The sequence below is a fragment of the Leptosomus discolor genome, chromosome 3 (genome assembly GCF_034619465.1).
Source record: "Leptosomus discolor isolate bLepDis1 chromosome 3, bLepDis1.hap2, whole genome shotgun sequence".
In the NCBI taxonomy this organism is placed as follows: Eukaryota; Metazoa; Chordata; class Aves; order Leptosomiformes; family Leptosomidae; genus Leptosomus; species Leptosomus discolor.
In genome coordinates this window covers 42,106,987-42,209,616 of record NC_141393.1, presented here as the reverse complement: position 1 = coordinate 42,209,616, position 102,630 = coordinate 42,106,987, and the positions used below count along the sequence as shown (strand labels likewise).

The 102,630-nt window shown below is 41.5% G+C and overlaps 3 protein-coding genes and 1 pseudogene across 3 annotated transcripts; all 4 read right to left on the bottom strand.

The window, feature by feature from the left end:
- Nucleotides 1-354: 354 nt before the first annotated feature.
- LOC104342813 (cytosolic phospholipase A2 epsilon) lies at nucleotides 355-17,485 on the bottom strand. The gene is made up of 21 exons (XM_086463516.1): nucleotides 17,459-17,485; nucleotides 16,729-16,812; nucleotides 13,952-14,024; nucleotides 12,847-12,983; nucleotides 12,317-12,448; nucleotides 10,785-10,825; nucleotides 10,025-10,067; nucleotides 9,176-9,251; nucleotides 8,808-8,977; nucleotides 8,587-8,667; nucleotides 7,789-7,826; nucleotides 6,982-7,117; nucleotides 6,176-6,312; nucleotides 5,532-5,754; nucleotides 4,750-4,864; nucleotides 4,228-4,365; nucleotides 2,877-2,984; nucleotides 2,023-2,214; nucleotides 1,372-1,538; nucleotides 812-998; nucleotides 355-563 (listed from the first exon to the last, which is right to left on the bottom strand). The coding sequence occupies exons 1-21, from the start codon at nucleotides 17,483-17,485 to the stop codon at nucleotides 355-357; spliced, it is 2,514 nt and encodes an 837-aa protein (XP_086319642.1).
- Nucleotides 17,486-21,208: 3,723 nt separating this feature from the next.
- On the bottom strand, nucleotides 21,209-55,321 carry LOC104346976 (cytosolic phospholipase A2 epsilon). Its single transcript, XM_086463517.1, has 21 exons — nucleotides 55,226-55,321; nucleotides 53,894-53,983; nucleotides 47,228-47,300; nucleotides 41,252-41,388; nucleotides 40,665-40,796; nucleotides 39,497-39,537; nucleotides 38,348-38,390; nucleotides 37,467-37,524; nucleotides 36,843-37,009; nucleotides 36,639-36,725; nucleotides 35,448-35,485; nucleotides 33,408-33,555; nucleotides 31,913-32,049; nucleotides 30,734-30,956; nucleotides 29,161-29,275; nucleotides 27,971-28,108; nucleotides 26,485-26,592; nucleotides 25,081-25,272; nucleotides 24,110-24,276; nucleotides 22,596-22,782; nucleotides 21,209-21,417 (listed from the first exon to the last, which is right to left on the bottom strand). The coding sequence occupies exons 1-21, from the start codon at nucleotides 55,319-55,321 to the stop codon at nucleotides 21,209-21,211; spliced, it is 2,586 nt and encodes an 861-aa protein (XP_086319643.1).
- Nucleotides 55,322-63,087: 7,766 nt separating this feature from the next.
- On the bottom strand, nucleotides 63,088-96,320 carry LOC147415836 (cytosolic phospholipase A2 epsilon-like). Its single transcript, XM_086462356.1, has 20 exons — nucleotides 96,294-96,320; nucleotides 95,188-95,260; nucleotides 81,247-81,383; nucleotides 78,909-79,040; nucleotides 77,209-77,249; nucleotides 76,821-76,863; nucleotides 75,990-76,053; nucleotides 75,380-75,543; nucleotides 75,010-75,102; nucleotides 74,467-74,504; nucleotides 73,656-73,791; nucleotides 71,924-72,060; nucleotides 71,232-71,454; nucleotides 70,584-70,698; nucleotides 69,911-70,048; nucleotides 66,720-66,827; nucleotides 65,494-65,685; nucleotides 64,913-65,079; nucleotides 63,514-63,700; nucleotides 63,088-63,293 (listed from the first exon to the last, which is right to left on the bottom strand). The coding sequence occupies exons 1-20, from the start codon at nucleotides 96,318-96,320 to the stop codon at nucleotides 63,088-63,090; spliced, it is 2,421 nt and encodes an 806-aa protein (XP_086318482.1).
- On the bottom strand, nucleotides 92,833-92,944 carry LOC147415837 (U2 spliceosomal RNA; annotated as a pseudogene).
- Nucleotides 96,321-102,630: the final 6,310 nt, after the last annotated feature.

Below are 102,630 nucleotides of genomic sequence, written 5' to 3'. Positions count from 1 at the left end.
GTTAATAAAATATGCTTTTAATGTGGTCTTCCCTGAACATGTTAGACTTAAACATTTCGAACTTTCTTAAGGCAACTAGCACCATGCTCATTATCATCTTAGCACCTTCTTCTTCATGGCTGCCCATCCTCTGTATCATGCAACAGCTTGCACTCCACTGTTGAATCTGAATTGCAATGAATCGCTGCAGTGAAATTCTTTGGAAAAAAAAGTTTATCTTCAGTCTCTTCTTCATCTGAGATTGCCATTTAGTGGGGTTGAGCAGGAATCCTTTGAAGCCTACTGGCTGATCATAAGTGAGCTTCAGTCTCACAGCAGGTTAAGGGACACAAAAGCATCCTCCCTTGTCTGACATTATTCTTTGTTTTGCCTTTTTTGTGCCACTGCTGTGTGCAAGGCCTGCATAATGAGGTCTTTGTTATTCAGGATGTTGTATTCACCCAGCTGAACTAGACGGTCAAACTCCTTCTCAGTGTATTGAACTGAATATGTTGAATAAGGGGAGCAGCGTCCATAGATATCAACTTTGCCATCTTCCATCTCTGACTCTGAGCGCTTCTGACCTAGGAGGAAGGGGCGACAAAGCACTGCTGAGAAATGGGAGTTACTCTGGTCATAAGCATTCAAACTCTTAACAGAGCAGGGAAAGGATATGTCTCTCTGCAGAGAGAATTCATAATCTAAATTACTCTTTGGGATTTAAAATAAAAAATAAGCCAACAGTGAAATTCAAGGGTTGGAGTATTAAATATACTCCCTTTAATAGGCTGTCTATGATGTCAACCTTTTTTTAAAATGTTTGATTACTTACCTGGTGCTTTGTATTTTTGGAAGGTATCGTTAATTAGTGGGAAAAATAACAGTACTGGTGCTCCTGGAGTCTCAGCACCATCAAAGAGGTAACACTCCTTCAGGTTTTTCCTGTCTTCTTCACTCAGGTCCACCCTGGGAAAAAGGATTCCCTGCTCTGAGCAGTACTTGCAGGTCTGGTCTAGAGCCTGTATCAATGAACAGAACAGTACTAAGACTTGAAGAGGATTTCAGGGCTCAAGAATTCTCGGAGTCCCGTAGCATAGGGGGCATTTTCCAAGCTAGCTGTGAGAAAGTTCTGAAACCCCTATTGGAAAGCACCGCATCATTGGAGAGAATGTTTTTATTTTCCCTGAGTTCTTAGCACGAAACAGTTGTATCATACAAGAAAAACAAATGAGAATACGTACAGCTGGTAAATGAAGTATCACGCTACAGCATTAAGCTAAAAATGCTAGTGGTTAAGACTTTTAGAAGAAGCAATATAGAAAGCACCTAAGTGTTAAGAACTTTCAGATATACAGCTGTTGAAGAAATAGAGACTGCTTAAATTCCTCTCACCTGTGTCTGGGATCCTGCACTGTAATTTAAATGCAGGATGACATCCACCTTTCTCTCTGGTTTTAAAAGTGGCATGATGCTTGTATTGATGAAAAATCCTGTATCTACCAGAGACAGGAATTCCTCTGATTGTGTCAGCTGGTTGGGAAATGTGTCTAACACAGTATCTAAAAAGAAAGATTTTTCTTGCTGTAAGTGCTATAGTGCAAAACTGATTAGCCTGTTTTCCACTCTTACACCGTGACCACAGAGCCCTAACTGATTACCATCTTTGGGGAAGAGAGATTCGCCATATTCCTTCTCTTCTGCCCTCCCAAATCCAGCCACATGCCATTTTGGACCTGCAGTGGCAACATTCATGAAGGGGATTTCTTGTGCCTCCCCACCGAGTGTGTCTTCAAACAGAGAAAGGGAGAACCACCATCTGGACCTGGTGTCTCTGCCTCAGGAGGTGTGTGCCACCAGCAAACCACTGGCATGGGGCTCAACACTGTGCCATGCTACATCCTAGTGTGCCACAACTGATTGATCTAATACTGATTCTGCTCAAACATGGCCTCTAACCTTGGAGAATGGGTTCAATATCAAATCTGGGGTTTCATTTTGTTCTGCTTGTTTATTCTGTCCCCAGGCACACAGGTCTTCTGTTACCTCTCCACCTGCGGAAGTGCTTGTTCTCCAGGTAGTCATTATGCATCTGGAAACCCTTTAGGAAGTTGTGCTCCTGGGCAATGCAGAAGCGGTCGGTGAGAATGCTGCGAAGAGCACTACCGAGGGGGCCAGGAGGGGTGAACAGGCGAGTCCTCAGCTCATGTGGCTTCAGCGGTAGTTGGGGTTCCTCCTCTGCACAAGGAAAGGCTGTTAAATTCTACCTGCCTTGAACAAGGTCATCCCCCAAGATGTCAAGGTAAGTAATAAAAATCAAAGTTTTCTTTATTTAAAAGGCCTAGGGTGGTAAGACTTGATGAGCAGAAGTGACCAAATGAAAAAGAAGATAGAATGCTACTGTTAGCAGCCAAATACTATTTCCTTACACAGTCCAGACTTGGATAAAAAAAAAGACCAAGTATCAAGCAGCAATAAAAATCTGCACCAGATATATGCACACTTGTGGAACAGACCGAATGCAGACTTTGGAAAAGGATAACTGTTTTACTTATTTGTATTACAGTAGCTCCTACTTAATGTAGTCAAAATCTTTGTTCTTTATTAATCATTTACAGAACACTCTTATTATTTCTGAACATCTGCCAACATCAGTGTTGAGCCCTCAGTGAGCACATAGATCACAAGACTGGAGATTTTTGAATTATCCAATTATGCTTTGTGGTATGAGACTTTGAATCAAGTTCCTTCCAGAAAGGCAATGTGGCCTTTGAAGAAACACTTGAAAAAATGCCAGGTATGCTGTGCACATCTCACATAGCAGATGGATGTGGTGGTTTATCTAACATTAACTCTATCTAACAATGAATACATAGTAAGGAAGAAGTATGATGATTTGCCTATATTGTCGATTTTGTCCTGAGTCCACTTGTGCCAGAAATCTTCTGATGAGTGGGATGAATTCCAGACATATAACACATTCCATGAAAATAAACTACTCCACATGCCTGCAAAAGGAAAGAGCTTTCTTTCTGTTTGAACATTCACACATCATAAATCGCAAAACTGTTACGATGAGATGAAATTGTCAAGGTTTATGCTTTTCCTTAGCTTGTTTTAAATGGATGATGTGTAATTTTTATTTGGCTGCTGTTTTTTAAAACTTATTTTGGTATCCAGTTTTTGTCTTATGGTACTTAGGGCTGTATGTATGTTTTAATGAATGGTGAGATTTTTGTGAATTAATATGATTTAAGGAGCTTGGGTTTTCAGAAAAAAAAAAAACAAGTATCACAAGGCTTGTATAAAAAGAAAGGATGAAAGTTTGCAATCTGAGAATTTTGACGTGGAATTATATTGATAAGGGACTAACTACAATGTAATCTTACAGCCTCTGCATTTGTAGGATTCCCTTTTTGAGAATAAGCTTGTTGACACACCGAGGGATCAGTTATGACCATGCATTTTCAAGCTTGAGAAACAATTTCTTTGCTTATCTCTCAGGGCACAAGTTCTGACTTTTTTTTAGTTCAGGTAGTGCAAATGTACGCACATCCAGCATAGACTTAGGCTAAAATGGTACAGTGTCTCACTCACTCTAAGTGAAGTGGCCAGTCAAAGAGAAGTTTGCATCTCAAAACCAGTCACAAGTTACAGCTTGTCTCTTTGTCTGGAAAACACTTATCCATGCTCCACTTCAATCAGTAGCAAAAATGCTTGTGGATATGACCATGTTGTTTCCCTCACAGGCTCGCCCAGGCGATGTGGAAACTGGAACCAGTCATGTCTGGCCAAAGCAGACTCTCTGGAGCTGGGGGCACATGGCATGCTCAAACACACCTCGATGTGGTGGACAATCAGCATGAAGGCTTATGTATACTGTCTATAGGAAGCACACAGATTTCTGACTATCTGTGAGGCAAGAGGCTCTGGAATTCACCCTTCTGGGGTAGCATGAGCAGAGCCATGGATTCCCAGGGACCTTAGTTTTGTTGTTGGACTGGAAGTGATAGTATATTTTTATTCAAAACTAGCTTTAAAAATGAAAATAATGATTTGTCTGTCATTTTAAATTTTCTTTTTTACAGTAAACTGAATCCATTATAGTAAGTATTAATTCAGCAATGAGATATTTATCTTCTCTGGTGAAACTGCTGTGTTGATCATGCACCAGTGCTTTATTAGTGTTAGTTTATATAGCTCACTATTTAAAAAAAAATAAAAAACATTCAGTTGTTTTTAAGACCTTACCTTCTAAGAAGCAAATCCGGGATTCAGGGACCTTCCTCATCAACCGACCCATGAAGAATTCACTGCCAAAGTCCTCAACACGAACAAAAGCTCCATATTTTTGCAATCCCACCTCATAAGGGGTGAACTCCACCCATTCTGTGAAAAGGAAAACAAAGAAGAGAACAATGTTTTACTACAGCCCCTTGGCTGTAGATAAAAATGGTGTTGCTATCATGGGAATGAAAGGAGTTAAAAATTAAAATAATTTCTGTAGTTAATTCTAATATTTCAGAGTAATAACACTGAGTTATATGTATGGTACAAAAAACTTACGAACATGAAAAGTCTTCAGAATATTTTTGAGTCTGTTGCATAGACAGTCAAACATTTACCTGACCACAAGGACATTATCCAAATACATATCATCTGAGGTTCTAGTTTTTAAATGAGAGGGCTTTTTTTAGACTATCTAAAAACAACGTCTCAGGATTTACCAGCTTAAGTATAAAGACAAATGACTCTCAGAAGTCTCATAATTACCTTTGAAATCCAGAGTGCTATAGTTGTTCTTGACATTGATAGCAGTATAGATAGGCAATGGGTTCTGACCACGATCAATGGCCCGTTGCTGATCAGAGAGTCTATAGTTGTCTTTCTGTGATTCCAGAAATACGGTTACACTGAGATGAAAATTATCACAGGAACCTTTTTTCTGCATCTAAGCTTGTAAGACAGAAAAATTTCTGCCTCTTATGTATAACATGTTCTAGGCTTAAATTCTGAAATGTTCCGTATTTTTCAAAATTTCTGTAAGTGTTCTGTTACTGAACAAATTATTTGATGACCCATTAGGATGAACGAAGGAAATGATGAAGAGCAGAAAGCAATCATTTTGGTATAAACCAGTTTAACACATTATGCTGCAAGTTTATGTGAGACCTATCACATATTTCAAAAATCTGTATGTCCATTCGTTAATACCTCTCATGGGCATTAAGATTATGTTATTATGTCTGTAATTTTGCTATTTCTAAATAAAATGCTTGCAGAATATGCCAGAAAAATCTTAAAATACAATATTTTTTCAAGGAGTTTTCTCAGAAAAACATATGCAAAATCTTACAAGCAAGAATGCTGATTTCCACCATGGTTTGGTATCTAAAAGACTGCCACCAAATATTTTGGAAACAACTGTGCATTTGCATACACACAGTCTCATGACAAACTACTCCCCTCAGAACAAGCAGAAAAATATCTTCTCCAGAAGTTAATTTTCAGAAAATTGTAAGCCACTGTAAATGCTGCTTTATGATATACTGTACCCCATCATGCAAAAAAGATTCCAGGACAAGCCCCCAGAGATCTATAAAAGATGTTTTGTGGCCCTCTTTTTTCCGTTGACACAGCTGCTTTTGGTAATACTTCAAATACTCCAAGGAAAGCGAATTTATTTTGCATTTTGTCATATGTTTTCGAGCCTCGCTGATTTGCTTGTTGAGATCCTTTTGTGACCAGTCAGCATCTCTGTACAAGTTTGACATGGTCCTAGGAAGAGGAAATATACATTGAAGACGGAAAAAACCACATCAAGGTTTGAAGTAGGTAATGGCTACATTTTTTTGTTTCTATTTTAAGTTCTTGATTTGAAATTAAGCATAGGTTTCCTGCTTCAGTTCCCTAAGAAACTATCATGTACTCTTTGAAGTCACAGTCATTATCACTGTCAAAATGGCTTGAGCAATTTTCCATAAGCTATTCTCAGAAAAACACTTGTTTTCGTGTCATTGCAAATTATGTGACTTTCCCCCAAGAAAAGACTTTAGTCTCTCAATTTTGGAGGAAGACCAAAGAAATAGGACTGCTGAGAAGGTATTATAGGTAGGCTACTGCATGTCAGCTCCAGCCTGCTTCAGCACATTGGTGTCACCAGGAAGTCTCCGGCCAAAAGCTGACAAGTCCTACTTACCACGTAGTACCAGATAAGCCAGTCAAGTACATGGCACAGTCCAAAATATTGAGTTTCTTGAGCCCCTGCAGACTGCCATACAGTGCGGTCAAAGATCTCATACCTCCTCCCGTAGTCATGATGGCCACCACTGGGGTCTGTGCAAACACATGAACAGAAAGATCTGGCATCAGACAGTGTACTGCAGCTGACCGGGGCTCTCAGCAGAGACCTCCTGCTACAGAAAGCCTGATGCCACCACACATACCCAGACACAGACTTCTTTCCAAATGATTTCTGCTGAAACATAAGCTACCATTTATCTCATAAAGGAGAGCAGGAATAAAAGCAATTACAATTTTTGCTTAGATAACTGACACTTGTCTCCAACGTGTTCAACACAAGTGTTTGGTAAAAAACAGATGAAAATGCATTAATTCAAACAAAAGAGACAATAGGAGAGAAAAAAATCAGTTGTAAAGGCAGGAATTAAAAATAAATCTCACAGGTTGAAGACTGGAGGAAGGATTATCGACAAGGATAAAAATCATAGGGTAAAGACAGTGGAAGGAGACGTTCCTATAAAAGGAATATCTAGCCTGGCTTGCAATGAAGTTGCAGCAGGAGAAGAGTTAAACTCAGGATAGCAACTGCAAGGGACACAAATGGCAGGGTGAGATTAGAGTTATGGGGCGGTACTAGAATGTACATAAGTTTAAAGATGAGGAAAAAACAGAAAAAAAATAACTGGGAAGAAAAAGAGGTCACATTATGCTGTTATGCCCCCACTGCTAAGCACTTATGTTTTGAATGTTTGCCCTACAGACCTCATGGTCCAGCAGATCCTGTTCTAGCTGCAGGACCTTCTTCAGAGCAGGAGCAACATACTTCTGCCTTTTGCGTAGAAAGTCTTGCTCCTGCACGCAGAGGTCAAACCCTAAACGCACATCAAGGTGGTCTGGGCTGGAGCAGAGATCAGGAAAAAAAAATATTCCATTTTATTATTGGTAGACAAGCTCAGAGTTTCCAATACAAGGAAATAAACCAAATCCACAAAGTACCACATTTACAGTAGGAGCCTACACACCCAAGCAGGTATACAATGCTGCATGAAAGAATCATAGAAAAAGGGCCCGCTAAATTTCCAAAGAGTTATCAAAAGAAAACCTATGGAAAGACATTCCTGCAGATAATTTCTGAGACATCTGTTGTCTGGGTTCTCTCATACTTTAGCCTGCACTGAGAGCTGCAGGAAAAACTTCTCACATTTGTCTTGAAGTAGGCAGCAAAGTTTACCTGCTTCATAATCAATAGTATCAGGTGATCAGCTGCACTCTTACACAGTGTTAAAGTTTGAAGACTGTGCTGAGCGTAACACTGACCAGCATATCTGGCTTGTAATATTATTTATTCTGTTTTATGCATCTTTTTCATTATTCATGTCTCAGTATGGATTATCTAAATGTAATGTTAATTTTGCACATATAGTTTGCTTTCAGCTCATGTGAATCCCGCATCACCTGGTCACACAACCTACTGTCCTACTGTGACTGCCTCCTCCCCAGTAAAGAGCCAAGGGTGAGACGAGCTCAGCTAAGGACGAGTTAGCCTCCAAGAGTGGCCAAGTCTCTTACCAGTCTTCTGTCTTCGCATATAAATCAAATCGTTTATCCTGGAAAGCAAGAATGCAAACAGTCTAAGTGTGAAAACCTGCTATATCACTCCTCCCCTGCGGCCCCAGGAAGAATTTTAGTTTGTGCTGTCCTAGCAATGCGGGTACAAATCGGGAGATCTGGAGAATCCATGAGTGTATGTGCATTAACTGCAGTGGTTTATTGTCAAGGATGTTGTTAAGCAATTCCTGATGTTTCCTAGTGAATGTAATGTCTGAAGACAACTGCTGTTTACAGAGGAAAGTAATGATAATGTATCCCTTACCCATCTCTACTAACATTACCTCTCTTAGGCAGCCAGCCAGCCTGCAGCCGCACTACTATTATTCTACACAGCAGCATTTTCTCCTCCCTTTTTATGGTTTATACCCCACAACAGCTGTGATCCTTTCGTTCTACATGGATTTTTTTTAACCATAAAGCTAGAAGTTCTTTGCAAAGCATGTTCAGCATCAGCAAGAGACTGGTGCTACCTCCATTAGTTCAGATGCCCCGCTGGTGCATGAGAAGGGAAAAAGGAGAGCCTCAAAATTTAGCATGAAAATCAGGATGGAATAACAAGATCCTCTGTATTCCCACACCAAATCAAACAGAACAAGGCACAACCTGGCTTTATCACCTAAAGACCTACCACTGTTAGTTTGTGGCATTTTTGTCTGCAGGCTTTTGACATTGGAAAGTACTCTGGTAATCAGCAGCGGGATGCAGACTTCCACACTCAGGTTTCTCAACCTCTCCCACAAAACAGCAGAAACTCACCTCCGCTAAGATCAGATTTTTTCCACTTGGAAGGGAATGAAGTTCCACGTTTGGAGAGCCTGTATCACATACACGGGAGGGCTGAAAAAGTACAAAAATATCCAAGTGTATGTTGTAAAGAATGTTAAACTCTTTCCACAATGCTAATTGATGTTACTATTCACGGTGCATGTTACTTGACATGCCATTATTACGTTTTATAAATTCTGGTTATAACATACGAAGGAGGGAGGTCTTTTCTTCCCTGGCAGTGTAATATCCAGTGTTGGCTGCTTGTATCTGGCGTAGTGGAATCTGGCAGGAGAGGAGGAGCTGAAGACCAACTCAGATCCCAGCTTAATGTCTTGGGTGCCCTCATAAGAGCCTTGCACTTTGAAGGAGAATTCTTTCTCTAAGGAAAGGACACAAAAGCAGACATAGAGTAGTTTTCTCATCAAAATTGGAAACAAAGGTTCTTACAGAGTCTTTCACAAGGCTGTTCTCATGTTTTGGATTTATTGGCATTTTTTTCATTCTTACATTAAGTCAATTGCCTTCATAATGTTAGCATACCATGATTTAAAAATAACTATTGGAGAAATAACCTCACTTGATAAAGATTTCTTCTTTTTCTTCTTCTTCTTCTTCTCAACCACCTGGACTTCCAAGCAACAGATTTTGCGAGACTGTAAAAGACCCGAACAATAAAATACCACATGGCAGGGAATTTTCCAGTCTGAGATTCTGTTTCCTAGTCTAAGCTCCTACAGATGCTGATACAAATGCTATACAGGCAGTGCACTTTTTCCCAAGGAAAACATTTTTTCTCAACCACAGCCTCAGTTTCAGATGCTGGCAGGAACAGGAAGAGTGTCTGAGAAGCTGGACACAGCCAGGACAAAGCTGGGGGTACAGTGCAGATGAACAGTGCTTGCAGAAGGGAGAAGGTAAGGGCAAAGTGAAAAACAACACCCACAGGATCCCGACAGAGATGCAGAGGCCTGATTTAAACAAAAATAATGAGGAAACAAAGCTAATAAATGAGCAAATGGCGTGATTAGAAAGTCACTGTGTAAAAAGCACAGTTATGAACGCCAGAAATGACATGTGCCTGGGAGGGGACAAACTGTGTTTCTTCAGCAATACGGGAATTCAGGAGGAGTGATGTCCAAGGGAAAGTTCACTGCTGCACCGATATCTCAGACCTAAATCACTTCCATGTGTTGCCTTTGCAACACCAGAGGGATGCTAGCTTGGGGGATCTCCCTGCTGTTCCAGCCGCAGCCTCTCCACAGGTACCATCGATGACAATGTGTTGTGAGGCAGATGATGACATGGGGAATTGCAGTGTTTCGGTGCTGGCTTTGCTCAGTCAAAGGGTACGTTGGCCTGATGACTGTGAGTCAAGTGAAACAAGTGTGGCAACAGGACAAGAAAGATGACAAAACATAACACTCACCACTAGTAGTCCATTAGTAATGATGGTTTCAGGAGGGCCTGACCTAGGAAAGAGAAAGAAAAATACATTTTTAACAACTCAGCATAATTGCAGTGTAATTCATGAGCCACACCCTTCTGATTTTCCTCTTGTTTATATTTAGCTGTGTATTGGATTTGAAAGAAAAATCCCAGGGGACTTGTGGTACAAGTTTCCTCACTCTACTCTGTCAAGGCACAATCATCATCCGACTGGCTCCTCCGGTCCTGGAGCTCAGCAAAAAAAAAAAAAGATACTGCAGGGACAAACTGTGTAGTGATTTTACGCTGAGCCCCGAGCTGAGGCTGCAGGTGATTTCACAGAATTTTTTTTTTTTAAATTGCAGTTTGTCAGAGGATGGGCCAGAAAGGGCTCTAGATCAGAAATCCAATGTCTTATTCCATGTTGTGCTTCAAAGGGAGGTGAACCCCCCTCCTGATCTCAAAGACAAGTATGTTAACAAAACAGCAGTTCCAGTATTCTATTCTTAAATAGTATTCGTTACACTAGATAAAGAAAAGCTTTTGGGGTGTTCTGTTTGTCTGCCTGAAGTTCATGGGAAGCCATTCTGGCACACACTAATTTGTCACACAGCTCATAGCACAGATTCCTCAGGAAATTTTGTTCGTAATCGGCATCGTCAAGCAATGATGCACTCCAGAAAATTAGACTAGATTATTTCATGCCTCCGAATTGCTGTTCGGTTTTGCTGCAGATTATGTTGCATTTCATGTTTACTCACATATTATCCAATGCAAACCCCACCTCTAGCTCCTCTTGTCTCTGAAAAATGAAGAAAGGAAAATGGTTTTGGCGCTAGTCTACTGGCAGTTCTCATAAAGTAAATTCTCACTTTCATGATGTAGGTACACATGCACTATTTGTGACGGGCAGAGCATTTAAAACAGAGGCACCCACCACCTCACATCTGTGTGTCTTAAGCTTCGAGATTCTTTATTGATAGGAAGTTTCTGTATGAGTGTGATAGCAGTTTTTAACAAATAAATAGCTGACTTGCCTGCTTCTGCTGGGACACAAGGGACAGACACAGACAGAGGTGCTGTCTCATACTGAATCTGCTCCCAAAGAGAAAGAGGGTCTGCTGAGAGGAGGAGACAAAGCCTTCTGGTGTAAGGAGAGGAAACGCTCACGTGCAAAGCAGCTGTGGAAGAGGATGACCACTTTGGCAACACGTTGAGGGCATTGGGGCAGAGGTAAATCTGACATTAAGGCCTGGTCTGTGGGGTGGTGGAGAAGAGTATAATTCCTAGGAGGAGGAGGAAGAAAGCACAGGAGAGAGGAAAACAAAGGTGGGGCCAGAAGGGATGATGAACAGAGAAGTGAGATCATGTTGTAGGTTACTTTGTTGCTCAAATTACCTATTGCATTAAAGACACCAAAAAGTTATTAATATAGGACAAAAATAATTTGGGAAGGCCTGGAGAGTATGAGCTCTTACTACTGTAGATGTGCAAACGCAGTAATGAAAGGCTTGGATATGGCACCTGTAACCACCCAGACAGTAATGAGCTGGGTTACAACTAGCCGATTGTTTCTATTTCACCAAGGACTAGTGGAAGTCCACACATGCTCCTCAGGTATTTTGCAGAGAAAGAACTGGTGAAATAAGGCATTTAAAGATAATGAACTGCAGAGTGGAGTTTGGGTGTGTGTAGATAAGGTAATTAATCAAATGAATGGTGCATGACAGATGCATGAGAGACTGGGAAGGAACTGGAAAAGGAGAGGGACAGACAGAAGATACCAGCAGGCGGGATGTGCGACTTTCAGAGCCTCCCTGAAAGTCGCACATTCAAAATAGGAATATTTCTTGTTGCCAAGCTGATTGGTATGGCTTACACACCTTATTTAAACACCCATGCCACAGTCCATAATTAGCAACTAGTCTGGTTCGACACTTAGTTCCAATCACAGAGTTATTACTTTCTAATTACTAGGTTAAGTAACAAGTTATAACAAAAAGCATCATGTTCTGATGTGGACACACTCCTTGATCATGATGGGGTCAGGCTTAACAAAGTGACGATTTTGCAAAGACGCCTAAAGAGCCTCTGTGGCCAACACCAAATGCTTCAGTGTGCCTGCAGATCCAGGCATGAACTGGCTTTCCCATGCCAAACTGAAAAACAACTCCCTTTCATGTGGCTGGGCAGTCCATATACAAGAAGGAAAAAAGATTTTTGCAAGTAAAGTTTTAGACAGAAAAGCAGACACATTCTTGCCACTTACTCCATTTCTTATTTTAGACCTCACCTGTGAATCGCACTTGAAGTGCATGAAGACTTGCTTTCCCAGGGAAAGTTTGGCTATATCAAAGTACACCGTGAAGAGGTGGTCGTCTTGAGTAATCACATCCTTATCACAGAGTGCCAGCTCCAGCACATTCTGGGAAGGGAAGGACTTTAGAAACATGTCAGGTGTCACTGAAAGTAGGAGATCCTGGGGACAGCTGTTTTATTCAGCTGTTGTGAGGAGTGGGACGGTGTATAGAAAAAGAGCAGGAAGGGAAGGAGGTGAAGGGAAAATCAACTCCATGTAGGTATCTGCCTTTCCGTATGGAAGGAGGAATGAGAGGAAATCACAGACATCTCAAAGATCATATTCTACCCATGGCTGAGAGAGATACTTGTCTTTCATGGCATGAAAAACCATCATAACAACATGTGTTATTCTTGTATCTTCCCTTGACTCTTGAGAAAATTACTTATGTCCCCTTTGCAAAATGATGAAATCTGTCAGTTTCTCCCTAGGTCATGGTTAACAGGGAAGTCCCAGCTCAGTACCTTGACCTGACTCTGGATCCTGAAGTAGAAGGTTTCATTCCAGACTGGATCTTTGCAATTCTTGATGGTTTTTGTCTGAAATTTGTCAGTTGAAGCGGTTGGCAGCCACAGGCTCACATAGCAATCAGTCTGGCTTACTGTATGTTAAAAAACACAAACACACCTAAAATGAGGATTTGCTCTAGAAGAAAGAATGAATTGAACATGAAGCCTTGCTTTCAAAGAGAGACGCTATGATACATGATGACATATTTGTCCAACATAAACATTACAATTTGGTAATAGGAATGGAGAAAAAAGAAGAGGGATATGGTTCTTCTCTGAATAAATGAGATTAGGGATATAATAAATGCATTAAAAACAAAGGGTTTTCTCCTCCTTCTATGTCATCAAGCAATCAATTTAGCCCAGGATAAAATAATCCAGGACAACCACAGCACCCTATATCTGTAAGGGTTAAGGAAACAAAGTGATAACTTCTATTTTAGCCAGAGAGAACACTTTAAAAAAGCCTAAAACGTCAGAAAAGATGCTTCTTGATTTCTGTATAAGTAGCTATAATCTTCTATTATATTTCAGTTGCAGGCCATCAGAAGTGAACCTACAAAATGTAATCACAACTGTTTTCTTATCTGTGAAAGCTGGTACACGGGGAACCAGGGTATGGTAATTTGGATTATTTAGCCTTGAGAAAGCTTTGAGTACAAGCTAAATTTGAGCTAAGGCTACCCCAGTTTCAGTTTTTGCTCCATTATCAAAACCAATTTGTGTCCATTGTTACCTAAATATACTCCAGAGGAAAACACAGGACATCTTTCCACATTTTTTGCTTTCAACAGACTGCAGAGCTTTCCCTACTTCCCCTTTGGGGAAGCAGAGAAATATGTGCAATAGGTACAGCTGCAACCTTGTAGAGTTACCTCTGAAGAGAACAGGGCTGGTGCAAAGAAGAGTAACGTACTATGTTCATTGCTGGAACCAGCATGCCGGTGAGAGGACTTTTTCCATCTGTGGAATAAATCTAGGAAGCACTTTTTCTTGGAGCAGGACTGGTTAGTACTCCATGAAGGTTAAGGACACCATACAGAGCACTGTGGATACTTACAGACATCTGCCTGGTGGATATTTCTTGCTCTTAAGACTCTTATAGTCAGTAAGTAACACAGAGATGACTCTATCTGTAGGGGAAAAAAAGCAACAAAACATACAGAATACCGGAATGAATGCTAAAGGTAAATAACGTATTTAGAAGACAGAAATGATAAAGAGAGAGAAATACCTAGATCATGAACAACTTAGTTGAATTTTTCTATGTGACTATGAAATGGTCAATACATTCATTTTCCTATTAATATCTAAATCAAGTACTAGACTGAAAGACTTTTCTACTTTTATAGTATGATATACGGATTTGCATTATTATGCTTTTTAACTAAAATCTAGCTGCACAAAGTAGTACGATTCAGACTCAGTTTGGGACAAGATTTACTTGTTACATTTCCAAGGTAGAAAATGAAAATCTGCCTTAGGCTTTTTTGCAATGATAAAATTATCATCATGGGAATCACCTCCCATCCGGTCATTAAACATGTTAAGCCTCCTGGGCTATGAGATATGATTGTCTCATATTCCTGCTACAGTACTCCCCAGAGTTAAATGCTGATCTCTGATCCCAATGCCACTTTTAATTTCAGAGGAAGAGGTCGCTGCTTTGCACTTCTACCACGCTACTCACTTTGCATGAGTTTTTCATTTGCAGAGACGTAACTGCTCCTCTTGAGTTGAGCTCACCTCTGACATTCTTGTGAGTTTTTCTCTAGTTTTGAAACATGTAAAGTCTTCATGTCTGGAGTTTCTTTGCACTGTGTGCATAAGAAGTGCAAACACAGTGTTTTACGTCTGGTAAGAAACTCCTGTTCATTCTCTTTGTCTTCCCTCTTTCTTATTAACCCACATCTCTGACATTAAAAACTCATGCTTGATTTCTTAACCTCTCATATTACTGTTCTGGTCTCTTGTTGGAGGTCAAACATGAGTCCGCAGCCCTTCTCCTTTTACCATAAAATAAACAAATAAATGCCATTAATCTCCATTTCCACCTAACCTTTTATTTCTGTAGTCACAGAAAGGGAGAAAAGACACAATATGTTGGAATATAAATCAGCAGGAAAATTTTGCTCCAAAAGTTCTAAAATGCAAAAGTAATTTAGTGCAACTACAGGGCCATGGACAGGTAGTGACCCCACCTGCTCACTCCACCTGTACTGCAAAATAACTATAAAAAGACCATTGCCAGTCCTGAAGTGGCATTAGCATGACACTGACCTCATAAGTCCCACTGAGAAAGATGTGTGACACAGGTACTGTGGGAAAGTCCTGACTTTTGCTCTAGTTGGCCCGTCTGAACAAAACAATTTGGTATGTACTGTGTTAAAAATGTGCTATGCTTATCATCCATAGAAAGCAAAAAGAGCATCAGTAATCGTTGGTTCAATGGAATATATGTCCATGTGATATCTCTCATAATGTTTAACCTAAGCGTATTAATGCATGCAGTTGGGACTAATGAATATATGTTGTTGAAATTTGGGGCAGTTAGCAAGTAGGCTAATGAAGAAACAGGTAAAATTAGCCTCCAGGTAACCAAAGCACCCTGTTGTGGGAAAGGCACCAATGACATTCATGCTGTGTGCTTCAGCTGCACAGCAGGTGTCTGGGTGTGCAAATCAAGGATGTTAAACCACTGCTAGGAGTCTGAAGAGTAGCTGTGGATAAGACCATCAAAGGCACTTGCATTCATGTCTAAAACCTAGTTCCTAAGGCACAGAAGTGAGGCAGGTACAGGTGGAAAGTGTTCAGTAATTACAGAGCCAGTAGCTGGTGCTGCCAGTGGCTGGCTTTGGAGAAGGCCCATCCCTGGAAGGGCTCACCTCAGTTTCAGAGATCAGGTCCCCTGGAGCCACCCTCATGGTGGTGATCCCAAAGCACCAGGGAGGGAGTTTGATTGAACAGAGTACTCAGGCATGTGGATATGCCCTGTAATAACCAGGGAAACTTGTCTTAGACATCACGGAGGCCTAAGTAACAAATGGCCAAAATCCCATCAGTGGTGTGAGTTTTGCCTAAAATATTTGAGAGGTTTGGTATGTTCTTCTGAACCTGCCATGATCCTTGCATTGTAGACAGTTGCATTTTAGGGCATATTTTTTAATCTTTGGGTTTTCCATTCAACTGATCAACAGAATCGCTCAACACTTGTTGCTCAGCAACTTAAGTCAGCTTGAAACAGAACTAGGGAGAGTTCCTAATTATTACTAAATGACCTCAACTAGAGAGTGCACGGTCAAAAAAATCTTTTTCAGCACATCTAGTCCTCTCATTTCCTAGAGGAAAGATTTCATATAACATGTCTGAAGTCTTCTGGAAAACTATTAGGTTTTTTGTAGAGGCCAGAAGAAGGTTTAACCCAGGAAATCAGGTGTTGAAAATCCACTTCAAGATCATACCATACTCTTTGTGGGAGCAAGTGGCACAGTTGTTACTATCTACACTGGCAGTAAATTTGCCCTTGCGCTTTAGCAAGACATGTAGCAGAAAGCCTATTCAAACCCATTCTTTGAAGATATTAGTCTTGTTAAAACAGGGTTCATTTCCCATGTGCCAAGGATAGAAAACAGCTCTAGGACTTTAATGTGAAGCAAGACTGCATAAGTGAAGTGATCAAAACGATAAGCGGGACAGTGTTTCACGGAGGAAGCTGAATGGGTTAGGGTAGCTAATTAGACTGTTTGGCAGATGCTGAACCCTATCTGTTCTCACACAGGCTCCACCCAGCAGGAAAGTCTCTTTTAAATTTTCTTTTGAAATTCTCCTTTGCAGTACCTTTGTAACAGAAGTCCACTGTTCCCCATCAGGATTCAGCTGCATAATTCCTTCTCCTAGCCGAGCGGTTTGAGTGATCAGCTCCTGCAACAAGAAGGGCCAACATTACCCCTGGAAAAACCATCCTGTCTCTTAAAAGCAATCCTGATCAGGAATTGAGAACTGCAGTGAAGGTGAGTCCATGGTCAGTGCTGGCCGTAGAGCCTTGGCAAGTACGGGTGTTTCCTGCTGTGCTCGGTGCCACTGCCTGCGCTGTGCCTGCCCCAGTAAGCCTGAGCAGAGGCGTAGCAGCCTGGTAAGGTCCACCCTTTGCATGACACAGGAGGAGGGAAGGCAGCTCCTGGCCACAGCTGTTAAAGAAACAGCAAACCTGCTTCCTGTAAACATGCCCTGTCATTAATCTTGCACCTTGAAGCACATCTCCATGCTGTTTAATACTTATTCTAAGGTTGCATATATCACACCTCTAAAACGAAGAAAACCCCTAAATATACAAAATACTCCCTTTGTAAATAAACTCTTACTCCCCCAATAGTTTTCACTTCCTTCCTATGGTTTGCTATCATTTTTAAAATTTTGATAATGAGTTCTTGAAGCACTGACTTTCTTCTTCCTGCACAGTCATTTATAGTCAATGGTAAGTCAAGAAAGTAGTACCATCTTTGTACTATATATGCAGCATAACCAGCTGAGATCCCAGATGCCTTGCTTTGCTCTGCACCCTTCTTACCTGAGACAGAAGGCTGTCTTGCTCCATTGTGGTCACTGTCATATACACGTCGAGTGTTATCTGTGGCAATGCAATTTCACATCTCCCAGCTTCCACAGACACCCATAGCTTAAATGTCTCATATGCAGGTGAGCGACTATTTTATAAACTGACTCAGAGCCCCACCTCTCCCTGATTTCTTAAATGCAGTTATTCCCCTCCCATTTTCTCATTCTAGGAAGCTAAATCCTGTGGTCGAATAAGTAGGAAAAAATACCATTACCACCAGTAGGTGGAAGTACGCTGTTTGAGTCACTTTGCCCGATACGGCCCAATGGCAGGTTTATAAATAATGGTAAGAGAAAGATGCCCTTTTATGTGAACACTGAACTTTCCACTTAGCAGCACCTCAAAGCCTACAGAAGTACATAGTCTGCAATAAGATGCAGCAACAGTACATTAATTTGATTTAAGTTTTCTGTGACAGTAAGAAGATAGGATAAAAGAGCTAATGAAAAAAAAAAAAAAAAAAAGGGGGACAACACTATTGCTCTCAGACTAAACTGGTTCTTGCAAAAAACCTGTGCAATCCCAGGTCCAGGTGTGCAGAGCAGGCATGCTTATATGGTGGTTTATATCTACTCAGCCTTGGTCCAGCAGGGCCTCAAGTCATTGTATTCTTTCCACCTTCTTTCCCATGGCTTCTTATTATTAATTTTGTTTAGATGAAAAGTCCTGAAGTTTCTTTATCTTAGCTCCACCCCATGTGAATACTTCTGCACCACTTTCCAGCTCAGAGTTACTCTGGCTGTAATCTAGCTGCATTTAAGCACCCATGTATGACCCAATGAACCCTTCCAGCTAGAGGCAAATCTCAGCACCAACCGCACATCGCCCTCTGCACTGTCCTCAGCACATCTGCGAAGTCACTGCCGTGGCAGGACACTTGTGCCTGCCATTGAAACTGGTGCAGCTCCCAACTCACTGGAACAGGATTAAAAAGGGCAGCCAAAGACTGTTGTATCTTCAGCAGGTCATAAGAGATCAGAATCTCTGGGGGAAGGGAATCCTTTGGCTTCTCTGCTCTCCCAGTACACTGCCTATGAGCAAAAAGTTACCCATTCCCTGAGCATTCTTGAGCTTACTGGTTAAATGTTGCTACCAGACAGTGCAGTTCCTATTTCTGCATTCCCATGCAAAATAGTATCAACAGTCATCACAGTCAACTTGCTAGAATAGATTTTTGCCATAGGCTATGTTATTTCACAACATTGTGAAGGGTTATGTCAACATACATGGCATGTTTCCTTCGTGTGCCAACTGCAATGACGTAGCTTGATGAAATGCATTTTTCATTAGGTCACAGAAAGCCCTTGGCAACATCGGCATCTTTCAGTCATAGTTAAAGGCAGTGATATGTTACAAAACCTCCTTGCAGGGCTTAAGCTATAAACCAGACTGTCCACCAGGGCTGGGGCTCTGACATTGTTGCTCCTGCAGTGCCAGTGGCCAAAAAGCTCTTGTTTTCATTAATAACATTTGCAATCCATATCAGAGACAACCCTTGTGGGAAGGAGGGACCGTGGCTTGCTTTGTGCCCCTGCAATCTGTCTCCGAGACATTCATTTATCCACGATGCTCACAGCAAATATTTGGTATACTTTTATGCTCTTTTCAGAGATAACAACAGTTTTGTTTTCCTAGAACAAGGCACAGACTGTGAACCTGGAGCATATTACTGAAATGCCTGAATATGTAGAGCAAGGCAGAATTTTCATTTTGCAAACAAGCCTTTATTGTCCAGTATTGTATACACGAAATATTTGCATGTAACTAACATTTCTTTAGAGCTGGAGGTGGCATGAGTTTAAGGCCAAAAACTATGTTTATTTTTTCACAGCAGGGATTTCAGTTTCAAATGGAGGCAATTTCCATGGTTATATGCAGAGCACATAGCACCGTATTTCTGATTATGGCTAGTGAAACTACCGTAGGACAGAAAATCCCAGCAGAAGTGTGTATTCATTCAAAATATAAAGAGTCTCAAATGTGAATATTTATGCTCTGGTCTTTAGGCTTGCAACACTAGGCTACAGTTGCACAAAAAAATAATGTTTGGTTTGACATCATAAATGAGAAAAATGTTGGCAAAAGTCATTGTGAACTAAATTGTAAAGATAATTTGTCATTGTTTCTTGCCAAAAAGAAAATCCTCAAAGTGTCATTTTGCACCAAGCCAAACATGTTATTTGACTGTAAATGAAACCTGCTATTTTCAGGTTGGGTTCCTGGGCTGACGAGGTAGGCGGTCTATTAAAAAGAAGCTATGTTTCAAAACAAAGATATTTTGTAAAATATTAACATGAAATGTTTCAACTTACCCAAGGATTTTCCCTGGTTTATTTTAGCCCCAGATTATGACATCTAGTTGATAGATTTTTTTTTTCACCAAATAAACTCTTTGTTCAAAATTTTCACAGGTTTCATCAGGACATCAATCTTATTAATAAAAAAAGTGTATTTTCAATTTGACTTGCTCCTGGAATGCAAAGGTTCTTGTGGATTTATAATTTTTACGGCTCACACTCAGCACTTTCAACAGTTCAAAAAGACACTTTCTATAGCAGGGAAAATGAAGAAAGTTTAAAAATGCAAACCCACAACAAACATTACTGATGCTAGATCCTGTGGAGGGTCTGTTCAGGCTGTTTTAAGATGGTCTTTGTTGTTGCAGACTACTAACTCACTCCTGCTTATCTGCACAGCTTGAGCAGACAGAACTAAACTAATAAGCATTTTTGTTGATGAGCATATGTCCTAAACTGTTTAAACAAATTGGATTGAGTAAAACAACAAAGTTTTCATTGTCCAGTGGAAGCAAAATATTTTCATTTCAAGCAATTTTTAATTTAAGAATGGAATTTTAATGAGAACTGGGGAAAAAATATTCCAGGGTGTTTTACTTTGGAAGTTTCAAAATGTTGACTTTTTTATATACTGTCTCAACACGAAACAATCAAAACTGAGAAAAATTCACAGGAAATTTTTATGTGCCCAAATTACACCTTTTGCTTTAAATAAATTTTTAAGTGAAAAATCTTACGCCTCTTCCTCCTAAGCTGCTCCTTATTGTCTATGTACGATTCATTCACAGCCCAAGACAGCCCAGGAGGTGGATGTGGTTTGTGGGCCTGGCTGTGTGCACACATTTGTCCGTCTTACATTTCCAACTTCTGCAGCTACTCTTCAGGACACTTGCAAAACGGACTTGACCCAGGGATCCAATGTCAGCTTCCAGTCGTGTCTCAGGTTTTCTTCATTTTCCAGGGTTGGATGCACCTTGTGTTCCACAAAGAAGAATTGTGGGGAGCAGAAGTTTATATGCCTTTCTTACGGCCTGTAAGTGTGTTGACTGGGTTGTATTACTGTAGCACTGTGGTGGTAAACAATTTTTTTCCTATATGTCATACATTATAATAAGTTAGGCTTAAAATAACACTATTTTTAAAATCTAACAAGGGTTTTAGTTAAAGAGTGTTCTACAGACAACCTTAATTTAGGGAACAAAGCGTATGTAAAAATTTCCTAGGCAATGTCTTTGCCTATAGAGGCCACTTCTTGGGGATAGAAAAAAACCCAACAAACCACTGAACCACCTGGGGTAGTTCCTTTCTGTAGTGCGGAACAGATAGTATTCAAAACGTTATGTCCCCTCTGTGTCCTAGAGCATGAAAAACTCCTCTGAGAAGACAGAGGCAGTCAGATGGGTGATTAGCACATGTTTTGCCTTCTTCTTTGCATTGCTATCCGCAAGGCCTGCATGATCATCTGTGAGTTGTTCAGGATGTTGTATTCACTGAGGTTCAGCAGCCGGCGGTAATTCTCATCGGTATACCTGACTGAGAACATGCAGTAGGGGGAAACGCAACTTGTCAAATCAAGTTGTCCTTCCTCCATCTCTGAGCAACAGCGCTTGACACCTGGAGAGACAGAGAAGTTGCTGCTGTGATGTGGTGTTTATCACAGTCAATGACAAGCTGTCCACAGAGGGGGACTTTTCTCTGGAAGAAAAATCGTAGAGTTTAAATGCACCAGTAATGCAGGTCATGTATCCCCATCCCTAGTCAAGAGAATGGCATGTATCTGAAGTGATGAGGACAGAAAGGAGAAGTAAGGGATGACATTGTAATGATCATCTACAGCTTACTCATAAACAGCTCTCTCATTAAAGCCATGTATCAGTCATGTGTATCAGCCTGAAAGGCCACTCCGATAGCCACTGCTGGTGCACTGCAGGTCTTATCCTGAGCAGTTGGGACCTCAATGAACCCTGGCCGAGGAAGGGAAGTTGCTAGTAAGACAACAGAATTTAAGTGAGAAAGGAGTAGTAGAAACATCTGGAAATTTAAATTCTTGCAATCCCGAATGCAGTCTCAGGGGGCTTGCCACCAGGATCCATCTCTGCCTTTCCAATTCTTGTGTCTCCCAAATTCCACAAAAGCAGAGTTTTAGACTTTACCTCCCTACTACTAAGGAGCAAAGCAAATGCAACCTAGTAACTGGCAGTAAAGGAGAGGAATACAAAGCAGGTGGCCTGGCAGAAAAAGAATGACAGGCCCCGAGCACAGCACAGTGAGCAAAATGACCCCTGGGCTGGTGCTGTTCCAAAAGGAGACACACTGATCTTGACATTGCAGGAGTTCAGCCTCAAAGCCAGGTTCTTGCTCACCTACCATTCGCACATGACACAATAGCTCCTCACGTGTAGAATGAAATCGCTGGACAACACACGATATATGCAGGGGAAAACAATCTGCAAGAGCTATCATTTTCCCAGGAAAAAACTTTTACAATTAGCTAGCAACACTTTATGTTACAAATGGGAGAGAGATGAAGGTAAACACTATCCAAAAGACAGGGGCTGTGTCTGTACTCTTAGGGCCACAAGGATAACACTAATGAACATAGCAGCTTTGGCAGGGGTGGAGTTTAATTAAACAAGTTTAATTAGCTAAAGTGCTAGTTTAATTAGCTAAAGTGCTCCCCCATGAACCCAGCCAGCAAAGATAGACAACAGCAGAGAAAAAGGCTCTGTCTGAGTCAGGGAAGCAGATAGTTGTGTCTTTTGTTTAATGCTTTGGCACTGCTTGTAACTTACCAGGTGCTTTGTACTCTTGGAAGGTGTCATTCACAAGGGGAAGAAAAACCACGATTGGACATCCTGGCGAATCTGAATCTTGGAAGAGGTAGCACTCCTTCAGGTTTTTCCTATCTTCATCAGTCAAAGAAATTTTGGGGAATGGGATTTTCTGCTCTGAGTAGTATTTGCATGCCTTATCTAGAGTCTGGAGTATCACAGAAATGGTCAGCATTGGAATTCAAACCGCTTGTCTTAAAACCCCCAAATTGTTATCTAGTATTAAGACTTAGTGACTCAGATCCATAGGGTGAGTTCCTTCTTATCAAGGGTTACACTATACGTAATTACCACACATAGTAACCAGAATGCTAATCACAAGCTGTAAACACAATTTCAGAGTTAGAGAATACTTACAGGACACTGCTTTTTTTAAAAATGAAAGCAATTTGCAGAAAGTTAGGGTAAAGCATGTAGTTTTAGTAAATTAAGGAGACTGTGTTTGATATATTGTATAGAATTAATTAGAAAAGAAAATCACAGCAAGAAAATGTTTAAGGTATCTTATTATGTGCTTGAAAGTAAAGAGGTATGAAAGTTAAGTTTGAATGTGGATTATGTCTCTGCCTCTGAGGTATGATGACATAGTGTTAATTGAGATTGATCTTTTATGGAGAAAGTCTGAAGTACTAGGCTACACTGTACCTATTCCCTGAAATGTTTAATACAATATCATGTCCTACTATGTACTGCTGTTTACTCTGCATCATCTAATGGTGGACACTATAAAACAGGAAACAGTTTCTAATGAAATGCTTAAAATTACAGCAGCCTTTCTTCATAAAATTAGTCTAGACAGTGTATGAGGCTGAAGTGAAACTTCATTACATGTATAGCTCATGCACCATATCGCTTATTAACAGTAGTACAGCTGTTCTCATTCACAAAAAATATTTCCACTTAAGCAGGCCAAGATGCTTAATAGTGAGTTTCTAATGAACATCAGTTTCTGAGATATAAAGACACAATTTTCTTTTCTGCAAGGCATTATAGACAGCTAATTAACTTTGTCTCCATGAAATTGGAGTTTCTGCAGGAAGATGCTTGTCATTGAATTTTCCTAGTAGTGTCTTATTTATCAGATCTGAAATTATCTGCCTCTGACTATTCATTTAACCCCTTTCATATTCTAACTTAAGCCAGGAGAAATCACTTTGTCATCTTTATGCATATTCCTGTGCAGGGTCTGGAAACCTGCTTGATTCAGCATAAATCAGAAGAGACTCTTCCCATCATTCTGGAAGAGACTATGCCGATGTCCTCTTGAATAATACAACATGTTCATAAACCAGCAAGAGAGATTCCAGGAGTAGTAAGAAGAAATGGGAAGAAAATAATTTCACTATAGTGAAAGAAGTAGGGGAATGCGGTAGTTAAAGACTGAACAGCTGAAATAACTATCAGTTCTAGGTGCTACAGGCTAGACATTTACAATCAAAAGGAGAAACAACACATGGTAACGAGATCTTCCTCACCAACGTATGTGATCCAGTAGTATAACTTAAATATATGATGACATCCACTTCCCTCTGTGGCCTTAACAGTGGTGGACTGCTGGTATTGATGAAAAATCCAGCATCTATCATGCCCAGTTGATCGGGATTTTGCATCAGCTCATTGGGACGTGAGTCTAACACTGTGTCTAAAAGGAAAATACTTCTCAGGATAAGAAATAATCTCTAAGTATTTTGACTGGAAAAAGAAATACAAGATGGAACTGGCCATCCCAACGGCCTGGTTTAATTTAATTGCCAAACTACTGAATTGTCAAATAGGCATGGGAGGGACTGCAAAATGTGACCTAAATTCCTGTTCTGAAAAATCTTCTATGTTGAGATTCCAGGCAATATATTCCAGTAACTTGCCATGACTGCCAGTAAACTAATTCAAATACTTAATCTGAATCTGCCTTGCTTAATTTCAATCTTTGTTTCATCTTTTATCCGTCATTGATCTGGAGAACAAAATATTCCCATCCCTTTTTACATTTGGATTTACACCCCCCCCCGCCCCGCCCCCTCCCCCCCGTCCCCTCTTCTTTGGACTATAAAGCCCCATTCCTTTCAAGCTTTCTCTCGTAGGCCATATTTTCGAGGATATTCCATTTGCATCTGAAGTTAGAGGCACAGTCTTGCCAAATTAAGCTTTCTCCCATGTTCACTGTGCTCTTTGTTACTTTAAATTCTGTTCTGTCATCTTCAACTCTACCCTCTCAGTCTGGACCACAGAGATCTCAGCTAAAGCACATAAACACATGCTTATATTTAAAACCAGTCTTAAATACCTAGCAACACTGAAGACTTAGTCTCTCCTCTCCATTCAGAAAAGAAATGTTCTTTCAGGAGATTTTTTTCCCCCCCCCACCAATCCTGACATGGCTCCTTCCTTAATTCCTCACACCAAAGCTGCATGGGAATGATGCCTGTTAAATATTAGTCCCCATTACCTTTCCATTGACAGAAGTGCTCATTCTCCATGTAGTTGTTATGCAGTTGGTAGCCCTTCAGGAAATTGTGGTGGTGGGCGACAGAGAAGCGGTCAGTCAGTGCTCCCCGAAGGGCACTGGACAGGGGGCCAGGAGGAGTGTACATGCGAGTCCTCAGCTCGTGAGGTCTTGTAGGCAACACTGGGTCTTCATCTAGAGAGGGGAGAAAAATTAGTGAACTGTTTGTTAATCGTGCTAATTTCTGGTTGTCCTGGCATGTAGGACATCTCAGGGGTTGTTCTGAGATGATTCACTGAATGCATGAAAACTATCCTGAAGGAGAGGACTGGCTGCTGGACAAAGCTCTGCTGATGGTCTTAAGCTTTGGCCTGGAGACAGTTCATCAGAGGCAGCCTTTGGTCCTGGAAAAGGGACACCTTAGGGGAACTAAGCAATTCAGAGAATGTCCTGTCAGAAAGAAAATAACATATCCTCACAGGAAGACATCATGAAACAGAGGCAAGCATGGAGAAAATGGGGCTGAAGAATATGCTTCCACTCAGCCAGATGGACAACAACAGGGCACCACGGGGTACATTGCAACAGGGACAGCTTCCACTTCATAATCACCCATGGCCATATGAGCGTATGCTTAATCAGTAGAATGAGAGCATTCCAGGAAAACCTGGGGGATACACTCATATTTAGAGACTACAGGTAGTTTTCAAGGTGACAGCATACGTGGGTGAAAAGTAGAAAGGGCACAAGGTGTGTTTTTTTGAAATCACAACCTGCCTTGCTGGACCAAGTGGCTGCCTGTGCAGCAGGAGGGACTTGGTGGTTTCCATGATTGCACAGATGTATTTCTTTATTTGTGGGATGCCTGTAATTATAGTTAATATCATATTAAATGATTTTGCAATAAAACCATAGTTTCTGTATTGCTTCAGAAAAGACCCTCTGGGCCTCCTTTATCTTTGTGCCAGGATGAATCCAGTGCAGTAATTGCTGTACTGAGTAATAAAATAAAATAAAAATTCAGGAAATATTTATTAACTAATTAATATTCAGATTTATTCTCTGCACAGGCAGTAAAAATAACTTTATTCTCTGTTCTTGGTTCTTGGTTTTGTATGGCTGAGTGAGACTGGGCAATGCCAAAACACTTCCTGAGAAATGTGTGACCCCTCTAAAACTTCCTCTTAAGGACAGAGCCTTTTAATCAGTAGGGTTTTAGTAAGTTTAGTAATTACAGCAGCATTTCCCTGATTACCCTCTTCCTCTTAGTCTTTATGGTGGGAGGGGAAGTCACTAGCACTTAGAGGAGGATCCTATGAAGCTGGTTTCGATGTAGTTGACAGGCTGATGCCAAAAGGCATCCAGAAGACTAAGTGACCATAAATTAAAGGCTTAATAATTTCTCACCAACTTCTTCTATTCTGTCCTGTGTCCATCTCTTCCAGAAGTCCTCTGAACTGTGTGATAATCCCCATATTTGTAACAGGTTTACAGAAAATATACTGCTCCACATACCTGTAAAAGGAATTAGTGAACAAAAGGACACATTATAACAAAAAACTGCCTTTTTCCTTTTTCTATTTTGACCTCCTGGATTAATTTTTGGATGGACTTAATTCAAACATTTCTAAACTTTTGGGCTATTAAATTCCTCTTAATTTTCTATGGCATTGGTTCAGGTAATGCTGCTGTCAGTTCTGTGCCTAACCTACTGCATGGCTCTGCAGCACGGTGAAGAAAGAGAAGAATGCAAGAGAAGTAAAGGAGAAAAAACCACTCACTTGAGAAGTGAAATAAGAGCTCAGACAACGCAGACATCACAAAATCATTCTTCCTATCCCTGTCTTCCTTACTTCAGCTTCTCTTTTTCTGCACATGCTCACACACCGTGAATTGTTTCACAGCAGGATGAACTGGCTCTTTCACCATTTGGTTTGTGAGAGAAGATCTCACACGGCAGCACAGATACAGTGGGCTCCTGCTCCACTCTGCACTCTTTTCTCCATCCAGGATTGCCCCTCTCTGTCTCCCAACAAGGGCACTACTGGCTTTATGCAAAAACATAATGCAGCCATTTCATCTAAATTCAAATATGTGTTCTAACTAGTCTGCCACAATTGATCTTCTTAATTTTCAGTGGGGCACAGAAGCCAGTACAGCATATGCAGTATGTAGAAAATTATTTTCTCAATAGTGGACTACATAAAAAGGCCTAGCCTGAGAAATAGTATTTTAAAGATACTCCTTGGGATTGCGGACTAATTAGTATCACAGCATGTTTACTGAAACCAAGGAGCTTCTAAGCAGGATGAGTGTAAAAAGAAATGACTGAAACTAAACTCGCGCTGCTTTGTGTTCTCCTGCCAGTGATTGTGCCTCCTTGGTAAACAGATTTTATTACTTTCACGCAAAACCCATCAGTAGCAGTCAGAGTCTGACCAGAGAGATTCAGAGACCCTTTGTTTCTGCTCTTATTTTTCATCTTGGGCAGCCTACATCTTTAGTAGATGGAATGGAAGTAGATAGCAGTGGAAGCACAATTGCAGGTTTCCTGTCATCTCAAAATTTTCAGAAGTTGGAATGCATGCAGAGAGGAATAAGAAGAATAACAAAAGAAGTGGGAACTGTTCCTTACAATGAAAGAATTAAGGAGTTTTATCTGTTCCATCTACAAGACATAATGTGCATATCAAGACAGCAACAAAAAACTGTAAAAAGGTGTGGGATTTTTTACTGTATTCTTTTGGACAAACTACCATACACTCTTACTTCCCGACAGGTGATACCATAGCAGCATTCAGTATGTCAGAAACATCCAGAAATATCCACTGTCTGGTTAACAGCACTGCACCCCTCCAAAGTCCCTCCATGCCAGGACCATGCAATACATCACCTTGAAGGTAACAGATCCGGGATTCAGGGAGCTTTTTTAACAAGCGTCCCATGAAGAACTCGCTTCCAAAATGCTCTGTGCGAATAAACGCGCCGTACTTCAGAAGTCCCACCTCGTAGGGGGTGAACTCCACCCACTCTGCAAGACAGCCACAACAGGACACTTAGAGGGCTCTCAGCGAGGTGCAGAGAGAGGGGTGGCTAGGGCATACATTGGCCTGGCTGCTGTTTACTGTGTTGCCTTTGCAAAGCGTTGCGGCCTTCAGGGCCAGGCAGCTGAGCTCAGACATTGTGATGATAGGGAGGCAGGAGCAGTTACGCTGCTCATGGTGGTGCTGCCAGAGGCACAAGTGCACGCCAGGAGTACAACAAGGCTCCAGCTCTTACACACCCCATATGCATGCACCAGTCCAGGGTCCTACACATGCCCTTGCATATGCCACATCTAGGTGAAAGTATCAATACAGTTAATTCAACTTCACTTGAATACTTTTGTTATGTACAAAGACAGGTACTCAGCTCTTCAGAAATGAGTGTTTTGTAACAGGCCAATTACACTCTTTATATGTGGTACTAAGGAAGACGGAATTAGTCCTTGACTTTCTCGAATATCCTCTCCAAGTGCAGTGCAGTTGTCTGATATAACTGCAGCATGAGCTAGAACTGAGACAGAAAGGTCATGGACCATAATTTCCTTTTCATTCAGAAGTGGTTCATTTTTTCACCTCAACCATAAAAAAGCTGATCTGAATTTCTTCTCTGCCTCTTCTGCTCCTCCAGGAAAAAGAATAACCAAAACAATAAGCAAAGCAAAGGATTCAGCGTTACCAAACTATATTGTAACTACGTGGTATTTCTTCATAATGAAACTATAACCAGGCATTGACAAAAAACAGTATTTAATTCTCGGACAATTCCAATACTTCTTATTCTAAGGATGAGATAATATTTTAAAAATGGCTTTTCTGGCAGGATTTCGGCTGTGTATGTCTAGACTGAAATGCTGATCTCAAAAAAATTAACACAATCTCTTGTATTAAAATTGTAAGTCATGGAGGTGGTAGTTATTTCTCCAAAAAGCAACTAGTGCACCAAGACTGTTTTCCCCAAGTGCTACCAAGCAAAGAAGAGAAAATCACAGGAATTCAGTTGCCAGTATTAGCCCCGAAGAATCTGAGACATCATCCTTACCTTTGAAATCATTGGTGCTGTAGCTGTCCCGGACACTGACAGACACATAGATGGGCAGTGGGTTCTGGCCATCACACAGTGCTTCTTGCTGGTCTGAAAGTTTGTGGGGGTCTTTCTGGTTTTGAAGAAAAACAGTTATGTGAGAAGAGATGGAAACCACACATCATGAATTCGATGGCCCCAGTGCTGGAGGAGCTGGGCAGCTCTGCCCCCAGCACACAGGACAGGCCATGGCATCTCCATTGCACAGAGAACTGCAGGCACCCACCCACTGGTGACAGACCAGTCTCCCAGGGTTCAGTCTGACCTTGCGCACAAGTTCACAAAAAGAGGAGGAGAGGGAAAACTACTTCTGCATACATGTCTGTACATGCCAGAAAGTACTGCCTTGGCAAGTTAGAGAAGGGGCAAGCTGCCCCTTAGGATGAGCTTTGCTCTTCTGGGGCCGAAGGAAGCCTTTGAGCATGTCAGCATTGAGTTTCCTTTCTTAGTACACAACAGATATCACAGTCCAGTATTGTAAGGGGACTGGAATTTGGCAGAAATTATTTGCATCCCACCCAGCTTCTTTTCTGGAAAAGCACAGTCTCTTGTAAAAAACTTAAAATCTCATGACCTGCTGACAAAGTTAAGAGCAGCTAGTTCTGGTGGGTTAGGGAGAGGTTAATGGTTACATAGCAATAGTCAGCACTACTCAAAAGGAAATGTGCTTGGCTAGATTGTGAGGGGGACTTCGTCTAGCTGAGATTAAAAGACTCAGCTATTCAGTTTATACCTTTGTTTAATATGCAGTATTCCATTCTGTATGTGTTTGTTTCTGTTTACATATATATAATAATGTATATGTACTTATATAAAACTAAATAATTAAAACCAAATGAATGGCTGAATGACTGCAGCATTTCTGCCGCCACTGGAGGACACTTCTGTTCAATCCTCAACCACTCATCCCTTCCCACTTTCCAAGTGGCAAAGCACATGTCCTTGAACTGTGGTCCAGCTGGAGAGAAGAGGGAGTGGACTGCTGTACTATAGGGGTAGAAACTACTTCAAATAATAGAAAAGCAAATTTGTTATTGCTTGTAAAAATTAGTATCACTTAAACCAGCTACGGTCTTAGAAGTCCTTCTCAGCAAAAGTAAAATATGCACTTGTCTCCAGTGTACCTACAGATCAGGTTACCTGCCAGTAGATGCAAATCACCAAGCACTCTAGCTGTTTCATGCTTGCTTTGGATAGTTTTCACACTGTTGAGATTACGCTACTTTGCATCTTGAGCTCTTTTTGCATGAGTAATCTGCATCTTAGGCAGACTGCTCAAGATTGCTTCCACTTCTATTTAAATACCAGCCAGAGTTCAAATTACTGCATCCACAAACTAATTTATTAACATATAAGGATGCATTTATCCATAGGCAGACTATTGAAGGAAATAAAAAAAATCTGAGTGGTTGTTAACATGGAGCTCTCCACTCTGTTTTGAGTTACGCTCTCTGAAATGATGGGCTAGTTTCCTTTCCAGTCACTAAGAGAAAAATAAATGGTTCTCTAAGAAATGGAATATACATCATACCCCATCATTTAGTAAGTACTCAATCATGAGCCCCCAAAGATCTATAAATGATGTCCTGTATCCCTCCTCTTTCCGCTGACAAAGCTGCTTGTTGTAGTACTTCATGCGATCCATAGAGAAACAGCCCATCTTGCATTTGGTTGCTTGTTTCTGGGCTTCACCAATATGTGAGTCTAGGTCCTTCTGTGACCAGTAGGCATCTCTGTATAAGTTTGCCATGGTCCTGGAGAAAGATAATAGAGACAGCAAAGTCAAAAGGAGCAAAAAAAGACTTGAAATTTTGTGACTTTGGGGACAGAGGTTTACATTTAGGGATTCACTTCTGCTTGTACATATTCTGGTTTTGCTTCTCCATCCATCAGAGTTTCTATGGCTGTTTAAAGATCGCCCTGAAGGATAAGATTTTTTGTGTGTGTGTTCTTGACTTCTTTTTTAAACAGAACTGGCAGCAGCTTAAGGGATAAAATTGCCAGATGTGAACGTACATACATTTCTGAAGCTCAGATTAGGCAGAAAATAATAATAAATCTTCTTTGCTTGCTTTCTAGAACCATAAATCAGTTCATATCAGCTGCTGTCTCTTGGCTTTGTGTCACTTAGTTTTTCTCTTATAGTACCACTATGCTTTACTTTAATGCCATCCTCTATTTTACCAGTCTTCCCTATGTAGTACCATCAGACGTTGGGTATTTGTAGGTCCTGTGAGCAGGGAATAATGCTGCCCAGGGGAACTCAGTCCTTTCCCAAACTGACAGGTTGCAGGGGTAAGTGTGTACTCTCCTGCAGTTTCCTCTGCATGACCAGTCAGAAGGCAGAGCCAGTCTCAGAAGTTGCTGGGAACAGCTGGGACATCAGTGGAGAGTGGAAAACGCATGATTCTATGGGCATCCACAGTTACATCCACAGTAACTACTTACTTAGGAACCATTTTGACAAGTGTAATTGTCATACGCATATTTAACTGCTGCAAAAGAGGAGTTGAAAAGCACAGTAAAGAATTGCTAATAAAATATTGGTGCTTCAGATCAAACTAATATTTAATGGCCTATTATTGAGAAACAGCTTGTTTCTACGATGTTTGAAGAAAATCTCTTCATCTTGTTTACTTTCAGAAGCTCCTCTCTGCAGCAGCATCACTGTCAAAAGGCCTGATCAAGCCTCCTGCATGAGATGTCTTACCATGTGGTGCCAGACAGCCCACTGATGTATGTTACACAGTCCAGTAGATTTAATTTCTTAAGTCCCAGGAGGCTGCCATATAGTCCTGTCATTGACTTCAGTCCCCCGCCTGTCGTGATGATAGCCACAACAGGGACCTGTTGGGCAGAGAAGGATGGGAATGCACAGTGACAACATTCAACATTGCATCTTGGACTGCAACAGATCTGGCCACCACACCTAGCCCAGGTCCTGATCTCAGAGCCCGGGTCCCTTTTTGGAAGAAAAGGCTCCAAAACCAAGCAATGACTCTGCTGTTTCTTCCCTTTGGATAAGCATGAGTTCAGAGATTAACCCAAACCTGGGTTCTTGCCGATCTCTAGGACAAATAGGGGCACAGATGAACAAGAAAAAACCCTTCTGTGGAGGCAACAATGTATTTTCTCTATATTTCCTACTTCTTTGCCACTTTTTCCTTATTTTACATATCCACTCCTACTGTATGAAAATCCACAAGCCCATGAAGCAATATGCTCAGTTCACATCCAGTGTTGTTAAGCTACCCTCATCAATGCTGTTATTCTTCAGTACCATGAAGTTACTTGAAAATAAATTATATTTATTTTAAGAATTTCAAAACTGCAAGAAAGGGAAGATACATTAACAAGAACTCAGAGATATTTATCCTGAACTTTCACAAAATGATGACATTTGAACAAGGGAAGAAATCTTTGCTATGTAACATATTTAATATGCATACAGTATTCCTGTACCAAGTCAGTTATAGCATAGGATGGCAGGGATGTACACACCTCAAATCTGACAAGTTCCAAATTGACAGTCATGAAGAACACAATTACTGCAACTAGCGTTTCTTGCAGTAACAAACCTTGGTAGCAGAAACAAACATACTTAAGACACATGGATGAGCTGGTTTGGAGCATGTCTCATATGAGGAACAGCTAAGGGATCTGGGGCTGTTTAGCTTGGAGAAGAGAAGGCTGAGGGAAGAACTTATCACTCTCTACAACGACCTGAAAGGAAGTGGTGGCAAGACGGGGGTCGGTCTGTTCTCCCTAGTAACAAGTGATAGAACAAGGGTAAATGGCCTTAAGCTGCACAAGGGGAGGTTCAAGCTGGGTATTAGGAAGAATTTCTTGACTGAAAGGGTTGTCAGGCATTGGAACAGCCTGCCCAGGGAGGTGCTGGAGTCGCCATCCCTGGAGGTGTTCAAGAGACGGGTAGATGTACTTAGGGACATGGTTTAGTGGTGTTGATAGAGCTAGAACAAAGGTTGGCCTCGATGATCTTGAAGGTCTCTTCCAACCAAAACTGTTCTATGATTCTATGTGGCCCATTTTGCTGACTGCTCATCTAGAAGAGTGCAGGGACAGTGGTTCAGGCTAAGCCTGAGGCCTAAAGTTTTGCTAAGTGAGCCAGCCTGAACCACTGTCCCTGCAGAAGAGTACATGAAAGTACTCGAAATTCAAGATCTCCCCCCCCAACACACACGTACTTCACAATCCTGCAGATCCTGTTGAAGGTGAAAAACATTTTTCAGGGCACTTGCTACATATCTCTTTCTTTTCCGCAGGAAAGCCGTCTCCTCTGAACATAAGTTAAACCCAAAGCGCATGTCCAGGTCTTGATGGCACGAACAATTACTAAGATAAAATCAGGCACATATTTTACATATTAACAAACCTGTATCAATCTTAGGACTTTGATCAAAGATAACCTTCAGCACCCTTCACTTCAAACAGGGTGATGCAATGTGACAGGAGCAAGACAGAATATTCTAACTATTTTTAAAAGTAAGGAAATGTATTTCAATTAGTAAGCTTAACCAGTGGCATTATACCTAGTTATTACTAATCAATGAAGAAACAATGTATGGTATTTACAAATGAAACAAAATGTCTAAATGAATATTCTAAAACTAAAAGCATTGCAAGTTTAGAAAATTTGTGCAAATGGTAAAACGTGAGTGTACTGATTCCCATTTCACCAGTTATTTTCTCATTCTAAATGTAAAATAAAACACAATTTCCAAAGTATGGCATTTGCAATGCGAAGGAAAACTGTCGTGTTGAGGGACCCAGGTGGGGACGCACTCCCCTCTAGTGGTGAGCAGCGCTGGGGAGCAAACCCAGCCACCCACACGCCAGGCACACGTGGCCCTGCCACCCGGCTGGCTGGAGGGATGACCTCGGTGGCATCCAGCCCCTGGATGGATGGAGATGGGTCACTGAGTTTACTGGGGCAGGATTTCACCCACACTGCTCTGATCTGCCTGCACTTGCACAAGCTGTCTCACGGGTCAACACTGACAGTTGCGTTTCACATCAACCTTGACTCAAAAATTGTGAAGCATGATATTCCTCAGAGGCAGATTTCATTTGCATAAATTTTGAAATTTAGTAAGTCATTCCTTAAAACTCCACTGTTGTGGCTTATTTCCCTGGGCATTTGGGCTCTTCTGTTCTGCCTGCACCTACTAGACATCAATGGGCAAGAGATTTCTCATGATGTCTTCAGGCCAGAGCTACCTGTGGACTCCCTGGCTGGCCAGCTAGCCCTGGTCAGACATTGTAAAATGGCAGCATTTTGCTTTTTCTTTCAGTGACAGAACTTCTCTCTTCTACTGAGTCCATAATTTCAATTAAACTAGTAAGAAAATTTACTTATGAGATTTCTCCACCATCAGGATTTGGATAAAATCAGCCAAATGGTTACAACTGTATTTGCAAACAAAGACATGGAAGAGGAATTGAGTTAGGTGGAGCTGCAAAAGCCAGTTTCCACTATAAATCAAGGTAAAAACAAATAAACTGTTTTTAAAGTTCTCTGAAAGTAAACTAAATAAGCAGGAAGCATTTTTCCTGTCCTGGAATAATGCTGGTTTTCCTGTTGTTGATCACTTGCCTTTCTGAAATGAATAATAGAAAACTCTGTTTGAATTAAAAATTGTTATCTTTCCCTTTTATTTCCTACTTAGGCATAGATACAAAAAGCTCAATTTGTCCAGTTCTGTGTGTTATATATAGCTATGGATAACAGGAAACATCTTCATGTTTACTGGTGAGTATTAATGAGCATGTCTATAGATGTCAAATCACTAGACACATTGTCTGTCTTAGTTTCTACTCAATATACAGTATAACTGGACTTGACCAAATACAGTTTATTGTTACAGTTAAGAAAAAAAAAAATTCCTAATTTCTGATCAAGTTTAATGTTTACTCCTTCTATTCTGGTTTTTTAGTCAGCTTTATTCTTTTTGTGAACTTCAAAGACTGACATTGATCAAAAATAGTATTCTGTGGTCAGAAGGGAAGGGATAATGGTAAAATAAATACATGTTAATCAACATGTGTTGATTAAAGTAAAATCTTCCTAAGGCTAATTGTGTATAGCATAACGTGTGTGTATTTTATGTTTTATTGAAAGTACATTCTAGTTTTCAGACCGACAATGCCTGCTTGTGTCATACCCATGTGGCTAAAACAATTTCAAAAACAATAACCTGAGTCTTTAGGAATAGAAAGTCTCTTACCAGCTTTGTGCTCTCACATTCAAGTCAAATCTTTTCTCCTGGAAAACAAGAATGTATACTGTAATTTTTACATTTTCATTTTAAAATTTCTTTTTCCTTTTCTGTCTTGGGGTCAGAGATTGATTTAGACTCCAGCAAGGTCTGGCAATCACAAAGTAAAATATCTGAGACCTTAGCATATATTTCCAAAAGCGTTTACTTATCCTTAGTGGATCATCCCTACTCAGAATCCCAAATGCTTTCAGGCTGCAGGAACCATTAACAAACACAGTATAGGAGGTTCCTGAGACTCATGCAGTTGATCCGATTTCCCATGTTATTCACAAGCTTTCTGCAGCATCCTGAAATACCATTTTTTGGACATTTCTTATTCATTATGGTCTAATACACAGCAGATTTTTGACATCTTGGCCACAGTCTCACAGTGAAGAGACTGCAAGTCTGCATTTGCTTCTGCCAAGACTTCACCATGTCTTAAAATCATTATTGCAGCCTTCATCTTATTTGACAAAACGTGCTCTGTTCTGAGAGGCTGTTTTAACGGCCCTGAAATCTGATGTTCTGCTTCCTCACAATATAACAACTCATATTTGGACAAGTTTATCCATAAAAATCTGGACATCTGTAGACGTTTCTTATCAGAAACACTGTGGTTTTTTATAGTGAGAATCTTTTTCTTCTGTTAATTTCATTCAAAATTAAACAGCACATACATCTATCTCAAGCAATATTCTCATTGCATTCTTTAAAATCCATATGCTATGTCTTTTATTTTCAGTATATTTTAATATAATTGTCCTTTGAAGCACATGGTATGCTAAGGGCAGGTTTGTTGACTTTTTCCTGGCTTGTATCAAAGGAGAATCTTTCCATTTGGACGCTAATCAAAGGAGGGGTCAGTCTTTGGGTAAAGAGGGAGAAATGTAGTGAAGGAATCATCACATTTTCTTCTGACATCCTTGTTGGTCTCTGTATCCACTACCGGCACATAATGGAGACTAATGGAAGGACAACCTGCTTCTCAGGACAACGTGAGAAAACAGCTGGAGAAACAAAGCTCCAGATTGTTCAAGGCCTGAGAAAAAAATCGGAACATTTCTGACCCTCTTGGCAGCCATCTGGGACAATATTATGTGAAATGGTTTCTACCTGAGTGACCCTTTATTCGTAACAGCTGGAAGTGATGCTTGCCTCTGCAATGGTTGTTTTCCTTCCCATGGGCAGCGAATTCAGCATCACGGCCGGGGCGCCCGTCACTGTACTGTATTTACAGGTCCACTGGGAAAACAGCATGTTTTAGGACAAAAACAGTAATGGCTTTACCCTCTCCCCCTCATCCCACTTTCTAGAGAGACACTCATGGTCAGTTCATCATTAAGGCCACTTCCAACATACAGCATGATAGCGCCTCTTCTTTGGCAACATGATGTCCAGCGTTGGCTCGGCGTACTTGATATAGTGGAACTTGGTAGGACCCGATGGGCTGGCTAGTCCATCGGGGCCCAGCGTAATATCCTGCGTCCCCTCAAAAGAGCCCTTCACAGTGAGAGAGAGCTCTTTCTCTAAGAAAACAAAACAAAGGTCATGAGAAATGTCAGTATGATTTAATTGGAAAATTGCGATGGCTTGGTTAAAAGTGGGGTGCAGGTAACAGAGCTGTAGAGTTTGGACCACAGCTTTGTCTAGTGGAAAGCGCTCTGAAGGGAGCACTGGCAGAGAAGGGAAAGGAGCAAAGCAAATGCTGGTTTTCATAGGAAGGGGACTCTGAATGTTCTCGCTGTTATATAGAACCAGGTTTTCAACTTTAATGCAGGTCTAATAGACCTTGTTTGCATATACCTAAGGGAGTATGAGATGCAGTTAATTGAAGTATATGACAACCTAATGTGTTTACCTGGTGTTAACTGCACTAGATACTGTAAACACTATTTATTCCACTAATACATTATATGAAAGTGTCTTCCTCGCATCAGTAAGCATGCAATTATTGGTAAATAGATAACAAAGTAATAAACTTACTTGATTTTTGCTGTGTCTTCTCTGCCACTTCAACTTCCAAGCAGCAAAGTTCACGACACTGTAAAAGGCAGAGAACAGGAATCTGTGAGAAAGGTCACATCCCAGCCTTGTTAGAGGGAACTGTGAATTAATCAGCTTTTAGACATGTCTAGTGACTTGAAGTGCCTAATTCCCTGGCATTTCTGGGCTTTTGCCCAATAGCCACTGACTAAGAAAAAGGAAAAGCTTTGGAGGGAGTTGTAGAGCATCCTCCAGTGACAATGACAAACAATTGGGCACAGTAAGAAGAAGATACAAAGGAGACTATCAGGAGCATTTTCAGGATAGTAGAATGGATACAAAGGATTAAACTGAGAAAAATATAAATGAAAGATACATTGCTGAGAGATCAAGAGTCACTAGTAGAAAGGATTTTCTGAAGAAGCATTGCTATTAATATTTTGGCTTGTTTTTTTTTTAATGGCAGTCAACCTTATTTCACATGATGTAACTACAATACGTCAATGCTTAGCGCTGAGCTTACCCACCAGGCATGGCTCATCTCCCAGGGGAGGAAAGGGCTGTATAGGTTATTAGCAAGTGGCTTCACAGTCTTTTTACCATTGTGCTTTGATAGAGCACAGTACATTTTTTGAAGGAGTACTGATACCAGAGGAAAGCTGTGTGTCTGTGTCTCTGTGTGTGGTGTGTCAAAATATTGGACAAATGGGAAATAAAGGGATGTCACCAATGAACAGGGCAATAAAAATTCCCATTCTTAAAACAACTAAATAGGAAAGAAAGAGAAAAACTGGCCTACTGGCTTCTCTAACCCCTACCCTCCTTTCCCCTTTATATTAAGGAAACACTAATAGAAAATTTATTGAGAAAAAGACACATACCACCAGGACTCCATTGGTAGCAATGGCTTCATGAGGACCAGAACTGGGGAAAAAAAAAAAAAATTAAAACCATGGATTTTTACGATCAAACAAGTACCCACTCATCCTTGACCAGGGTGTTGCCCTTTCTCCCCATTTCAAAGAATGATGGCCAGAAGGACCCCAGCAAGTATGTAACAAGAGATTTTCCATGCTTGCTTGGACTGAGGCCTGCTCTGAGGTGACTTGCCTCTGTACCAAACCTGAGTGATGTGTATCAAGGCTATGTTTTTGCTGTGCAATCTCATGATCATTTAAAATGGAACCTGCAGTTAAGCAGCCAAATTCTTCTCCTCTCTATAACATGTGAAGTACATGATTTCAGTGGTCACAAGTTAACATGCCACTGTATCCCTGTTAAGAAGCCCAGTTCTATATATTTGCTGGTACGCAAATACAATCAAATGGGCACAGGGCAGTGGGTACCAATTACATGGGAAAAAACAAGCTTTCCAGATCATTCAGGTGAAATCAGGAGATGATGTGGAGTGACTTGAGTTCTGGCCTTGGCTTCTCACTGGTATGAGGGCTGACCTTAGGCTAGTCCCTTTATTTTCTGCCGTGGCTTAGTTACCTTGTGGCCACACAGAGACAAAAATAACAATTCTTACAGATGGAAGGCTGACCATGCTGGAGGAAAAGCCCTGCACTACGGCTTCTTAAGCCTTGTTGTTGCATTGGACAGAAAGAAAACAGAATTACTAGGACCAAAACAGTGCTGCAAGGGAAAATCAAAGGAGTCAGAGATACACTGGAAACATAACCAGGATGGTTCAACATTAGGAGAATCTCCAATGCATAAGCTGAAACAGGCATGGAACAATAGATAGACATGCATGCACACACAGTCAGAAAGTCTTCTGAAATGTCCCCAGGTAGACAAATCTGAAACTGTGGGTAGCAGAGACAATGCTGGGAGGTGTGCCTTTGAAAGCAACTAACTGCTGTTCAGAACAAGCTGACTGGAAGGATCAGTTGGGTGTCTGAGACTGCAGTAATAATGTAGGAAAAGTCTAGCACTTTCAGAAATTTCACAAAGAGTGAATTCTTATACTATGTCTTAGCATTTAACGATTTTTGCGTTTTTAAAATAATCTGTATATTACTTACGCGGCCTCCAGTTTGAATTCAACCTCTAGCTCCTCCTTGGCCTGAAAGCAAGAACAAGAAATTAAATGAAGTAGCTACATAATACTTCCTCCCTTGTCTAAATCCAGGTCCCTGGCATGCAATATTGAACTAATTGGTTGCAATGCACACTCTAGGATAAAGATTTCAGACTGGAAGGTCTGAAACAACATTTAAAACCAGACAGTTTGATGATTCCTTCGTCCCCTCCTTCGTTCTTCAAGGCACCATCAAAAGAACCCATACTTCTATCTCTTAGTTTGAAGCTGCTGCAGAAAGACAATTTGCAACTTGCTTTTGTCTTCTGAATTCTACATTTTTCTCCTAACTATTCCTGGCACTGCGCTGCCATGACTTGCTGTCCTTGCTATTAGCTTGGAAGTTAAAGATAATTTCCACCCATCACTCTAAAATAATAACCAGAGACTGGTATTATTGACCGAGTTACAGTTATGCAACCCCTGGGAAGGCAGCGTTGATATGTATGAGCTAGCTGTGAGTGACCTAGTTTGGGTACCAGAAGCAATCTGCCTCTGGTAACAAGAAGTTAAATGCAAGCTATTTCGTTCATCTCATCCATAGATCTCAAAGGGAATCAAGACTCTTTTTCCCATTTTCTAGGTGGGAAACTGAGAAACAGAGTAAATCAATCAGTCAGAGCTCCAAAACCACAGTAATTCTGATAGACAAGTTAGCAGGCTCAGCCCTAGCTAAGGTATCGCTGCAAAGGATACACACAGGGGCAACTTCAGCTTTGCCTTTGGGATGAAAGTATATACAATCAAGGGGGCAGGGAGCAGTGGCTATGACTTACATTGAAAAAAATATTACAAATTGTTAACCCTGAAACAGCTGTGCAGCCTTGGTGTTGCTCAGAGATCTCTCACAGTCAGATCTCTCTCCTACCTACCACACTCTTTCAGTCACATGCTCTTATATAATTTATAAAAATACTAGGAGGACGGGCTCAGGCTCTCAAATCCAGATTTTTTTTTACCACATTTTTTGTGTTTATATTTTGAATGGCAATTCATATACCCATTATTGGGATAAGTCATCCATGGCGTATTCAGAAAGCTCACCCCAAGATTTTGAAAGTGTTTGTATAACTCTCCATTGGTTTCTTAGTTGCTTTATTTTTTGCTCTTACCTGCGGGCTGGGCTTAAAATACAGGATCACTGTTCTTTCAATTGGAAGTTTAGCAGTATCAAAGAGTGCACAGAGGAGATGGTCATCTGGAGTAGCAAAATCCTCATCGTATACTGTCAGCTCCAGCACATTCTGGAAAAAGAAGGGCTTTTTATAGTTTCTGCAGTCTGGACATTTGCTTGAGAAGAAAAGTGGAGAAATTATGTATCATCCCCCTTTGGAAAAACATACTGTAAATCATATATTCATTCTTCCCTAGTACAGTTTAATTGCTGTAAGATGAGTAATACATTGGCTATACCTACACAACATCTTAGTTAACTCCCAAATTCTGTATCCATCTTGCACTGATTAATAAGAGTCTCTAGTTTCCCTAAAACTTCAATACCAAGATCAGTTTCTAGGCCTCCTAAAGAGCACCATTGAACAGGCACAGACACTCAGTCGTCTCTGCTGTTAAACAATTTGAACAGTACCTTATCATGTGCCATCTCTTAAACAATTCCTGGGCACAGTTCAGGAGATAAAAGGACCCACCATACAGAAAATCTTCAGGCTGCTTCAAGCAGACAGCTTTGGCTCCTTACCTTGACCTGACTCTGGATCCTGAAGTAGAAGGTTTCATTCCACACTGGATTGTTGGAGTTTCTTACAGTTTTAGTGCGGGACTTTTCACATGTCGCAGTCGGCAGCCACAATGACACATAACAATCAGCCTGGCTTACTGGGTAGGGAAAGAGGCAAAACACTTGTTAATGTGGCGAAGTCAGTGATGCTGCATGACATTGAAAAGGTTACTGTTGCACGGTACCAACATCAAGTATGAGTTATTTAAACACAGAAATGCCTGATGTAATATACCTTTTTTCAAGATATCCTTCTGTCCTGGGTTACAGTGTAAAATGTGCCAAAAGGAACAAAAAAAAAAAAAAAAAAAATTCTATTACCATCTTCAGGAGCTGTTGAGACCAGGTGGGGTGGTGCTCCCTGCCTCCCCCCTCTGGACTATCTCCTGTTACTGGACACAACAATGCCTTATCGCCTGACCCATCGATAACTCGCTCCTGGGCTATCTCCTGTTAATGGCCCATCAAGGAACTGCCTCACGACTCCCCATCCCATTGTGAGATGCTCCGCCCGGGGAGGGGGGGGGAAGGAGCCAAGCAGTCCATGCCAAATAAAAACGGAGATTTTGAACACCCTAGCAGCCTTTCTTCCAGTGGATTCCCAGAGGAGTTTTTCCCCCCACTGGAGTTCCAGAGGACAAGAGCTACCTGCCGACCACTGGACCTTCGGAGGAAGACCAGACTCTTTTACCTGATCGCTGCTTCCACAGAACTACATCCATCGCTTCAGGAGGACTGCAGCCATCACCTTATCGGACTGCTACTGCCACCCTAACAGGGTGTCAGGTTGTATTCCTGACTCTGTCAGTGTAAACCAGTGGGTTGTTTGTTTTTCCCTGCCTTGTGTTATATATATATATATGTTAGTAAAGAACTGTTATTCCTATTCCCCATATCTTTGCCTGAAGGCCTGTTAATTTCAAAATTATAATAATTTGGAGGGAAGGGGGTTGCACTTTCCATTTCAAGGGAGGCTCCTGCCTTCCTCCACAGACACCTGTCTTTTCAAACCAAGACACCTTCTGAGAGGGAAAATGCACAGACCATAGGATGACCTAGAGCAGGAGGTGGTTTCTAGTCTTCCTCATGTGAGTTATGGACAACAGCGATGTTGTGTATAAAAGAAGAGGGTGAGAATTTCCTCTTCTAGTCAGCTCCTTTCTTCATTTTCTCAACCAACAAGCTTTCCTGTGCTCATGTGTGCACGCACACACACACTAACCTTCAGCTGCTGCCTGATGAGAGGGCCCTGGGAGCCTCCTCCACCTTTTGAGCTCAACTGCCAAAGATGTCCACCTCTGTGACTTGCTTCATGAGGGTTTGTGAAAAGAGCTGCAGAACTATACCTGTTGTAGGAGACAGTAGAGACTTCCTCTAGAAGGAGCTCACTGAATTAGACATTGGTTCTTAACTAATTGCCACCTTCAGGAAGAGAGGGCCCAAGTCTCCAGAAACGCACCGAGAAGGTTAGTGAAGGATATTCCAACTCATTTCTCACAAGCACCTAAATTAAAGTATAACTCAAATGGCTACAGCCAAAAATGCGATGTACTCTGTGCCAGAGGAAGGCAGAGTTTCTTCATGCAGGTTACACAAAATACTTCAGCACCTTGAAACTCTCTCTTAGACAGTTCTTAACAAGAAAATTATCAGAAATCATGTAATGCAAAAGGTAACTAAATTTGAGACTGGATATCCTTTGATATGAGACTTTTGAGAGAGGCAAGCAATGGCAGCAGTAAATGGAGAGGACCCTTCAGCAGCATGTAAGGACTCTGCAGGGAGATCAGGGGAACAAGAGCTTGCACATTGACTCGTGGGGAAAGGCAAAAACTTGCCTGGCTGCAACAGGGGCTTTTTCTTGTCTTCTCCTTTTCTTTCCTTCTCCACCAGGTTTTGCCAAGTGTCACCCTTTGGCCATTGGCTCTGTCACAAACTGGGTGGGTTTTATGTTATTGAAAGTGTGTTTGTTCAAAAAAGCTTTCTACCTTTCTGTCCAAGTCATAATGAAGAATTAAATTCAGAATTGCTTGAGAAATTACATAATGCATTGATACGTCAACTGACATCTTAATTACAGGTTTTCTACTTTTTAATATTATAATACAGAAATGGAAAAAAAAAATTAATTCTGTCAAATTTTTCCTAAAAATCTTGTGAAGAAACCAACACATTCCTGCAGGGTCAAAAACCCCCAATGTTCCTCTGATGGAAAAACTCGTTTGGAAAATATAGAGCAGGCCCTAGCCCTCACCCTCTCCTTCTTTTTTCCACCTTCCATGTCTTATCTTGGATTTTAAAAAAGGAATAGTTCAGATTCTGATAGTAGTTTTTAACTGTCCTTGTCTGAAATCTTATCTTCTGCTTTAATCCACTTCTGCCTTCCCGCCACTCCTACCTCTTAGCCTCCTTCCCTGTAGTTTCTTCCTGAATGTGTAAGTTGAGAGGACATTTCACCTCCAGCATTCAGGTTTGGTCCAATTCACTTCCTTTCCTTTCCTTTCCTTTCCTTTCAGAATAAAATCCCAAAGGGAAGGGAAAGGGCTGCTCTGGGCTGCCTTCCTGCTCTGTGTGCAAGCCCACGAGTAGAAAAAACAGAAATTACCCCAGTAGCATGTTTCCCTCACACAGATGCCATGATGGGCTTTGCAGACTGATGACTCTGAGAATGGTGATTCCCAGGGATGTTTTTTCATTTCAGACATTTTGGTTGCATACTTTAAAACCCTTTGACTTCTTTTTTCCTTGCCCATGCCCACTTTGCATTAAAGTCTGGGAGACATACTGGGTCTTTACCATTCGTGTAGGTACTGATAAACAATAAGCAGCATCAAACTCTCACAATTTAAGAAGGATGTGAAGGTCCTTGACTGCATCCAGAGGAGGGCACAAAGCTGGTGAAAGGGCTGCAAGGAATGTCCTATGATGAGGAGCAACTGAGGACTTTGGGCTTGTCTAGTTTGGTGAAAAAGAGTCTGAGGGGGGATCTCATTGCTCTCTACAGCTTCCTGAAGAGGGAACATGGAGAGGGAGGTGCTGATCTCTTCTCCTTGGGATCCAGTGATAGGACACATGGGAATGGTTCAGAGGTGCACCAGGGAAGATTTAGACTGGACATTAGGAAGCATTTATTTACCGAGAGGCTGCTTGAACACTGCAACAGGCTTCCTAGAGAGGTAGTGGATGCCCCAAGCCTGTCAGGGTTTAAGAGGCATTGGACAACGCCCTCAATAACATGCTTTAACTTGGTCAGTCCTGAATTGGTCAATTGGTCAGGCAGTTGGAGGAGATAATTGTTGTAGGTCCCTTTCAACTGAAATAGTCTATTCTATTCTATTCTGTTCTAAACAATGCAGAAACACTGCAGTGCACCAATGATGCATGTTGCAGCAGGCTGCCAGGAGACTGACTGCTAACACTGAAAACACTGGCTGCTCATACCAAATGTCTCCCCAGTAAGGGTAGGTCTAGTCAGCCTGGCCAGTCTGGCTGCCTTACCCATTTTGCCTTGCTTAGGCACATCAGTATCTCTCTGAAGGAAGAACAAAGTGTCTCGTCTGCACCTTTTCCTTGAAAAGAAAGTTGTTTGTCTTTATTTCATATATAGACAGAGTTGATTTAAGAACTAGATATAAGGCTGCCCTCCTTCTGTCTTAAGACACCACTTTTAACTGCCTGCTACTTGTCAAATTCCAGCATTCGGTCTATGCATTTCCAGGAAGCATGTCTGTCTTGGACTGGGCATTTCGGGAAAGTCTCATCTGGAAGAGTTCAGCTTTTTTCCAAGGATGAGACAGAAAAAAACCCATTAGGCTTTTTCATGTTAAAAAAGAAATTCTTAATCATTTCACTGCCAGGTAACAAACCCTCTACACTTTGCTCCACAATAGAAGAAACAAGCTAATTCTAGAGCAGTACTGCAGCTGATTCACCATGCATCATTCAGGCAATGCCAGAGTAAGGATTTCCCAAACCAGAACTTGCATTGGAAACACCGTGTTTAATAATTTCTTTTTGAACAGGTATATTTTAACATCTATACATTCATGTGACAATAAGTTCCACAGTTCACTTGTATATTTATTTTATCTGTTTCAAACTTCCTGTTTGATAATGTTATTGGGTGCTCCTTTATACTCACATCATGAAAACCAGCAAAAAATGGCTCCTTATTTACCTTCTCTCTCCAACTCCTTTTTGTAGTGACAGCTTCCATGTCCTCCTCAATAATTTCCCTTCCAGTCTTAAAGCCTGTAGCCTATTTATTCCCTCTGGATGTAAAAGTTGTTTCAGATCTGTCATCATAGTTGGTGCCTTGCTACAGCCTCTTTTGTTATTCTATTTATTCAAGTATCAGAGACTTTTAGAAGATATGCCGAATATATCCCCCTCAGAGAACTTTGATTCTGTACAACTGTTATTTTCTTTTTTTTTTTTTGGCTGGGAAATTCTTTGCAGATAACAATGCTTTGAAGAATTTTGAAACTGCAAAAATAGGTATTTGAATATGTTTGGAGATCCTAGAAGTAATGGTACTTATTTCAAAATGTTTTAAAAGTAATTCTGTACGGCTACAGCATGACTTCGGGTTTATCACTGGAGATCAATGACTATTGCAGTTTAGCTGGCAAAGTACTGTGTTCTACTGATGTGATTTGTTGTTCTTGTATCTTAACTGTGCAATACAACGCATATCAAACAACCCTTAATTATATGAATAGAAGTAGGCAAACTAGTCAGCTGTGTATTTAATGCAAAGTACTGCTTCAGTTTTGCTTGCACAATCTCTTTCTACAAACTACTTATTTGTCATTTTGTCTTGCTGCCTGACAGGCAGATCTGAGATGAGTCCTTGATGAAACCTTTCTGTGTTATTGCATCATCATACGCACGCCACAGCCATGGACCAGGAAGGAGGTGGCTCTGCAGAGACTATGACCCAATGATATGACCTAAGATACAGCTAGTGTATCCCTCACTCAGAGCTGTGACACAGGGAAGTCCTCTGATATACCTTCCAGAAAAATGTGTGACAGCCAAGGGGTAAGATGGCAATAGTACTGCATGGTAAATCCCGATCTTCGTTTTTCAGAACACCTTCCCTGGCTCTTCCTGTGCAAGAGACTATAGTGCCAACTGATGCCACTCACAGTGAAACAGGAGAATCAAGAGAGGGTCACACCATTTCCTTTCCATGCTCACCCTAGAGCTAGTTTCAACATCCTTTCAGAGGTGGTCACATAGCTGTACTGATTCAAACAAAACGAACTGTTAACTTGTCTATTTTGTGTGAAATGCCTCTCCTCACTGCACATATGGGTAGTCCATGTCCTTTAACTAAGCAGTGGTATTTTCCTTTCCTGCTCACTCACTTCCCACCACTTTCCTGCCATGTGACTCACAGGCTTGCACAACTGCAAGACTGCTGCACGAGTGCTAGAAGGAATGAGGCTCAGTCAGCATGTTTTTTGACAGTCATTTCAGGGCAATTGATAATGGCGTTAGCCTGGTGGCAATGACTTTAGAAAATATTTTTTCATTCATTTCACCTGTGTCAGAACCAAGATTGCAGGGGATGAAAAAGTTTGCTCCTGCCAGCCACAGCTCTCAAGGTGCTACAACCCAGCGGCAAAATTACCACTTGCTTTTGAAAACATGTGATGTGGTCATTTTCACCTAGCTGGACCAGAAACTCTCCTTTCTTTGGGAGAAAGTACTTATCCTCAAAACCACATTCAAATCTTAAAACTAAACAGAAAGCATAAGAATAACACTCAACGAAACAGCAACAAGCAGCAAGGACTGACCTGCTTTCTAACAATTAGTTTGCATAAACACCGTGTTATTTCAGAAACACTTGGAAAAGTTTGCTATACAATTATAAAAGAAAACTTGTTGCCTGTACCCTGAGATACCACTAAGAATGGAGTTACTTACAGGTGTCCACTCGCTGGAGATTTCTCATCCGGATGATCCTTACGGTCAGCAGATAGCAGGGAGACGATTCTATCTGGAGAAGAATAGTACAAAATGGAGTATGAATAAGCCTTCAGTGGGAAAAAGTATGAAATGTGCAAACTAATTGAGTGCTAGGAAACAATAATACAGTCGATAAGAATTGTGTCAACCATCTCACTATTCTGCAGATGAAAATCTGCAACATAAGATTCTGCTGTTAAAGAACTCTTGTTTTAACATTTTGTACATTTCACTCTCTTTTTGCTGTGTTACTCTGTGAGTCAGGACTGCTCATCACAGCAGAAAAGAAAGGGATAAATCCCTGTCAACCGATACTGTCTGTGAGATGCTTGCAAAACCCCTTGCTCTGAAACTGTAGAGATTAACTCTACAAAATAGCTACAGTAAGTCTCTTGAACAGACTAAACGCACTGGTGAGCACCATGGTGGAGTTGTCAAATTACTGGCAGTCTTACTCAAAGTTATGGTCAATCCCCTTAGTAACCACCCATGAGGTCCCACCACATCGCAAAGAGCACTGTGGAGAATACCTGTTCTCTCGACTTGCAAGGGATAAACCCGAAGTTCTGCTCTCAGAGAGGTGGTTTTGCCTTCTGCTTCAAAACCAGAGATTTCTCTTTATTCCCTTCACAGTTGTACAGGAAAAAACTTTTAAAATAATCTGAGCTTTTGTAAATCGCAACTATGAGATAAATCAATGGCTGGAAATGGTTTCCAGAGGATTTAGGGGGTAAGGAATTAGGTATGGATTGCTTTTGGGGAAAAATAAAGAACAATACCCCCCCTCCAAAGAAGTCTTATGATCAAAAGTGATCAAACTCCTTTGGTCCCTTTGAATGTCTCAGCCATAACCTTCTATAAAACAAGTCTCTCCAGATTTTGTGACTGCAGAGACCTCTTCCTATTTATTATTAAAGGATAATGTGATTTCCTTCTTCAAAGGAAGGCGATTTCCTGCTGGCTCATTCCATAAATCTGTCTCTGGCTCAGACCTATCTGCAAAAGGCTACTCTGACAAAGCCAACAAATAAATCAGCATTTCCTGTGGCTGTGACACATGGTCATTTCCTCACACTCCTAGAAACATTTCTACCTGCATAAGTGGTTACAGCAGAAACCTCCAAATCACTCTTTTTGACAACTGCTATTTTTGTCAACTGATTTCCTCTCATTTAGGAGCATCCTTCTATTTCTATAGCACTTCAGAGATTTCCTAGAACAACTATAAACAAACAGACAAAATAGATGTTAAGGCAGATAAAGAGAAGCTGGAAGAACCTCACTTCAAACAATATGTGTAATGTTGCCAAATTTTTTTTTAAGAAACAGAGCAAAAGGGACCTTATTTTCGGATGGGAAGACAATTAGGCCTGCTCTGTCATAACAAATTACTTTTTCAATGTGTGTTTAAAAACCTGTGTTCTCTTTTCTAACACATCATATTATGTTAAAATGTTTTTTGCTGGGATCTCAAAATGTATGTGCCTCAAGAATTCTTTGTTTTCTTCCTTTTTTAATACTTCATGAAATTTACCCTCAGCAATCCATCCACCTTCTATTTTACATGTTCTCAAAACAGAAAAAGCCTAACAGAAGCTGCAAAAAAAAACCCCAAAACCCTGATGGAGGGGGGTATGTCCTCAGAACTACCTCATGCAAGTACCCTGGTTCACATTTCAGAAACAGTATAGCCATATTAATACAGTTCTCCACCCAGTTAATCAACCCTTCTTCTCAGCTGGGTAATTAGCAAAGGTGGATCACCACACTCACATGTTAGGAATGAGCTTGGGCACCTCAGCATATGCCCTAGAAGGCAGAAACTCATTGTTTGGTAGGATCTGCATAAGCATGGAGCAATTCTTGCAGCAGTTTGTCTCTGGAGATTGTGCAAGGTGCTGCCAGCTCCTGGATCAGCTCCAGCTACACTTCCTCCAGCAAATGGCATTGTTTGAGTGAGAACCGATGGATTCCGTATTTGCAAATCAATTTGAGATTCTTGGATAAGAGACATTAAGGAATTGCAGTGGGTTGGAGGTTTTTTAATGATTATTACATAGTCTCACCTGTCTCCTGGTTCCCATTAATGAGGACTTTCTAATGTATTAGCCAGATTTCCCCACCTGGCATGGGGAAATCAATTCTCAGAGATGTGGGCGTCACAAAAAGACCTACCGAAGTTTAAAAAAAAAAAAAAAAAAAAAAATCAGTGGCTTCACAGAAGCTACAGAAATCAGGACCTGTGCATTAGGGGGGGAGGCAGATGCCGCCAGCCAGTTACTTGAGTAAGAGGCAGCAGGCAGGCATTAACTGTCCTGGCAGCCCCAGCACCTGCCTGTGGGGGTAGCAAAGACAACAGGAGAACAGAAATTACAAGGTGATCAGTTCTACTGCTCCCTGGAGGATTTGCTCTTTTAGTTAATTCCAGTAACATATTAAACAAAAGAAATGTATTTAAATAACAACTATGTATTTAAATAGCAACTGTGACAACCATAACCTGATGTACTAGGGTTTAGTTATAGAAAGAAAGAGTATAGAAGCTGTGCATGCATAAAGCAAAGGATAGAAATTCTGTTACTTTGTTTGCTTAAAAACTATTACGATCCCTTTAACAAAAAAAGAGGCTCCTGCTATGTCATTATGTTCCACATATGGAGAGGTTTCAACCACAGCCTTGAGTGGTGGAAGACCCCAAGCAGTGTCCTGCCCTGGGGCTAACAAGGACATATTACAACAATCATTTAGCACTGTCACATTGTAGCTTTGCTTTTGATAAAATCTAGACTGATGTAGTCATCCTGTGGCTCTTTCACTACCTGTCAATCTGTCAGCTTGTCTTCAGTTCATTGCTTCCCAAATTGTGCTCATGTATGCCTCATGCACATATGTGTATAGCACAGCTGCATGAAATACAGTGTGCTGTGATGACAGTGCATGAGCAGGGTGTACACTGCTAGTTTCTCTGTACTCACAGGGAAAAGAAGTTTTACTGCAATTTTCCAGAAAACAGCTCCATCAAACATAGAGCAGACCTCATAGTCTCTGCTTCCAATTTTCCACCACTTCCCATAAAAAAGAATAACATGGTATGATGCTTAGCTCCAAGTTACTATGTTGGTGGAAGTATAGGATTCATCTGTCTTGTGAATGATTCCAACTTTCTCCCACCTGGACAAGTAAGAATTTGTAAACAGAAATTTTTCTGCTGTGAGTGCTGTGGTCATGCAGGCTGTCTGCATTCCTGTCAGATTCGTGACTCCACAGGTCTATCCCAGTACTCTTTAAAGTCATCTTATACTTAGATATAGGTATGTGTGGCATGCATCCATCTCCAGAAGCACTGCTGTAAATTACTCCACTAGTTTAGCTGTATAATACACCCTGTCACATCACAAGCGGCTGTGGAGCTCCAGAATGACGGTAGTCCTGAATGAGACAGAAGTCCGTGAGAATAGAGGATGGCTATTCTTCTTTACTTTTTTATACTTCGTTCTCTGTCAGTACCTTTCTTCAGCCTCTAGTCTTCTTCATCTAACAGCATGGACTATTGCCAGCAACATCTTCCCACATATCAATGGTATGGACACTCACCACTCCACCATGCTTACTGTGAGACTGGACCCCAGTCTCACAATTCCACAACATTCAAATGTATGCTGGGTCAACACATGTTTTGGTTTTCAGTGTTAGCTCCTTGTTTTACCATAGATGTTTGGTCAGGTAGCAGGATATTGTAGCTGCCTTCCCAAAACAGAAAGCAGTCATCCAACAACACTGACTCAGAGAGGAGAATTTACTCTTGAACCTCCAGGGGCAGCCAATACATTCACAGTCTTGATTGTTGCCCTTTTTGATTTGGTATTTATTCCAATGCAATCATAAATTAACAGAAAAATATTGCAGAGATTCTGAAATTCATCTTCAGTGTGTGTGATGAAAATTGTATCATCACAAAAAAAGCAGCTGTACTCCAAGCATGTGCTCAGCTGTTTCTTTTCTAATGTGGAATGCCTTCCAGCTAGTCTCATAAGGAGGTGGCCTTTGTCATGCTGGATGAAAAATTGTGATGAGGAAGCAGAGAAAATTATGTGCCACAATGCGCTGGTACCATTACCACACTGCATGCTATTCCGCAAGCCATCCTGCAAAGATATACAAGATTTAAAATACCTTGAGGACAATCAATTTACTCTTTCAATAGTTGAAAAAGGCCATTTCAACAGACCAACCTGAAAAAAATTGTTATCTATGAAAACCATGAAAAGACTTCCTCTCCACCCACACATTTTTCCTGCAGTCACGCAATAATAACCCCTCTATCCATTTCTGTGTCATCTACTGGCACACCACCCTTTCCTGGCAAAGACAGCTTCCCTACATTGACTAAGGTCCCCCTGCATTCCTGGCCTGGAGAAGCATTCTGCAGAGATTGAATCACTCACAGGATGTCACCGGGGCACTCCTTCCTTCATCTCCAGGTGCTAATTTTACTAGATGGTAGCCAGGGACCAAATCAAAAGAACTGGAACATGTTGCTGCTGACAGTGTATCTGTTTTACAGTTGTAATCGCGATGCTTCAGGCTGTGAACATCTCTCAGCCAAGCCCTGCCCCAGCCTGCTAGAGCCAGTCTCCCACTGCTGTGGGATGTGCCAGGGGACCCCTCTGTGGCACGCTGCCTGGGCTGAGCGTTTGGCCACGTCGATGAAGCTCTTCTTCCTTCTCCACAAACCCAAGCCCCACGCCGGAAAAGCAGCCGCTCTAATTGCTTCCTTCCTTTGCCTCCTCCAGGCGCTGGGGCTGCCGCATCTCCATCAATGCTACGGGGCTGTGCGGGGGCTTAGGGGTGCCGGGGACCAACACTGCCACCAGCTGGTGTTCACAAACCGTGCATTTCATGGTTTTTATCGGTAGCGTGACTTCTAATCAGACTACCTTTTCACCAGAATTAGCAGAAGTCTTGGTTGGATATCGGTGAATTAAAACCTCCCACAGCTGGATGGAAACACACATTTCATGCATATGGCCACAGTAACCCTGGTTTCAGGAGGGAAAATTTATCCATGTCCACAGGAGCATCATGGGTAGGTGCAAGGCCACAAGAATTGTGTACTTCAGATCACTGCCCCCTCATACTTATATCCATCATGGGACTCAGTACACTTTCAAAGAATAAGGTACTGTGCTTGAAACACATTTCCAAAAAAGAGAACTTCAAATATGAATCAACATGGATACTCCCAGTGCACGGTGATTCCCAATTTCTGCAGGGATTTATTATTTGATTGATAACTCAGGCTAGTTGCATTGCCTTTCCAGTACAGTTAACATTGTCCTCCTTCTTTTAGTGTTTCCAGACATTTAACAACTGGATTTTTTATGATTTTGGAAAATAGTCCATTTGAAAACAGAGCATTCAACTTTATGTTCAAAATTATTTCCATATGTAGAACAGTAGCAAGAGGAATAGGATAGTCCATCCATGAAAAGGCAGAACCCTCTTACACTGCTTTGCCCTTTCCAAGCCAAATATGAGAGAAAGAAACTAGACTGAGCATTAACTGTCTGAGGGTTGAGACTCACCACACCTAATTCCAGATTCCTGCAAAATAGGTGTTTACATCTGACAGAGTAAAATCGTTCAATGCCACCGATTTTTTTTTTTTAATAAAAATCCTAATACTGGGCGGACACAAAAATTAAACTTTGAAAAGTGTATGTGAAATTTTAAAAATACTGTGAATGTGAATAAGAATTTGTTTTGATTTCTCAGTGTCTGAATTGTACTAGGAATACGTGGTAACTAGCTTATCACAAAGCTCACCTGTCTGCCTGTTTATAGTATCACTTCAACTTCCAGGTAAAACTCCTTTTCAGCTTCAATTTGTCTCGGTATCACTTGTCTGCACAGATTATAATGCAAATTTCCATAGAATTATCTGGCTCAGAAGCAGACACCTCTTGGGAAAACATTTTTATACAAGTCACATTTAAACTTCTCTAATCCTGACAGATAGGAAAGAATGCCTGTACTTACTGCACACAGAGCAAAATAGCAGAATGAGAACCCTGATCAAAATCAGTTATTTCTAACAAAAAATAAACCTATAACTGATCTTCAAACACATGTAGCTCTAGCACATTCAGGCACAACTCCTTTCACAGAATCCCATTACAGTTTTTTTCTGATGGAGCATAGAACTGGTGAAAAATTAGGGTTCGATAATCCAGGACTGCCCAATAAATTGCCAGGATAGAGATTGCACTGCCAAAGCCATAGCAGCAGAACATGCATCACTTACATTTGGCCCTTTCAGTTACAAAAAGCATTGTGGAACGTCAAGTTCACCAATGGATTTCTTTTACAAGCAAGAAAGGGATTAAAACAGTAGAGACTCTGCATGCTCCAAATAAAATATAACAGACAAATGCAACAAGCAATTCTGAAAATCATAAACATAAGTGGCATAAAAGAATCCAAACAATAAACTTAAGGGTGTCTCCCTTGTAACATTCAAATTTTTTTTTTATCTAATTTATTTATCTACCTGAGCTTTCTTCCCTCTTGAGCAAAACAAAACCATCAGACCGCTTTGCTTCAAAATTCTCTTGTTTGTAATACCTTGAAATCACCTTTGTCTGGTACAGTACTTTCTTTGTTTTCATCTTGCAGTTCACCATCTCCCAAAGAATTGATGTCCAAGTCTTCATCCTAAAGAAAGAAATAAATGATAAATGATAACGTTAAAACAACAGCAGCAGCATTATCAGGGTAGATATTTAATTCCTTCTTGCAATAACTTATGCTGAAACCCCAACTAAAACAGCTGTTGGCTAAACCCAGCTGTGTGACAGTGCTCAGCCCAATGAACCAACCACCATCTGTTTTGGCACATGCTGGTACAAAATTATGGTAGGGGGTACCCTTTCAATGAGACAGGGAAGGAAGAGCCATTTCAGCTCTGATACCCAAAAGGTGCCTCTGCGTTTATTCTGTGAATAAAGGTTTGCTTTTCATTTTGAATGTGATATTTTGGTAATAGGCACCTGCTCTCAGGAATATTAAATCTCAGTTTACAAAATTCCAGAATCTCTTCCCTGGGTTTGAACCCAGAGCATGAAACACACTGAAATTGCAAAAATATAAATCTAACATTACAAATTTTTCAGGAAAAAGAAGTTCCAAAGTACTTCTAAACTGTAGGGTGCCCGCTTTTGAAACATTCAGTAGGAAAACACCATTAAAGGACAGTTCCTATAAAAAAATGTCAGAAGTATTCTGTTTCTGTTTCCAGAGTACTTCCTTAAGTAGTGTGCCTTTGTCCAGTCAGAGAGCACACAGAGCAATGTATAACATACTACAGGTAAAATTAAATGCAAATCTTGAAATGCATCAGAGAATACAAAGCAAAACAGAAAATTCAGAACAAAAATAGGAATGTAGAAATAAAATTCAGTTCCCTATCCCTGTTCTCTATCCTGTCCTTATCCCTTTTCCAATAATAAAAAATGGGGTTGTCACATTAATATGCATGTCAAAATTTTGCTATTGTTACAGAAATACTAAGTTTTTAATAAAAGTAGCATTTAAATAAGAAAAAAAATGGGTTTTAAGTGTGGGTCTGGAGTCAGGCTGATAATTCAGTCCCCTAAAAGTTGATTCCTTCCCTGTTCTTTTTTTCCACTTTCTCTTCCTTTTTTGTCCCCTTGCTATGTGACTTCTCTCATTTTGCCTATAAGGCTGAGATATTTGGCTCTGGTGGAGTCAGAAGGACTTTTGCCGCTCATAGCAATGAAGAGAACATTTCACCTTAAACTCCTTCAGGCAAAGACATTGCCACTTGGTCCATCGGGCAGTAAGTTTGTACAGTAGCTTGCAAACACACTCACAAAGCAGGGTTTTGTTCTCTGTAAAACACAGTGGACCTTAAGAAGACTTTTAAAGTTTTCTTACCTGTAATGCTTTTGCATTTGATGGCATCGTGGCCTTCCCTGGATTCGTGCAATAGAATATTTCTGGCACCTCCACGGGCAGCACTTCCTGAGACATGTTTGCAGGATTTACTCCTGTAGGAGTCAATGACAAGTTATTTTATAAAATGACCTGAGGCCCCACCCATCTCATCTCTATAAGTAAAGGACTTCCCTCCCATTGCCAAATATGGTGGAGCATCAAGGATGACTGGTCCAGGGAAGGATCTTATGGGGCAAGCACAGGCTGGGGGAGGCTCCCAAACAGACAAGGGTACTGCATCCGTTTTGGCTGCTGTTGGATCCTGCACTGCTGCTGCCCTTTTTCTGTGGTGAGCAGATTTCCCTGCCGTCGTTCCAAGCAGAGGAGAAGCATGGGGGCCACCACTGCTGAAGCCTGCTCCTTCAAACCCAGCTCTTCTTCACCTCTCTTGTGGGGACTGCCCTGAGCGGAGAGCAACAGCAGCTTCTGTGTGTGGGAAACTGAGCCCTGGAAAAAGCCTCTGTGTTGTACATAACTGCCAATGTGCCTGCAAAGTCAGAATCTCCATATAGGTGGAGGGACCCGAACTTACTGCCTGCGAAGAGGCACTGCCCTGAGTCACACAGTACTCCCTTGAAAAGGACCACCCCCACCACCTGACAGGTTACTGCATGGACCAGCAACTCCCAGCTCTTCCTGGCCTGCTCCTGTTTCTTCTTCCCAGGGGAGCAAGGCCAAGGCGCGGGCATGGGACTGGGTCTTCAGCGTGCAGAAGTAAACTGTAGGTAGGGGAGGTGAGTGAGGGGCATGGAGTAGCCGTACCAGATTGTGTGCAATAGGGTGGCAGGGGAGAAAGAGGTGGACATTGGCAGCAGTTAGAGGAGACCTTTAGCTCAATGCCTATGTCTACAAGCATTACGCAGGACTACTACTGCACCTGGCAGTACATTAAATTCAACAGAAAAAACAAGGAAATATGTAATAGCTGCATAAAGGAGGTGAGAGTTATGCTTTCATACAGTTTCCAGAGAAAGGCAATCCAAATTTCATGAGTTTCTTGCAGCTGCCATGTATGGAATATAGTATCCAGTGGTTTAGTTTTATTAGTTTCATTAGATTTATTTTACAGAGATTTCGTTAAACCAAAGAGCACGAACAATAGAGCTCGTGAACATCTCCAGGTATACCAAGTGGAAATTACTATCTTCAAACACAGAACAACAAATGAATAACAAACTAGCAGCTCCAGTAACAGTAGGCTGTGTCATAGCATCTATATTTCCAGCATGAAAAGCAGCTCTGCCCACACTTGATGTGCAAGAGCATCTTTTTGCCTCAGGTCATGGACACTCTGAGCTGCATCCCAGAGAACTCCTCTTGCAGCTTAGCTTAGAGAATAATCTTTTTTTTTTTTTTTTAGCCTCACCAGAAGACCTGCCTGACCTTGGAAGACCTACCATGGGATGCTAAAAGTACTGGTATACTTGTTATTACAGCAGGACAGCTTTCCCAAGGCTGATTAGTTCAGAGAACTTAACATAAGTGATTATATTCACCTAGAAACCCCTTTAAAGGCGATAAATCTTAAGAAAGTTGAGATTCCGTGTCCTCAAGGAAACCTGTAGAGAAGAACAAGAAGATTCTGCATGCAAACTTCCACATCTCAGAGTTAATTTCCCATTACATGCACACTCACCCATCTGGAATGATTAGGGCCTTTAGCTAAATTGAGGAAGTCTACTCCCACCTGAGTGACTCCACAGGGAATGCCATAAAGAAAGAAAACTCCAAGGCTCTCATTAAGAGCTGAACTAGTGTTATCTAATTTAAAATCTGAAGGCACAAATCTGGATGGTCTCAATTTGTAGAATGAAAAGCAGAAGCTTCAAGTGGAATGATTTTATTTCTCCACATTTCATATTTCAATAATTTAAGGATAGATGAAGCAAAATAACTTATCTGCTTCGAAGATCTAACTGTAGTTGCCCTGGCAGCAAACAGCATACTAATTTCAGCCTTTAGTTCTTACTAGACCTCGTACACCCTCGCATACTTAGGTTTCTTTTTCACACTACAACCCAGTTTGTAGAAGCTTCAATCACTTGGCAAAGGTACTGGTATCGTGTCTGGCTACAGAGACAGGCTTGTGGAGAAACAGTGCTCCCTGACAAACTTGGAGTTATTCAACATGTTCAAATATAGCTTTGTTATTTCTTTCATCACAGTCTTGGACTAGACTGAAACTGCTGATTGCTAGTATCCCCCCTTAAATGCCTATGCTTGCCTAGCCTTTGAACAGGCCAGGCAAAATGAACCTGGTTTTATTCTGGCAAGCCGGAAACACAACCAGGACTGGCTGTGACTACCTCAGTGGTCCCAGATATATAGATACTTCTACACAAAAAACAGCAGTGGAGAGCAGTCAGATAGGCATTCTGGCTTAGCTATATCCTCTTCCCACAGGAGGAGCAGTCCCTTAGACCATCACTTGTGCAGTTAGCGAAGGAAGGATCAGGAAAGGAAATTCACAGGAGACAGGGGCACTGCTGCTCTCTGTCATCTTACCCCTGTCACAGATAAGAAGGAATCTTCTGAGAAATTAATTTTAAAGCAAGTCTTTAACAAAGAGTCCAAATGTAGTGGAATATATTCCTGTTAGAACACAACAATCATGCTGAGAAAAGTACAGCACTTTATATTCATTACATATATGGATAAGCAATTGTGTGCATCTAGCACGTAACTAGTACACAGCTCCGATACTGAAAGATATTACTTTGCCAGTAGAGAGACACTGGCATCACTAACGACGTTTTACATCACTGCACTCACTGTTAAATGCTGGTCTATGTTTCTTTCATGTTACAGTTACTAATGCACTGGATAAAGCCCAGCACTTACCATAACGGTCTTAGGCAGCCTAATTGAAGCAGAGAGTTATGCTCCATTTTATAACTTTCAGATTTTATGTGTGTTGCAAATATACAGTCTTCAATGATAACTGTACACTAGGAAAGTCCTCTGTGCCTGGAGTTGTCTCACTGTGGGACATTTTCTGTACTTGAATAAGGTTTCCCAGGAGTACAGGAGACTAGTTCACAAAGTTTTCTGAATCACTGTTCACTCTCCACATTTCTGCAGACTAAATGCAAATTTGTCATCACTTCATCTGCTGGAAACCAGCACAAGGGCAGTATGACCAGTGTGGTCCTTCATCCCTTAACCCAGCTGTGGGTTACAGGCCATCAGCTCCTTCACCAGCAGCAATCATGGACCAGAGCATAAGAATGACCAGAAAAGGTATTTGTTAAGGGTCTATGAGGGATTTTCTGAATGCAATTCTGCACGCAGGACTAAAACATTTAATCTGTAGGAGATTCTAGGATACCATATATCTATTAAATCTCCAAAAAGCCCTACATCATACGCTTATAAAGTAAAACAACTGCAGCTCAAGGAGGAATTTGAAGCATGGCTTTCAAGATTGGTTGGAACAACTTTGGATTTCAGGCAACTGAGTAGCAGAAATTGCAAAATTAAAGAAACATTAATTGCTCAAGATTTAAAAGTGTGTATTAATATATGTAGAAAATTTCAGCTCTTTACCTGATTGTTGTCAGCATCTAAGGATGCTCAATTACCTCAGCGGAAGAAAGGAAATAGGAGGGGAGAAACATTTCATATATTTACAACTAATTTACAGATTATTAGCTGAGAGAGAGAAGAGTGTAATAAGCAGCGACTGGCAGGAAAAGTCATACTGCTAGGGGTACTGGATGTGTGGGGGAAGTGCTTCATGAATGCTGCAGGTGTACTGGGCTTCAACGGAAACCCAGCAAGAGACAGACTTTCAGGAGGAGCTCAGAGGTACGAAAGTTCAACGGCATGAAAGGCACAGAGCTCTCACCCATTGCTACCTGTTGACCAGCATACCATGATCAGGGCATGAGGAAACCAGCCCTGGTGGAAATGAATCATAGAATGGTTTGGGTCGGAAGGGACCTTAAAGATCATTCCGTTCCAGCCCCACAGCCGTGGGCAGAGACACCTTCCACCAAACCAGGTTGCTCAAAGTCCCATCCAACCTGGCCTTGAACACTGCCAGGGAGGGGGCTGCCACAGCTTTGCTGTTCCAGTGCCTCACCACCCTCACAGTGAAGAACTTCTTCCTTACATTTAATCTAAAGCTACCCTCTTTCAGTTTAAAGCCATTACCCCTTGTCCTATCACTACATACCCTTAGAATCATAGAACAGTTTCTGTTGGAAGAGACCTTCAAGGTCATCACATCCCTCTTCATCTTTCTTGTAGGCCACCTTCAGGTACTGTAAGGCTGCTATAAGTCCAATGAGGCCCTGATGGCCTCTTCTGCAGTGTTATGACTCTAATAAGACAGTGGGATATTGCACATATGCAACAGCTTTACATGTGAATAGGTTTTGGCACAGGGTTTCTTGGAAGGGAGTCCCACGCTGCTTCCCACGTACTTCCTGTATCCACTGTGACAGACACATTTCCCATCATTCACATGGTACAACCTGTAGTCTCACAGACAAATAGCTCACTTCGCTCAGACTTTGCAATAGTCTCTTGTTTGATCATTCTTCGGGCTATAGAACAACATAAAATGGTGCTGCCAACATCCCATTAACTTCTGCGTCCTTCATGGCACTCACCCAACAGAACCATCCAAGTACTCACGTGACTTGTGAGAGGTTAAAAAAAAATCCCACTAATGTTCCTACGGGCTGACTCACCTCACTGAGCTTCCCAGTTCTGGATGCATCTTTGTGATAATTGGAAGGGCTGGGGCAAAGGTGCAATTGCATGCTAATCGCTTCACTTACCTGCAGATAATTTATAGGTAAGAAGGAAAACCCAGACACAGAAAAGCTGCAGAACATATTAATTGCAATTAAGGAGGTCACCAAGTGAGTGTTTGCAGTTCCTATTACCACAGCTACCAAGAGTTCTATCTTTTAGAACATTTAGGAAAAATCACACTAAATCCTGTCAGTGCTAATGCTGTGATACAGTGTGAGCCTGGCTTTTTGCAGTGCTTCTTCCCCATGGTTCGTTTCCTCCCTTGAAGGGAAAATTCCATGAAATTACTCCTATTTCTTGTGAAAAGGGACATTCCTAACCTGCAAAACCAAGAGGGCTTTTAAATGCCCATATCTGCAGCTGTTACCTACATTCTTTCAATGCCTCAGTACAGCCCAGAGGCTGAATACAGGAAATGTACCCTTTTAGCAGCTGAACCAGAACCAAAAAAAAAAATGCCCGAAGACAAAGCCACACAAAGCCTCCACACTGGCCTGCAAGAACTGAAGACCAGGATCTTCCACAAGAGTTCTGCACAATTAATTGATAAATTTAATAATAAAAAGCAAGCTGAGCCCAACAAATTAACCAACCCCTTAAGTCACGAAGAAAACACCTCTACTAAACGTGAACCAGGAGTGCTGACTAGATGGGAGTCAAGAGAACAGGCCACTGCTGAAGAGCAGTCACCTGCAGACACCTCTACAATAACTCAGAGAGGAAGCAACCAACTCGAGATGGCATGATGAGATTGGAGTCCTTCCCCTCAACTCAAGACCATTTCCTATGGGGTTACTGCATGTCACTGGGTGAAGGCCCCCAGTGCCTCAGGAGAAGTATGGCTGGATGGAGGATTAAGTCAGACCTTTTTTTCAGGGTCTACATCAATGCAGGACTTTTAGTTATTTTCAGAGTAACAGCAAGGACCTTGCTGTGGGACTCAGGCAGCTGTGGGTGTATCTGAAAGAAGGAAGTCATGGATGTTTGAGGATTGCAAGGGGAGAATTGACAAGAAGATCCAGTTCTTGTCCAGGAGTTTCACCCATACTGAAAGTATCACTAGGAGCTATTGTGTGGGCCTATCCAGACTGCCAGGACAAGGGACGGGCTCAGTCCCAGCAGCTATAGCAGGACATGCCTTAGTGGCACACTGGGAATAAATAGGGCTTTCCTCTGCTAAACCAACAAATAAAAAGACAGCAAAGGAAGCAAAGGGGTATAGTTAAAGACAAGGATGGGAAGAGAGAGGCAGGGTTCTTGAAATCTGATGTCATCAAAGGACTTGGATGGCAGAGGTGGGTGCTCTGCAGCTCTTAAAGATGCCTAAAAACCCAGCTGGAAGATGGGCAGGTGTCACTTCAAATGGGTTTGCCATAATGATAAGCAGGGAAGCCTGAGAGGGAGATAGAGCTGGAGCAGAGGACAGGCAATGCCGAAAGGGACTGCATGACTCAGCAGCAGAGATCACAAAGAGAGGAGCCCTTGATGAGCACTGGGAAGTAAACAGCCATTTCAGCATACTGGAGGTTTGAAACACGGCTGCAAATTGAATGGAGGTGTGAGGGCCTGGAAAAGCAGCTGGAGCAAGGATGCACTAGCCCAAAGGGGGCTGAGGTCATCGGAGGTGAGTGTGGGAGACAGAAGAAGACAAAGGCTAGAGGAAGACAAGGCATAAAGGACTGTGTGAAGGAACAGAGAAAGAGACACAATGATAGCATGCGGGAAGGGATTTTTTTTCAACTTTTTAGAGGCTCACACTTCATTTTGAACTGGGAATTTATTTTCTATTTTGGCTATGATTCATTATTCATAGCTCTGTGTTTGCCAATACATGTTACTTCAGCACTGACAAGTCACTGTGTTTCATTTAAATTTGAAGTAATTAAGGGAAGCTAATACTGACTGAAGTGTTATATCTTTTTTTTAGATTATTATCCTTTTTGTAACGAAATAGGTTTACAGAGTAGTCGTATTATTAAAAGTCTTCATAAAGCAAATAATTGTTTTGGTCTTCATCTCAAAAATGAGTAGAGTCAACAAATTGCCGTGTGCTCTTTGTAGTAGTTGCATAGAGATTGTGCTGCTTGTATATGGTCAGAGATTGATAAAGATATGCGGTTACCTGTGAGTTACCCATGGATAGCAGTGTAAAGCACCTAGCTTGCCTTCTTACCACAAAACCTGAATGTCTTGTAATTTTTGATGGTTTTATTCCCACAGCGTCCTGTCCTATAATAACAAGAAATGCTTCTTAAACCTGTTGAAATCAATGGGACATGGATGCTGAACTGGATCCTCTAAATACCATGAGTGTTCAGTGAAAGGCACAACCCCAGGTTAGGTACTTATACAGACACCTGAAGAGCTGATCCTGACTCACAACAGGGTTTGAAACAGTCACTTCCGAGTGATTTTTTTTTCAAACCTGAATATTGCTGGTGTAATAAACGTTGTAAATGCAGAAGTATAGAAAATTCGTATTTTCTGTGTGAAATCTCAAATTTTCTGGAACTCTTATGTTTAGTTTTGCATGTTATTTCTAACAAAACTTCTTGCTGACACTGCAGGAAAAGGTATTCTCTTTTTCTTTGATATTCTTCACATTTATTATGCGTTTTTCTGTTGCACCTAGGTTTGGAATAAATGAAATACATGTAGCTCGCTAATTTTTGCTTCACATATAATTTTTACTAGTGTAGCAAATTTTGGAAGAATTTCTATTGCTATTCCACATTCACACATCTGAAAGACCTGTCAATAAGCCTTATATTTTCTAACCTTTGATTTGCCGCATATACGTGTGTACATGAAAAAAAATGGTCACCAGCAGTGAAATCCAACATAAATAAAGCCCGAGACTATTCATTATTTTGTTTCATCAGTTTATCTAGGATTGTCACGTGGTGGGGAGGAACCACAGGCTGAGACAAGTCCTTGTACTTTCCCAAGTCCATCATGCTTATTCACAAACAGGTCTTGATTGTTCTGTAGGGAAGAAAAGGATGAGATGGGTATCTTTCTGAAAGTCATGATGGCATTTATTTAGCGTGCTCTTTCTGCCCTATGGCTGAACTCAAAGCCTGAAGGATCAGCCGTTTGTTGTTCTGAATGTTGTAGCTAGTCAGTTCTACCAGCTTGTCAAAGTCCTCCTCTGTGTAGGTAAAGCTGTTTAAGCTGTATGGGGAAAAAATGCTGGAAACATCCACGTTGCCCTGTGCCATCTCAGCAGGGCTGCGTTCCACACCTGACAAATAAAGAGAGGTAATCAATGGAGTATAGGTGTGGTCCCACTTCCCAGATGGGGCACGACATTGCTCCTCACTACCAGGACACCCACAATTCTCTCCCATGGGAGCCACAGTAGGAGAGGGAGGGGACCACGCTAGGCCATGGCTCCCATCCCAAAAGCACACATCCAAAGGTCTGCCAGGAGGTGGGAGGACCATATCTGTCCCACAGCTTACCAGGCTCTTTGTATTTTCTGAAGGTGTCATTCACTAGCGGGAAAAACACCACGATCGGTGCCTCTGGGGTTTCTGTGTCTTCGAAGATGTAGCACTCCTTTAGATTTTTCTTTTCTTCTTCACTCAAGTGGATTTTGGGAAATGGGATTCCCTGCTTTAGGAAGTACTTGGAGGCTTCTTCCAAAGGCTGCATTCAGACAGAAAAAAAAAAAAAAAAGAAAAAGTCAGAAATTCTGCCACCACCCCAACACTTCCGCATGCACAACATATTCATCAGAGCCCTTCACAAGGATCCCGGAGCAGCATTTGCTGTCAGTATTTCTTCTGCGCTTTGTTTCTTGCTGAGAAGCTAAGTACTAGTTATTAACAGGAAAATGGTTCAAGACACAGCCTCCAGCTTGCAGTCCTGATTGTTGTCCTACCTCCTCCTCCACATCAGCTTTATCTGCAAGATAAAGAAGACGTTCATGGCTGCAGACAAGGGTGGCCTAGCCACTTAGGACATGGAAACATGCCCCTGACGAGAAAACCCTGAAACAAGCAGAATGAACAGGGATCTGAAATGGTAGAGTTTTTACATACGGATTCAGAAAAATAGAAATATTTTGTGACTTGCTGTGAAATATTTAAAACCCCAAACTGTCCTAGATGCCTTAAGATGGTTGTGAAAAGTGATGTAGGCATGTGGGAGCAAACATCATCTTGACAGAGGTGTTAATTTAATCCCTCAAGTGTGTAAATCATTTTTGAAAACTTTTGGAAAAAAAAAAAAAAAAAAGGATTTTTGATTCTGCTTGGCAGGTGCGAAAATTTTAGTCTCCAAGATCTTCTGTCTTACCCACATCTAGTAACAGGAATTGTAGACCAGGCCATTAGCTGGTATTTGAAAGAGCAGACACGGTGCCAAAGGACAATTCTTATCCACAATTTAAAATTAAAAAAAATATATAATCCAACTACTCTTCTAAAATTACTGGACAAATTGCTTCTAATTCAACTGCATGTGGATATCTTTAGATGACTATCACAAGACAAATGAAACGAGTTCATCACTTGTGGTACTAGTTCCAGAGAAACACAAAAACACTCCTTGCAGAGTACAGCTTCAATAGCCATGTTGAGATCCCAGGAGCACACGGGTCTAGGAGATAGCATTTACGTACCAGAGGGTTAATTAAAAGAAAAGATTTAGAAAACAGATTCTACTTCTGCTTTCCTTAGGGGATTTGCCATGGCATACCAGGATCACTGAGAGACCTAGCCATCTACTAATGGGAGCTGTACACCAAGAATCCTTTTCTCCCAGGATTCTTCTACATAAATTGTTCTGACTCCTTAGGAGCTAGAGAGGGCTAAAAGACAGCAGTCATTATCAAGGAGAACAGAGCGGTCATCGCACCGATGTCTGTGATCCAGAAGAATAGTTTAAGTGTAGGACAACATCCACTTTCCTCTCCGGCCTCATGAGTGGTGGGTAGCTGATGTCGATGTATCCTGCTGTGTCTGCCAGGCACATGAACTCTGCTGTTTCTCTCAGCTGGTTGGGGAAATTATCAAGTACAGTATCTAAAAGGAAACATTTGTTACGATGAGTGATTCACTGAAGAACTAAAATGTCTGTTTGGCTAATAAGGAGGGAAAAAAATGCCTCTTGTCTCCCCATTACTTTTGTTTTCCAAGACCCTGCCACGCTACAGAAGCTCAGCCTTGACACAGAAAAGAAAGATTTGTCCAAGGTAGAATGAGAGAGCTCCTTCACTTCTCATACTGCTCTCCTTCCATCCCCGATGAGCACTAGTTGCCCTTCCCTGGAATCAGGGGTCTTCTTGAAGCTGGTTTGACAGGACAAAGTATAACTAGTTATCTTGAAATTTTTGTTTCCAAAGTGAGGAATAAAGCCTGTTCATCCTCTACCTTCTCTTCACTGATGAAAACACCAACCATCTAAGCAGACGAAAAGCAATATTCAGGGCTGTTTACCTTTCCATATACAGAAGCTTTTGCTCTGAAGATATTCATTGTGCATCTGGAACCCACTCAGGAAGTTGTAGAACTTTGAAACCATCACGCGCTCAGTTAGGACCTGCCGAATGATGCCCATGATGCCACATTCAGGGGTAATTAAGTAAGTGTCCAACTCATGGCTCCTGTCTGGTGGGGAAGCGTCATCTCCTTCTGAAGGGTAGAGGAGATGAACAAGTTGTTGTTTTGATACAGTTCTTTGCAATACTTAAAATGCAGAAAGGCATCTAATATTAGCTAGAGAAAAGAAGATCCTAATAAGACATGGCAACATACAATCAAATCCACGTCAGAATAGGAACAAGAAGAAAACCGTTCTTCAGTAAAGCATATTGCACGAAAAACAGAGTGGCAACAAACTTTCTAAAGCTGGAAAAAGTGATCTACTGCTTGACAGAAGTCCTAAGTGTGAATGTCAGGGTAGGCTGAGAATTTTGGTGAAGAAATCTGGACCAGTTTCTTTCAATGTTAGTCCAAATCAGCTTTGGAAAAAAAAAAAATATGCTGTCAGGAGATTTAGACACCCAGAAAAGAGCAGAGAAAAAAGGTTGCGCTAAATGGCACCTCATGAGACTGGGAAAGAGAGGCAATGACTTTCAATCACAAACATTTATTGAGCTCAGGGTTCTGCAACACTTCCACGGAGAAAGTGATGAAAAGCCCATTGCTAACCACATTAGAACAGAGGAAGGACAGCCAACGCCTCTAAGCAGATCACAGGTTTATGAGAAGATCGAAGAAAATTTAAATGGATTTCCACGTAATTGATATATCCAAGTCTTCAACAAGAACATGTGTAAAGTACCATCTGCCAAGGCAGACAGAGAACACAGCACTGAGATGTTTGTTACAATGTGTAGGCTCACTGGAAAGACCCTGGTAAAGATGGTCTGTTAAAAACCTTTAGTGGTTTTGTATTTGGTGTCAAATCATCCCTTGAATAAGTTCAGTCCAAGGGGGACTAATGGAAACGGGTTTCTTCTCTCATAGCAACATTAATTAGCGCTTACTGGCAACATGACACCTCAAGAAAAAAAAAAAAAAAAAAAGCTGTGCAGCATTGGCCTCAGTTTTAAGATTTAAAAAGCTTTCACAAAGATTTCACACTATTCACCTCTGAATGCAACATTCATTTAAAGATTCATAAAACAACAGGTAAAGTAGAAACAGAAATGTTAACCAACCAACATCAACGGTCCTGTGTTGAGTACACCTCAGTGAGAACCTTTCTGTAGGATCTGATGAATGCCAGGCATCCAAGAGGTTGTAGGAAAAGACATTGCTCCACAGGCCTGTGCAGTGGTATAGAACAGGGAAACTGCTTTGGAAACATTTTCGTGGAAAATATCACTTTAAAAAAGCAATCTTTCAGCTTTGCAAAGGCTGTTGGAAACCTTGGGAGGTTTCCAAACTCTCACCAGAAGCTGTATGAAGTTCTTTTGGGGCAACTCACACTCTCCTCAAAGAGGAACCTAAATAGTTTTAAACGTTGTGCCAGGCCTTCAGCCACCATAATTCATTCTCACATAGATCTATTGCCGATACACTGCAAACCAACATTTTCTGTCCTATAAGGAACTGTCGTCAGAGAGTAAAACAATACAATTTCCCATAAAATAAGAGACTAGTCTACAAAGTATGGCATATACAACCATATACTCAGTTAAAGGTTTGGAGGCTGCTCCTGAACAGCCAAGATTCAAGAGCACAATTTGGGATAGTTTGCAGACTAGTCCTCTAAAACAAGACGTCTTCACTGGTCCTTGTAAGATTTCTCTTGTCACAAGTTCTTTTGAGATTCCCCTCCCACTCCTCGTTAGTCTCATACTCACAATCCTTCCTCCACTTTTGCCCTCCCACTTAAAAGAACATTTAAAATTGTCTCCCCAGTGCAGAAATCTCCGAAAACCTCTTGGATCTTGAAAAGTATTTCTTCCTCCACAGCTCTGCGACAAGCCCTAAGAGGAACTCTGCCAGAGAAGGCAGTGCTGAGCTTTGCCTTGAAAATCCCTACCAGTGAAAGTTTTGCAAAAGGCGTGCGTCACAAAGGATGCAATACTTTGAATTGCACAGTACAATAATTATTCATTCCATAAATTAGTAACAGAAATACAATTCCCTTTTAAACCTGGCTTGTTTGCAGAGTGCGACAAGATCAAAGGTCTCCCACTTCACAGCAAGTCCCCATAAGAATGGGACTCGCTTGAGAAATGTTCGAAATTCATAGTTAAGAAATCAGGTAGGGGCGTTCTGGCTCTACACTAAGCTGGCAACCAGAGTTCATCCACAGATAATTACTGGACGGGTTCCACCAATACAACCTCATCTCCCTGCCACTTGAGAAGCCTCTGTCCAGGCCCGCTGTGAGAAGGCAACTCCTCTCATTTCTCCTGCCCTCACCTGGTGCCTTCTCAATTCTTCCAGCTCCCGAAGCCCCAGGAGTTACATGTTGCCCATGCATCTCAATATCTTCCAGAGACTGTTGTCCTCCAAGAACTTGGACATAATTACATGGCACTGTTTGTCTAACCTCTTGCACAGAATTTTCACTGTACCTGTATTTGCTGAAGGAAGAACTATGAGGAGAGATTGTATCTTTTACTAGGCTGACAGAGTTGAAAATAGCAGACAAGATTTCATGCACCCTAGCCTTTCTTCTGAAAACCTGAGGGTCTCATATCACCATAAACTCATCCAACCTTTCCAGCTCTAGCCATTGCTGTTATAAAAGGCCTTACCTCTCCCTGCAAATGACACCTTGCTTTTATCCTTACACTATCACACTGTAACTGATAGTACATCTTAATCGCAACCCAAGAGGGCATTACATGTTGTATCACTAGATGGCAACATTTCTTTAACTCTCCACTTTATCCTTTCTAAAGATACATCCACAGCTGTGGGGTCACTAGCCTAATTCAGGTGCTAGGGTTGAGAACACAGAGCTCAGCCTAGACCGGATGTGTTGGCTGTGCTTGCTACCTGGCCACCTCGCGTATGAACACACTACACCACCGTCATTGCAAAACTGCGACAACGGAGGCACGACATCCTCAGAAGGCAGCTACGTAGTCCCACTGAGCTCTGTAATCTGGTTGTCAGCACCAGAAAGCTTATTAGAAGAATAGAAGAAAATGGAAAGTATGAGGCGATCTCTTCTCCAGTGTACTCTCCAGCATCTCAAGGTTCTGGATTTCGTACTTCCAGTGCTGGTGGCTGCATCTGTACTACTGTGTTTCAGAGCCACCAGTGGAACTGCCTTCCACGAATTTTCCTCCTCTTTTCAGACCTATTTATTGTCCTGGATCCTGTGTTATCTCCTGAGGTTTTTTTTTCCCTCAGATACCTCTTTTCTTAACTCATGACATCACTAAAAGCTCCAAGCGTAGCCATTAAAGCTCTGAGATATAGTGTCTGTGTGGTTAAGCACAACTTCCTGTTCCTCATACCCAAGTTATTTTCTCACAATTGAACCAATACGTTTCTGGACTCCTCCTGCATCGCACATCAATGTGCACAACTTCTCTGCACACCAGATAAGAAATACCGTATGGTGTCGCTGATTGTGTGGGGTTTTCCAGTTCATAAGTAAACCCTTTCTTACTGGCATCCTTGGTGTGCTGTTGTGTGTTGTACTTGCTTACATGTAACACATCTGTTGCTCAGGGTTTAAGAGCAGATTGGACTCTTCCGCAGACAACTTCATCACAGAGAACCGGCATACAAAGGGGTGTGGCAAAGAGTTCTAGCATTATGCAAAATTAAAATAAGAATTGCATAAAGACTGCAAAGCTGTCTTTCATGCATTACTGGCAGCTACCCACTTTGCTGAAATAAGGATGACAAAACTCACTGATTCAATCATGCTAGCAAAATTACAAAGGATTTAGAATACTATTAAACTTGCAAAAATATCACTAACTGTTCAGAAAACTATTCAGAATTGTCATCTTTTATAAAAAAACTCAGCAACAAAATTACTTTTTATTATAAAATCATGCCATCCATAGACAAATTTGGAGTTAAGATTCCAGTTTCAAAATACAAATGTTTTCCACATGGAACTCTGCTGCTGATCAGTTCAAAACAAGCCTAGCCTCTTTAAGCAGCCCTGAAACTTCAGGCATGAGAGTCATCAGTCAAGACAAAAGCAACAGTGACTACTGTTGTTTGACATTCCCTCTAAGTACTTTTTAGCCCGTCTCCAGTATCTGAGGGATACAGCCAGAGGTGCGGAAAACATGTTGTATGCTTTGCTTCAGTCCTGCATGTTTCAGGACACTGGCTGCAATACGCAAGGTCTGTATTATATTAAAAATAAAGTATAATTTATAAAGTACAATGCAATTCAAATTTTCACAACGGAGCACATCACCTTTCATGAAACAGATGCGGGATTCAGGGAGCTTCTTCATCAGGCGACCCATGAAGAACTTGCTGCCAAAATCCTCTGCACGAATGAAGGCGCCGTATTTTAAGAACCCGACCTCATAAGGAGTGAACTCCACCCACTCTGCAGAGGCACAAAATGAACTTTTAAATCTCAATCCTGTCCCTACCTCCTTGCAAGAAGGGCTCTGAAATGGCAAGGAAGCAGCTGCAGGACAAACCCTATCAGCAGGGTGATCACAGACTGGCCTTCCTCGGGGTAACGAGTTACAGTCAACTGTTTTCACCCGCTCGGTAACATTTCCTGCGCTTGTTCATTCAGAACAGTCCAATGAGCCTCTCCAGATAGGACATAAGCGAAGTTTATACCAAAAGGGATCAGCCTAAATTACCTCACATGTGGGGCTAAGTCTGTGACTTATGAGTACTTTGGCTGTCCTTAAGCACCTCGCCCAGATTTCTCATGCCCCATAGAAGATAGGTTTCTCCCAGAGCCTAGGCGCAAAGCCTGGAAATGACAGAGGAAGTTAAGGAGGAAAAGGAACTGTTTATGAATGCTATGGTTCTGCAGTGCGAGGGGTTGCAGGATGTGTGGTAACTGATAATGCAGATCATTTGAACAACGACCAAGTCCAGATACAGCTCAGTTTTGCCATCACCTTTGAATTCTGGAAGGCTGTAGTCTTCTTTGATGTTGAGGACCATGTAGATAGGTAAGGGATTCAGACCCTGACTCAATGCCTGTCGCTCATCTGAGAGTTTGTGGTTGTTTTTCTGTGGATTGGGAGAAACAAAGAGCCAAACCAAGGGACCTTGGCACAGTGTATGCACTTGCAAGATTACAGCAAAATAAATGCGGTTTTCATCTTCATTTTCTTATTCTTGCCACTTGTGTCCAGACTTTTTTTTAACAGGAAGTGGTCTAAACATTTACACATAAGCTTATTTAATTACAGGTAAGCTGTGGGACACTTTGTAGTACAACGGTCTCTCGTTCGTCCTGGTAAAAGCATCCATTTTACGCAGATTATTTAAGTTTTCACAGGGAGGAACAGAGCAAAGGAAACCCAGAGCAAGACTCGAATGCTTATACTGGTACAAAGAGACATAGGTTTTCTGCTCTACAGAATACCCTTAGGGCTGCTAATTATGTGCGGAGAGATATGTGGGGACAAATGCCCTCTGTTAGTCAGCAGAAATTGTCTGCTGGATAATGCTGGCATGCTCTCAGGCTACTATTTGTCCCTGGATGTTCATTTCCATACAATAGAATTCAGTAGCTGTTCAGCAAAACACCGACACTCTACCCCATCGCTTAATGCTTTTTCCAGCAGAAGCCCCCAAAAATCAATGCTAGATATCTGGTATCCCTCTTGCTTCCGCAGTTTTAGCTCCTTGTCATAGTACTTCAAGCTTTCCAAGGAAAAGCAGCTTAGCTTGCACTTGGTCATATGTCTGCGAACTTCACCAATCGGTCTGGATAGATCCTTGTGTGACCAGTCAGCACTCTGATACAAATGTGACAAGGCCCTGAGGAAAAGAAAGGAAGCGTGTTGTCATATGCTCAAGACTTTCACTTTTTAGACTTGGATTTAAGGACCACATCAAATTATCTACCTGAGGTTCATTAAAATCATCTTTTGGGCTCAGTTTACTGTTGGAGAGAAAAGATTTTTTTTTTTTGATTTAGAGGACCCGCCCACAAATCACTAGAGAAACCTGAGGATTTGCAAAAAGCCGGCCATGCTATGTAGGTTTATGCGCAAGGGTCACTCACTAGGAAAGATCCTAGAGGTGAAACAAAGGGTCAAGGAAAATGGTGTTCCTCGTAAGCAGTGCCTAGGCCATATGCTGCCTCAGACAGTGTGTTCCTAATGCAGCGATAAAAAAGCTTGAGACTGACGTAGTACACCTTGCTCTACCAAAATGAAGAGAGTAAATCTCTCACACAGCAGGATATAGAGGTGACAAATGATGTCTTCCTTCAGGATCTCCCTACCATGTTGAACCAGATGACCCAGTGATGTATGAAACAGCATCTAAGAGATCCAGCTTCTGAAGACCCAATAGGTTGCCCAACAGAGATGTCAGTGCCCTGGTGCCACCTCCTGTTGTCATGACTGCTACAACTGGTACCTGTTTAAATATCGACACAGCAATGGTAAGCAACAACTTAGTTTACTAGCACATGTGATCAAAGCAGAGTGGATTGCAACGTTTCCGTCCCACAAGAAATTCCAACATTTCCCCAAGCAGGGCAGAAAAAAGATGAAAACCTGGTGTTTTCATCTTTATATGAAAATCTATATATATTATTATAAAATATATATATTATCTATATATATATCTATATATACTATTACAAAATAATAATAATGACAGATTTGGTAATTAGATAATTTTGACTTTTTTTGAGCAAAATGAATCAATTTTGGTTCTAAATTGGTTTATGCTGATTTACCAAAACAGCTGAAAACTTGCTGTTTCAAGGCATGTCAATATTAGGCTGCATTTTCCTTAGCATAACATCATCTCATGAGAGCTCTATTTTGAGAACAAGCAGACATCATCCTCTCTTGTAAGTATAATGACTAGATTACGTTTCCTAAAAACTACGTAGAATATATAATTGCACTGATGAACCACAAAGCCTAATTGCATGGAACTCTAAACTGTGTTACAGGAAATTCCTCCAAGAGACCCACTGAGAGAACAGGAGCCAAATGATATTTCCCATACACATTTCCAGGCAATTGCTTCAAGGAAATAATCAGCAGTGACATGATTCAAATCAAACATTTCAGGTCAAAGCAAAGTATTCTGATTTGGGTTCACCTGACTATGATAAAACATTCTTTTACTGGAAAATCTGAAATCAGCAGTTAGAAGTACTTCCCCTAAAAAATTCTCATACTTAAGAAATTGTTTTGGTTTTGTTTTGGTTTTTTTTTTGCACTGAAACTAGTGTGCTAATGAGAAACAATATACTGATGTGATCAGTTTGTGAGCAGGGACATCATTCATAACATCCAAAGCCGTTCTGTCATACAATGTTTAATTTGTCTTTGGTCCAGCTGTGCTAGACAAAGGGAAAAATACAGGTTAAAAAAAAAAACAAACAACCCCTCTCAAAATGAAAACTTCTTAATTGCCGAAGTGCCTGATCACAGATGATGTTCCTTCCCTAAAGCACCAACTATCCCCATGCCAGCATGGACATGAACAAATGCAAACCCTGACTCAGTCAGACAGATAAGAGGAAAAATGTTGAATTCCTTTTTGCTGTTAAGAGTGACAGTACAGCTGAGACGATGAGCACCAGACGAGAGAGTCTGTGATAAGAAACATTCTCATCAGTCAGTGTTATGTATCGCTTTAACTGTTCAGTTTTCTTCCTCCAAAATCTGATAATACAAAATACCTTATGGGGGTCTTGGTAACTGAATGGTCAGCTAAGGGACTATGACTATCCAGGTCTATAATTCACAGATGCAAAAGAAATAAGGCAGGGGAAAAAATGCTGATTTGTGGCATTCTGTTTTCTGAGCAAATGTGTAGCAAGTGGGTTTGATACTACCCACGCTCTCGCATCGTTTCATCTAAACATTTCTTGATGCTTTACACGGGCCACCGAATAAATCAGGGCTGGTTGCGGAACAATATACAAATGGCTACAAGCATAACACCTTCCTGGACACAGCACAGTCCAGTCCCTATGGTGCTCTCCATACCTCATGGTCTTGTAGGTCTCGCTTTAAATGAAGTGCTTTTTTCAGAGCAGAAGCCACAAATTTCCTCCGTTTCTGTAGGAATTTTTTCTCCTCCAAACACAGATCGAACTCCAAGCGAACATCTAAGTTTCTTGACCTCAAACAAAGCCCAGAGACAAATAGGATGTGCATGACCACTTAGAATTAAGGTTTGGACCTATGCTTATAAGTTGCAAACTCTACTATTAGGCTTGGAAAAACCTGCTACTGTGGCCCTACACAAGCACATCACAGCTGGTATAGACAAGGTAGAGAAAAGGCCAAGAAAGTTAAAAAGTTTTGTAAAAATCTTACAGGGAAAAAAAGGACAAAGAAATATTGTTTATTGCTGCACTGATTTTCAAGAAGTGTCTAACATAAATACTGCAATCCATATACAGATACTATAAACAGTGCGATATTTAGGATTTGTTGCCTGAAGACCTCCAGGTTTTATAAATCAAATACTCTGGATTCTTCGCAAGTAAGGAAAGTGGAGTATCAACACACATTTTTTTTAAAGTTATAGCTCCATGGATTTTGCAGCCAGAAAAGATTATTCTCCCCATCCAAACTGAACCTCCTGCATAGTAGCATAACAGGAAATTTCACCCAGCACGTTGACAACGTTCACTTTCTGGACATGGGTGACTAATGTGGGATAAATAGGGGTAAATATAATCATTGACTAAATACTTTCTTCCTTAGTTACAGGAAAAGGTAAGAAAGCAAAAAAGATGGACAGCATTTTTTTTTTTTTTACAACCACAAACCCAAAGACAGAATTTCTTACCAACTATTTGATGTCACATGTAAATTGATTGTTTCATCCTAGAAAAAAAAAAACCACAATATAAGGGCTGGAGATGATTTTGTTTGTCCTTTCTTTTCCTTTCAGTCGGCTTTGAAGACCTTCACTTTTTCTAAGAGCCATGTTGGAGCCACAAAGCCATAACAATCAGAAAATCCATCTAACTTTTAAAACTCCTCCAAGACCACTATGTTTTCTTTCGGTTGTTTTATACTGAAGATACAAAGAGCAGTATACAGTAAAAAACCAGCACCAGCTCTACCAGTGTGGCCCGTTACATTTTCTCTGACCTGCATTAGTCCCCCAGCTGGTCACAGAAATTCCCCCTGTCAAATGTTTGGCAGTGCTTTTTGGTTCCGCTCGGGTCATATGAAAATGTACAGGCTCATAACACTCTCTGTTAGGAATGTAAGGGCACAAGCAGTTATATATCTAAACTCCTACCTCACACTGATCTAAATAACTCATGCCCATTGATCTTCTGCGCATAACTTCACATTTATTCTAAAAGTTGGTATAAATCACCTTTGCTACTGCTACTTTCTCCTTGAAGGGAAGTGAATCCAGAGGAATAGTAAGGGATGCATGGCAGTCTTTTTTATCTTCACCTGAGGTACACTGAAAAATAAATTATAATGTAGAAAAATATTTAGTGTATACACCACAAAAAAGCCCTGTCATCAGCTTATTTTTTTCAGATGGGGGGGCACTGTCAAGCAGTTTCCAAGTTGACTTCTAATATTTAGTGATTAGGGGGTATAGTGCTCTTTCAGAGCAGAAGATCGCAAAAGACGTTTTCTTTTAATGACAAGTAGGAATTCTTTCCATTTGCCTCAGGCAAGTATGGAAAAAAATCATTCATTTACTGTGCTTACTCAAGCTAATGATCACACACCGAATGGAAATGAGGCTTCTTGTCTGTTAGAGCCACGTGCAGCTCTGACAGGCTGTACTTGATGTAATGGAAGTCCAGGGGCTCTGCAGGTTGCCAGGAAGAGCCCACTGACAGGATCTGGGTCTCTTCATAGGATCCCTTCACTGAAAACAAGAAGTATTTTTCTAAAAAAAAAAAAAAGATGAAAAGCATACAAAGACGTTAATGACTATGATCTCAGCAAGAGAACATTAAATGGTCATTCGGAAGTTGTCATTTTCATATACAAAACATTCAACAATACTTAAAAGCTCCCAGACTCTATTTATCAACCAGTATAGGAAGAAGAAGGAGAGGGAAAAAAAAAAAAAAAAAAAAAAAAAAAAGCTTCTAGAACAGCAGTAGACTTGTTATCACTGTAATCATTCACGCTAATTTCAAAGTCCAGTTTTTATAGTTAGTTAGCAAAGGTACACAACAATTGCTGGATCTACGATCCTAACAATCCAGTTCCTGTGTTCAAATTGCAAGAACAAAGTAGGAAAATTACCGGAGAAGAAAATGACAAAAAAATGATAAATTTTCAGTTTACCATAAAATAATATTTATTGTTTTCAGTTTAAAGTCTAACCTGAAGGTTCTTTCTTCATCCGTCGATTGTCCACCAGGACTTCCAAGCAGGAAATTTCACGAGACTGGAGCAGGAATGGACAATGAGAGAATTAAGTGTACAAAACATGCCATAGCTGAGTGACTTCGCTGCTACCTGTCTCTGGTCACCTGGGTCCCTGGGATCTGTAAAACTGTCCACCTGTGTTTGTTAGGCCGATAAGACGAAGCCCTTGGCACTCTGAAGATGTGCCAGGTTTCAGCTGAAAGAAAAACAGCCGTGGTGCTGCGGTCCCTCCATGGGGACAGGGCTGGGAAGGGAGGGGAAATAACAAGGGAGGGAATAAGAGTGTGCTGAGGCCTCCTGAGGGTAGCCTGATGGGTCTGGCCAAACCACAGGGCTGCCCTTGAAGTCCTGCTTTGGTGAAGTTGGACAGCCAAGTGCTACCTCCTCTAAAGAGTGATTTAGGGGCAGTCGAGAAAGTAACTGCCCTGTCATCCTATGCAGGTAGGGAAAATAGGATGGCTGTGAGAGGGTCCCAAGAGAAGTCCCCAGAAGGAATGGCATAGAGCCACTAAGTCAAGGAAAGAGCCCTTCGGGCTTCATCAAGAGGCTTACTATTAGCTGGTGGTGGTGGGCAGGCCTCTGGGTATCCCTGAAGTCTATGTTCACTCCTTTCCTAATACATCCTCCCACAGCAAGCAGCACAACAGGATGGCTGCCAGTCTCCAAGCCCCCTATCTCCCTCGCCTTCAGCCCTGCCTGCAGGGAGGTGTTGGGGCACCTGCCAGATTCACCACTGCCATCAGTAGCACGAAAACACACGTAGAAGCAAAAATAGTTTAAAATTACCACAAATACACCGTTAGTGACAAGCTTTTCAGGAGGGACTGGTCTGAAACAGAGAGGGGGAAAAAAAAGTGTAATCAGCACTAATATGACCTAAATACGTCCTTAAATGAACACCAAGGAATAACACTTTCCGTAAAGGTTGCCTTGTCCAGTGTAGTCTCAAATAGGTCACTGATTTTTAATTTTGGAAGATGCCTGCAATGTGTCTTCCTTATTTTTTTTTAATGCTAATGGTATACAATAGTAGTAACAAGCACAGTGGCTGCAGTTCTTATTATTCTTCTCTGTCTTCAACGATAAAATAGTATCCAGGATGATTCTTGGTAGATAAGGAATACAGTGTTTTAGCCAATATGCAACTAACTTGGGAAACTCCAGTTTTACTCACATGCTCTCTGATGCAAACTCAACCTCCAGTGTCTCTTGTGTCTGTAAAAGATTAATTCATTATAAGCCTTTGAATTCGGTTTCTTTCTTCACTAGCTACCGTTGTGATTACTCTGGCTCTTGAAAGAGCTCTTAAAATCAAATTTCCCTCCTGCTCTAGGGTATGCTCAGATTGGTGAAAGTGACTGAACTGGATTTTGGAAAGTATTCTCCCTCTTTTGTTGACGATCAGTTCCCAGGCTGACTGCACTTGTCCGTTCAGTGGTGAGGCAGAGCAAAATGGTCACATAGACAAGCCCCACTCCTAAACCTGCAGTAACTGTTGGCTTAAAACTTTCTAAAGCCTTGTTTTTTCCTGGGTGTAATGGGTCTGCCTGAGATGCAGCCCTCACCGTGCTGTGCAGTGGTAGCTAGATAACACACCAGTGTTTTGGCTACTGCTGAGCCGGGCTCACACAGCACCAAGGCTGCTTCCCCAACATTTCCCCAGTAGGCTGGGGGTGGGTAAAAACTTGGGAGGGGATATAGCCAGGACAGCTGACCCAGACTGTCCAAAGGGATATTCCATACCACACGACGTCTGCTCAGCAATATAAGCTGGGGAAAACAGAAAGGGGGGGGGACACACACACATTCGTTTCGCGTTTGTCGTCCAGAGCAACCGCTACGCTTACCGGAGCCCTACTTCCCATCAAGTGGCTGGACATCGCCTGCTGATGGGAAGTAGAGAATAAGATCTTTTGCTTTGCTTTTGCTTCCGCACGCAGCTTTTTCTTCATTAAACTGTGTTTATCTGACCCAAGTGCCTGTTGTTATATTTTTGTCTCCCCGTCCAGCTGAGGGGGTGAGAGTGATAGAGCGGCTTTGGGGGGGTACCTGACATCTGGCCAGGGCCAAACCACCACACTGGGTAACATTATCAGAAGATTGATACTGTTGAATAGCAGAAGGCATTTTCAAGTCTTCTGATTGAAAGGACTCTTATAACATGGACAATACATTGACCAGTCACCACACGAGTTAATATAGACTGCCTGCCAACATCACCATAGAACTGAATACTGGTACATATCCTATAAAAACAAAGTCAGTGAAAGAGCAAATCTATAAAAGTATCTAGATCGGACACCCAAATTCCATGTTGAAATCATCAAGTTTAGTCACACTGAAATAATGAGACAGTTACAGTAATTGGCCAGCAACAGGTTTTAGCACCTCAGCATGGATCTTTGTGTTATATTTAGGCAGGCATAAAAGAATTACAGGGCAGGGTATCAGTTTTTAAATGAACACTCCAACAGCTGTGCCAAAGTATGCCCAAACTCACAAGTACTGGTCCCAGGAAAAGACATTCTAACAGATACATTTCGTGCAACAGTGCTGAAGTATTTTTGTCTCAAAAAAACCCTATTTGGAAAACAGAGTCAAGAAAGAAAAAAAACCCACCAAACTCTGGTGTCAGAAAACCCCCTGCTAGGGGGTTTGAGGAGCTAGTAAAAACCTTCAGGATTATGCCCAAGGTAGGAAAGTAAACTTCGTCTGCTTTATTGAACAAGGTTTGGAAGGTATTTTTACAGGATACATGTGCAAACTAGTAGGAAATAAACCTTCCCACCTACAATTGGTTTTTAAGAAGTTATGTAGGAGGTAATACCAAAAAATGTATTTCCTTCCTATGCCTAAGGCAGTTTTATTGCTCACCTTTGGATTTAGCTGAAAAGTCAAGCAAACAATTTCTCCAAGCTGGATTTTAGCAACATCAAAGAGGACAGTGAAGAGGAGATCGTCTTTAGTGATGGTGTTTTCATCATAGACTTTCAGCTCAAGAATATTCTGTGAACAGAGGTACAGGATTAGGAACATCTCTATTTTGAGATCTTGCGGAGGAACAAGATGATGCGTTCAGCGTGTTAAGGAAGACAGAGAAAGGATGGAGGGAGGTGAGAGAGCATGCACAACACTTTCATCCACACAGAGCTGAAGAAAGATACTCTGAACCTAACATAGTTGGGTTTGTTTTCCCCTGCCGAGTAATTTAAATGACAAAGGCTAGTAGAAACATTGAATATGTAGCTCCCATATTAGAAAATATGTTTGACCTCTAATTTGGTTTGAGGTTACCACTTTTGCCTGAGTTGTCAGGACTTGCTGGCTAAGGGGTATCTCTGACTGCACCACTGGGATGCTATGTGGGAAGTAGCCAGGGCTTTCTGGGCAGTTCACCGTTTCTATCTGCTCCTGACAGAGGATACGAGGGCAGCATCTCTGGGAGCCAAGAGCTGAGCAGAGTCGACCCTCGGCAGTGCTGCATGTCATCAACTCCAGGCAGGGTGGCTCTCCTGGAGCCAGGAGAATGCTACCCACAGCACCAACCCGGGAAGTCCTTCCTCATCGACTCTGCTTTGTCAAACCTTCATCGAAACAGACGCCTTTCAGTAAACACTCCCATTCCTGATGGGAACCAGCCCAACATACCCAAGCAAGTTTTTCTCTTCCACAGTGACAGTGTATATTATATATTTTGCTGAGCTCTGGCTCCCATGATTTGGGAAGATGGATACCTCAATGATACATAAGATCAGCTGAGGAGAAAATAACCAGACCAGCAGACTCTGGCTCTGCTCAGATGGCAATGAGCTGAGCAGTATGCAGAGAAACCTGTGAGAGCCTTAACCTAGTCTGTTGAGCCCAGACAGCAGTGAGACAGCGGTGGCAGACATGCCAGAGCACTTTGGTTGTCCCAGATACCCGGGGCACATTTCATGCAGCCCACACTGAAGCCACAGTGACCACCACCGTGCTGCTGTTGCCACATAGTGAAAATTATTTGGGCTAGTGTCATGTGCCTTGTCTCCTGCTGCAAACTTACTGCAAAGTAAGTGTAAGGTCCTCCCAAATACTACTCTGTGAGGGACTAGTTGAAGCAGCTTCCTGTGGCCAAGAGATTGTTTTCATCTCTTACTTGTGGTATTGCAGTTCTGAAAGACCTGTCAGCCACAAACCGTTGCAAGGAGCAGGTGTTCCGGTGCAAGAGTGGCCGAATAGTGGGGGTTTGTTCCCGTGCTGCAATGTTTGTCACTTGGCTTTTGCCTCACTGATAAACCTGCAGGGGTCAGTGAAATTGTGCCTCACTCAAATTTTGAACGAAGTCAGAATTTTTTTAGGTCCGGTGCAGGGAAAGCGCTGGATGTAGGCCACAGATGCGCAGACGTATTAATGCCGAAAGCCATACCAGAGCACCAGTACAGCCTAACACTGTGGAAAAAAGCCCAAGAAGTTGTATCATGGGCAACTTGTGCAGACAAAGGCAAGAGGGATTTTTTTTTTCCACTGGAGATCCTGTGGTGTAGCAATACTTTGAGCTATTCTGAACGCTCTTTGGAGGAGTTTATCAACGCTCAAGAGAGCCAGGGGACCAGCCTGCTGATCTGGCACCAGGTAGAAGTGTTCTTGTCCTGCTCTGCCACCAACACTAGGAAACGAAGGGTGTGAGGTTAAAGCAGAGTTTGATTGCCCCAGGTGTGAAGTAAGCTTGGCTTACTTGGCCTGTCGTTGATCTTTGTGGATTTCTGGGCTCTGATGTTGATGCTGAGTTTTGGAGGGAGTGGGTGGTGGGACTTGCAAATATTAAGCGCTAACGTTTATCTTCATCATAAAAGCTCAGCTGGTAATCTTTTGCAAACTTTAGCTTTTTGTTGTTGTTGTCGCAGGTCATTCCAAAGGAATAGTAAAAAAAGTACAGCACTGTGATGCTTCCACTGCTTAGCTCGTACATTTCTTTTACGCTGTTCAAATTACTCTGAAATTCTCACCTTTACTCTTGAAAAGGAAGAAGAGAAAGTGAAAAGTGACAGAACATTCTATGAATAGTTGTGAAATACCTTGGCTATCTTTTATGCTATGCCATAATTCATGCTATAGCCTAACTCTCAGCCTTGTAGCCCCTCACACGTATTTATTTTTATGGTGCCCTACAAACCAATCACACAATGATATCTCTGCCCCCCCCAAAGAAAAACAAATGCACTCTGCATCTTACTTTTACTTGTCTCTGTATCCTGAAACAAAATGTTTCATTCCACACCGGATCTTTGCAGTTCTTGATGGTTTTGGTCCGGACAGTCTCAGAGGAAGCAGTGGGCAAGGACAGGCTTACATAGCAATCAGTTTGGCTAACTGTATTTGAAAAGGTATATTGTAATTAACAAATTACCATAAATACATTAGAGCACAGCCTTAACATCACTGTATAGACAGCAAGCTGCAAAAAGGAGAGATTATTTCTGTTACTTTTCTTACAGGTCCTTATTCAATAGCACTCACTACTACAGCTTCTCTCCTGCAGGTGGGAGCTCTGGTTGTTAACAGAGAGTCAAAGAAGCTACTGCATTAAGTACAACTGGTAAGAAAAAAATATGCAGAGCTAGTGTTATTTAACAAAACCCATTATTTGTATGTCCCCTCTTTGTTGCAAATCAACAGATTTCTGTAACGGAGAAGCAAAAGATTTAAAGTTTAAGACAACCTTCTTAAAGGGTAAAATATTTAATTCTTTGAGCATTTGGGGCTCACTTTGTCCTTTTCTCTTGAGAGTGGAACAGAAGTGCTAAAGAGAGTCTGGGTATGAAGGATCTTTGCTCTCTGCTCTGTTGCCTCCACGTAGCTGTAGCCTATGTAATTAGCCAACAGTCTCACCCAACATGTGATCACAGCGCTTCACCATCAATAAAAATGCAAAAAGGAGCAATGCACTTTCATCTTACTGATTTAAACTCTGAGCCTTGACAGGGAAGAAACAGTAACAGGTGAGATTTGGGTTTCATAACAGACAGTTTGGTACTGCGGGATGCATGCTGAGAGGCAGCTTGACCAAGTGGGTAAACTGCTGGAAAAGGTCTCATGACGTGCTGGCTCCGGTCTCGGGTCTACTCGGGTCTGCTCCAGGCTGCTAAGTGACTCTGGGCAATTGCTTCCATTAAAATTTATCTTGCTTCTCTGTCTGCATTTCCCCATCAATAAAACAGTGATAAAGATCCTTTCCTCTTTTGTAATCTGCTTTGACATCCCATGATTAAAAACATTATGCAAAAAATAACTACTGTTGGTCGTATTTCCACATGACCCACAAGAAGAGAGTGCCTTATCAGTAATTATGTTATTCTTTCTCTACCAGTCTCTTGGTTCTCATTCCACACTTCATTTAAACTTGTGGTGTAACCCGTGTGGCAATGAATAGCTGTTGCTTAAAGCAATCTGTGCAATCAGGTCATGTATAATTTATCTGCCACATCTTCTGATCTTGTCTGAACATGAAACATCTCCAAGTTTTTCCAGCATGCATTTGATAGTTTCTCCGTTACTGTCCATAGCAAGGAAGAAATTACTTCAGCATCGCAAATGCAGATGTCTATAATTTTTGCAAGTAATATTAGGATATTTTTAGACTTACTACTGCAATTATAACATGCAGAATATGTGCAATGTAACTGTAGATAACAATTTATTGTTAAAGGAGGTGATAAAAACGTTTCTTTAGCTCTCTCTCCCACGATATTTTCAACAATTATTCCATTGATTTTTAACATTTGAAAAAGATAATATTGACTTCCTCCGATGATACCAGAGAAGCAGGTGAGAGTAAGAATATGTTTCTTCAGCAACCGTGTCTGTCACTAATGGACTACTGATACATGTGTAGTTTAGGGAATTTGTTCATTCTGGGATATCTCTTTGTTGTACATACTACCTATGAATCCTGATTTAGAAGACAGGCATTCAGTATTTTCAGAGTATTAAAGAAGCTCTAAACTTGCGACTTACAATCTTGTGTCTAGAGAGAGCTGTGGTGGGATCTTCGTTCAGTCCTTCACCCTCTCTGAACACAATAGACCCATAGCCAACTTAAGACGTTAGTCCAGTCTTTAGCAAGGCTGCTCATCCTTAATAAGAGCAAAACCAAAGTCCTGCAACCTGCTAATCCATATCTAATGCCAGCTTAGTTAGCAACCAGTGAGGCCTCAGTCTCAACATAGCCCAAGACAAGAATGCAGAGGCAAAGATATTTGAATCTGAAAACAAGCAATTGCAGCCAGACCACTGCAGGAAGAATAAGAAACTATGCTCCAGAACTACTATGTTGCAGGACTTACCATAACTTATATATACAGCACAAATTTAGATAAATTTTGGACCAGATCCCAAATACACAATGTTAAAAGTAAGTGCAGGTGATTATATTTAGCACTGAGATCTCTTTGCATACAGTCCCAGCCCTGGGCAGGAACAAGTGGATGCTCAGTGTCTTCTACGTTGCAGTCCTCTTCCACTGCCTTCCTCCCTCCACCATAAAAGGCTTTAACTGTTAACAGCTGTTAAAATGAAACAGGTCCAGATTGAAGAGTATTTACTTAGCCTGGCATATGAGAAAGAGCTGAAAGAATTGAGTTTGCTGCTTCAACAACAACAACAAAAAAGACTGTCAAACGACGGTTCTGTAATGTCCCAATGCTCGATACAAACAGGACAATGATCTGTGGCTCTGCCTGGTCGGAGGGAGATAAACAAAGAGGAATATTAGGGAAACTGTTCCAGCTCTAAGAGAGTTAGCTCTAATGAGAAATATTTTATAAATTTTCTAGGTAACTCGTTTCAGACGGTATTGATACCCAGATACGTATCAAAGAGGGACAAACAAGGTAAACTTGGTCCTCCTTCAGGAGAAGAGCAGCAGCCCAGGTGAGCCTACAAGGTGTCATGTGGAATTGCCGCCACGTGATGCCTATGTTTATGCTGGAAGGAAATAAACAGGGTAATCACGTATCATCAATTATATTGCATGGAAATCAACTAACCGGTTTCCCTTCCAACCCTGACTGTCTTGGAAGGAAGCGATAGGACATCCTTATGTTGTACATCAGCCCAAAAGATCAATTCCCAGATATCTGGGCACTGTCTCCAAAACAACTTCAAACCTCCTTCTTCGACGCGTATAAAGTGAGACTGTAAGTTCATCAGAAAAGTTGACGCCTTTCCTTTCCAAACACATACAAAGTCCAAGTAACAAGTCCTAAACGCATACCTAGAGCCTCTGCGTACCATCCCAATACAATCATCAAACGGAAACAATATAATGCAGAGAAGCCCACAGACAGCTGTGCTACAACTTCTCCCATCCACCCCAGCTCCTCTGTAAAGAAACAAAGGATAAATTATGTAGCCTAAGAGGCATTTTGGGTACATGTAGCTGTTCTTGCAAGATTGTCACATGCTAACAGAGGCGCAGATGTCATTAGATCACCTTTACATATGCTCTCTTTCAGCAGAGTGGAACTAGAAAACTTGTATTTCCATAGGTACATCCATTTTTAAACTTTTCATAAGCATTGCCACTGTTTCACTGTTCCTACTCTCAGAGTGTCAGCCAGTAGGAACCAAAAAGCTGTTTATATTTGGCTGAGAGGTATTATTAACAGGTCAGGCTTCCTTTGTTCAACCTTAGACTCTCTTGCAGTGGTATGTTGTGCAATCTCACACCTATCACTGGAAAATATTTTTTAGAGAGTTCCTTCCCTTCCATTTAAAAATAAACTAGCTGAAAATAAGTCTTGGCCAAACATTGACAGTGTTGATGCAGATACAGTGGGTAGTTAGAACTGCTGGGCATCTGACGAAACCATTATCAGAGGGAAACATAATGGAAACAGACTTCGAAACAGGCTGCAAGTGCCTCAGATTTCAAAGAAAAATGGGAGTGACAACAAAAGCAATACCAGAAGCAGCTGAACCAGCAAATCAACACTCACGGATTTTCTTTCTTTATAAAGTGCTCCCAAGAAAGTTATGCACGCAATAGAATAGAGTGAATAGAAGGGGGAATAGAAACAAAAATGGTTTTAATGTTTAGCTAAAACTATTTCCCCCTCCCTCACCTTAAGCATTGGCATTTCGACTCAGAAATGCCTCTGGCACGCTTTTTATGTAGTTATGGTACTTTTTCTCACATTCTTCTCCAGGATTTTTCTGAAAAAGCAGGAGCAATACATCATGGGAGATATAATCTGCAGAGAGACTGAGATTAAGCTGCAGGACTGACAGTGAACTGCAGCAGTAATTCTGTTTTGGATTTTCCAACTGAGGTTCAGAGTTTGGAAACCAAAATTTTGCTACTGAATAACTAAACTTTATGGTAGGGACACTTGCCCTAGATATCTTTTCTTTCAAGCAAACTTTGGTACTGAATGGGGAGCTACCAAAAATCTGTAGCTCAATATAATAGTGAGGACAAGGTCAGCTGACTGACATGAGGTGTTCTCCTTTCGCTGGGACTGATGTCTCAAAACCCATATTTGCAAATATGATGACTAAGGTTAAAAATGTCCCAAAGTCTCTGTCTCTCAGGAAGAAGCTAGCACTGATAATCTGTACAAATTTACTGCCTAAATATACACCTAAATAAAAACAGATACCTGTAGAGGTTCTTTGTTTTTATGGTGAGGACGGAAGAGTTATGGCTAAGCAAACGGCACAGAAATAAAACACATTGGTATAACTAAGTAACAAAAGTAGGGTGCAGTAAGTTGCTTCATTCCCTCATAGGATGGTTTACAGCAGCCAATTTGAAGGAAAGACGTTGATGCTGCTCAATAACTCCATAACATACAGGGACAACTCACTGGAAGAGAATTTTTACACCACACTGTAAATGGTTCTTCATGTGCCTGAGAATTCCGCCCAAAACCTGTAAACCTCAGCCATCGTTTTCTGAATTAAATTCTGGACCTACAGGGCATAACACGCAGGTGAAGATTACGTTTTGATTATTTCGGTTTATTTGTTAAGCAGAGCGTTCATTCAGCCTGGATTAAAAGTTTACGTTGCAGCAATGGTTTATCCTGACATAAATACTATGACTCGGATGTGCTGCCAACATGCGCTTTGCTTTTGGCAGCCAAGTCTTCGCTTTTTACACATCTTTTCTACAAAGATGTCACCATTGGTTTCTCTCACATCAAAGTAAGCCACAGAAAAACATACAGCCTCCAGACCGTCTTTTATCACAAGACTACAACTAATCCTATTTTCACAGTGAAATTAAATGAACTCATATTCTGACTGGAGTCCTCCAGGACTCCCAACTGATCTAGCAGCCTGCAGCAATTTTCCTGTGAGTAAGAATGAATGAAGGCATTAAGAACAGAGATATCTGACTTACAAGGAACAGTTATACCCAAGATCCCTTTTGTCTAGTTTTTATTCTTGAACTAAAGGCAAGTCTTTAAAAGAAGTTAGTCAAGATTAGTCCTGAACAAACAGGAAGAGATTAACACCTTTGCCAGGGAGGCATTCAAAAAGATTTGCAATTTAATAGCAGAACACAATGCAAACACCAGTACTAACATTTGTGAGTGGACTTTCTCTGGCTACCACTGGAGCACTACTTTATTGGCCGCTGCTGAGGATACAATCATTCAAAATCCCTGGGAGAGAAGCCGTAGTCTCATGTGGACACTCTCACATGTCTTTTCTGAATGTGGACTATCATAGCCACGTTAAATCTAGCCTCTCTACTTTACGTTGGCCTCCCACATAACATCAAACTACATCTTGATTCTTGGTCCTTATCTACAAGGTAATCAATGTCCTAGGTTCAGCAAAAGGACTTTCTGAAGCTCCTCTCTGGAGACCATCGCTGATAAAAGTTCTCAAGCTCTGTGAATCTTGCCTGTGGGCCAGGCTTTCCTTGGCATTACTCGGACTCTTCAGACTGAACCTCCATGGGAACTATGACGTACCGCAAGCCTTATCGCATTGAACGTACAGCTCACCTCAGCAGCACTCATTTAGACATGTGTAAAAGGACACAGATGCAAAAAATGAAACAGGTCTCTGTTCTGAAGGTGCAGGAAAGAATGAATCACCGCTTACAAGTATCAGTCACACTGCTTAATGCAGAACTGGATGAACTGCAGATACTGCTGTCTTGATGAAACGAGAACTAGAATATATTCTCCAGGTTCTGTAACAGTGCATAAGAAAATCTATTTGGGCAAAAATGCATTTAAATGTATTTTCCACGATAAAATGCTGAAGACGAGACGTTGTACCTTCTTCTCATCAAAAGAATATCTCAACAATCCTGGAGCAATTCCTGCAATAAGCAAATTGATCTCCATGGTATTTATGAAGTACTTTGAATGTCCAAATTCTAACAACTAATAGTACTGTAAACACAGATCTGCTAATACTCAATTTGGCGTTACTGTTCAGTTCAAAGTCAAGCAAAGTATACTTTGGTCTTAAACTCAACACATCGTTGAGCAACAGTACACAGGATATTGAGTAAAATACAGTCCTTACCGAGGATGATTAAAATCACCAAGGTACAATAACCCTTGAGAAGATGTGGAGGACTGTAAGCATGGGAAAAGGGCAAGGCTCATCTTCCTAAGCGGTGAGAAGGTATCACACAGCCCAGCCCAAGGAAATTTGTAAATACAGAAAGCCTATTGAGAAATCAACACACATACTTCATCATCATTATCTGTTGACAACTGCTGAAGTTGCTTATATATACATTTGAAAAAACCGCATGCTACTCTTGTGCTGTGTTATTTATTGGCACAGCACTTCATGAAACACATCTCAGCTCTTGCAGAAACATCCATCCAGCTCTGAGCAGAGGCTGTCACCGCCATTTAACTCTGCAAGCCAAATGGCAGAGGAGTGAAGGATCGTGAATTAGTGCATGGACGTGTCTCCTTTCAAAGCACCATGTGGTTCCACATCGCTGCCATTGTCACCTATTCATTCCAGTCCGTCTTCTCCCTTGTTATTTCCACTGTCTCTATCCTTTCAAACCTGTTTTAAAACAGGTTGTGACATTTTCAAAAATCGTGAAACATTTTAAAAGCTGTTTCAAGCACTTGTTAGGTGGAAGCCTCCAAACAAGAGGCTAATGAAGTCTGCTAGGAACACGTAGTACCATCATAAAAGGCTTTAAACATCATCCCTGTTCAATGAAGGACAATAGCTGCAATACTACCTGTGCTTTGCCTATGAGGCAGAGATAAGCCTAACGTTTACCTAAGGTTGGTTTCTCCTTTTATCAACCCTTCAGCCCGTAATGACTTCATTCTCCTAATGCCCCTGCGAGGCTCCTAGTGACCTTGTTGAAGTCCTTCTTTTAGAGATGAGGAGCTAAGGTTTTGAGGAAACTCATCTTCCTCAAGGTTACACCAAGAATCTGAAGGAAGTCATGAGGGGACATAGCACATCATAACTTTCACCACCAGAACAGCTTTCTGTTCTTGTACACAGAAGACAGCATGGCTGCAAGAAGATGCATGGTGTACTTACATACAATCACTGATACCTAGCGGTAGAGATGCAACTATTTCCACAGCTGTAAGGAGGTGTCCTGACCAAGAACTCTAAGCAAATAACATACTAATGAGCTCCTTGGATAGACGTAGCATTGTCTTTTTCAGTGGTGGCTTATGCGGCTATGAAGGCACAGAATAAGCTTTTCGTCTCCACATTTCTTACCACTACTATATAATGCGATACAACACACTTTACACTACGCTCTGTAAACTGCACTCCATCATGGCTATCAAAGACTTGAGAGAGGGGAAAAAAAACCCTGGAAATAATCTCTTAGTCTAGAGAACAGAAAATGGGCAACCTGAAGGAAAATAGGTTTTGGCGTGTGTTTAGATGGTAGCAATGAACTGAGGAAGAGCAGGGACAGACTTGGATAACATGAGTAGATGAAATCAAAAAGAAGATTGAATAGGAAGGAACAGAGGTTGTTAAGAACTGCAGCTGTGAAGTTGATTCACATAATATTCACTGAGTTTATCCATTCATTTGTTACTCGTATTATTAACTGCGGTTATGACTGTGATAACAAACATTGGTCAGAACCAGGGCTCCATTTTGACAGGTATATTAGTAGTTGTGCAACTAGATCTTGAGTTAATCGGCTTACAATTGGAGTAAGAAAAGCCTCATTTCAGGATATGAAATCACAGGGAGGCGCTTTTGGTGATTAACAGTTGCTTTTATACATGTTTGTTTCAGTTTCTTAACCAGTTAGGAAATCTTTGTTTACAGGTCTTGTTGCAACTTGGCAGCTATCCACATAGCTGCTTCTCTGTCCTTCTGCAGATTCGTGTTGCCAAGCATGTGCCCTGGGCTGCTTTCAGAATGTCTCTCCGTTAATGTAAAGGCAGCCTCCCTGAGCAGCCAACGGCATCACGAAAGTAGACGAGATGTCCTGAAAAGACATCGATCCTCTTTTTCGAAGGACTGTGTCCCAGGATTTCTCTCAACCACGGCAGAAGTCAGCGGCCATAGTCATTTTAACAGGGAAAAGTTTTCACCCTAAAGCAAACATGCCATTAGCCCTAGCCAGCCCCGGCAGCTGCCTGATGGGACTGCCCATGCTACCTGCCTGCCATCCCTCACATTGGTGCTACAGTCAGTGACAAAGGTGAAGCGAAGTACACCTGGCTTCCTGTGTGTGCCCTCTTCAATCAGTCCTTTCCACACACAACAGTTTCCTTTGGAGAACAAGGCAATGAAAGGGAATTCATTATTATGATGGTGTTGCACAGGATTTAGGGGGACACAAGGAAAACAGTAATTCTGCCTTCCAACCTTTAAAATCAGTGGGCAGTGTAATACTGGGAGTTTGCTATGAAATTACATAGCAACAAGGCCCAGATTTAACAAGTACCATATTTAATACTGTAATTAAAGACAAGCCTAAGGTTTTATCTGATGAGAATGTTGATTGAGACTAGCTTGTCATACTAAAGAAAACAAACAAGTAGCTGTAGGCCATTCGAGGAAAAACTTTCTGGAGCCTTGGACTTTGCTAAATACAAAGTAGGGCAAGTCAATATTTTTAAAGACTTTTTTTTTTTTTTTTTTTTTGTCTCCTGAAGTGAACATACATGCATGGAGAAAAATGTTACTTTATATTTCACTTGCAGCCCATGAAAAAAACAGGTTTCTTTCCCATAGGTGCCAATTTGCAGAAGATACTTATTTTCCCTCCTGCAAGACCAGTGAACTGTGCCATCAAGAAAAGGGCCGTGCTAAACCAGATTTGCCAGCTGTGTGAGGCAGCCCGCGCCCTTCTGTGACTGCAACAGCGGCCTCTGGGAAGAGCAAGCGCCGGGTGCACAGCGAAGCAGGTCCAGGCAGCCACGTTGAAAACAGGAGCTCTGGGGAATTTACACAGCATTGGTCTAGTTCTTGTCATAATTGGCACACGGCGGGGGTGAAACGCCGTGGTACTTGGCCAGCAGAGCAGTCCCTCAGGAAAGAAATTCTCCCATGGTTAAATGGTGGAAATGCAGAGCCCTGCATGACCATGGCTTCAAGGGGAGCTGTGAAGAAGTGGGTGGGGAGCCCTGAAGATAAAAATTAGTCTCTCTCTCTCGGTGAACTTGGCTGGTGGACCAGCCCTTAGCAAACAAGAGTCTTGCAACAACCAGTCTCTTCCCACATATGGGAAGCCTTCTGAAAGTCAATCTCCACTACATCAGCTGACAAGGAAAGTAAGGGAAGATCATGGGAAGTCACTGGATGGCAGAATAGATTCAAAGCCTTTCAGCAGTGAAGGCAAAACTGATTTCTGCCACTACAAGGATGAGACCTTGAAGTTCCAGCAAAGGTTTTTGTGACATGAAAACCAGAGGCTGGACGAAGACTGCTGCTGATGCACAGTTTATGTAGGTTCCAGAGTAGACTGGAAGTGTTGCTGCATTCATAGAAAAACTCTGTTTGCCCTGGGAAGTTACCAGCTCTGAAGTGATCAAATGCTGGGAGAGCACATCATGCAGCGAGCACTTTATGTTTTTGCCCTACTGTCATACTCCTCCCCCCAAGCACCTGCCTCTGGCCACTCTCAAGCACAGGGCAGGACAGACCTTTGGTCTGATGAAGCACAGCCATTCTTGTTTCCCTGGGCACTGCAATGGGGACGCAGGAACATGGGGAGCCCAGTCACCTCTGCTTGTGACTCTTGCTTGTGAGGCTGCCAATAGCTCCCGATTTTGTCTATGCCTCAAAGCAGTCTGGTTGGATAACCAACATTCAGACTATGGGCCATTAAACACTTCTCTCCAAAAATCTCCTCATACCATCCTGTACAGTTGCAGAGAAACAGCACCATCCAGGCCATGAATCCAGATTTTTCAGGACTGGTGGATGCATTCATGATTTGTGGCAGCCACAAAGCTTCCGGTTTTAAAGCAAGAGACAGCTGCAGTCATGCAGCTGTTAATAATAAGTTTTCTGCTGCTTTTGGACTAAATATAAGGGCACAGTTGCCTTTGTGCAAGGGCTAACCCTAACTATTGTGCAGAAAAGGCCTCCTCACACCATCCTGAAAAGGGCCAAATCTTCTCAAGTGGGCATTTCTGCTGCCCATGCGAGTCAAAGATGAGAAAAAAGAAATATCTGTAGCTATTTAATTAGCAATGTAAGTATATAGACCGCCCTGAAGAATAAGACCCTAAAACTGGGCTTTGTGTTTTCCTATGACACTGAGAAAGACTATCTGGGTTCCTGTCCAGTGCAAAGTGAGCTGGAAGATATCAAAGTAAAATCTCTTAGTGGCCTCCAAGTGTCAAGCATTTTAGGTACGGCAATAAAATGCAAACATGACTTTTTGACTCAGGATCTCTCAGCCACATACCTCATGAACTGCAGATCTCCTGGGAGAGCGGGGCAGGGAAAAGCATGACTTGGTGTTTGCCTTGCCTGGGAGTATTTATTATTGGTCAGTTCTGGGGATATACTGTCAATCTGGACGAACCTTTTGACCAGTCTGGCATCACTATTCTCACGACTTCTGACAGGGAAAATTTAGCCGAACTCAAACTTGCCTGGAAATTGCAACAGCAGTGTCTTTAGAATAATATACACTACTCAGATTGAAGTTGTCTGATAACCTGCATAATGTAGGAACAAATCCTTCTGATTCATGAGTAAGCCTTTTTCGTATCAGATTACAACACACATTAGCAGCCTAATTCTTGTTCTTAGGCTCACATCATGTGCAAATACACTCTTTTGTCTGACACAAAGGGAAAAGACCATGATTATAGATGATTGCCACAGCTATCCTTTAACAAGAAAAAACCAAGTCCTGTATTATGTGACATCTGCCAAGAGACATGGATGCTGTGGGTTGCAGGTAGCAGTCCTCCTGCACAAGGAGGACACTTTAGCTACTCAGTGACACAGCTGAAGAAAAGCAAAGCATGCTCATCTATGACAGGCAGTCTTCCACGTCTTGGTCTAATCAGACGCTGACTCCAGCAAAGATCATAGAATCCTAGAAGAGTTTTGGTTGGAAGAGACCTTCAAGATCATCGAGGCCAACCTTTGTCCTAGCTCTATCAACACCACTAAACCATGTCCCTAAGTACAACATCTACCCCTCTCTTAAACACCTCTAGGGATAGTGGCTCCAGCATCTCCCTGGGCAGGCTGTTCCAGTGCCTGGCAACCCTTTCAGTCAAGCAATTCTTCCTAATATCCAGCCTGAACCACACCTGGTGCAGCTTAAGGCCATTTCCCCTTGTTCTATCACTTGTTACTAGGGAGAGCAGACTGAACCCCACCTCAAAAATAAAGTCCCCTCATCGAGGACGTATCAGATATCAAACTGATAAGAACAGACACTACACTTGATCTTAGCCAAAAGGCCGAGAAACGATGATGGCTCTTTGCAGTTTGAATCGTTTCTGGTCCATCTTTAAGCTCTCTGGTTCTCTTAACAACTTTAGGTTTTACAGAACTATTAACTAAATCAAATAACTGTGAGTGGGAAATACAACTGATTCTTACACTAAAATATATTTTGAGCTAAATATATTTCAAATATTTAGAAATATTTGAATAAATACATGAATGACATGCCAAATATAATCCTACAAAAATATTTTTAAAAAAATAATTTTTGAGCAAAGACTAATTTTAGGAAAGTATCTGCAGAAATACAGCTATGTAAGCCTGACTAGTTATCCTTACTTTCTTCTTAAATCATTGGGCTATGTTCAGGCGCCTCTACGTACAGTGAAATGGGTAGGTTGGGAGTCTCAAAGCTGCTTTCAAAGTCTCCACTTGTCTCACTGCCCACAAATGCTCTCCAGCCTAAACCGCTCTAAAGTTGCTGTAGACTACAAAGTGAACTTTGCTGAACGTGCCAACATCTACTTCTTCCATGGCAGAGGCTTTTAACCTGTGCCTTTGGATCTCTTCCTTTGAGGACTTCTCTCATTGTTTAGGTATTAAAACCTCTCTGCACAATGTTTTCGTCAAGAATGGAAGGGCCAACAGGTACAGGTTCCCACTGCACTCTCACACCGCTTTGCCAATTCAGTTAATACTTTTTGACACAGTCTCATTTGTTGTGATATGTATCACACCAACTGGCATGACTCCACTCTCAAAGAGCATACAGGTATGGTGCAGATAAAATCTCACTGGCTCGCTGCTGTACCACAGGTATCTTGCTCCTGATTCTGGGAGGGAAAACAAAATATGGTGCTCTGGTGCACAATAAAGAAAGGCGACTGGGACGGGGAATGGACAAGACTGCTTCTCTCAGACCCTGGCACCTAGCCCTGTTTCTTTTGGCTCTTGCCAGCAAAGACCTTCTTCCACATCCGGCTTTGGAAGCACATCTCCAGTGATATAGCTTCATACCTGCAATCAGACAGTCAAACATCTGCTCAAAATTGAGATACAGGACAAAGACTAATAAAAGATAAAGAGCTAAGATATAGCTAAGAGCTCTAGACTTCTGGAAGGTCTTCAGTCCTAAGGATGTAAAGACTGTCATTTACAATCATTCCATTCATAAAATGCTGAGAAAGAAATAAACATTCCCGATTTTAAGTCCAGAGGCAGATACTTGGCTAGCAACTCTGTAGGTTGTTATTTATATTAATGCTATCGGCTGTCAGGACAACTTAGGCATTCCCTAGGGCTGGTATCATTTATGCCAAAAAACAGGTCAGCTTAGATTAAAAAGGCAGAGAGGGAACTGAACCATCCCCACCTGAAGACGTGCTGTTTTCAAGAAAAGGCAATATTCCTGTGCTATGCTCCACAGCAGGAAAGCAAGAATTGCATACTAATCTCCATGGAGGTAAATACTCTTGCTGAATTCACTTAATATGCAAGGGTTTGTATTCACTTCCTTTCCATTGCATTCCTACCTTGTTCTTTCTATCCGAGGCAGATATTTGAGTTGACCTTCAGCTTGCTTTCTTCTACCTGAGTAATTATTGAGATTTTTTTTTTTTTTTCCCTCTCTTCACTTCCACTTCCACCCATTCCAAGTCCCCAGAGACACTTCAACGGTACTGGTTTGCCTTGAAAGTCTGGTATTTCAAATATATTTCATTTAACATTTAACAGAAAAAAAAAAAAAAGTTGTTTGTCAAGAAGAACTATAATGCTCTTTTTTTTTTTAACGTAAGCAAATAGAAATTCAGAGGTGCCTGTATGTATTTCTACTGTGCACAAAAAACCACACAGGTGCAGAAGATGATACCAAATCTCCCATGTTACCCTACAGGCTCTGGCAGCCACTCTGCATCAGTGCTGACATTTTCGTTGAGAAGCAGAAATGCAGCCTGCATCCCAGTTCATCAAAAATAGCAACTGAAAATTAACAGCCAGCAAAACTGTCTCTGAAGCTTGTTAGCAGTTAAGATACGTTACAGTATACTGCTGTAGACCTTTGATATTTTCACTAATAGTAACATTCTATGAACTGAAAGATATTTTTTATACCAAAATATATTCTAAGAATAGTCCAAATTCAAATACACATCAATATTTGAAACCATGGTGACACTTCATACACAAATAGAAGTTACAGAGCTTGCTTATGATCTCTGCTTTCAGAACTGAACTACTGGGATCTGCAAGGAAAGACTGTGATACTCACACTGATCTGCCTTTCTCAGATTTCTCATTCTTATGATTTTCACAGACAGTGAGCAGCATGGGCATTCTTCACTCTGCAGAAAAATGACAAAGTTATTACCCACATTAATATTAAATTGCTCATACTTCATAAAAAATGACCTCACATAAGCGCGTGTTGCAATTTTCAAAGCTGTGCAGTAAAATTGGAAGATGAACTACTTGCACTGCTTTGGAAATTAAAACCACGTCTACGTAGAGTTAAAAAAAGAAGAAGAAATGAAAGAAATAGTCATCTGTGTAAATATGTCATTGATGGAAGAAATAACAGTGAAATTGATAACACAGTAAAATAGTTTTGAATAACATTAATTCTTGCATCACATGACAGGACATTTGAATTTAAAAGAAATCTTTATCAACAATGAAGCTTAAGTGTAACATGCTTGAGAAGTTCCTCCATTAAACACCTGTAGACAAAGGCAAAATATGTTTCATTCTCTTGAACAGTTGAAATTTCACACAGAAAGCAGATGTTTTCTTCAGATAATTTTATTTAGTGAAAATTCCAACTTTCCTTTTAAAATCTTTATCAGGAGCTTTTCCTAGAAATAGCAAAGTGCAAACAGGTGAAAGGTTGTGAAGTTATGCACAAATACCAAACTAGGACCATCTTCGTGTCCATGATAATAGCTGGTTTTAGTCAGTGACCCTCCTGTGTACAGCACTAACAGGTGGCTGCTAGCACAGCTACCTGGGCACAGCATGTGACTATACTCATAGCTGGCAGATGCTGCCCTGTGGAAGACCCAAACTTACCTAATGCTTGCATCAAACCACAGACTCAGCTCAAATCCGCAGCAAGCTCCTGTGAGGCACCTCAGACTGCTTCCCAGCCTCCACGAGGATCACCCACTGCGGCTGGCCTTCCTTCCCCCACTGCCAAAAGTGCCTCCACAGGACGGCCAATACCAGCAAAGCTGTCAGTCTTCCTGACATAAATAACTAAATACATATGTGAATTTGGACTAACAGCTCCCAAGTCCTCTTTTAGGCACCAGAATCCCAGCCACAATCTCACCTCCGCTCATCTTCAGCTTCTAATGGTCTGAATTTTTGCATTCTTACCTCACGAACACTCCAGTATGATCCCATCGTGCTCCCAGCTGCAGACAGGTGTGGATGCAACTTCACTATTAGAGGCAATAGCTGGCAGTGACGCCCAAAGTGCCTCTGCAAACTTTAAGGAGGCACCTCCTGAGGAGCAAGTGGCTTATCCTTGCCCCACCTTCCTCTTTGCCCGAGAGCATCAAGAGGGAAGGGGAGGGAATATGCTGAGTTTATTTGATAGCTAAACACCAGAGGGGTGTGTTGGGGGAAGGCTGTACACACCAAGGCTGTGCCAAGAGTTATTAGCAATTCAAGATAAGGGCATGATAACGCACAGCACTTATACATGGCTACCTATGATCTGGCAGCCTAAGCAATGCGTGGATCAGTTAAGATAGTAGCAGCTATGTGTAGGCTGGAGGACAACAGCTCGACAGAACCCCAACCAACAACCAAAAGTATTGTGGATGAAATGACTTTAAAACTTCTATTTCAACAAAATTTTATTTGTTTTCCTTTTCTTGGAGGTAGAGGGGGTTGTGCTGTTTGCCAGTAGATGTTTCCCCAATTTCATTCGTATTCTTGTCAGGTTGATATATGTTTTCCTACTTTCAGAACCCTTCCACAAACACAAAACTGAGTAAACGAAGACAAAAAGAATAAATTCTCCTCGAAATTAGGGCATACATTTATTCATCTTAAGTGCTAACATCTAGGAGTATTAAAAATGATGCAGTGTCATCAAATTGTGATATGACACCGAACTTTTCCATTTTCTGGCAGAACACTGTGCAGCAGCAGATATGCAGGTGAATAGCCCTTGCACAGGTCCAGCTACTAACAAGCCCAGATGTCTGATGTGAAATGACCACTTGAGAACTGCAGGAGGTGATACTATATACTCACAGTACATGCAACCTGTCTTCCCTTTACACCCCCCCCCCCCCCCCCCCCAGAAAACACACTGGAGAGAGTTAATTCTGGCCTTACAGCTTTTCACTGAACGAAAATTACCTTAGTCATCCATCGTTTTAGGATTAGGAATCTACCCTCGATACCTTTCCAATTATAGATGATGTGAAATGACACAAAATAATATTCCCATTAACATTGAGGTCTTTTTTCTGCATATAGAGAAGCATCCTTGGCTGTTTATCCCAAAACTGAGAAAAATGATCTGAAAGTGACTAAACCCAAACTATTTTCTTAGTTTCTGCAGTGACTGAACTGATGTATCCTGAGCCATTCCCCTGGGAAAATTTGAGTTGTGGATAAAGGGCAATGGTAACACCAAGACCATGGAAAATGATGTCTGCCCACAATCAAGAAAACCTAAGCGGACAAAGAAACCCAACCAAACCTCGACAAAACACAACAACTCTAGCTAAAAACCACTGAGGAATTGTAGTGGTTTGACCTTGGTCCGATTCCAGGTGCCAACCAAAGCTGCTCTATGACTCCCCCTCCTCAGCTGAACAGGGGAGAGAAAATACAATGAAAGGCTTGTGGATCAATATAAGGACAGGGAGATCACTCAGCAGTTACAGTCACAGACAAAACAGACTCAACTTGGGGAAAATAGTTTAATTTATTACCAAACAAAGCAGAGACGGATAATGAGAAATAAAACCAAATCTTAAAACACCTTCTCGCCACCCCTCCCTTCTTTCCGGGTTTAACTTTATTCCCGATTGCTCTACCTCCTCCCTCTGAGCTGTTGAGGAGAGTTCATCACGCGTTCTCTCTGCCGCTCCTTCCTCCTCAGGGGGGGAGGATTCCTCACTCTCCCAAGGAGACAGCTCTCCATGAACTTCTCCAACATGAGTCCTTCCCACGAGCTACAGTTCTTCACAAACTGCTCCAGCGTGGGTCCCTTCCACAGGGTGCAGTCCTTCAGCAATGGACTGTTCTAGTGTGGTTCCCCATGGGGTCACTAGCAGCAAACCTTCTCCAGTGTGGGATCCTCTCTCCATGGGTACACAGGTCCTGCCAGGAGCCTGCTCCAGAGTCGGCTTCCCTACAGGGTCACAGCCCCCTTTGGCATTCACCTTCTTCGATGTGGGATCCTTCACGGGCTGCAGGTGGATATCTGCTCCACTGCCCATGGGCTGAAGGAGGACAGCCTGCCGCACCATGGTCTTCACCACGGGCTGGAGGGGAATTTCTGCTCTGATGCCTGGAGCACCTCCTCCCCCTCCTTCTTCGCTGACCTTGGTGCCTGCAGAGTTGTTTCTCTCACATATCCTCACTGCTCTCTTTGGCAGTTGCACAGGTTTTTCTTCCACCCTTCTTAAATAGGTTATCACAGAGGGGCTACCACCATTGCTGACGGGCTCAGCCGTGGCCAGTGGTAGGTCTGTCTTGGTGCCAACTGGTGTTGGTTGTGTCAGACATAGGGGAAACTTCTAGCAGTTTCTCACAGTTTCTCACAGAAGCCACCCCTGTAGCCTCTCCACTACCAGAACCTTCCACACAAACGCAATACAGGAGTGTCTGGTTGAGGTAGAGAAGGAGGTAGGGAATCACAGTCTTACCCAAAAAGAGCTGAGAAACAGTTCGGGTAGCCTATTTTGAGCTCACCAGTGGCTTCTCAGATAAAACAGAAGACAGGATTTATAAAAGACAAAGTTGAAATTGTCTTTGTACCTCGTTGGGAAATTTGTGGAGGGGAAAAAAAAAAAAAAAAAAAAAAAAAAAAAAAAAGAACTCTTCTCTAGCTCTTACCTGCTTCTTTTAGGCCAGGCTACACAAGGAGGTGAGTGACTCCTGTTAATTCTCTTCCTGGCTGAAAAATTCCCTGCTGCTAGCACCTGCCTGCCTTTTACAATGCTTCTGTCGGACTGTGACCAAAAAGACAAAAAAAAAAAAAAAAACTTCTTAACCAGCTCGTCTTCTAGAAAAGGCCACGTGTCTTTCTCCAGTAACTCACCTCTCAAGAAGAATTCACACTAGAAACAAGTTACATGTCTCTCTTTGCTGGAACTTTCATGGCCTTTAGTGTATTTGAGCAGATGGCCTCCTCCTCAAAACCCTGGCACTTTTTCTATTTTTTTTTTTTTTTTTTAATCTGCACAGTTAACATTTTTTCATAACACCTGAAAAAGTGTCCTAAGAGGCAGACGATTTACTCATAAAATGTCTCATTAGCTGAAGAGGAAGAAATGCAAGATGTTCATTCTGCTATGTATCTACATTCAAGTACGCAACGATGCTTGATCAACATCTATGCTTTGATGGACAACACGCTTGCTTCTTGGGAATGACACACAGTTGTTTCCTTCATTGCAAACTGTTCCCTGTACAGCCAGAAGAGGAGTGCTATTTTTTGTTAATAGATTGATCATCAGGTCTTTTATCAGACATGAGCACGCATCATTTAGTGCATTCTCAGGTTGGGCACTTCTGTTCTTTGGCAACTGCACTGGTGTTTGAGAGCTGTTACGTTTTTGTGCTGTGTGTATAAATGAGGTTGTTTGTTTTTTTTTTCCCCTCAGCCACTGCACTTCAATGTACTTGCCAAATAACTACGCATATCATCTTAATTTTTACTAGCAGACCTAAGCAGCTGAATGTTACGTTTTATAGTTGTTTAACCACTGTGATGCAGTGAACAGAGTATTGATGTGTTACACCATTTCTCCAGTGTGATTCTGTGTGTGCAGTTACCATACATCCTGCAACCCCCCCCTCACATACCGAAGCAAAACTGCATTTTGGAGAGATAACTGCAGCACACGCACACAATCCGAGACAGAACACAGTTGATTGTGAGAGGAAATGGCAATGGTCCTTCAAAAAAATTCATAGACTTGATTTAATTGATAAGAAGAGATGTCGTCAAAGACCTGAAAGGCCACCCATCCGTACGTCCGTTACCGAACACAAGTTTGAAAAAAATCAAATTTGCTTCGTAAGTCATATATATTTCATGACAGTTCATGACAAAAAAGCACCTGGGAAACAAAACTCTTAAAAGGTAGAACACCATTTGATTTAAGTTTATAAAACCAAATAAAATTATTTAAATTGATAGTGGATGGTCACCACCTTCTGTGTCTGAAGAGGGCTTTTTGGATTTGCTATCAATAGCCCCAATGAAGTGCCAGAATATTTTGCAGATGAAAAAATACCGGTGACTATCCACCAAGGCAATGAAAGATTGCAGAGATAGAGAGCTAAAACTATTACCCTATCACCACAGCTGAATCTTTGCCTTCTGAGTATCACAGTGAGATGGTGTTGACAACACCGACTGTTGTGCTTGATGTCACAACTCCGGATCAAAAAGCAACTACTGCTTAGTAAACCGAACCATGTGGATTTGAAAGAAATACTTCGAGTTTTCTTTTTTGAGAAATTTACTTAGAAAGAGACAGCACCTGCCATGAACAGTGAAGTAACTATCACGTATGTGCTCTTATGGTAAGTACTTAGTAAGGGAGAGGAAAAAGTTGTTCAAGCAGAGGTCTGTGCTTGTGATACTGGCTGGCTCAGAGCTTGTTTCTTCCGTGCCACAGCCATGTGCAAGGCCTGAAGAATCATGTCCTCATTGTTCATGATATTGTAATTAGTCAGCTTCAGGAGCTTGTTGAAATCTTCTGCTTTCAGTGAGACCTCCCTCGTTGAGTATGGAGAGCAGAAACTGGAGATATCAACCTTGCCCTGTTCCATTTCAGCAGCACTACGTGACACGCCTGTCAAGGGAAAAAAATGGAAGGTGTTTGTATGTAGTCCCAGGAAATTACAGTGCTCTGATAGACTATGTCAAGAATCATTTAGAGAGATCACAGATGCAATTACTATGAAGACAAGTGCAGTGCTATGATCTCTGAAAAATCTACTTTGAACAAAGCCTATTGGAAGCAAGAAAAAAAAAAAAATTGTCACTCAACAGCATCCCGTTACAACCAGCACCTTCTACTGGCCAGCTCATGGCACATCATTTTATGTGGTCACAGGTGCTCATTCTTGAGCAGAATACATATTAAGTTAAAAAGAATAAAGACGTATATAGGAGAGGAGGAAGCAGAATATTAGTAGCCTTGGAAATCATCATACAAACAAAGTCTACATCTCAAATACTAGCCCGAAAGGATACAGTGACTGTAGTAGTTTATGTACTATTGCTTTGATTTTCCAGCATACGTTAACAACCCAAATAGAAAGCACAGTGGCCCTCCATAGAACCTTTCTATACTATACAGGTAATTATCCCCTAGATCTGACTGTCATAAAAATACATGATCTGAAATACATGCTTTGTTCTACACACTGAAGTAAGTTTTGGCGATCACAAGAAGAAATTAATTTCCATTCCTCTACTTGAGGAACACATTTCTTCTTTCACTGAATTGCACCAAGACTCAAACTAAAATAATGCCCCAGATGTCACCTAATTTTGCAAGCGGTTTGTGTCATCCCATTTTGCAATGCATTCTGTAGTAGGAACAAGCAAACAAACAAAGGACTTTTTGTACTGGGATGAGGGAAAAAAAAAAACCAAACACCCAGGGAGTGACAAAGTTCATTGGGTCAATAAAATTAGCTGCGTACAATTAGCTTACCAGGTGCTACGTATCTTTGGAAGGTGTCATTCACTAAAGGAAAATAAAGCAACAGAGGAGCTCCTGGAGTGTCTGCACCATCGAACATGTAGCACTCTTTCAGGTTCTTCTCATCGTCCTTCAGCCGAATGCTGGGAAATGGAAATCCCTGCTCCGAGAAGTATCTGCAAGCCTGCTCCAGGAGCTGGTCATGGCCCAACAGCAGCAGTGCAAGGAATCGAAAAAATACGCAGGATCAGGCTGCTGCCAAAGCCCGGTAATTCATGCCAAGGTGGGCAAAATAGACAGATAGCGCTGGACAGCTGGCAATAATGTGAGCACCTGCAGCCCCAGGGACTGTTTATCTCTTGCCTGAGGAGCTGTTTGGAAACAATCTTATTGGAAAACACATAATACCAAGACGGTAAATACATACCAAGGCACATGTCTAAAATACGAATGTGTTTTAGGATCAGACTAGACTAATTTAAAGCGCATAGTGGAGCACCATTAATTATGGGAGAGCTAAGTCAGAAAAATATACATCTAAACAAAACTAAGTTTATCGTCCAAGACAGTAAGATTCGCAGTCACATTATCTGTTTATATAGCAGTATAACTTGTGAGTTGACCTCAACAGACTTTAGCAGCATTTTGAAGACCAACTTACCCACGTCTATAACTTTGAATTTTAGATATAATATGAGATTTCAAGGCAACATATTTTAACCCCCAAAATACAGCAATAAAAGCATTAATCAGAAACTCATTTGTGACGACGAACTTCATTAAATGATCTAACCAAACACTGA

Excerpts from the sequence above, each read along its gene's own strand:
- LOC104342813 (XM_086463516.1), bottom strand. The coding sequence starts at position 17,485 with ATGGAGCAAGACAGCCTTCTGTCTCAG. Across the intron at positions 7,118-7,788 it reads TATGCGAAGACAGAAGACTG|CCCAGACCACCTTGATGTGC; the intron begins GTAAGAGACTTG and ends TCTCTGCTCCAG. Across the intron at positions 5,755-6,175 it reads GGCTTATCTGGTACTACGTG|GACCATGTCAAACTTGTACA; the intron begins GTAAGTAGGACT and ends TCCTCTTCCTAG.
- LOC104346976 (XM_086463517.1), bottom strand. The coding sequence starts at position 55,321 with ATGTCTCAGGAAGTGCTGCCCGTGGAGGTGCCAGAAATATTCTATTGC. Across the intron at positions 47,301-53,893 it reads CAGACAAAGGTGATTTCAAG|ATAGAATCGTCTCCCTGCTA; the intron begins GTATTACAAACA and ends ATTCTTCTCCAG. Across the intron at positions 24,277-25,080 it reads GCACTTCTGTCAATGGAAAG|ACACAGTGTTAGACTCACGT; the intron begins GTAATGGGGACT and ends TTTTCCTTTTAG.
- LOC147415836 (XM_086462356.1), bottom strand. The coding sequence starts at position 96,320 with ATGGGATCATACTGGAGTGTTCGTGAG. Across the intron at positions 76,054-76,820 it reads TCACTAACGGTGTATTTGTG|TCTCGTGAAATTTCCTGCTT; the intron begins GTAATTTTAAAC and ends TTCCTGCTCCAG. Across the intron at positions 71,455-71,923 it reads GGGTCATCTGGTTCAACATG|GGCCTTGTCACATTTGTATC; the intron begins GTAGGGAGATCC and ends TCTTTTCCTCAG.